The 122962-nt window shown below is 43.6% G+C and overlaps 1 protein-coding gene across 1 annotated transcript; it reads right to left on the bottom strand.

Annotated features, from left to right (window-relative positions):
* Positions 1-1294: 1294 nt before the first annotated feature.
* On the bottom strand, positions 1295-55363 carry LOC126291970 (ras-interacting protein RIP3-like). The gene is made up of 8 exons (XM_049985723.1): positions 55289-55363; positions 39694-39900; positions 27311-27491; positions 18181-18279; positions 13788-14056; positions 10440-10643; positions 6152-6531; positions 1295-2626 (listed from the first exon to the last, which is right to left on the bottom strand). The coding sequence occupies exons 1-8, from the start codon at positions 55298-55300 to the stop codon at positions 2482-2484; spliced, it is 1497 nt and encodes a 498-aa protein (XP_049841680.1). The 5' UTR covers positions 55301-55363; the 3' UTR covers positions 1295-2481.
* Positions 55364-122962: the final 67599 nt, after the last annotated feature.

Genomic DNA, 122962 nt, shown 5'->3' with positions numbered 1-122962 from the left:
TTGTTTTTAATTGTTCTGTATATCATTTGATGTTTGTCCATACCAAATGGTAATTTCTTAAACCAATGTTGTTCTAACGACAGTATGGTTGCAAGTACCATCATTGAGAACTGTGTTTTGACCACTGATATTGGTACTGTCGAGTCAAGAAAATTTATTTTTCGCTTCCTCTTGAACTGTTAATTTCATGTTCCTATACGAAGGTCATGCAGCCATTGGTACAGTTCCTTTTCCGTTATCAAAGGAAGTAATACTGAGTTGCCACTAACACCTCTCAACTTTTGAGATGTTTGCTGCTTAAGATGTTGTCGTTCATCAAATCTTTTAAATGTTGATATACTACACTAAATTACACAGACATTTTTCATGTATTATGACAAGCTATGTCACTGCCTCCATTAATTGCTTCAGTGGATTTTGTGCTTTATGTCAGTGTAACAACAGTTTAAATCAGTTAGTTGAAATATTTTGCTTATTTTCGTTCATTGATGTTTCGAACCTTAAATCTTCCAGCATCACATAATTTGGTAATGGTTCAAATGGCTCTGAGCAATATGGGACTTAACATCTGAGGACATCAGTCCCCTAGAACTTCGAACTACTTAAACCTAACTAAGCTAAGGAGATCACACACATCAATGCCTAGCGTAGGATTCGAACCTGCAACCGTAGTAGTCACGCAGTTCCAGACTGAAGTGCCTAGAACTGCTCAGCCACCCTGGCCAGCTAATTTGGTAACAGAGTTTCCATTGTGGATTGGTACAATGCAAAAACTACATGTCGCGCTCAATTAAGTCTTGATAATCTTTTAGTCACAAAGTTATGAATTTGTGTACAATACATATTTATCCTGTAGGATTTGTTGAAGACTACCAATTACAGTTCTAAATGAGTAATTAGCCCCACAAACAAATAATTAAATTTTCCTATAGTCCACAATAAACTGAATTTTATGAGTGAAAATATTGGACTACCTTCTTAATCACAGTCATAAGAAGATTTCTTTTAACAACTTATCACATTTAACAAATGAATTCACGTTATAAACTTGTGCCATCCACGTTTCAAAAATATACATATAATTACAGATATTTTTATGCCAAGGTAATTTAGATTGTTATACACATTCATGGGTAAATTAGCAGGATAAGTCTATGTATCAAAGTGGTTTCAGCAATCTGTAGATTTTTCTGACCTATATCATTATTATCATTATATTGAAACAATCAACACTGCACATAATTAGAAAATCGCTATTTGTAAGTTCACTGAGGAAGGATCAAAACAAATTCCATTTATCATTTTATACAAAAGACATTTATTACAAAAGTATAAAAATACATAACAAAAATACAGAAAATTAACAAAAAAATACAAAGATGCAGACCATTTAAGGCAGCCACATTTGTAAAAATTAATTTACATGTTTAGACTTCAGCTTTTTACATTAGCAAGCTATTGAAGTATTCTTCAAAGAAGTATCCACTTCTAGATCTACGTAACAGAAGCTTCTCAGTCTTCTAATTGGTGGAACACTGCTTTACATGGTGTAGATAACTTGGCACAGACTATAGATACAAAAATCAGACAAACTTTATTTTTTAAGCAAGTGTCTGCTTATGACTAAGTCAGAGATTCTGAATGAAGTATGGTTGTCATGATTTTGGGAGATGTGGTGAACATATTGTTCCAGCACTGATTCATCTATTATAGAACAACTAAGATAGTTTGTTGACGAAAAATATTATATTTTTGGCCTCTAAAAACATTCCTTCATTTCTTTCAAAAGTTTTCCAATCATTAAAAGTTGCAGAAATTATTTTCTGTGTCTAAATACTATATTTTGTGGAAACAGATATCAGTATGTGATATGAATATCAGTGCATATGATTCATTGCTCAAAAGTTTCAAATCATCAAGATATGATAGAAAATACAATAACAGAAATAAATCTTAGCAGAAAACCAATACTTATATGGACAGTGATTTTTATAGATTATATGAACCCACACTGATCTATCTGATTCTAAAGGAAACCAAGTACACTACTTTTGCCTGCCATATTTATTTTCTAGTATCTCATGTAACAGATTGTTTAGCAGGATGAGATCATGAAGATAATGTGTTTTGGATTTCTGTCAGTTGTTTGTTTCAGATATTGTTTTCTTGGACTTCTGCTCACATCCAACAAAACTGTGTAAGATGAATGGGTAACCTTCATAACAGAAACCTGATGATGTTGTTAGTCGGGAGCTGAACAGCTGCAATATATTAATACATGACAGAACACATGTCTTTTTGTTAGAGTCACGTCCAAAATGTTGTTGCAGGCATCGATCAGCCTTAAGATGTAAGGTCAATATAGTATGACAATTTTATAAATAACATGTTGTTCGTGATATGCAAAGTAAAGGTCAAGTAAAGAGTCTTGACAACAGTGGAATGTACAGAATCCTTTCTGCTGGAAAATAAGGACCCTTTTCAAGCAGACACAAATTTGTACTGATGGGGATACTCTGACTCAGCAGCTTTGCGTCCCTTGGCTGCAGCAGCCTTCTTGGCGCTGTATACAGCTGATGCACCGCCATATTTGTCGTCTGTTGGCTGGCGAGTGTAGATACGGTACCTGTGAACATTACACAAACATGTGAAATTACTTGCTAGCAACTTATGAAATGAAGTCAAAACTTTTATTTAAAATGAAACGTAAACTGTTATCTAATGTAACAAAAAAGTTGCAGTACTGATATTGAGTTTCAGACTTCCATGAAGAATGTACTGGTATTATTTTACCCATGGTGACTTGGAACATTGCAGTACTGCGAGAAAAATATCCATTCAGCCACACTTTCCTTGAATAAGTTATTTGTTTTCTAAAACTATTTTCTGTGCTACATCTATCTTTAGACACCAGCATGCTTTTCTTACAGGCTAGCTTCCTCTGCAGGTATTGACACTATAATAGGTGGAGAACATACATATTTAAAGTGTGCACACGAACTAAAGAGAAAGAAAAGAGTTTGTGTAGCTAAGAGCCTTGAAAAGTGTACATATGGGTTTTTACAGAAGCATGCTGCTTTTATAATTATATCAGAACGCACAGTTCTACAAGGAAACTACCACTTATCTGAAAGATATCCAGAACAGCCGTTCAGCCACTTGTCACATGAGAAGAAAATCTGATCCATAACATTTTCACAGATAACTCATTCTGAAAAATTTCATACACACCCTATTATTGACGCACTGTTGCTCTAAGGTGAATAATTACTGAAAATAAATAATGTTGAACCCCAACATTACGAGACATTTCCATACAATCGTTAATGATACCAGGGCACAATGTTTTATGCTGAATAAATATCAGGGAAGGATGTGATATATAATAAGAGTTTTCTAATGTAGTAGTCATAGTGCTTCATAATGAATTTGTAACATTATTTGAAAGTAGAGAACAGTCCAGAAAATCTAATAGAAAAGACAGGTAAATGCATTAATTGTTAAGTGGATTAGCATATGTTGTCAATGGAAAAGAGAAATGTATGTGATTACCAGAACTACTGCACTTTAGAACATATGCAACTCTGTTTTAAGAATACTTTTGATGAGGTTCATAAATATGCATCTCTTGATAAATTCATAGTTCTGGTAGAAGAGGGAAATCTATAACAATAAAGAGACATTAAGTGGCTATATAAATATACTGTGACTAATAAGTCACAAATTATATTCAAATTTCGTAATAGGTTTGCAAATGTAATAAGAAACAAGGGTGATAAAGGTTGTTTTAAGAAGAAATGAGATTATTGAGACTAGTTTTTGCAACCGGAAGCAGCACTGAATTATTCTTAAACTACTGCAACTATAAAAAATCTCAAAAATATGCATCATCAAATAAAATTGTGCACTCTTATTCTTCAAAGTTTTTATAACATTTGGTTATGTCTTTAATGTCATATTTGACACTTCATATTAAAACATGCCAGCAGTAAACATCTTTCTAAAAATGTGGTGCAAAAGATGCCTATAACTGTCATCTAGTTCCCTTGAAGACATTTTACATTTGGGATGCAAAATTTCTGACTGGTGTAGTAATACATTAAGGTAGAAACAATTTACTTCATGGTTTGGCATATAGAACCACTGTTTGGCTGAGAATACCATTTATACAGTTACGAAATGTAACAGACATTAAAAACGAAAGATCAGAAATTGGTATTCTTTATGAAGTTTTTATTTAATTTTTCATTGTATGGATCATGAAATTCTCTTAGAAAAACCCATATTTGATGAGATTAATATGGTTATCACCAAATGATTTGGATAACATTTAACTGATTGAGCCAAAAAGCTGGTTCTTTGCAATTAAAACAAGAAAATAATGTGTTGGTTCTGGAGAACGACGAATGTAGTGCCACATGGTTAAATTTCTGGATGACACCAATACGATATACAGATGAACGACTTTTTGATTAATAATATCTATGTAGACTTAGTACTTGTGCAAATGAGAAAGCTCTGTAACTACTCTTTCTTGCAGACAGCAGCAGATAAAATTTCCGAGAATGGTATAACAAGAATTAGGATGTAATTTCCATCAGATGTACCCTCCTTTTTTTTGTAGGAGAAAGCAGAATATGGCCTTCAATATGAAAACGGATTACTACCAACAAAAATGTAGTACATAAGTAAAGGTAAGTAAATGTTACAAACTTTGGGTGTACAAGTTTATAACAGCTTGAGCTGCACAAAAAGTACAGTCCATTAAAAATAATGTGGGTATAAATGGGAAAGGTAATTAACAAACTAAATGATATACTTAAGTTTTGTTTTCTTTTGTACCAGACAGTAGTATAAGTTCTTAGCAACAGAAGAGGTAGTGCAAACATGTGGATTCGAAATCAGCTAATACTTTCACAGACACAGACAAATTAGGTGTGTAATAAGACTTTGAGTTATGTTAAAGCCACAGAGACGTTGATTTACTTCCATTGATACATCCCCATGGAGGAACCAGGTGTACAAATCACTAAGAGATTTGAAGCTACAAATTGTGGAAGAAGTAAAGTGAACACTTGTTATGTAAAACATCTCCACATTTGTTTTGATGATCATTCTAGACAGTACTGAACCAAAACAAATTATTTCGTATATATATATATAATTACTGAAAATTTCAGTCACTGTTTGTGTTCCCTGAAATTTCATTATGATACAACTGTAGCATTGAAGGTAAGTATTGCAGAGGTCTATTTTGTGAAAAAAGCTGTACATAAACACCAGATAGCTGTGTGTGATCATGGCATAGCTCTCAATGTTCCAAAAACTAGGGATACTAACTACTTCTTCTTCTGAGTGCAATTACCTACCAGCAGCCTTAAGAAGTTTCACTGCTAATGAAGTTCATTTTATCATTAGCCTATCTGATGTACTGGTCAACAGCTCCTTCTCCTCCACTAATAAATAATTTACTCGAACCAGTTGATATAACATCGATAGTAATATAAATGAGTGTAGCATAAAATCTGACTTCTGTGCAGTTATTTAATTAGTGTAAACATGTACTCTAAACCGATCTCTTTGACGATTTGTGGCTTCAATTGCATAATAATTACCATTGGCTCCTCAGTGTAAGTAGATTTATATTTTTTGTGTAAAAATTCTTATCATCTCGTAAATGAAAATATCTTTCAGATTTGTAACATATTCCGTATCTATGACGGCCATTTCACATTAGTTCTCTGGAAGGAATATTAGCAGCTCCTGATGTTATACATTTTATATTTACCTGTTTTTTGAGGTGTTCTACATCCATGAGTCTCTCTGCACTATAGATCTATGAAACAAAAAATGTGTGTAATCTAATCACATAATAATATGCTGAACCAGTACAAAGACATTTGGTGAAAATGACCACACGGGTGTATATGTCATAAATGTGATGTTTCACTGTGTTACAATCGAATGACCTATGACCACTGCACAGAAGCCAATGTAGCGCAATCATTTCTGCTCACTAAGACATTGATTGACTGAGAATTGTACGAACACTTTCCCATTGACAATAATGATGGAATTTTATATGACAGTCTGGCTCATAGTTGTATGTTTTATAGAATCTGGTTATCCTGAAGTCCTACTGTAAACTCACCTGTCAGCTAGCTGCTGCTGTTGCTGCTGCTGATGTTGTTGCTGCTGCTGTTGCTGCTGTGCCTGGTAGTAGACCGTCTGCTGCTGCTGCTGCTGCTGCTGCAGCTGCTGCTGTGGCTGGTACTTGTCAGCTGTCATGGACTGCAGCTGCTGTGAGTATTTGTCAGCTGTGAGGCCTTGCAGCTGCTGTGAGTATTTGTCAGCTGTGAGGCCTTGCACCTGCTGCTGTGCCTGTTGTTGCTGCACGTGCAGCTGAGCCTGAGGCTGTACATAGACAGTCTTCAGCTGTTGAGTTTGCAGCTGTGGCTGCGTCTGAGCCTGTGCATCAGTGTACACTGGAGACGCAGCTGCCGAGACCAGAGGCTGCTGGAGGTACGATTGCTGCAAGAATGATAGAAGCCTTAGTCAGACTTTTCATTTGTCGGCTTATCTCTTTATCTATCTCAATCACATAGTCGCAAATGTAAATGTGTACTACCAATGGACATTGCAGTAACTGAAATCCAACAACAAAACGAAACGTGACTACTACTTTAGTAAAAGGTGGAATATGAAAGAAAACATGATCATGACATGAGATAAGATTTTATGGAAGATTGTAGTCATGGGCTCAGTGTATTTCAATTTTTCAACGACTGTAAGGTGTCATCCACCAGGTGTTAGGATAAAGATGCTGTATTTCTAGAGTTTACTTGTTACTGTTTTTCGTCTGCAAGTATTTAGCCTCCTACATAAATTGGGTGAGGTTTTTCTTATCTTCGCTGCTGAAAGCAGCAAAGTGTATGGATAAATGTGCATTATTTATCTTAGACGGTTTGAGTTTCAGAGTGGAAGCCAACTAAGTAAGTAATTTTAATAGAGACGTGGTTACTCATTTCTCCATTTTATTTTCAGCTCATGTGTATCTTACAGTCGTTGAAAGTTTCACAAATTATATTGCCTAAATTGCTTAGTTATTTTTTATTTCTTATGTTATTCCATAACATGTTTTAGCTACATCCTCACATTGGCATAGATTTTACTGCACGACAGAACCTTATTTTCTTTCATGTTGGCTCTATAATGCTAAATGGGGACATCAGGTGTGATATATTTTCTTACAGAGGAGAATGATTATTGTCATACAATGTTGTCCCACTCATGTATTTATTGTTCTAATTTATTTGCATTCATTTAGAAGTAAGTATGTCTTCAGCTTAAGGCTGCCTAGCATTGATATTGGTAAGATGTACCACTGCAAGTATGCACTGGCTGCTGGCATCAACTAGTGCATTAACAACTCTAGATGAACTGTGACATTGCATAGTAACAGTACTGTGTGTAGTAAACCTAGACACACTGGCAGAACTGTGTTACTACTTTAACTGTTGCCTGTATGTTTTTTATGCATCCAGTTAAGGAAACAATGAACATTTGAAAAAGGGAAATGAAAACATTGGTCCTAAACCTAAGTCACAAAACTACATCACGGTCATGTGAGCCATATTGTATAGGGTGCTTCTTTTGACAGCAATAGCTTTTCAGTTCTATGTGTGATTTCAAATTCGCTGAAAGTTTCTGTCCTTATTCATGTAGCAGATATAATTTTGAGAAATGCCGTTTATCTTTTCGAAACACCCTGATTTCTAATACCAGGTGAGATAACTTTAAAATTCCCATACTTCGTGGTGTGGTCAGTCGCGAGAGATTACTCCCCACCACAGTCTGGTCATTCCCATAAAGCAATGCAAACATTCCTCTGTCTTTCCTGCTTGGTTGTGGAATCTTAGTTTCTGCCAGAAGGTTCCACACCAATTTGATCGACACAATCCTCTCTAGGCCACAGAGGTGTAAGTGACAACGTTCCAATTTATAATGAGTATGTGACAGTGTTCACACTCTGAAGTACCAAACTAAACTTACTTTCTTCATTTATGTAGAAAAAATACTATTTGAAAATTTCTTGACTTGGTCCTATATCATCAATACTAATTGAGTCAAGCTGTTCACTTCTAATAATAAAACAGGTTTAAAAAAAGAACAAAAATTTTGACCCATTACCAACTCTATCCCCTATTCTTATTTTCAAGGAAAACTTGTCTAAATTTAGTCTGTGTTTATCATTGTATCTTGGTGTGAAAAATTTCAGCAACAAGACATTAGTTCAGGCATTTAAATGTAAACAGCAAGAAATGCAAGGCCTTAGAATCGATTTCAGAATTACTAAAAACTAATTATTTTGGTAATATGTGAGTTAATATCCCTTGAAAGTAATGCAAAAATAAACGATTGTCTTATCACCATAATATTGTCAGAGGTACAACCATGGCAAAGAGGAGTAAATCGTAAGATAGCATCAGTAATGAAATCGTACTGATGGATTTCGGCCACTCTAATATCTCATACTCCTCCCAACTCAGTGGCAGGAATAGATCCATTATTATTTTTAATATAATTTGCACGTTAGTGGAATTTATTTAATTATCGTTATAAGCTACGTTCTATTAGTTAGTCAACTGCATAATTTTTATCATGAGAAAATGTTTCGCTGGTTTTCACTGCCAAAACAAATGATAAAAACCTGAATGCATGATGTCTTTCTCTAACATTGAGTAAAGCAGACATATCCATAATAATTAAAAATATTTTTCATTGATATTGATGAAACCAATAAAAACTGGTAACCTGCTCAGTGCTTATGTAGCAGGTGTGCTAAACACTGATTTTATTTTTTGTGTGGCTCAGTTAATAAAACAAACACGCTGTTCCTGATTTTAGTATATACTTTACACCTTGTGATTTGTTTTCATTTCTGCATTTTCGCAGTAGGTGGCAGCATCTGCATGAAGAAAATTGTTTATCATAGTGTCAGCACATCTTCAAGATACAAAAGTAAATTCTAGAATGAGATTTTCACTCTGCAGCAGAGTGTGCTTCCTGGCAGATTAAAACTGTGTGCCGGACCGAGACTCGAACTCGGGACCTTTGCCTTTCGCAGACAAGTGCTCTACCAACTGAGCTACCCAAACACGACTCACGACCCGTCCTCACAGCTTTACTTCTGCCGGTACCTCGTCTCCTATGTTCCAAACTTTACAGAAATAAATTCTGTTTGCTTTTAGTAATTTTGGGCAACAGACCTTAGACCCTGCACTATATAATAGGTGAGTATTTATTTTATCACAGCACTACAGTGATACATCTTTTTTTAGATTTAGCACTTAGTCCAAATTCTGCAATAGTCTAGACTTTCATATTCCAGTGGCATTGTTTTCATAATTTTTAGGTGGTTCGTGTCCAGTGAGTACTGCACATGTTCCAGTTATTTTCTAATATAAATAATTTAGTTTCAAGATGACCAAAATTTTGGTGAATCTCACCAATTTTTCGAATGTAGTATTTAAGTCTTATTTCGCTCAATAACAAAGCATTAAGTGCCCATATAAACTATTCATATATGAAATGCAAGTTCAGGATTTTCTCATGTTTATAAGTGAATGGCTGGACTCCACTAGTACCAATGACATTATATATTTAGATGGTATCAATTAGTCTTGAAATAAAATTGTGTAATTTTATGAAATGGACTAAATCTCTTCAAAACACACATTTTTATTCCATATGACAGCACAGGATGGAAGTATGTGATGAAAACATGTTCTGTTGTATGATTGTTGACTTAACAGCTGTAAGTCATGTTTTGATTTTAAAGGCAGTCACGCTCAGCCAATTCACACAGTGCTGTGACACAGTTACTCTACTTAGAGTTGCGAGTTGCTGCTGCATGTACTGGTCGCAACTTACAGCTGCCAGCTGCTGCTGCATTTTTGCATCTCTACTTACAGCAGCCAACTGCTCGGGCATGTGTTGGTAACTACTTACAGTGGCCAGCTGCTGCTGTATGTACTGGCACATTCTTACAGCAGCTAGCTGCTGCTGTATGTACAGGTACAGACTTACAGCAGCTAGTTGCTGCTGCATATACCAGTAGCAATTTATAGCTGCCAACTGTTGTTGCTGCTGCTGCATGTACTGGTAGCTACTTAAAGCTTCCAGATGCTGCTGCATATAGTGGTATCTGCTTACAGCAGATAGCTGGTTGTGCATATGCTGATAGCTACTTACAGCTGGCAGCTGCTGCTGCATCTCCACATATCTACTTAGAGCAGCGACCTGCTTTTTCATGTGCTGGTAGATATGTACAGCTGCCAGCTGTTATTGCATCTATCAGTATCTACTTACAGCTTGCACATGTACCACTGTCTACTTAGAGCTGTCAGCATCTTGGACTTGTACTGGTAGCTACTTACAGCGGCCAGCTGCTGCTGCATGTACTGGTAGAGCAGCGCCTGCAGGGGGTCAGCAGCGCCAGTGCCTCCCAGCAGAGAGGCTGTGGCTGGGCCATGTCCAGCTGAGGGGACCCTCAGGATGATCACTGGCAGGTTGAGCCCAAGTCCCAGACCCTGGGGCTGCAGCAGCGCCGATAGTGGGTTCACACCTGCTGATACTCCTCCCTGTAAGACAGCAGTTGTTACCAGTGAGACAGTCTGACTGCAGTCACAATGAACACAGCACATAAAAGTTGACAAAATCTGCAAACACAGTAAACATTACTGAGATCAAATTGGAATTTACATCCATTAAACATGTATTGTTCTGTGAATAGCTGTTGATATTTAACATCAAGACAAGAAACATCATATGAATTTCCAGCAATATGTTTGTTTATACAAGGGTAATCACATAGATTTTGTTATCACCTGAAAAGAATAAATTTGTGACCGTCGAACTTTCTGTTTAGTCTTTCTTTATATTGTCACCTTTCTTGCGGCACTTTTTCAGAATGGTGGATGACTTGGCCGAGACACTGGTTGCAGACCTCCACGTTTTGGCGGATCAGGGAAGTTTAACCTTGAAAATCTCCTATTCCTCTTTCTGGATATGCCTACGACTCAACAGTTTCTTCGTGCAAGACAAGAGGAAATAATCATTGGGTGCCATGTCAGGAGAAAATGGGGACTGATACAAAATTATGTAGTCCAAAAAAGCAGCATGTTTGAGTGCATCTTGTGCTGAATGAACTGGGTTGTTACCATGGAGCAAAAACGCTCCCTTAAAATTTCCATCGGGGCGGTTCGTCCGACAGCTTCCCTTAAACTCGTCAGATTTTGCCAGCACCACACGACATGGAATATAACCTGTTACCATCACGCCATGACGGTTCCAAAAACACCTTGCCTAAATTCACCTGTTACCACCACTTCTTCGCTTCTTCATTTCAGGGTCACAGCCAACACTCGTCCATGGTGATTAGGTGGCAAAGGAAGTTGTCTGTATTGGCCCGACATGGCTGCAATATTTCCACTGCAGCCTCGGTTCGGCACGCTGTTTGAGTGCTTGTGGGCAGTAACGAAAACCAGCGTGCAGTAAACGTTCTCGTGTTCATGATGTCGTGAAACACCTTGAAAACTGGTTGATAACTGATTCTCACTTTTACATGACCGCTTCGATTGATACGCCAGTCTGCATCATGTGGCCATACACGTATCAGTTGCCCATAGTGGCTCGCCTTCACTTAATCCATCTTAAATATTTTGTGACTAAAGCCCTTTTGGCGTGATAATTATTTTATATGTGACATGTAAGTACTGCTTTGTCTTTTACTGTTTTTCAGTACTTACACTCTTTATATAAAAATGTCTTACGCTATAACTCTGTGACTATGTTATAGGACACTTTCAATGTTTTCAATTCTGATGAAGGTACTCCTAGTAGTGACGAAACCAGGCTAATTAAGTCTAAAAATAGTGACTCAGGACTTATTTCTTGCAAATGTAACCTAGAAACGATCTCTGAACGCGCAGCCATGTTTAAAACTTTTATAGTCACTTATCTGATAAGACACCGCATAATTTGGCAATTACAAAGCATAACAAAATAGTGAAGTAACCAGAAAACATGATCAGATGTCAATGTTACTTCATACGCGTCCACACCTTTGATGTGGATGCAATTCCCTGACAGGTGAAATGTCCAGAAGAGTTGCATTACTGATATCTGTGTTATGTTCTGTTACCAGGAGTGCTTCTGTGTATAAGGGCGTGAACACCATCAGCTCATCAGTGATCAGTGTTAAGGACTCGAGATTCACATACTTGTGTGAGATAGCGTTGTCAGCACGTGGATGAGTTAGATAGGGGCCTCAGTGCACACCTGCGTTGGTCTAAGTGGTCGAGGCGTGCATTATTCTGATCTCTGGAGCTTCCAGATGTGATAGTTGCCCGATTTTGGAGTGTAAGGAAATGTGAGAGCAGGTATACGAACCGTCAAGGTCCCAGTGATCATGTCTGACCTCCACAAAGGAGTATTTCCGTGTTATGCAGAAGCATATCATAACGCATTTGCATCTGCATCTGCCATCTAGAAGAAGTAACTGATTCCCTGCAGCATTCTCTATGATGATCTTACTCAATTGGTTGAAGATTAGCCGCAGCTAGGGTAGGGTATTACTGTCAAATGCACTAGGCATCACTAACACAGCAACAGAAACGGCTGCGTTTCGACTGTTCCCATGTCTGGGATGTTATGATGATGATGTTCGGTTTGTGGGGCGCTCAACTGCGTGGTCATCGGCGTCCGTACATTGTCCCAGTCTTAATACAATGCAGTCTAGCCACTTTCACGATTGGTGGCGATGAAATGATGAGGACAACACAAACACCCAGTCCCTGGGCAGAGAAAACCCCAACCCAGCGGGAAATTGAACCCGGGACCCCGTAATCCAGAGGTGGCAAAACTAGCCGCTACACCACAAGCTGCAGACCCATGTATGGGAAGCTTGCACTGCTGATGCATGGTGTGTTATTGTGTCAACAATGAATAGCAGTGCAGGACTGCACTACCACTCATGACCATTATCGCCGAGTGCGATGGCGACCTGAAGAAAAGACCCATTCTTCCAGTGTTTTGCAAAGGTTTGATGTTACTCATGGAGTCACAGTGTGGGAAACCATCGGTTGTGGCGTCAGATCTGACTTTTATTGACAGAGGGAACTCTGGCGGTACAAAGATACGTCAAGGACTTCGTGTGTGCCCATGTTTTACCTTGCATGAGACAATATCAGAGCGCTATTTTTGAACAGATCAGTGTTCGCGTTACACAGCACATGTCTATGAATGGTCTACATGGTGTTGACTTACTCCTGTGGCCAGCAAGATCTGCAGTCTGTCCTCATTAGAACACATGTGGGACAAGTTCAGACATTAATTCTGTCCTATCGCCAGTATCCAGGATATCAAGGACTAGTTACAACAGTTTTAGGGCAGTTTGCCTGAGGAGAGGAAACAATACCTTTATAACACCCTTTTCTACTAAATCAGTGTGTGCATCAATGCCAGATAGAGTTCATACTGGCATGTTCTTCATAAATCTAACTCGATTTTGTAATCACTAAAGTAACATCATAAAAGCCTTCCAGCTGTGGTGTTACTTTTGGTTCCCGCCTCCCGTTCTGCGTGCTTTATGTTTCTGTCAGACACTGTAATGAAAACACTAAATTCCACGATACACTGTACTTTCACTCAACTTTGTCGAATCTTGAAGCAACATAGATGTGACTAGTTTGCAGTGACGGCCCTTTTGAGCTGAGACTGTATACCTGATAGAAAAGCGGTGCTGCGGCGCTAACAGCCGGTGTGGCAGCAGCAGCGAGATACGGTGAGGCGACAGCTGCTGTGGGCTGGTGGTACAGCTGCTGGGCCGCTGCCAGGTAGGGGGAGCTGGCCGACAGCGTGGTGGTGGCGGTGGCAGGCTGACTGTAGCTGGTGTGGGTGGTGGGGAGAGCGGTCTGGGGCCGGCTGTAGTACACCTGCGCCGCGCTGTCCCCGGCTGTCTGCTGGCCGCTGCTATACTGCTGCGCTGCCACGGCTGTCAGCAACCACACAGCTGGCTTCAGCACAGGCACAGGTGTGCAGGAATATAATGGTAGTGACGCTGCGCAGGAATATCTATTATCATGATGGAAGTAGGAGCTTAAGATTCCATAAAAATTTTCCCATAATTTGCATTCCTTCTATATTGTGTGAGGTGACAGTAGCTTGTTTTCCCCTCTTCAGCCATAAGTTTATGTCATTATCAAGTGTCTCGTCAGAACTCTTTTTATGGTGTCCTTGTGTTTCTCAACAATAATTTCGGGCTTAGGAAACTTATCCTTAATTTTCTTCTCCATTCTTTTGTACATTATTCTGGTACATGATGTCCAGATCTATAATTATTCTGCACATGACACCTATGCACTTGTGAGGTTGACATTCATATGAAACTCCAAAGGTATGTCAACTCTCTCACACATCCTACTTATTAATAGCTTTTCACTTCCTATAATCATTTCAGATATTTGGTCGGAATTTTATCATTAGCTGTACCTGGCCATACTTGTTGTGGCACAGTCTGCTTAAATGAAAATGAAAGGAAAGAGAAAGCACACGTTTCTAATATGTATGCAAATTTGATATACATCCTAATCTTCTTCTCTCCATTGTCTCTGTCCTTATTCCCCCGCCCCCTCTCTTTTTCCATCTCGACTTACTCCCCCCTCTCTCTGTCCACCAGCTCCTCGCCCTCTCTCTGTCCATCTTCTCCTCTCCCCTCTCTGTCTTGTGTTGCCCCTCTCTTTCTCTCTCTCTCAGCCCATCAAATCCTCTCTCTCTCCATCTACTCCTGCCCCCCCTCTCTCTGCCCAACTACTCCTCCCCCCTTCTACATCTATTTCCTGCCACCCCTCGCTCATCTCCTCATCCCCCCCCCCCTCTGTCTGACCTTGAGCCTTGTTTATTCTTATTACAAATTCAGATTGTGTAGTGGTATTCTAACCACAAACCAATAATCAAAATATATTCGTATTTGCTGTCAGGAAGGTACATTTTGAGATTTTTGGTAACGATGTCTGCCCTATTTATATATTATATGTATTAAAAATATGCATATATTAAAATTTAGGTTGTTTCAAAGCAATCGGTCAAGAACTTTCAGATATATCTTATTTTGAACAAAACAACATTTACAGTTTTGTTTATGTATATTTGTGTTGATTATAAGCCATCTAAACCTCTATCACACTCTGACTTTAATACTGGATTCCTGTGGTATGCAAATAGATATTCTTCTAATTTCTATCATATCTGTCTCAGATGATCAACGTATAGTTTCTACGTATACCTTCTGTCCATAGTATTTGACGTTTTGAATTTCTTTCTGTCTAATGTTTATTGTTGCCCGTTTTAGACATGGTCATTCACTTCTGTGGTATTTATTATCACAGCATGTACAGCATCAGAGAACATTGAATGTATCTCTTCATTAATCAAAACGTCAGTTATTTACATTGACCTTCCCTGAAGATACGCTTACACTTTTAATGAATGAGCCAGACGACGTGCTCAGCCGGCCCCAGACAATGTGTGGGATAGAGGGGGCACCTGCCACCCAGACACTTGCAAGAGCCAGGGAACAGCCGCGTTGCGCCCCAACCACCTAGAGACCTGTCTGAAGGTTGGTGCCACAGACACAACGCCCGTCCCTCCCTCCCCCTCCTCCTCCCTCATGGGATGGATCAAAAGTGGGCATTGAGACTGGCGACCACACATCTGGGCTACAGCATGGACAAATGTGGATATAAGTGAAGGACATTAAAAGTGAAGACCTGCATATACATCTCTGTAGCCATGACCATATGGGAAGCGTGGATTAAAATTTTTGCTTTTCTAGTTATACACGGCGTTTACAATCCATTGTGTGGAATGGGCTGGCTGTAGACACGTTGCTAGTATTTGGCAGTTTGGTTTAGAAAATTTAATGTGGTACGAAAACAAACATTAAAAAAGTCTAGCAATGATGGCTCAATGGCGATGTACATTTATCTGCTCAATGACATGATGGGAACGTTTCTGGTAAGCGTCTCGCAACAGCTGAGGCACAATGACACTGCGACCCACACCTTCAGCTGCTAATTAAAGCCACTTAATTCACAGCCAGTTTCATTCTGCATGACCCCGTCAGGTACGGAAGACGAAGTTCATATCTCTGGTCCGTAGTGCATCCCTTTCAGACGCTAGTTACAATCCATGAGTAAGTTCATGTGTATTCAACATTTCTAATACGCTTACAGTACTACACTCATTCACATAGTATTGAAACAACTGTCATCTGCCTACAGCGTTCTCATAATCAGCTATAAATGTACAGCAATACAAGTAGATGACGGCTGAAGTAATACTGTGTGGCTGTGTACTCTACGAGTAAGTTAGTGTTAAGTATACCGAAGCTTACTACTGGACTGTAACCGGCCTTACAGACACGCAGACATGAATTTCAGTTGCGTATCCGAAGGAGGTCAGGCTGAAATTGAATCGTCCAGGAGAATCAATTTGTAAAGGAATGAAATCCTGAAGTTCTGAGTAACGATGAAAGGCATTTGAAATTCTCTAAGGCCGTAGAGACTGCAGTAATGAATGTCACACTGAACTGTTCAACAGAAGAAGAATGGACATCTCCAAAATAGGTTGGGTTATTTGGGGGAGGAGACCAGACAGCGTGGTCATCGGTCTCATTGGATTAGGGAAGGACGGGGAAGGAATTCGGACGTGTCCTTTCAAAGGAACCGTCCCGGCATTTGCCTGGAGCGATTTAAGGCAATCACGGAAAACCCAAATCAGGATGGCCGGACGGGGGATTGAGCCGTCGTCCTCCTGAATGCGAATCCAGTGTGCTAACCACTGCGCCACCTCGCTCGATGTAAAATAGGCGATCATACAACTTGAACATAGATACAAGGAAGATATCTGAGAAGATATCATGGGTAGCAGACAAAGCACTTCAGCAGATCGACGAAAGAAGGAAGCAAAAAAATTTAGGGGAAGACAGAGATACGAGAGTAAGGGTCACTTATATAGCCTATATCAAACAAATAATTGAAAACTTAGAGATTGGCACAAGAGAGTGAGCTGCATGAAATTTTTCAAAAAAGCTGAATATGATATTGTTGATTGAAACCGGTAGTGAATAAAGTTATTAAATGCAGCACTCTAAATATCCGTCCTGAAAGGCTATTACATCTGGATGCTGCCGATAGTTACTTCAGATGGTGTATAAAAATGATGTGTTTCAAGGTTTGAACTGGTAGTTGGATTATACGAGTTGGTGCATGAATAAGATATGTCATATGCAGATTGTCTTGGAGCCTCCATTTGGGATAAGGCAGGTGGGGTAGGCCGTAGTTACTGGGATCGGTACGTCTCAAGAATTTCCTCATGGCCTCGGAGATAAAAGTTGTTAAAAGATCCCTAGAGAATGAAATGACTGTTTGGAGGTAAAAGAGAGATGTGATGTGCTGGGACAGGTGCGACGGCAGTTATAGATTGTAAATAATGGAGGCTATTGGGAATGTGGGATAGGCGACATTGTTCTATGTGTTTTGATTTGGTGCGAAAAACATTTGGGCTGGTGTAGTATATTGGCGGGAGAAGGTGGAAAGAATGGCTAAGTCAATGCCGTACAAGGAATTGGAGAGAAGCTGAGATCCTTGCTATATTTCCATCAGTGAGAGTGCGGTGGATGAATGATAATGATCGTTGGTTAGTCCCAAAGCTTGTGTTCACCAAACTTTGTATCAATGTCCCAGACATCGTTTTGTTGGGTAACGACAAGTGACACAACATGATTTGACCCCCAATGTATGGAGACACTAAGCTGCAAGGCTCCTTTAATGTTGTTTAAGAGAAAGATTTAAGAGCAAGGGTATACTTATTGTCTTTCGGCATCACTGTCTTCCTTCATAAACACCACATTATACGCTACACGCATGCGTCTAGTCACCAACACAGTATAGTTGTGTACCTGACATAAATGTTCCCCAGCATATCTTGGGAAGACTTTATCCTCTGGTGAAAGGATCAACGTAGTGATGATTTCTTGTCCTCGCCCCGAATGCCCGTGCCGCTTAAACTTATTAATCGGGAGATGTGTCGACGTATTGTTCTTAATCAGTGCCTCACCTGCGGTGGACGTAGACGATGCCTTGGCGGTGCCTTGCGCCTGCAGCTGTTGGTAGTACTGCCTCAGCAGCTGCTCCTGGTCGGGCTGGCTGCTCTCCCCTGCAAAAGAAGGACACCTCTGGTAACATGTCTCTGGAACATCGCTAGTACTGGATAATTAGTTACGTAATAAGAACGGAAGAAATGGTTCAAATGACGGAGCACTATGGGACTTCTGAGGTCATCAGTCCACCAGAGCTTAGAACTACTTAAACCTAATTAACCTAAGGATATCACACACATCCATGCCCGAGGCACGATTCGAACCTGCGACCGTAGCGGTCGCGCGATTCCAGACTGTAGCGTCTAGAACCCCTCGGCTACCCCGGCCGGCAAGAACGGAAGACCAAGAAGGTAAAGCCCAGATAAAAATGGCATAAGACAGGGATGCAATATTTCTTAAACCGTGTACTACCTGCACATTGAAGTAGGAGGAAATTCACGAGTGGGATTGAAATTCAGCGTGGAAGCATACTAGTGATAAGATCCGCTGATGACATTGCTACTCACAGTAAACGCGAGGAAGAATTATAGCACCTGTTGAAAGGAGTCAACCGAATGGAAAACTTGACACATGACAAGGAAAGAAATGTAGAAAGATGGAGAGAATTGTTTTCAAGACGATCGAGTTTGAGTGGCCCATATTATTCCTATCTCATGTTTTTGAAAATGAAGACTTTGTTTCGTAAAGATGAGTTAAATTGCCCTAGAATACATGCATATGTTATTACTAAATGAAAACCTGGAAGCAAGAAAGAACGTGGGGAAAACTGGAAAGAAACAAAGTCCACGGTACAAAGTGTAACGGATGATACGTTGGGAAGAAGGAAGAGAATGAAGAAGAGAAAATGGTTCAACGAGACATGCCAGGAGGCTATACAAAAAAAGAGGAAAAAATCAGGGAGAAGTGGCTGTCTAACAGGATGAGTGAGGAGAAAAGAGAACATTTTATCAGCAAGAACAGAGAAGACACTATATCTAACCACTTTATTAAAACAAGTCGAAACAGAGAGCCACAATAGGCATTCAAGGCAATTTTTTTAATGCATCACAACTCAGAAAAGTGGATTCCAGAGCCCATCTTTTTTCATTAAAGATCGGCAACTTGACAAGTGACAAGGAAAGAACTGTTGAAAGATGGAGAGAATATGTCTCGGAACTCTTGATTCACCCAAACCCAGATGAGATACTAGCTGCAGACAGCACGGATGAAAGGAAACATGAAGAAGAGTAGGAAGAAGATTGCTAAAAAGGTGAAGATTGCAACCGAAAGATTCAGAAACAACGAAGCCCCCGGGAAAGAACAGAATAACAGGAGAATTAATCAGAGAGGGAGAAGAGAGCCTGCAATTACAAGGGGAGGTCAAGAAGTTGGGATTACATATTTACTTCAAACATTACACACCTCTAGTAGGCCGTTAAAACAACATGATACGCAAGTAATAAGGTGCACTACTCCGGTAATTTCTAGAAAATAACAAGAGAAGTTTAATGCGTCTGTTATGTAGCTGAAGTATCTGTGCGTCGACCAAGGACGGTAGACTTTATGATGGTCAAGTGGAGCCGGCACAGTAGCTCAGCGTGTTCGGTTCAAATGGTTCAAATGCCTCTAAGCAATATGAGACAACATCTGAGGTCATCAGTCTCCTAGACTTAGAACAACGTGAACCTAGCTAACCTAAGTACATCACACACATCCCTGCCCCATGCAAGATTCGAACCTGCGACCGTAGCAGCAGCGCGGTTCCGGAGTGAAGCGCCTAGAACCGCTCGGCCACAGCGGTCGGGAGAGTGTTCGGCCAGAATGCTGCTTTCCTTTCGTAATAAAATAAACTGAGTAAAGGAACCAACGATCAACTATATAGAAAAAAAAGTGGAGCCGCGAGGAGTGGCCGCGCGGTTAGAGGCGCCATGTCACGGATTGCGCGGCCCCTCTCGCCGCAGGTTCGAGTCCTGCCTCGGGCGTGTGTCTGGTTCTTAGCATAAATTAGTTTAAGTAGTGTGTAAGTCTAGGGACCGATGACCTCCGCAGTTTAGTCCCTTAGGAATTCACACACATTTAAACATTGTAAAGCCGGCACGGTAGCTCAGCGTGTTCGGTCAGAGGGTTAGCTGCCCTCTGTAATAAAAAAAAACCCTGAGGTAATGGATCAACAATGAACTTTAACAAGACCGTCCACCCCGAACAAACAGAACGAAAAAAAATCAGATTAAAAAAAAGTCGTTAGCGTTCGAGCTTCGTAAGACGAACGAGTGTGAGGCGACGGTTCGACTCCCTCTCAAATCTTCATTTTTGTAGTACTGGTGTAAATTTTGTGATATTAAAAAATTTGCACTTTGTTCTTTCTATACTATCGACGTATTCACCGCTAGGTAAGGTAACTGCCAAATTGGGCCTCCCTCTGTCTCTGCATCTCGGAGCGTTGAGATGCAAAATAGTTCCGGGTACTTTACCAGATTACTTGTATAGGGGATTTCACAAATTACGACAGGCATACATTTTCACCCCCCCCCATGAACCATGGACCTTGCCGTTGGTGGGGAGGCTTGCGTGCCTCAGCGATACAGATGGCCGTACCGTAGGTGCAACCTCAACGGAGGGGTATCTGTTGAGAGGCCAGACAAACATGTGGTTCCTGAAGAGGGGCAGCAGCCTTTTCAGTAGTTGCAGGGGCAACAGTCTGGATGATTGACTGATCTGGCCTTGCAACATTAACCAAAACGGCCTTGCTGTGCTGGTACTGCGAACGGCTGAAAGCAAGGGGAAACTACAGCCGTACTTTTTCCCGAGGACATGCAGCTTTACTGTATGGCGTCCTCTTGGGTAAAATATTCCGGAGGTAAAATAGTCTCCCATTCGGATCTCCGGGCGGGGACTACACAGGAGGACGTCGTTATCAGGGGAAAGAAAACTGGCGTTCTACGGATCGGAGCGTGGAATGTCAGATCCCTTAATCGGGCAGGTAGGTTAGAAAATTTTAAAAGGGAAATGGGTAGGTTAGATATAGTGGGAATTAGTGAAGTTCGGTGGCAGGAGGAACAAGACTTTTGGTCAGGTGAATACAGGGTTATAAATACAAAATCAAATAGGGGTAATGCAGGAGTAGGTTTAATAATGAATAAAAAAGTAGGAGTGCGTGTAAGCTACTACAAACAGCATAGTGAACGCATTATTGTGGCCAAGATATACACAAAACCATGTCTACTACAGTAGTACAAGTTTATATGCCAACTAGCTCTGCAGATGATGAAGAAATTGATGAAATGTATGATGAGATAAAAGAAATTATTCAGGTAGTGAAGGGAGACGAAAATTTAATAGTCATGGGTGACTGGAATTCGAGTGTAGGAAAAGGGAGTGAAGGAAACATAGTAGGTGATTATGGATTGGGGCTAAGAAATGAAAGAGGAAGCCGTCTGGTAGAATTTTGCTCAGAGCATAACTTAATCATAGCTAACACTTAGTTCAAGAATCATAAAAGAAGGTTGTATACATGGAAGAATCCTGGAGATATTAAAAGGTATCAGATAGATTATATAATGGTAAGACAGAGATTTAGGAATCAGGTTTTAAATTGTAAGACATTTCCAAGGGGCAGATGTGGACTCTGACCACAATCTATTGGTTATGACCTGTAGGTTAAAACTGAAGAAACTGCAAAAAGGTGGGAATTTAAGGAGATGGGACCTGGATAAACTGAAAAAACCAGAGGTTGTACAGAGTTTCAGGGAGAGCATAAGGGAACAATTGACAGCAATGGGGGAAAGAAATACAGTAGAAGAAGAATGGGTAGTTTTGAGGGATGAAGTAGTGAAGGCAGCAGAGGATAAAGTAGGTAAAAAGACGAGGGTTGCTAGAAATCCTTGGGTAACAGAAGAAATATTGAATTTAATTGATGAAAGGAGAAAATATAAAAATGCAGTAAATGAAGCAGGCAAAAGGGAATACAAACGTCTAAAAAATGAGATCGACAGGAAGTGCAAAATGGCTAAGCAGGGATGGCTAGAGGACAAATGTAAGGATGTAGAAGCTTATCTCACTAGGGGTAAGATAGATACTGCCTACAGGAAAATTAAAGAGACCTTTGGAGAGAAGAGAACCACGTGTATGAATATCAAGAGCTCAGATGGCAACCCAGTTCTAAGCAAAGAAGAGAAGGCAGAAAAGTGGAAGGAGTATATAGAGGGTCTATACCTGGGCGATGTACTTGAGGACAATATTATGGAAATGGAAGAGGATGTAGATGAAGACGGGAGATACGATACTGCGTGAAGAGTTTGACAGAGCACTGAAAGACCTGAGTCGAAACAAGGCCCCCGGAGTAGACAAGATTCCATTGGAACTATTGACGGCCTTGGGAGAGCCAGTCATGACAAAACTCTACCAGCTGGTGAGCAAGATGTATGAGACAGGTGAAATACCCTCAGACTTCAAGACGAATATAATAATTCAAATCCCGAAGAAAGCAGGTGCTGACAGATGTGAAAATTACCGAACTATAGGTTTAATAAGTCACAGCTGTAAAATACTAACGCGAATTCTTTACAGACGAATGAAAAAACTGGTAGATGCGGACCTCGGGGAGGATCAGTTTGGATTCCGTAGAAATGTTGGAACACGTGAGGCAATACTGACCTTACGACTTATCTTAGAAGAAAGATTAAGAAAAGGCAAACCTACGTTTCTAGCATTTGTAGACTTGGAGAAAGGTTTTGACAATGTTTACTGGAATACTCTCAAATTCTGAAGGTGGCAGGGGTAAAATACAGGGAGCGAAAGGCTATTTACAATTTGTACAGAAACCAGATGGCAGTTATTAGAGTCGAGGGGCATGAAAGGGAAGCAGTGGTTGGAAAAGGAGTGAGACAGGGTTGTAGCCTCTCCCCGATGTTATTCAACCTGTATGTTGAGCAAGCAGTAAAGGAAACAAAAGAAAAATTTGGAGTAGGTATTAAAATTCATGGAGACGAAGTAAAAACTTTAAGGTTCGCTGATGACATTGTAATTCTGTCAGAGACGGCAAAGGACTTGGAAGAGCAGTTGAACGGAATGGACAGTGTCTTGAAAAGAGAATATAAGATGAACATCAACAAAAGCAAAACGAGGATAATGGAATGTAGTCAAATTAAATCAGGTGATGCTGAGGGAATTAGATTAGGAAATGAGACACTTAAAGTAGTAAAGGAGTTTTGCTATTTAGGAAGTAAAATAACTGATGATGGTCGAAGTAGAGAGGATATAAAATGTAGACTGGCAATGGCAAGGAAAGCGTTTCTGAAGAAGAGAAATTTGTTAACATCGAATATAGATTTATGTATCAGGAAGTCGTTTCTGAAAGTATATGTATGGAGTGTAGCCACGTATGGAAATGAAACATGGACGATAGCTAGTTTGGACAACAAGAGAATAGAAGCTTTCGAAATGTGGTGCTACAGAAGAATGTTGAAGATTAGATGGGTAGATCACATAACTAATGAGCAGGTACTGAATAGGACTGGGGAGAAGAGGAGTTTGTGGCACAACTTGACAAGAAGAAGGGATCGGTTGGTAGGACATGTATTGAGGCATCAAGGGATCACAAATTTAGCATTGGAGGGCAGCGTGGAGGGTAAAAATCGTAGAGGGAGACTAAGAGATGAATACACTAAGCAGGTCTAGAAGGATGTAGGTTGCAGTAGGTACTGGGAGATGAAGCGGTTTGCACAGGATAGAGTAGCATGGAGAGCTGCATCAAACCAGTCTGAGGACTGAAGACAACAACAACAACAACAACAACAACATACATTTTCATAAAAACTCAATGCAGTTCTTCATTTACTTGCCGATATTTATAAATATGTTTGTTCTAATAAATGTAATTAAAATAGTAAGTAGTCAAATAACATGAAATTTACTAAAACTTTATGGAAATACACGTGGTTTCTTTAATAATATTATCTCTCAAATGTCATATAAATAATGTGACCAGTGGTGAAAAAAACAGATTAAAAATAGAGTGTGAACAGGGGTCGAATTGTCGCGTCATATACGTTCGTTTTACGTAGCACGAAAGCTAGCAAGTTGGACACCATAAACTCAAATACGCAGTGCCTACGCACAGATACATGCGTTATATAACAGACGCATAAAACTTCTCTTGCGATTTTCTTGGAATTGCCAAAGTAGTGCACCCTACTACTTGCACATTATGTTATTTTAACGGACTACTGAAGGTGTACAAAGTATGAAGTTCATCGGTGGTTCCAAAGTCGTGGGCTCCTCTTGTTAGATACATATGAACTGATCCAGTTGATATGGAAGAGTGAGACATTACCAGAAGAATGGAAATTGCTCACAATATGTCCGATACACAAGAAGAGAATCAAAATGGAATATGGTAACTTCAGTACTGCTAAGTGAATCAATCCATGAGCTGAAAGAAAGGCCAGAGAAAATGGGTAACTACGCACAGAAGACTGGGGTAGAAGTGAATCAAGACAAAACAAAGCTAATTTAATCAGGAAAAAGACAAGAGCAGCAAGAACTTGTTGAGATAGATGGCGTCATGTTTAAGAGAGTTGACCAGTTCAGACAAACGGCCGGGGTGGCCGAGCGGTTCTAGGCGCTACAGTCTGGATCCGCGCGATCCTGCCTCAGGCATAGATGTGTATGACGTCCTTAGGTTTAAGTAGTTCTAAGTTCACGGGGAGTGATGACCTCACAAGTTAAGTCCCATGGCGCTCAGAGACATTTGAACCAGTTCAGACACTTGGAACCTTGGCATACCAGCAACAACATCATAGAAATGGACATCGAGGAAAGAATAGCAGTGTGTATGAGATGCATGTATTCACTCAGAGAAACGGTCAGCTCAAAATGAATATTAGCAAATACTAACATGAGAATATATAGAACAGTGTTATGACCAGCAGCTACGTACGGTTCAGAAACCTGGGGCGTGAGTAAGCGACAACGTGAAAACTATTAATGTTTGAAACAAGAGTAATGAGGAAGACATGGGGACTTATCTTAGGTAAAGGAGAATAGAGACGGAGGAAGAGTGAGGAAATGTAACTCTTGAGGCAACAACGAATACTACAGGAGCTGAAGAGCAAAAGACTCCAGTGCACGAGCCATGTATCCCATTAAAAAAGGTGAAGAAGGCAAATGCCCCACAGGGCGCAGGATGGGCGACCTGGCAGCCCTGGAGACTGAAGACACGTGGAGGAACCGAGCACAAAACAAATCGGGATGGAGGCAGTCTGTGTAAGTAGCTCATGGTCCGCAGGACCTGTGACCACTGGATATGTATATACACTCCTGGAAATTGAAATAAGAACACCGTGAATTCATTGTCCCAGGAAGGGGAAACTTTATTGACACATTCCTGGGGTCAGATACATCACATGATCACACTCACAGAACCACAGGCACATAGACACAGGCAACAGAGCATGCACAATGTCGGCACTAGTACAGTGTATATCCACCTTTCGCAGCAATGCAGGCTGCTATTCTCCCATGGAGACGATCGTAGAGATGCTGGATGTAGTCCTGTGGAACGGCTTGCCATGCCATTTCCACCTGGCGCCTCAGTTGGACCAGCGTTCGTGCTGGACGTGCAGACCGCGTGAGACGACGCCTCATCCAGTCCCAAACATGCTCAATGGGGGACAGATCCGGAGATCTTGCTGGCCAGGGTAGTTGACTTACACCTTCTAGAGCACGTTGGGTGGCACGGGATACATGCGGACGTGCATTGTCCTGTTGGAACAGCAAGTTCCCTTGCCGGTCTAGGAATGGTAGAACGATGGGTTCGATGACGGTTTGGATGTACCGTGCACTATTCAGTGTCCCCTCGACGATCACCAGAGGTGTACGGCCAGTGTAGGAGATCGCTCCCCACACCATGATGCCGGGTGTTGGCCCTGTGTGCCTCGGTCGTATGCAGTCCTGATTGTGGCGCTCACCTGCACGGCGCCAAACACGCATACGACCATCATTGGCACCAAGGCAGAAGCGACTCTCATCGCTGAAGACGACACGTCTCCATTCGTCCCTCCATTCACGCCTGTCGCGACACCACTGGAGGCGGGCTGCACGATGTTGGGGCGTGAGCGGAAGACGGCCTAACGGTGTGCGGGACCGTAGCCCAGCTTCATGGAGACGGTTGCGAATGGTCCTCGCCGATACCCCAGGAGCAACAGTGTCCCTAATTTGCTGGGAAGTGGCGGTGCGGTCCCCTATTGCACTGCGTAGTATTCTACGGTCTTGGCGTTAATCCGTGCGTGGCTGCGGTCCGGTCCCAGGTCGACGGGCACGTGCACCTTCCGCCGACCACTGGCGACAACATCGATGTACTGTGGAGACCTCACGCCCCACGTGTTGAGCAATTCGGTGGTACGTCCACCCGGCCTCCCGCATGCCCACTATACGCCCTCGCTCAAAGTCCGTCAACTGCACATATGGTTCATGTCCACGCTGTCGCAGCATGCTACCAGTGTTAAAGACTGCGATGGAGCTCTGTATGCCACGGCAAACTGGCTGTCACTGACGGCGGCGGTGCACAAATGCTGCGCATGGCAAGCCGTTCCACAGGACTACATCCAGCATCTCTACGATCGTCTCCATGGGAGAATAGCAGCCTGCATTGCAGCGAAAGGTGGATATACACTGCACTAGTGCCGACATTGTGCATGCTCTGTTGCCTGTGTCTATGTGCCTGTGGTTCTGTCAATGTGATCATGTGATGTATCTGACCCCAGGAATGTGTCAATAAAGTTTCCCCTTCCTGGGACAATGAATTCACGGTGTTCTTATTTCAATTTCCAGGAGTGTATTTGACGACAAAATGTATCTTGCGATTTTCTCAATAACGATTGAGAAGTACTCGCTACTGCTTACACATTTTGTTGTCCTAATTGAGTACTACGAGTGCACGAAGTTTAAAGTAAATCCGCGTTCCAAACGCCGTGACCTCCCCTTGTAAATCTGGGGTTGATGCAATGGTGTGTTTCCCTTGCCAGTATCGCTCGACCAATGTACGACAGAGATCTGTACAAGTAGCACGTGCCTACACAGAGACACAACGGCGGGTGCGGACAGACTCACCCTTGTAGTAGTAGTGCTGGAACTTCTTGGGATCCTGCTGGAAGAGACCGCGGGCGTACTGCTGGTAGTAGCTCTGCAGCTGCGGGTTGAGGCCGAAGCCGCCCAGGGCGTTGCCGCCGCCGCCGTACGACAGCTGGCCCTCGATGGTGCGCTTGTCTTTGCTGGAGTCGTCGCTCTTCACCTGTCAACAGAGACCCGAGTCACCACACAGCGTTTGTGCTTCCCTGTTGGTACTGAGCCGTGGCGTCATACCTTACTTCGGTTTGGTCTTTTCCGGCGCCACTGGCTCCAGTTTACTATCTATGTTAAACAGTGACGAAATTCCTCCACCTGTATTAAGGTGTTGGTTTTACTGGCGACTAATTTCGATGTTGTTACATCACCATCTTCAGGCCCATACTTGTTGACAGCAACTGTATGTGTCTGACACTAGTACATCTACATCTACATTCATACTCTGCAAGCCACCCAACGGTGTGTGGCGGAGGGCACTTTACGTGCCAATGTCATTATCTCCCTTTCCTGTTCCAGTCGCGTATGGTTCGCGGGAAGGACGACTGTCTTAAATCCTCCGTGCGCGCTCGAATCTATCTAATTTTACATTCGTGATCTCCACGGGAGGTATAAGTAGGGGGAAGCAGTATATTCGATACCTCATCCAGAAACGCACTCTTTCGAAACCTGGCGAGCAAGCTACACCGCGATGCAGGGCGCCTCTCTTGCAGAGTCTGCCACTTGAGTTTGCTAAACATCTCCGTAATGCTATCACGGTTACCAAATAACCCTGTGACGAAACGCGCCGCTCTTCTTTGGATCTTCTGTATCTCCTCCGTCAACCCGATCTGGTACGGATCTCACACTCATGAGCAATACTCAAGTATAGGTCGAACGAGTGTTTTGTAAGACGCCACCTTTGTTGATGGACTACATCAGTAGTCAGTGGTGAGATAGGCGTATTCCATCACACACCTATCTCACCACTGACTACTAGTGTTAGACACATACAGCGATAGCGCAGTTCCAGACTGGAGCGCCTAGAACTGCTCGGCCACTCCGGCCGGCGAAAATTTCATTTTCTATGATTAATGACGTTATAGTTTCTTTATATTTGCTGTTAACAACCCCCCACCTCTTCATCTTTACAAACTGTTTTTTCAAATGTGTATGGATTCCTAAGGGACCAAACCACTTAGGTCATCGATCTCTAGACTTACACACTACTTAAACTAACTTATACACACACACCCATGCCCGAGGGAGGACTCTAACCTCCGGCTGGAGGGTGTTCGATTACTAATAGTCTCTTTTTAACGGATTTTGTAACCAGATACAGCCTTAGATACTCGGGCAGGCAAAAATCTTAAGGTTTTTAACATAACTGTCCATCAGCGACTCTTGTATAATACGAAATTTTGAAAAACACATTCAGTCGCGAGCGCAATTTGTAACCTAGGTGTCGGTGTCCAAAGGGACACCTTCTTCGGACAAAATTAAAACTAAATGTTACAGCATAACGTACCAAAAAATATGAAAGCTGTGGTCATACCTGACAGCGACACATAGCCAGAATTAAACTAAAATGGAACAGACGTGCAAGCCACTCGGGACTGCCACGTGTCCTTTGCTACAGTCGACACATATTTAGTTTAATTCTGACTATCTGATGCTGTCAGGTATGATCGCAGCCTTCGTATTTTTTGGTACGTTACGCTGTAACATTTAGTTTTAATTTTGTCCGAAGAAGGTGTCCCTTGTGACACCGAAACATAGGTTACAAATTGTGTTCGCGACTGGAGGCTGTGTTTTCCAAAATTTCGGATTTTGTAACCTTTACTGTTGCATGGCTTATTCCCGCATCACCATTACTTTGCACAATATTAACTATTATATGAATTTATAACCATTTCGTGTCTAACACTAGATCTAATTGAGCTCTGTATATCTTAAACCTTATGCTGCCCTTACTGTCAATATTTCCTTCCTACATAACACGCAAGATTGCTTGTTAACTAACGACCCATGTTTCGCTATCCTGCCATTCGAATTGCTATGAATAATCTCTGACTACTATTATATTCACTACCTTATTTTCTACTTATTTTGATGTGTCACATCGATAGAGGACGCCGTTTCTACGGCAGCCCTTAACGTTTACACAGATCGTTTTTGCTGTCGTTACAGCACTCTGTGGCAGCTTTTCAAAATGTCGCATCGGTATTGGACGCCGTTTCTGCAACGACCCTCAACGTGCATATAGATCACCTTTGCTACTAACTTCTCTATATTGCTATAGAAACCTTTGACAGCTATTCCATACATCTTTGCCAACAGCACGTGTGTTACGGAACGGATAATAGAGGGCAGTCTAGACTACTTTATTTTAAGCTAATTATTTAGTACAGTTTATATTTTTTGACGAATAGTTATTTCGTGACAATTTTACCATGTATTTTACGTATAACTCTTCTTCAAATCTTAGTAATATAGTCCATTGTAATAAATTTTATGCTAACAGTACACGCTGTACTTTTGACTGGTTAACACTGATGTCATACACAGGACGGCGATTGGGACTAATGCTATTTAGGACCCCTCCCTGCCTACCCATTTAGCAGTCAGTTCAGAGTCGTGGGTCGGCGCAGCCTGCTCCATGGAAGTCCACGTGCCGTTCTGTGTGTGTGTAGTTTGTAATATTATTTCAGTGTATATACGTTACTGTAAGGATCCCTTTATCTGTACGTGTGTTATTTCAGAGTCTGAAGATGAACCGTTAGGATTGAAACCGGTGACTCCGATTAAAAGAAATTTGCGATCAAGACTTTTTTAATTATCAGTTTTTCTTTTTCTTTTTATTATTATTATTATTATTATTATTATTATTATTATTATTATTATTATTATTATTATTATTATTATTAAAAGGATGTTATATTTCTGCAAACTGTGGCCTTAAGATTTAAATTGCAAATCTCACCTGAACTTTTACATAGCTGGCTCTTTCTTATTATAATTACTAAAAGCGTGTTATATTTCTTTTAAAATGCGGCCGTAAGATTTAAATTGATTTGTTTCTTTGGTTTCAAGTTAAATTAGAACTTAACAATAAATTGTTACTTGCATGAAGTAATACCGAGTTGATTTGTGGGCCCAGTCCTTCCCGTTTACCTTAACTCCCGCTTTTCCGGTGCAGGTACAGCTTGAATAGCTGCGAGGGTGTGTCAAACGAAATATCGACAACATTGTAATAAATAGCGAGGAAAACGGCGCTGATTTTTACGTCTGTAGTGTCACCTCTGCATTTGTCGGTTGGGTGCAACAAAGATCCTAGTTACCTTAATGTATACATTTGTGGTCATATCAATACCAAAAGTTTGTATCTAGACGCAACAGTCTTTTCTCAGGAGCAGTTTTAGATTAAGTATTCTTTTATCACCCCGACCCCCACGTAGCTACAGGTACTTCTCGAGGCTCCACTACTTTAGGAAATCTTTTCTGCAGTGTACACACTTTCTACAAGAGAAATGTCATCTCCAAGGGAGCTACACTCAGACACTACAATACTGTAAGTAAAACAGTATGTCTCTGTGTCAACGAATGGCCTCCAAATGACAGGAGTGTCGGGAATATGAGAAGCCTACACCTTCCAGAGAAACATCCTCCGCAATAGAATGTGTCTAAAAAGTGGAAGGACAGTATAGATTATGAAGAATGGAAAAACTGTACCAAGAAAAACGAGAGATTAATCGAGTACATTTGGGATGGATGAGGAGAGGTTGCCAAAACAAGTTTTTAGCACGTTTCACAGAAGACAGGGGCGGAAAGACCTAGAACCGGCTGGTTCTAGCAATCTCAGATTGGACGTAGCATATGTCAGTGAATGATAGCAGAAAGAGAACAGGGGATGGACAGAACAAAGAACACGCACGGTCAGGTTTCTGGCTGCAAAGAGTGCTTCTGGTAACATGTATGCGTCATATAACTTTATTTTTAACGCCGGTTACTGGCTAAATAATAAACTTTAGCTGTAAAAATGTGGTCCTGAAGAAGAATGCTGAACATTAGATGGATTGGTAGAACACCACATGAAGAGGTACTAGATCGAATTGTGGAATAAAGATATTTGTGGAGAAACTCATCTAAAAGAAGGGAACAGTTGGCAGGACACATCCTGAGGGGACAAGATATTGTCTGTTTAGTAATGGATGGATGTGTGGGGCTTAAAATTGCAGACGGAGGCCGAGGTAGTTAAGGAGAGAAGAATTCATAGAATGGAGTAGCATGGAGACCTGGATCAAAGTTAGGATTGTGACAACAACAAAAATGTGGAACTGTTTCCAGAAAAATACTTTCAGCGGCGGACCAACAAATAAAATTCCCCATCGGAAATAACGGTGAAGATTATGCAAAAGGAAAGGAATAAGGATGCCGCTTTTTAGGTTGTCTTCCACGGTCGTTTAGTTAAATGATGAGCTGGTGTCCTATCTCCTCCTCAGATTTTACGATAACACGGAGGAAAATGTTTAGACGATTGTCAGACGGATGGCTTACACTGCTTACATTCCTTGGGTTACTGATGAGCACGCTGCCTTACAGTAAAAATAAATTTTCTAAATCATAAAGAATTGGGGACTCCATATAACGCAGCGCGGTATTAGCCGAGCGGTCTCAGGCGCTGCAGTCACGGACTGTGCGGCTGGTCCCGGCGAAGGTTCGAGTCCTCCCTCGGGCATGGCGGTGTGTGTTTTTGTCTTTAGGATTATTTAGGTTAAGTAGTGTGTAAGCTTAGGGACTGATGACCTTAGCAGTTAAGTCCCGTAAGATTTCACACACACTCCATATAAATGGTAGGCTTAGGAAAAAGAGAGAGACTAATTTACAGAAGCACGGCAGAGCTCAGCGTGCAGAATGATTCGGAGAAATTACTCCTGTCGTCTTACTAAAGGCACAATTACGCCTTAAGGTAGAAACATATTTTGAGGATACATTTGAACAAGTCATCATTATACTTGTGATGCTGAGTGAAATTGTAAGACGAGCGGCATATCTCCATGTGGTCGCAAGGTTTCCCACACCTTTAGTGGCAGAGGCGAAAGTGCAAACAGGTTGGGGACATCTTTCAAATCCTTCGTAACATACCGCTTCCGCACCTGTCGCGCGTAAGGAGCAGGCGTGACGTAACCCCATGAGAGCCGAGTTACTTGCTGATGTAGGAGCTCCACCTGTGTCTCTGAGATGAGATCTGTGCTCCGCAAATACCTTTTCATGAATATTGTTGAGGTTTCATGCTTTAGATTTTGCCACGTTTTCAGCCCTTTTCTGTTGTGCAATACTTGCCACATTGTTACTTCCGAGATAACAATTTTCTGCGGGTCAACGGCATGGTGCAACCCTTCAATTGCGCGCCTGCTCTTCGATTTGTTCGTCCATGAACTAACACAACTAGAATTCGAACCGCGTGTCATTCGCTTGGAATGTTCACATCGTTGATAAAGGGAAGACGAGCTTAAACAAGGCAGAATGAAATGTCACTGTCGTCGCTCGGCCAGCTCACAGTCACACTTTTTTTTTTCCTTTCTCGAGTCTTGAGTCTTGTGACTGGCTTGATGCGGGCCCTCCACTAAATGCTCTTCCGCGCCACTCTCTTCACTTTAGAGTAGCACTTCCACCATACGTCCTGAATTACTTGTTGGACAAGCCTCGTCCGGCCAACAAGTTTTCATGTTGAATTTATGCCTGGTGTATAAGCGATGTAAGGGCGGTACTACGGTGGCAGTTTGAACTAACCATTCCAAACAAATGCACCACTCAGTAGTGGGCAGGCCGTGTTAACACTCTGAGGTCCGCACGTCTCGTAAATATTTATTCGCTTGGCGCGGCAGCGAATTACTTGGCTCGTCGCCGGCCGCTAGTCACCTTAAGTTGAGGACAAGCTTCAAACACATTGACTTTTGCGTGCTTTAATTTTCAGGATATCTTCTATTTTGCCGTATCGTTCTACAAATTCGAGTTTTCTCTTCAAGTAACTTCTCTGCAAGTTCTACGCTGTTATAAAAATTATCTATGCAGAGGTGATGCCACTTTTCATCAGAGGGTGTCGATAGTTCCATCACTGATTTTGCTACAGACTGTCCAGCGCCGGAATATATCTTGAATGAGGAAATGTATCCCGTACTCGAATCACACAGCATCCAAATGAGTATCCTGTATTTCGTAATTTTCGACGGACTGTAAACTTTGAAATTTAACCGTCCACGCCACGGTATCATCAATCATCAAAAAATGGTTCAAATGGCTCTGAGCACTATGGGACCGAACATCTGAGGTCATCAGTACCCTAGAACTTAGAACTACTTAAACCTAATCAACCTAAGGACATCACACACATCCATGCCCGAGGCAGGATTCGAACCTGCGACCGTAGCGGTCACACGGTTCCAGACTGAAGCGCCCAGAACCGCAGGGCCACACCGGCCGGCATTCCATCATCAACTGAGATGTTTTGACTTAGATTAAACGTTTCTTTTTGGAAAAATAATCAATTACGAGTTGCATTTTGAAAAGCCGGTCGACATTATCCAGTTTATTGTTGCTGTCGAAAAAGTATAAAAATGGTAATATTTGTCTGAATCGGTTGCGGAACATCGTTTTGCGAAATATCGGTGTGTCTATCAACGGATTCGTTGGCTAACAATCATCGATCCTTGCTTTTCTTACAATTTCCACAAGGATAGCAAGTCCAAACCATTTTCTAAGTTCGGGTCCCGTAAGGTCGACAAATTTGGTTTTTTTTTAATCCAGTTTCCTTCTATTGCAATTTTGACTTTAGTACTTTTTGGTTTCGTTGCTAATATATTCAAATAGATCGTTCTCAATATATAATTGTACGATATACAGGACGCTCTGTGTATCCTCGGGAAACATGTTTGGATCCGGGGATCCTTCAATTCATTACTATTGGTCCTCTGTAAATCAAAGTCTGACCACTGTGCACTGTCTTCTTCGTCTGATTCAGCCGAATCAGTTGGCAACCGTTCGCCGAATTCTTCTTGGACGTATTCACTATCTTCCTACGATTTTGCTTCACTTTTATTTTTTGATATCCATTTTCTTCTTCCCTATCGGCCAAGTCGACCGGACCGTCAGACGAGACGTCCGCGCATTCATCGTAAATAATGCTATTGTCTCTTTCGTCCGCCATGATGAAAGGGCACTTGTACTAATAAAAACAAATCACTTGTTGACGAGTGTAACTTATTGTTACCTAAACAAAACACCAGCAGAGTGAAAAAGATACTTAAGTGCTGTCATCGGCCACTGCGCTATACTATGCACACGACATCACTGTGGTGTCGCCGGCCGTTGACCGCTATTTCGCGCACGACACCACTGTGGTGTCGCCGGACGGCATAGTGTTAAGTACTGGACATGTGGCCACAGTGTATCAACGTTATTATATCTCAAGTTACAGTGGAGTAATACCCGTAAACGAAGCGTTAAAGACAGTCTCCAGAATGTGTTAAAGAGAATTGAGAAGTGTGTGCAAAGTCTCCCGGGCAAAAACAACAACGCGTGAACCCATGACTCAACTCGATTGGAATGAAAAACGTCGAGTAGTCTTTCGTTGAAAAAATTATCGCACATGACAAGACATGGTTCGACCAATACGAACCTATTATAAGCCGACAAAGTACGTAAATTCACGTGTAGAGTCAGGGTTTTGATGACATGACCGGCATTCAAGCCAATGTGGAGAGCGAGTTGAACGACTTCAGAGAGAAGGACGTATGAGGATGTATGAGCGTTCTGCGCTTGTACTCAAGTGAAGGGAGCACAGGGTCTCGGGTTCGATTCCCGGCGGGGTCAGGGATTTTCACCTGCCTCGAGATGACTGTGTGTTTGTGTTCTCCTCATTATTTCATCATCATTCATGAAAGTGGCGAAATTGGGCTGAGCAAAGATTGGGAATTTGTACAGGCGCTGATAACCGCGCAGTTGAGCGCCCCACAAACCAATCATCATAAAGTGAGGGGGGGGGCTACATGCGTCGAAGCTTTTTTCATACTGACGGGCACCCCAGTCTCTGCCTCCTCTTACAATTTTTACCTCCTACAGTTCCCTCTAGTACGATGAAAATTTTTCTCTGATCACATTCACTTCTAGTACAATATATTTGTCCAATGAATACCCGTTTATCATCTGCATTTGTTCTTGGTGTAGCAATTTTAATGGCCAGTAGTGTAAACGGTATAAGGCGCCAAAATTATACACATGGCACATCTCGCAATGCTTGACAAAAAAGTCTAGTAACATGTTTGCGTATTTCCTACGGTTGTCCCAGAAAAAAAAGTTAGTCTCAGGATAATGGTTTTGGAGAAGTAGATACTTGGCCGTGCACGTACGTAAGCAATCATTTCCTGTTATTGCCCACTGCGCCTATTGACATCACGAGCGTAAATCGTAAAACACATAGGCAACTGCGGCCTGAGTGGCTGCGTCATTGTAATACACCGAGCGACGACATTAGGCGAGTAACCTGTGCAGATGTTATTGCAACTCTGTTAACTGTTAGGATGAAAAGGAGATTTACTGTAGCTGAACTATGCGATATGCATTTAATTTATGGCGAGGCAAAAGGTGTTCCTAGGACAATTTATCGAGAACGCTTCCCAGAACGACGACTTCCTGCACGAAAGACATTTGCTGCTGTGCACCAAAGGTTTGTGTCGTTGTAATTCTCTACTTGTATGCGATTATAATGCAATTACATCTTAATAAAGTGCAGTAGTTATCTGCACCTTTGTAAATTTTCGTCCGTATGCGAAACGTATCTTCTGTTCTGATATGCGTTCCGTTTTTGTTACATCATGACAGAATACAACTGACGAGTTCGTATTTAATTTCCTTAGATTGAAAGATACTGGCTCTTTACTGCCCCGCGCAGAAGGCAGAGGCTCACAACGCACCGATCGTACATTGGAAGCTGAGGAAAGAATTCTGGACCGCACCCAGGAGGATCCTTCTCAGAGTACTAGAAGCATCGCCCGCCACTGGGTATATCTATCGTACACTGTCGTCCATCGCACTTTGCAAGTGGAGCGTCTGCGGCTTTACCACATTCAACGCATACAGGCATTGGAAGAACAAGATTTCCCTCCACGACGTGAATTCTCAGAGTGGTTTGTGTTACACAGTTCGCAGCATGATTTTGTCAACAAAATACTCGCCACAGATGAAGCGTGTTTCACTCGCGACGGAATAATGGCTGGCTCTGAGCATTATGGGACTTAACATCTGTGGTCATCAGTCCCCTAGAACTTAGAACTACTTAAACCTAACTAACCAAAGGACATCACACACATCCATGCCCGAGGCAGGATTCGAACCTGCGACCGGAGCGGTCACGCGGTTCCAGACTGAAGCGCCTTTAACCGCACGGCCACACTGGCCGGCGCGACGGAATAACTAATTTCCATAACATGCACACGTGGAGTGTACACAATTCTCGCCACGTAGTGCCAACACATTTTCAGCGACGTTTTTCCGTAAATGTGTGGGCGGCTATGCTCGATAATTACATTATTGGGCCCTATGTTTTACCTGCACGTTTGACTGGTAACTATTACCAAACGTTTCTAGAGGAAACATTGTTACCAACTTTGTCAGAAGACATTCCGTAAGGCATACGTCATAACATGTGGTTCCTCCACGATGGTGTTCCACCCCACATTGGTCACAGAACACGCAGATTTCTGGATAGTAAATTTCCAGGACGATGGATCGGGCGTTCGGATCCACGTCGATGGCCAGCACGCAGCCCTGACTTACATCCACGGGATTTTTACTTTTGAGGCTATATGAAGGAACTTGTTTATGCTGATCCAGTAAATAATGTGGACGAATTGGCGCATAAGACTTTAGATGCTGCCAATGCCATAAAGGTCAATGTGCATGTGTGTGAACGAGTGCGACGAAACTGGGTTCGCCGTAAATGAAGCATGTGTAGAAGCGAATGGTGGTCATTTCGAACATTTATTGTAGTATTGGTGTAAGAGGAAACGAAGTAATAAGTTTTTCTTTTTGGTACGATGTTGTTGTAGAGAAGGAAAATAATGCGAATTTAGTATTCGTTATGGCATTGCCGTAAAAAGGTGAAACAGTTGATTGTAATTAATGCACAACTATCTACTTGGTGATTGATTAAATTTGTACTAGTGGAAATACATTGAGTTTGATATTAGCTTGTCATTACTACTACAACCTTCGTTATCGACTTGTTGAGAAACAGACTGGTTGTATTCTATTCATGTAAAGTGAATTACACATTCTTGACCACCAAAAAACCGTTGACATTCCTTTTTTCGGTACCACCTGATTATCACACCACGTCATTGTACACGTCTAATGATTTCAATCCTCTGGTCTGCTCGTTGCCTTTCTCTGGCTGCCCCGTCATTGTAGGCAATAAGCTCGGTACGCCGTGTACTGTCAATTGACTACGTAAACAGAAATGCGTATACTATCTATCCTACGAAAATTAGGTTTTAATAATACAAAAATAAAGTACATGATACAAGAAAATGTCATTAGACTTTTTTGTCAAGCACACCGAGATGTACCATCTGTATAATTTTGGCGCCTTATATCGTTTACACCTTGTACAGTAGATTTCTTTTGGCCAGGAGTGGCTCCTTTACCTGTGTTAGTCTACTTCTAGTGTGCCCCTTGGTCTGTTCGTCGCGGTATTTTTCTTCCTTTTTTCTTTTTCTTGCTCCGAGTCCCCAGTATTTATTTTATCACTAACAACATTTCTGTAACTCCTCATTACTCTCTTCAATTTACCACCAATCTACACTCCTGGAAATGGAAAAAAGAACACATTGACACCGGTGTGTCAGACCCACCACACTTGCTCCGGACACTGCGAGAGGGCGGTGCAAGAAATGATCACACGCACGGCACAGCGGACACACCAGGAACCGCGGTGTTGGCCGTCGAATGGCGCTAACTGCGCAGCATTTGTGCACCGCCGCCGTCAGTGTCAGCCAGTTTGCCGTGGCATACGGAGCTCCATCGCAGTCTTTAACACTGGTAGAATGCCGCGACAGCGTGGACGCGAACCGTATGTGCAGTTGACGGACTTTGAGCGAGGGCGTATAGTGGGCATGCGGGAGGCCGGGTGGACGTACCGCCGAATTGCTCAACACGTGTGGCGTGAGGTCTCCACAGTACATCGATGTTGTCGCCAGTGGTCGGCGGAAGGTGCACGTGCCCGTCGACCTGGGACCGGACCGCAGCGACGCACGGATGCACACCAAGACCGTAGGATACTACGCAGTGCCGTAGGCGACCGCACCGCCACTTCCCAGCAAATTAGGGACACTGTTGCTCCTGGGGTATCGGCGAGGTCCATTCGCAACCGTCTCCATGAAGCTGGGCTACGGTCCCGCACACCGTTAGGCCGTCTTCCGCTCACGCCCCAACATCGTGCAGCCCGCCTCCAGTGGTGTCGCGACAGGCGTGAATGGAGGGACGAATGGAGACGTGTCGTCTTCAGCGATGAGAGTCGCTTCTGCCTTGGTGCCAATGATGGTCGTATGGGTGTTTGGCGCCGTGCAGGTGAGCGCCACAATCAGGACTGCATACGCCCGAGGCACACAGGGCCAACACCCGGCATCATGGTGTGGGGAGCGATCTCCTACACTGGCCGTACACCTCTGGTGATCGTCGAGAGGACACTGAATAGTGCACGGTACATCCAAACCGTCATCGAACCCATCGTTCCACCATTCCTAGACCGGCAAGGGAACTTGCTGTTCCAACAGGACAATGCACGTTCACATGTATCCCGTGCCACCCAACGTGCTCTAGAAGGTGTAAGTCAACTACCCTGGCCAGCAAGATCTCCGGACCTGTCCCCCATTGAGCATGTTTGGGACTGGATGAAGCGTCGTCTCACGCGGTCTGCACGTCCAGCACGAACTTGGTCAAACTGAGGCGCCAGGTGGAAATGGCATGGCAAGCCGTTCCACAGGACTACATCCAGCACCTCTACGAACGTCTCCATGGGAGAATAGCAGCCTGCATTGCTGCGAAAGGTGGATATACACTGTACTAGTGCCGACATTGTGCATGCTCTGTTGCCTGTGTCTATGTGCCTGTGGTTCTGTCAGTGTGATCATGTGATGTATCTGACCCCAGGAATGTGTCAATAAAGTTTCCCCTTCCTGGGACAATGAATTCACGGTGTTCTTATTTCAGTTTCCAGGAGTGTATAATGTGTGCTCGTTAGACTGTTTGCCATTCGACAGGTCCAGCAAACATTCCTGATAGGCACGAACATGAAACGAAAATGGAGGATAGAAATAAAGAAGTGAGTGAGTTACCTCGACCTCGACGTCCTTCTCCGACTCGAGGGCGGTGTTGTCGGACACCGGCTCCTCTGGGACGATGGCCTCTGGCGCCTCGTCCGCAGCGCTCTCTGCAGGAGGGGGCGTCGTGGCGACGGCGTCCGCAGCGGCCGCCTCCGTGGTGGTGGGGGCGGCTCTCACCGTGGTGTGGGCGCACAGGCAGGCGGCGAGCAACACGAGCACCTGCAGCAGGGCACAGTCCAAATGGTCAAATGTGTGTGAAATCTTATGGGACTGAACTGCTAAGGTCATCAGCCCCTAAGCTTACACACTACTTCACCTAAATTATCCTAAGGACAGAGACACACACCCATGCCCGAGGGAGGACTCGAACCCCCGCTGGGACGAGCCGCACAGTCCATGACTGCAGCGCCTAAGACCGCTCGGCTAACTCCGCTCGCCCAGGGCACAGTCCCACCAAGCCAACACCAGCAGAGTAAGTGATAGCGTCTGACGTCCAGGGAGTGAGAGGAAGCTTGGGATGTAATGCTCAGCCTGCTAACATGCTGTATAGCGCCAACATGCCTGCTCCGATAGTTCTCACTAGTAACCCCACCCAAGCCCGCCAGGTTGGCCGTACGGTCCAACGTACGGCTTTCCAGGCGGCAAGGAGCGCCTGGTCCCGGGCACGAATCCGCCCGGAGGGTTTGTATCGAGATCTGGTGAACCGGCCATTCCGTGGATGGTTTTTAGGAGGTTTTCCATCTGCCTCGGCAAATGCGGGCTGGTTCCCCTCACTCTGCCTCAGTTACACAATGTCGGCGATTGCTGCGCCTACACCACCGTCACTGTACCACGCTAACATACGGGCTACACTTGTGTGGTGTGAGACGTTCCCTGGGGGGTCCACCGGGGGCCGAACCGCACAGTAACCCTGGGTTCGGTGTGGGGCGGCGGAGGGGTGAAGTGGACTGCGGTAGTCGTCGTGGGGTTGTGGACCACTGCCTCCTTTCTAGGTCCCCGGTTAACATACAATACAACCCCACCCAGATTCCTAAAAACTCGAACACTGAATCAGTAAAAGCTGAGTACTTTGCCCTCCAGTTTAAGAAAAATCAGTTTTTCGCTTTTCTCGACGTTAATCACGTCATATCTCCTAAACCACAAGGGCTACTCAGAAAGTAAGAAACGACTAGTAGCGACATGGAAACCACAGTGAAAATCAAAACTGTTAGCTACACCTTCCAGCTTCCCTGCGTGTAAGCAGGGCACTCTTCAAGGTGGTGGAGGCTCTGTAATGGTGTGGTGCGCGTACAGTTGGAGTGGTATGATAAGTCTAGATACGACTCTGACAGGTAACACGTACATATGCATCCTGTCTGATCACCTGCATCCATTCATGTGCATTGTGCATTCCGACGGACTTGGGCAATTCCAGCAGGACAATGCGACACCTCACACTTCCGGAATAGCTACAGAGTGGCTACGTAGTCGTCGCTCAGACTTAAGACACCTGTCGTAGCGTTGTATCAACTTTTCAATTCCCTCCTTCTAGAAAATAGAAGCCACTGCTTTTCGACAATTTTCTACTCTGGACTGCAGCTCGTTGTCTGTGTCAAAATATTGTCTACACAGCCAGCGGTTCATTTGAGCAGAGATGAACCTCAGGGGTAGCCAGTTACGGGTTGTAATCTGGGTGATCAAACACGTCCCATCGAAAACGGTGTAGGAGCATCTTCATTACCCCTGCAGGAGCGGCCGAGAATTGTCGTGTAGAATGAGCCGCATGGCAATTATGCTATGTGGATTGCATAGCTTCAGGCGTTATCTGGCGCCTGGACCTCATACTTGGCGGGATACACTAAATTCTAGCCATCTTTAAGTTCTCACTGTGAGCTCAGAATTGAAAAGATCGACATGATGCGATCGATGGGCGTACTAGACACAGTACCCAATGCATCTGTGCAAAGGTTCATCAAATTTTCACTGTATTTTCCATTTCGCAAGCGATCGTTCCTTACTTTACGAATAACCGTCGTACGTGTCGTGTAATGATATAATTTCCCAGGTTGATTCAGTGTTACATGCAGATACTGTGTGCAAAATCTGTTATGAATAGAGTGAGTAGTGAAGAAGTAATAAGCTATATGTCATGCCTGATGCCAAAGATTTAGTTCCGCAAAGGTTGGGAACAGTGTACAACAAGAATCATTCGACCCAATGACTTTCTCCCATTGATCCAAAGTCCAGATTTTTGGGTTTCTGCAACAGGTTTGTGTATCACTAATGAGTGGTTTTGGAATTCCAGCTCACTTGCTGTTCCCTGTCTATAGAGCTCCCTTCGCGTTTCTTTAGCGCGTATTCGAACATTATGAAGTACCTCGAAGAAAACGATTTGTTGACACATAGTCAGCACGGTTTCAGAAAAGTGCGTTCCTGCGGAACACAACTAGCTCTTTATACGCATGAACTAATGAGTGCTATCGACAGGTGATGTCAGATTGATTCCATGCATTTAGATTTCTAGAAGGCTTTCGACACCGTTCCTCACAAGCGTCTTGTAACCAAACTCGTGCCTACGGAGTATCGCCTCAGTTGTGCGACTGGATTCGTCATTTCCTGTCAGAAAGGTCACTGTTCGTAGTAATAGACGAAAAGCCACGGAGTAAAACAGAAGTAATATCCCCAAGAAAGTGTTATAGGCCCTCTATTGTTCCTGATCTACATTAACTACATAGGAGACAATCTGAGTAGCTGTCTTAGATTGTTTTGCAGATTATGCTGTCATTTACCGTCTTGTAAAGTCATCAGATGATCAAAACGACTTGCAAAATGATTTAGATAAGATATCTGTATACTGCGAAAAGTGGCAATTGTCCCTGAATAAAGAAAAGTGTGAAGTTATTCACAGGAGTACTGAAAGCAATCAGCTAAATTTCGATTACGCGGTAAGTCACACAAATCTGAAGGCTGTAAATTCAACTAAATACTTAGGCATTACAATTACAAATACCCTAAATTGTAACGGTCACATAGATAATATTGCGGGTAGAGCAAATCAAAGACTGCGATTCATTGGCAGAACACTTAGAAGGTGCAACAGGTCTACTAAAGAGACTCCTTACACCTTGCTTGTCCGCCCTATTCTGGAGTATTGCTGTGTGGTGTGGGATCCGCATCAGGTGGGACTGACGGATGACATCGAAAAGTACAAAGAAGGGCAGCTCGTTTTGTATTATCGCGAAATAGGGGAGATAGTGTCACAGACATGATAGGTGAATTGGAGTGGCAATCACTAAAACAAAGCCGTTTTTCGTTGCGACGGGATCTACTCATGAAATTTCAATCACCAGTTTTCTCCTCCGATTGCGAAAACATTCTGTAGGCACACACCTACATAGGGAGAAATCATCATGACGATAAAATAAGAGGAATCAGGGCACGCACAGAAAAATTTGTGCTCGTTTTTCTCGCGTGCCGTTCGAGAGTGGAACGGAGTAGAGACAGCTTGAAGGTGGTTCATTGAACCCTCTGCCAGGCACTTTATTGTGAATAGAGTAATCACGTAGACGCAGGCGTAGACGACAGGGTTTCCGAGTGCGACATTCAGTTCTGCAGTGGTTTTTGCCGTTCGTTTCTAATTGTATCGATCTGATGGAAGTACACGGGTATGGAGAGAATCTCATGTATGCATGCACCCTGCAAGTGAGCAGGGTACTCTTCAAGCTGGCGGTGGCTCTCTAATGGTATGGGTCGTGTGCAGTCTGAGTGATATGGAACCCCTAATACGCTAGATACGACTCTGACAGGTAACACGTACATCCTGTCTGGTCACCTGCATCCATTCATGTACGTTGTGCATTCCGGCGGACTTGGGCAATTCCAGCAGGACAATGCGACACCACATACGTCCAGAATTGCTACACAGTGGCTCCAGAAACACTCTTCTCAGTTTAAACACGGCCGGTGGTCACCAAATTATTGAGCATATCTAGGATTCCTTGCTACGTAGTGAAGAGTTCCCCACACCCCCGTACTCTTACTGACTTACGGCAACCCCGCAGGATTCCCCGTTGCCAATTCCCTCTAGCATTACTTCAGACATTAGTCGAGTCCACGCCACATCGTGTTGCGGCACTTCAGTGTGCTCGCGGGGGCCCTACACAATATTAGGTAGGTGTATCGGTTCAGTAAATTCAAACAAAAACACACAGTAAATCAAAAATGTGTTCAAATGGCTCTGAGCGCTAGGGGACTTAAAATCTGAGGTCATCAGTGCCGTAGACTTAGGACTAGTTAAACCTAACCAACCTTAGGACATCACACACATCCATCCCCCCAGGCAGGATTCGAACCTGCGACTGTAGCAGCAGCGCGGTTCCGCACTGAAGCGCCTAAAACAGCTCGGCCACCGCGGCCGGCAAACATACAGTAAGAGAGGGACGGTCACTACAGAGTGTGCGTGTGTTTGTGTGTGTGTCTGTAACGTTACCTCTTGTGACCCGAGACATGTGGCAGTGGCCGCTACGCGTATCCTCTGGAAATAACGGCAGGTGCTTCGCACCGGAGAGGCCACAACTTTCTCTCGCAGGCTCAGGTTACGGTCGCTCATCCAGGCAACAGCGGCACAGGTGTAGCGGGTTACTGACCCACTGGAAGCGCCGAGTCTTACGTCCTGAGAAATACTACTTCGACTTGCGTATCGCCCTCAGTACGCAGTTACCCGTGGCCCCTGCAGAGGACTTGTTGCTACCTGCGGCTGAGTATTCTACTCGGAAGTTTCCGGTTCGCATTGTAACTCGTCGTTACACACCTGGTATTACTTGAAACTGCCCACGAGCTAAAATGGAAATGAAAGTACGGCATTGTGGGTCGGGTGTCCCCCATTCTGGGGAGTTCGGCCGTCGAGAGCAAGCACTTATTGCATTCGATGTCACATTTGGCCACTTGCGCGTCTTATACGAGGATGAAATGTTGATGAGGACAACACAACACCCAGTCCCTGAGCGGAGAAAATCTCCTGCCCCAGCCAGGAATCGAACCCGGGGTCCTTAGCTTTGGCACGGGAAATTGCTGTACTTTACATAAAATCATGAATTCCGGTTTTAAAGTAGCGAAAATTAAATAAAATAAGAGCAAATGAAATAGGACATCATATTCAAAGTAGCAAGGGGCTTTATTCATAGAGTTTCTAACGAACGTGCTTTTGATTTCACGACTACTATATAAACCCAACGGACGTTTCATTACGTCTTTAGCGTTTGAGAGTATTTAGTGTCTAGTGGCGTCTGTGATCGACATTTTAGTGTCCGAGTTTTGAGTATTGCCATCTCCTAAGTTTATGCACCGCTGTGTGAAACAATTAACTTCACTGGAAGCCGGGCTAGTTGAAAGTAAATTTCTGTTCGTTAAATTTATTGCCGAAAGCACGGAAACTGACGGAACTGAGATAACGTTAACATCTAGCGAACATCTCAATCGATAAAAGATCGATATCATTAATTCCAATTTATGAACTTCAGTTGTTGCCGAAGCTACTATTCAAACAACGCTTGGCAACTTGACTTGCGCTTACAGACCCTGTTTGGACATTTATTATCAGGCTTAAGTGTGACCCTTCGTAGTTGTGAATCATATCAAAGAAACTGCTTTAATAAAAAACCGACTTAAGGAAAAACTGTAGTGTCCCATGATTTCGAACAGATATCACGAGAAGCGAACCGTGTACTGGATTTCACTCTGGACAATACTAATAGTTTATTCGGCATTAATATTAAAGGGTACAATTTTCAAATGAGCCCGCATCTCGTGGTCTTGCGGTAGCGTTCTCGCTTCGCACGCCCGGGTTCGATCCCCGCCGGGGTTAGGGATTTTCTCTGCCTCGTGATGGCTGGGTGTTGTGTGATGTTCTTAGGTTAGTTAGGTTTAAGTGGTTCCAAGTTCTAGGGGACTGATAACCATAGATGTTAAGTACCATAGTGCTCAGAACCATTTGAACAATTTTTTTTTTTTGAAAGGACAAAAAATCGTGCTGTGTTAAATGAACTCTGAGACTTTGCTACGAAATCAAAGGTATCAATTATTTATTTATTATATTTTTCTTTTTTTTCTTTTGGAACGCTTATAGGCGCCTAGTAACTGTTAATGGGTATCTTTGGCGGCAACCGCTAAACAATGCAGCTAGCCAATACTAATAATTCGGATTTAAACTTATTAAAGAAAAATTGTTTAAAAGATTTGTGTAACCCGAATATACACTCAAATTAGTGCAACGAGCGGACATTATCAACAAATATTTACTCTAACAACAGTGTTGTACAGCACACTGGGCTCGCATTCGGGAGGACGACGGTTAAATCGTGCGTCCGGCCATCCTGATTTTCTGTATCCAGAAAGGCCCGTTCAGGACCTGCAACATGCGGTCGTGCAATATGCTGCTGAAATGCAGGATTTCGCACGGATCGAATGAAGGGTACAGCCACGGGTCGTAACACATCTGAAATGTAACGTCGACTGTTCAAAGCGCCGTCAATGCGAACAAGAGGTGACCGAGACGTGTAACCAATGGCAGCCCTTACCATCACACCGGGTGATACGCCAGTAAGGCTATGACGAATACACGCTTCCAATGTGCGTTCACCGCGATGTCGCCAAACACGGATGTGACCATCATGATGCTGTAATCAGAACCTGCATTCATCCGCAAAAAATTACATTTTGCCACTGGTGCGCCCAGGTTCGTCGTTGAGTACGCTATCGCAGGCGCAGGTGCCTGTGATGCAGCGTGAAGGATAACGGCAGCCGTGGTCTCCGAGCTGATTGTCCATGCTGCTTTAAACGTCGTCGAACTGTTCGCGCAGATGGTTGTTGTCTTGCAAACGTCCGTATATCTTGACTCAGGGATCGAGACGTGGCTGTACGAGCCGTAACAGCCATGCAGATAAGACGCCTGTCATCTCGTCCTAGTGATACGAGGCCGTTGGGATCCAGCGCGGCGTTCCGTATTACCCTCCTGAACCCACGGATTCCATATTCTGCTTACAGTCATTGGATGTCGATCTACGCGAGCAGCAATGTCGCGATACGATAAACCGCAATCGCGATAGGCTACAATGCGAACTTTATCATAGTCGGAAACGTGATGGTACGCATTTCTCCTCCTTACACGAGGCATCACAACAACGTTTCACCAAGCAACGCCGGTCAACTGCTGTTTGTGTATGAGAAATCGGTTGGAAACTTTCCGCATATCAGCACGTTGTAGGTGTCGCTACAGGCGCCAACCTTGTGTGAATGCTCTGAAAACCTAATCATTTGCACAACACAACATCTTCTTCCTGTCGGTTAAATTTAGCGTCTGTAGCACGTCATCTTCGTGGTGTAGCAATTTTAATGGCCGGTAGTGCATTTTCACTTATTGTCCGTCTAGTAAATATGAAGATGACAGGTGACCACGGAAACCGGTCATTTCTCTTTGAAATTCTTTGCGATCGTGCTGGAAAACAGAGTTCTTTTTCGTCATTTCGAGGTGCAATGTTGTTTCCGTTACAACGGAATTGCCATTTTTTTTTCAGAATGACAGCGATAATGTTGCCCACTTGCCTCCGCAAGGTCCTGAGGCCACTCAGAAAGCGGCAACGTCGATAGGTGCGCGGAGAAAGCTGGACAGCCGATTCGTCGCAGCGCAGGGAGAGATCGCGCAGGCACGGGATGTGTTGAGTTCATCCGCACAGCAGCGGTGGCGCGTCCCCGTAAAGGACAGACCGCGCGGGAATGTCACCGGCCGAGGAGAACACCACCGATCACCGTAGATGTCTCTCGCGGCTCCACACATCTCCCACCGCTCAAGCAGCTTTCGAAGTAAGGCGTCGATATGTCTTCGTGAGCAACGGATGAATGGATAGAAAGCCAACAAATGCACAGAAGAGAGACGTGTTTGTCTCATAACTTGAGAATCTGACAAAAAAAACGTCACTTCCCAGGGGACACGTCCCTAGAAATGTACAACACCGCTTTTCTTTTTTTGATTTATGAGTTTTCAGAATGGTTTGATGCGGTGCGGCACGAAACCCTCTCCTGTGCCAATATCTTCATCTCAGAGTAGCACATGCGACCTACGTCCTCAATTATTTGCTGGATATATTCCAATCTCTGTCTTCCTCTACAGCTCCCTCAAGTACCACGAAGGCATTCCCTGGTGTCTAACAGAAGTCCTATCATCCTGTCCGTTCTCCTTGCCACTGTTTTCGATATATTCCTTAACTCTCTGATTCTGAGCAGAACCTCCTCATCTACCTTACCAGTCCATCCAATTTTCAACATTCGTCTGTAGCATCTCAAATGTATCCATCTCTTCTCTTCCGGTTTTCCCACAGTCAGAGTTTCATTACCATACAATGCTGTGCTCCAAATGTACATTTTCAGAAATTTCTTCCTCAAATTAAGGCCTGTGTTTGACACTGGTAGACTTCTCTTTCCAGTTTAAGTTGCTCGTAATTGTAATTTCTAGGTATTTAGTCGAACTGACAGCCCATAGACTTGTGCGATTTATCGTATATGCAAAAGTTATCGGATTTCTTTTAGTACCCATATGGATAACCTCGCACTTTTCTTTGTTTAGTGCCAATTGCCACTTTTCGCACCATTCGGAAATTCTCTCTAGATCATTTTCTAAATAGAATTGATCGTCTGAGGATTTTACTAGACGGTAAATTACAGCGTTATCTGCAAACAATCTAAGGGGGCTCCTCACATTATCACCTAGATCATTTATGTAAATCAGGAACAGCAGAGGGCCTCTGACACTACCTTGCGGAACGCCAGATGTCACTTCTGTTCTACTCGATGATCTGCCGTCCATCACTACTAATTGCGACGTCCCTGAGAAGAAATCACGACCACAGTCACACAACTGAGACGATAGTCCATATGCACGCAATTTGATTAGTAGTCGCTTGTGAGCAACGGTATCAAAAGCCTTCTGGAAATCTAGGTATATGGAATCGATCTGAGATCCCTTGTCAACAGCACTCAGTACTTCATGGGAATAAAGAGCTAGCTGCGTTGCACAAGAACGATATTTTCCGAATCGGTGTTGGTTATATATCAATGTCATTTTCTTCAAGGCGATTCATAATGCTCGAGTACAGTATATGCTGCAAAATCCTACTGCAAACTGAGGTCAGTGATATGGGTCTGTAATTCAGTGCGTTACTCCTATTTCCTTTCTTGAATATTGGTGTGACAAGTGCTACTTTCCAGTCTTTAGGAACAGACCTTTCGTCAAGTGAGTGTTATATTAGCGTAAGTTTGTATAAGTAATGTGTAAGAGCAGATCATCTGAACCATATTCCACCTTTTGTTCCAGTCTGGCAGTAGTTCTGGAGAACGAATAAGTTCCCATTTCATCATGTCCCGTAAGTATTTAATTTGGGAGATCTGTGGTGATGTTGCGACGAGGGGCACGGCGTCTTGCAGCAGGAGGCGTTTCGTCGTACAGAAAAAAAATCACATCAACTTCCCCAAGAACAAATGGCAGCAGCACGGCGTTAACGGTCCTTGCAAATGTAACTGTGAATTGTAACTGTAGTCCACCCCCCACCCTCCACCCACACTCTGAAGACTGGGATGGCAACTGTGCGTCGTGGGCGAATGCACTCCGAAACGGGGCGTTTACCTGTCATATGCCATACACGTCTTCGTCCATTTTGGCGATACGGGCAGAACCTACTCTGATCACCAAAGACCATTCCTCTTTCCAGTCAACTCTTTCACGACACCATTGTAGCCGCGCTTGATGGTGTCATGGTGTAGCCTGACCAGAGAAACGTCTGATCTTAATCCTGCTGCATGCAGACCGTTCCCGTGGTCCCTGATCACACAGGAAGTGCTAAATTTGCCCGGATTTCGTCCCTGCATGATGTCGAGTCGGCCACCGCTGCTTGTATAATGCGTCCATGTTGACATGCGTCCGTAATTTTCGGACGTCCAGGACCTGGTCTATAGGCGTGGGAATGATCCAAAGCAAAGGCCACCGTTAAAAATCAGTGACACACGATCGATACATTGTGCCCAACATGTGTAGCAGTGTCTCGCTACATCCATCAAATTTCCCGCAGGCTCACAATGCAACCTCACTCAGATGGCCGAAGCTGTTCAGCGGGATACATTCTCGTCAGCGTGGCAAGGCTGTACCCTACAATGAATGTTGCAAACACTGTTCATCTTTAAATTCAGTACAGATCCTGCAGACTTAAAACAGAGGGTGCACAAACAAGTCTCCTAAACGTCATCTCATTGCCGATGACGATGACAAAAGGATCACTAACACTACAACCCCGCACTATCCACATATTATACACTGGCACCACTGAACACAGTCCTTCAAGATGATGCATTTCTTTTTGCGGTAGTGCACATTCCGCATGACACAGTAGAGAGTGTGGCGGAGGGCGCATTGTAGCAATATTGTCCATATTCTGTCCTTCGTTACACTGTACATCGAAAGATGTCGATCCCTACACGAAATATCTACGTTGTTCTTCTTGCAAGGAGGTACATTTAAGTTCCCATAACATTTCTGTTAGAGTGTCATATGGTCTAGATCGACCTTTTGCGACCTTAACTGTGCGTTTCTAAATTTGTTCAGTGTCTGTAGTAATATGCATGGTAAGGACTCCAGGATCTTCAACGACCATCTACAATCGGTTGCACTAGCTTCTTGTATGCATAATCCTTTCCCAGAATCCTTATGACAAGTGATGTTTTCCATTTAGCTTCGTGCGGTAGCGTTCTCGCTTCCCACGCCCGGGTTCCCGGGTTCGATTCCCGGCGGGGTCAGGGATTTTCTCTGCCTCGTGATGGCTGGGTGTTGTGTGATGTCATTAGATTAGGTAGGTTTAAGTAGTTCTAAGTTCTAGGGGACTGATGACCTCAGATATTAAGTCCCATAGTGCTCAGAGCCATTTCAACCATTTGAATCCATTTAGCTAGCCTAGTACTACTGACTTCTCCTGATGGTCTCATTCCATATGGCTTAAACATTTACATGATCAAAAATGGTAAGTCATTTTCACTTATTTATCTTTAATAATCTGACTGGAGGGTAGTTAGTTCAACAAAAAAAAAGGTTCAAATGGCTCTGAGCACTATGGGACTTATCATCTGAGGTCATCAGTCCCCTAGAACTTAGAACTACTGAAACCTAACTGACCTGAGGACATACCACACATCCATACCCGAGGCAGGATTCGAACCTGCGACCGTAGCGGTCGCGCGGTTCCAGACTGAAGCGCCTAGGACCGCTCGGCCACTCCGGCCGGCTAGTTTAACAGAATAGATGATATTACAATGATTATATGAACTGATTTAGTTTTCTATATTCAACGATCTGTAATCTAATACAGCATTGATTATATCAATTTGGTTTTAAGGGCTATCTTTAGAGGTGAGGAGAACGCGAGACAGGTGTCTTGTAACAAGGCTCAGCGAAACCATACCAGGTGAGCCGAACGTACGCAGGCTTTCGCAGAACTATAGGAGAGGGAGAACTCACTTCGCCAAGCAGTGTGCTGGAGCAGGAGCTGATGTTGTTGTGGTCTTCAGCCCAGAGACTGGTTTGATGCAGCTCTTGTGTAATCTACTTCATCTCCAAGTACCTACTGCAACCTACATCCTTCTGAATCTCCGTAATGTATTCATCTCTTGGTCTCCCTCTACGATTTTTACCCTCCACGCTGCCCTCCAATGCTAAATTGGTGATCCCTTGATGCCTCAGAACGTGTCCTACCAACCGATCCATTCTTCTAGTCAAATTGTGCCACAAATTCCTCTTCTCCCCCAATTATAATCAGTACCTCCTCATTAGTTGTGTGACTATCCATGTAATCGTCATTAATCTTCTGTAGCACCACATTTCGAAAGTTTCAATTCAATTCTTGCACAAACTATTTATCTTCCATGTTTCACTTCCATAAATGGCTACACTCCAAACAAATACTATAAGAAAAGAATTCCTGACACTTAAATGTATGCTCGATGTTAACAAACTTTTCTTCTTGAGAAACGCTTTCGTTGCCATGGCCAGGCTACAATTTATATCCTATCTACTTCGACCATCATCAGTTATTTTGCTCCACAAATAGCAGAACTCATCTACTACTTTAAGAGTCTTGTTTCCTAACCTAATACCCTTGGCATCACCCTATTTAATTCAACTACTTTCCATTAAACTCGTTTTGCTTTTGTTGATGTTCGTCTTATATTCTCATTTCAAGACACTGTCCATTCAGTTCAACTGCTCTTCCAGGTGCTTTGGTGTCTCTGATAGAATTACAATGCCATCGGCAAACTTCAAAGTTTTTTTTTCTTCTTCGTGGATTTTAGTTTCTACTCAAAATTTTCTTTTGTTTCCTTTACTGCTTGCTCAACATATAAATTGAATAATATCGGGGGTAGGCTGCAACCCTGTCTCACTCCCTTCCCAACTACTCCTTCCCTTCCATGCCCCTCGATTCATATAACTGTCATCTGGTTTCTCTACAAATTGTAATAGCTCCCTGTCTTTTACCCCTGCCCTCTTCAGAATTTGAAAGAGAGTAGTCCAGTGAACATTGTCAAAAGCTTTCTCTAAGTCTACAAATACTAGAATCATAAGTTTGCCTATCCTTCATCGATCTTCTAAGATCGGTTTTAGGGTCAGTATTGCCTCACGTGTTCCAACATTTCTACGGAATCCAAATTGATCTTCCCCGAGGTCGGCCTCTCCCAGTTTTTCCATTCGTCTGTAAAGAATTCGCGTTACTATTTTGCAGCCGTGACTTATTAAACTGATAGATAATTTTCACATCTGCTTTCTTTCGGATTGGAACTGGCATAGGTCATTTAAAAGTAACCTGTTAAATTACATATAGTTGTAAGGATACAAATTAGGTAATGCGTGGTTCGGTTCCTCTTCTGGTATGTACTTTTAACTTGTAAGTAATCTGCATTCAAGAAAGTGTTACAGATTACCTGAACTCCAATATATTTGCTCCTGGAACATTTAAAGAAGACGACAAAGAAATGAAAGACAAGAGGAACGATTACAGCCACGTGCTGAAGCGTCTTAAGAGTGATGGACCAACTGCACGCTTCTTCCTTGCCAATAGTTCGAAATAAGTGCTGAAACATGCAGAGGTAGAAGAGACATGCAATGCACTACGGTGGCAGCTCGAACTAACAAGTGTAAACAATAGGTGTGCATTTGATCAGTGAGCAAGCAATGTTAGGTAGTGGACGTGCGGCCGTAATGTATCATTGTTGTCGCGTCAGAAATAGCAGTGGAGCAATAGCTCAAAATCAGCTGTTCAAGACATTCTGCAGAATGTTTTGAAGAAGAGAAGAGTGCAAGGTGAGTCTGAAAAGTTCGGTGAACGGCTTCAGAAAATAATAGAAATAAGAGAAACAAAATACCTTTACTGACCTTCAAAGTAATCCCCATTAGCTGTAACACACTTCTGACACAAGCTGTAAAGCTGTTGGAAACTGTCAGCAAAGACGTTTTGTGGAATCACCCGAAGCGTCGTGGTAACGCGTTGTCGGATATCCACGTCATTGAAGGTAATGAAAATTGGTGCTGCCACTACGATCCGAAGACCAAGCGACAACAGTCAATTGGACGGTTTTCATCGGCTTCGCTGCCTTCCTCGCGTTGAAATTCGTGATGCTTCGAGCCGTTTCTATCGAGAAAGGGGATCGGCGTCATCTTGAACTTGGATTTTGTCAGGCGACGCTTTCTGGGAGACAAGGAAGACGATGAGCACAGTCCCACTGACTGTCGGTTTGTCTCAGAGCCGTAATGGCAGCACCAGGTCTCATTTTCTGTAAAGATGCGGATAATAAGTAACGCGTGATCTCGGTGCTTCGAACGATTCCAGAAGACGCGTTTACCTACAGTTTGCAATAAGAATGAGATTTTCATTCTGCAGTGGAGTGTGAGCTGATATGAAACTTCGTGGCAGATTAAAACTGCACCGAGACTCAAACTCGAGACGTTTGCCTTTCGCGGGCAAGTGCTGCACCATCTGAGCTACCCAAGCACGACTCACGACCCGTCCCCACAGCTTCAGTTCTGCTAGTACCTCGTCTCCTACCTTCCAGAAGCTCTTCTGCGAACTTTTCAGATGGTAGAGGACTTGCCGGCCAGGGTGGCCGAGCGGTTCTAGGCGCCACAGTCGTGAACCGCGCAACCACTACGGTCGCAGGTTCGAATACTGCCTCGGGCATGGATGTGTGCGATATCCTTAGATTAGTTAGGTATAATTAGTTCTAAGTTCTAGGGGACTGATGACCTTAGAAGTTAAGTCCCATAGTGCTCAGAGCTATTTGAACCATTTTTTTGGTAGAGCACTTGCCCGCGAAAAGCAAAGGTCCCGAGTTCGAGTCTCGGTCCTGCACACAGTTTTAATCTGCCAGGAAGTTTCAGTTTGAATAACCTTACCAGCGACGTCAGAAGTTTGTTGTAGCTGATATTGATCACTCTGAAGGCGGGTAAAGCTACTTCGTTCTTCTGAGACCATTCACCGTACTTTTCAGACGCACCTTGTATGTGCAAAGTTAATTCCACATTGATTGACTCCCGAACAAACTAAACGACGCGTGGACGCCTGCTGCGAGTTGATTAAAATGCACCGCTTGGGCAGTTCTTTTCTGGAGAAATTGAGCACCGATGGTTAAACTTTGTGTTACCATTACGAACCTGCCACAAAACGAGGAAATGCAAAATTCACACGAAAAGCTGACGCTTAGACGACAGAACCGACATTCAAGTCGACGTAACACGCGAGGTGAGCAGAATCCTGAAGGACTTCCCTGACAGTTCACGTAGTTGTGTGCACGTTCTGTACGTTGTCCTCAAGTTCGGGGAAGACTATGTAGTCCCGATAAGCGATGAACAGCAAGGATCGCATCAGACTTCTCCGAATATTTTGTGAACAAACGCTGCCGGCTGTAGCGGCCGAGCGGTTCTAGGTGCTTCAGTCTGGAAACGCGCGAACGCTACTGTCGCAGGTTCGAATGCTGCCTCGGGCAGTGTTATGTCCTTAGGTTAGCTAGGTTTAAGTAGGGGACTGATGATCTCATATGTTAAGTCCCATAGTGCTCAGAGCCATTTGAACCATTTTTGAATGAACGCTAAAGCAGCCAGGTTGCTTAATATATTAATATAATATATTAACCGATCTGTACTGTCTGAATCACAAATATCCACAATGATCGCACACGCTGAAGGTATCTATTTCTTTTATGAGCACTTAGCCGAAGCGTGCTCGTAGTTACTTCTACCTCTGTTAGTGACACTCCATCCAAGACAACATTACTCCTCAGTCCAGCCACAAATTTTGTTTGATGGTTCCTATATTCCTACTTTCCTTAATAAGCTTAGGTTCGGAATAGAGTCAAATGCTTTTCGGAAGTAACGAAACTCTCCGTGAACGTTATTGCCTTTATCCGTGGCTTTAACGGTATCTGTCAAACGCGGGGTAGGAATCCGAACCTGCTTTACAGAGGGAGGTGTTATGGTGCCCTGAGCGGTAAGCCTATGTTACGGGAGACGGAGAAAGTTAATGGGGCAGCGCAGCTGTTAGAGACTCACCGGTATCTTCATGGCGTCTGGAGATGGGGCTGCGTCCACTGAGCACTGGCTGCGGTCCAGTGAGGCGCGCCTGGAGTCCAGGGACCGGTTATATAGCGGCCGGAAGGCCTCCCGCCGTGGTGGGGGCCGAGGGTGCTTCTCACGTCTGCGGCGTCCCCGCGAGATGCGGTGGGGGGGATCAGAGCCGCAGCTTCGGACGCTGCCCGTAGGGCTGTGCGGCGATCCAGCCTGCAGCCGCTAGGTCGCCGTCACAGCGAAGAGCAGCGAGCGACGCGAGGAAAACTCGCACAGACAAGCCGTTCGAATTGTCTAGAAGGGTCGTCGAACTAATGCACATACACTATGGGATCAAAAGTATCCGGACACCCCCAAAAACATACTTTTTCATATTAGGTGCACTGTGCTGCCACCTACTGCCAGGTATTCCACATGAGCGATCTCAGTAATCAGTTTATGGCGGGTCATAGCCCATCGAACATAGGCCTGCGTGAGGTGGAGTGTACACCATTAAGTTAGGTAGTGGTTTTGACTTTGTACATATGTACTGTTGGTGTTTTCCTTTTCTTTGTCCTTTATAAATGTATAGCTACGGCGTACTTTTGATCACTGACAAAGGTCTTCTTAGGCACTTGTGGGTTTTAATGTTGTTCTGAAGAAGGTGTAGTTATCTACGCCGAAACCTGGGTTAACAATTAACACTAGGTGTTTTTTTTTTCGCAATCCAGGCGGGTTTTCAGTTTTTTAATACCTCAGTAATCAATAGACATCGTGAGAGAGCAGAATGGGGCGCTCCGCGGAACTCAAGGACTTTGAACGTGTTCCGGTGACTGGGTGTCACTTCTGTCACACGTCTGTACACGAGATTTCCACACTCCTAAACATCCATAGGTCCTCAGTTTCCGATCTCATAGTGAAGTGGAAACGCGAAGGAACACGTTCAGCACAAAAGCGTTCTGGCCGACTTCTCCTGTTGACTGATATGTGATTGCCGACAATTGGAGAGGGACGTAATGTGTAATAGGCAAAATGGTTGAAATGGCTCTGAGAGTATGGGACTTAACACCTGAGGTCATCTGTCTCCTAGAGCTTAGAACTATTTAAACCTAACTAACCTAAGGACATCACACACATCCATGCCCAAGGGCAGAATTCGAAACATCGACCGTAGCAGGCGCGCGGTTCCGGACTGTAGCGCCTAGAACCGCTCGGCCACCGTGTCCGGAGGATTTCATGGTCGAGCGGCTCCTCAAAAGCTGCACATCACGCCGGTAAATGCCCAACGACGTCTTGCTTGATGTAAGGAGCGTAAACATTGGACAACTTAACAGTGGAAAAACGTGTGGAGTGACGAATCACGGCCGGCCGGTGTGGTCGAACGGTTCTAAGCGCTGCAGTCTGGAATTACGTGACCGCTACGGTCGCAGGTTCAAATCCTGCCTCGGGCATGGGTGTGTGTCATGTCTTAGGTTAGTTAGGTTTTAGTAGTTTTAAGTTCTAGGGGACTGATGACCTCAGATGTTCCATAGTGCTCAGACCCATTTGAACCGTTTGACGAATCACAGTAAACAATGTGGCGATCCTATGCCTGGTGAACGTCATCTGCCAGCGTGTGTTGTGCCAACAGTAAATTTCGAAGGCGGTGGTGTTGTGGTGTTCCCGTGTTTTCCATGATGGGGGCTTGCACCCCTTGTTGTTTTACGTGGCACTATGACAGCACAGGCCTACATGGAAGTTTTAAGCACTTTCTTGCTTCGCACTGTCGAAGAGCAATTCGGGAAAAGTGATTGCATCTTTCAACACGATCGAACACCTGTTCACAATGCACGGCTTGTGGCGGAGTGGTTAAAAGCAGGCAGGTTTTATGTTGGTAGCGCCACGTAGTGCTCTGTATGAAAATCGCTGACTGCGCTGTATGCAATCTGTGGCTGGTTGGACTCATTGTTGAAATATTCGCTTGTGTAGTGTTGGATGTGAACAGCGCGTAGCGTTGGACAATTGGAGGTCAGCCGCCAGCAGTGGTGGATGTGGGGAGAGAAATTCCAGAGTTTTGAGAGGACGATCTGGACGTGTGTCCATCAGAAAAAGGAAATTTGTTTAATTGGATGTCACAAAATTATATATACGCTATTAAGGTAAATACATTGTTTGTTCTCTAGCAAAATCTTTCATTTGCTAACTACGCCTACCGTTAAGTAGTGCCTTCAATAGAATCTTTTATTCAGTTGGCAGTATTGGCGGTCGCTGTATTGCAGTAGTTCGGGTAACGAAGATTTTTGTGAGATAAGTGACTCATGGAAGGTATAGGTTACTGTTAGTCAGGGCCATTCTTTTGTAGGGATTATTGAAAGTCAGATTGCGTTGCGCTAAAAATATTGTGTGTCAGTTTGGTGATGACCAGAATAAGTAAAGACAGCACTGTCTTGAGTACGTTGTGTATTACTCAGCTGTTTCTGTATCAAATAACGTAAGAGTTTTTCTAGCACAGTCATTCTTAATTTTCGAAGGAGACGTTTCATGGTTACACCACAATGACATCCCTGCAATGCACTGGGATGCACAGAGTCGTGACCTGAATCCTACAGAACACCTTTGGGATATTTTGGAACGCCGATTTCATGCCAGGCAGCACCGACCGACATCGATACCTCTCCTCAGTGCAGCACTCCGTGAAGAATGGGCTGCCATTCCATTCCCCAAGAAACCTTCCAGCACCTGTCATCAAGGCTAAGGATGGGCCAATACCATATTGAATTCCAGTAATACCGATGGAGGGAGCCGCGAACATGTAAGTCACTTTCAGCCAGGTGTCCGGATACTGTTGATCACATAGTGTACTAACAAATTGGTCGTTATAGGATGATCCATAAAGACTGTCGTGAATGATGGACTTGTCTAAAAGTAGCCAGCAACGCCAGAAGACTGCAGTGAAGTGGAGGAAACGTGCGGATCGATGTTTGGTACAGACACTGGCTGTTGATCATCGACGTACATAAATGTAACGCCCTGCACAGGGACGGACCGAACGACTCATTACTGTTAGATTACACTGTGGGGATTAATCACATGGAGCGACTCCGATACGACACGGGTAGTGAACACCCTAGTCGGTTAGAGCTAACCCTGTGCGTTACATATGCATCATCCACCTACTTAACGATGTCATAGCTTCTTACGCCCATTTATGTTGATTGCTCCCGGACAATTTCTTGGCGGCTACACCCTGTGTCTACTTCATCAGCTCCTCACTGCGCAAGAACCCCAGCATACTGGATCAAAGATTACGTACCTCTCATCCTACCGTAAACGAAAGAGAAAGTCTGACTTATATAGTATCCTAGCTGTGCCCGACCACAAATCCACAAACGTCTTCTCTGTTGCCGCCACCTACCTCAAAGGAGCAAGCTGCTCTGCATTCTGCCCACAATTTGCTGCTGCTTTTAAGAGGAGGCTGAAACATCCTCCAGTCGCTCTCAGAATGTTTCCCCTGAAATTAACAAATGTGGCCGGTTTTTCTGCTCTGTCAACAAGGTAAAGCCAAAGCGCTTACCTGCCCTCAGTTCCGCTTCTTTATCTCTTTGTTCCCCAGTCAGCCATTTTGCTGCAACTTCGTTTGTCGTTGTAAACAAGTTCCTCCTCCTCTCCTCCTTTTACCCCGCCTCTCGTGTCCATTGCTTTTACCTCTGAAATATGGACCTGCCTGTCATTTGTCTTTATTCCTACATTTTCTCAGAGGAATATAAAACCAGATTTTTTTCTGCTCTATTGATGTAATATCCAAATACTGATTTCTATTGTACATGTACGTTACAGCAATGAATGAAATTCATACTAATATCAAATCTGCAAAACCGTCGAATCTGTCTCTTAGTTTGTTTGAACACGGCAATCTTTCACGCGGTTTTCACAGGTAGGTTGACAATAGCTCCACGCACGATACAAGCTTTACCTCATGAAAATCGGATCATTGAAAAAAATATGTCGTAATTGAAAGTCTTAGGTATGCCAATATTATAAATGTGATTGTAACTTTGTTTGTTACGATTTCATGACCAAGCTGCCGAACCGATTTAGAGGAAACCTGGTATGAAGATACCTTGAACGCTAAGGACGAACATAGTGTATGGTCGAAGATATTTACTGATTTGAGAAACAAGACGAGAATTGGGGTAAATAATTACGTTTTGAAAAAGCAATTTACTCTTTGACTTTTGATATCTATCATATTTGTGAAAGTTGTTTTACAGTCTGATATGTGCTGTGTGATATGATTCAAAGGTATGAATACAATGCTTATACAATTTTCTGTTTGTTTAATCCGTAGTTGCACACTATTTGTTGCATAATGTACAAGTTATATAGCTACTTCAATAGCAAGATGCTTAGAAGTACGCCCCTGCCCGTCCCCATGTGTGAGAACTGCTCGGCAGCAAAGCTGCACCTACCCATACATCGTGTTTTGGGACAGCTTGTGAGGAGTAAAGTGGGGCGAACATCACGAGCTATGCTTGCCCTGCAGGAAGACGCGCGAGCCAGCCGCTGTGGCCGAGCGGTTCTGCGCACTTCAGTCCGTAACTGCGCTGGTGCTACGGTCGCAGGTTCGACTCCTGCCTCGAGCATGGATCTACATCTACATTTATACTCCGCAAGCCACCCAACGGTGTGTGGCGGAGGGCACTTTACGTGCCAATGTCATTACCTCCCTTTCCTGTTCCAGTCGCGTATGGTTCGCGGGAAGGACGACTGCCAGAAAGCCTCTGTGCGCGCTCGAATCTCTCTAATTTCACATTCGTGATCTCCTCGGGAGGTATAAGTAGGGGGAAGCAATATATTAGATACCTCATCCAGAAACGCACCCTCTTGAAACCTGGACAGCAAGCTACACCGCGATGCAGAGAGCCTCTCTTGCAGATTCTGCCACTTGAGTTTGCTATCACGGTTACCAAATAACCCTGTGACAAAACGCGTCCCTTTTCTTTGGATCTTCTCTATCTCCTCTTAACCCGACCCGGTATGGATCCCACACTGATGAGCAATACTCAAGTATAGGTCGAACGAGTGTTTTGTAAGCCACCTCCTTTGCTGATGGACTACATTTTCTAAGGACTCTCCCAATGAATCTCAAGCTGTTATCCACCTTACCAACAATTAATTTTATATGATCATTCCACTTCAAATCGTTCCGTACGCATACTCCAGGATATTTTACAGAAGTAGCTGCTACCAGTGTTTGATCCGCTATCATATAATAATACAACAAAGGATCCTTCTTTCTATGTATTCGCAATACATTACATTTGTCTATGTTCAGGGTCAGTTGCCAGTCCCTGCACCAAGTGCCTATCCGCTGCAGATCTTCCTGCATTTCGCTGCAATTTTCTAATGTTGCAACTTCTATGTATACTACAGTATCATCCGCGAAAAGCCGCATGGAACTTCTGACACCATCTGCTAGATCATTTATATATATTGTGAAAAGCAATGGTCCCATAACACTCCACTGTGGTACGCCAGAGGTTACTTTAACGTCTGTAGACGTCTCTCCATTGATAACAACATGCTGTGTTCTGTTTGTTAACAACTCTTCAATCCAGCCACACAGCTGGTCTGATATTCCGTAGGCTCTTACTTTGTTTATCAGGCGACAGTGCGGAACTGTATCGAACGACTTCCGGAAATCAAGGAAATTTCATCTACCTGGGAGCCTGTATCTAATATTTTATGGATCTCATGAACAAATAAAGTGAGCTGGGTCTGACTCGATTGCTGTTTCCTGAATCCATGTTGATTCCTACAGAGTAGATTCTGGGATTCCAGAAAAGACATGATACGCGAGCAAAAAACATGTGTGTGATGTCCTTGGGTTAGTTAGGTTTAAGTGGGCATGGACATGTGTGATGTCCTTAGGTTAGTTAGGTTTAAATACACTCCTGGAAATTGAAATAAGAACACCGTGAATTCATTGTCACAGCAAGGGGAAACTTTATTGACACATTCCTGGGGTCAGATACATCACATGATCACACTGATAGAACCACAGGCACATAGACACAGGCAACAGAGCATGCACAATGTCGGCACTAGTACAGTGTATATCCACCTTTCGCAGCAATGCAGGCTGCTATTCTCCCATGGAGACGATCGTAGAGATGCTGGATGTAGTCCTGTGGAACGGCTTGCCATGCCATTTCCACCTGGCGCCTCAGTTGGACCAGCGTTTGTGCTGGACGTGCAGACCGCGTGAAACGACGCTTCATCCAGTCCCAAAGATGCTCAATGGGGGACAGATCCGGAGATCTTGCTGGCCAGGGTAGTTGACTTACACCTTCTAGAGCACGTTGGGTGGCACGGGATACATGCGGACGTGCATTGTCCTGTTGGAACAGCAAGTTCCCCTGCCGGTCTAGGAATGGTAGAACGATGGGTTCGATGACGGTTTGGATGTACCGTGCACTATTCAGTGTCCCCTCGACGATCACCAGAGGTGTACGGCCAGTTTAGGAGATCGCTCCCCACACCATGATGCCGGGTGTTGGCCCTGTGTGCCTCGGTCGTATGCAGTTCTGATTGTGGTGCTCACCTGCACGGCGCCAAACACGCATACGACCATCATTGGCACCAAGGCAGAAGCGACTCTCATCGCTGAAGACGACACGTCTCCATTCGTCCCTCCATTCACGCCTGTCGCGACACCACTGGAGGCGGGCTGCACGATGTTGGGGCGTGAACGGAAGACGGCCTAACGGTGTGCGGGACCGTAGCCCAGCTTCATGGAGACGGTTGCGAATGGTCCACGCCGAAACCCCAAGAGCAACAGTGTCCCTAATTTGCTGGGAAGTGGCGGTGCGGTGGATCCTACGGTCTTGGCGTGCATCCGTGCGTCGCTGCGGTCCGGTCCCAGGTCGACGGGCACGTGCACCTTCCGCCGACCACTGGCGACAACATCGATGTACTGTGGAGACCTCACGCCCCACTTGTTGAGCAATTCGGCGTTACGTCCACCCGGCCTCCCGCATGCCCACTATACGCCCTCGCTCAAAGTCCGTCAACTGCACGTACGGTTCACGTCCACGCTGTCGCGGCATGCTACCAGTGTTAAGACTGCGATGGAGCTCCGTATGCCACGGCAAACTGGCTGACACTGACGGACGGTGCACAAATGCTGCGCAGCTAGCGCCATTCGACGGCCAACACCGCGGTTCCTGGTGTGTCCGCTGTGCCGTGCGTGTGATCATTGCTTGTAGAGCCCTCTCGCATTGTCCGGAGCAAGTATGGTGGGTCTGACACACCGGTGTCAATGTGTTCTTTTTTCCATTTCCATTAGTGTATTTCTAAGTTTAGGGGACTGATGACCTCATACGTTCAGTCCTATAGTGCTTAAAGCCATTTGAACCATTTGCAGACACGGGAGGGCCTGATGTTGTAGCACATACAATAGTTTCCCTACTCAGCATCACTAATCATAAGAAAACTACTGATGTGCTAATGAAGATGCAGGCAATAGCTAGTAAAAAATATGTGGAATACCTGAACAGATGTAAGAGAGGGCCTGTTCGCCATTATCTTGCCATAGTAAATAAATAAAGTGCAGCTATACATAAAAGTATTGCTCATCAGACTGGAACCTCTGCCAGGTAGGAATAATAGAAAAGATACACGAGATGCAAAGAATATCGGCACATTTGGTCACGATTACTCACCGATAGATCGTAGCGGGGGTGCTCAACAAAATGCAGTGGCAAACGCTATAAGAGAGGTGTTGTACACTTACTGCTGAAATTCCGAGAGAATACGTTGCAGGAACAGTCGTGAAACATATTACTCCATCCGACACACCTCTTCTGGACGCAGAGCGAGAGCAGACATTTAGGGGGCAAGACGTGTGAAGTTCATAGCGTCGCACAAAATCAGTGTCTTTATAAATGACGTTTTCTTTTCTTGTTTTGGTACTCTTTGTGCAATAATGAAAGTCGGATGACAACTTGACCTGTAGATTAGTATCGTTCACGTGCCATCTTAAAGCAGCCACGTTTTCCGTGTTTCGTTCAAATGGATAACCTGTAATACCGTGAACGACGTCTAATTCAGTCTAATTCATCTCGTCACATGTACATCACGAGCGTTAGTCGCACACTATTAATTATGACCTCGTGAAACGTAACCTGCGACCAAGAAACTTGGTTATGGTACCATCCCAGGTTGACTGTCGATGAAAATAATTTCCCTGGTATTCTGGAGCTGCCTGCCACGCAACAGCTTCTTAGTCCAAGGAAAGAGGAAGAAGTCATTGGCTACCGTATCAGGAGAAACCGATAGCTGAGGGAAAATTTGGCAGCCTAAAGAAGCGGAATGTTTGACATAGGCCCTGCAGAATGAACTGATGTAGTGGAGCAAAAACACCCCCTTAGACACATTTCCGCGATTTTCGGCTTCACCGGCCCTCGTAAGGATGTTTCGGTAGTATGTTCCTGGAAGGCTGACCCCTTGCGAGCATAATCTGTTAGCATCATACCATTGTTATCTGAGTCATCAGTCTTCTAAATGCTTTCATGCAGCCTCCCGCTAACACTTCTCCTGTACCAATCCCTCCATCCCAGAGTAGCTGCTTGCACACAACGTGCTCAATTACTTGTTGGATATGTTCCAGTCTGTGTCTTTACCTACAGTCATTGGCTACCATGTCAGGAGTATACGAAAGCTGAGGGAAGTTATTACCCGATGTCAACCTCACTTCGGTCGCGAAATTGAAACCACAGTGACCATCAAAAATATTTTATTGGCTAGAGTTAGTTAAGCCTTCTAGTTGCTTCTCTACATATTCGTCACTCCGGCTTAGAAATTTTTTAGCGTGCTAGCAGATTTCCAAAACCCTCGCCGTAGAAGAAAGCAGCCTATCATTTCCACCAATTCCCTTCGCTGGTCTGCAGCTCTCTGTTTGCGCTAAACTACTGTTCTCACAGTCTTCGGTTCACGTGAGCGAGGAGATGAAAACCAGATGGAGCCAAGTCCGGGCTGTGTGGTGGGTGGTCAAACACTTCCCATCATAAACACAGCAGCAGCGTCGTTGGTGCACGTGCAGTTGTGTGGCCGCTCATCATGAAGAAGGAACTGCATGAAGGTTATGTGGGCTGCATGAATTGAGGCGAAACCGGTCAGCAGGATTCTGCACTTTGCGGGAGACACTACTCTCTAGACATCTATTAAGAACTCACTGTGCAGTCAGAACACAAAATGCAATGTGACGCAGTAGAAGGGCATACTAGAGACACTGCCCAACACACCTGCACAAAGCTTCACTAGATTTTCATTGTGGTTTTAATTTCGCGACCGATCGATGGTTGAAATATAAATAGCTCTTTTATCATCCTGCCTCTTCTTCATGTCATTATTTTTCCTTCTCGCCGATTCTGCGAAGGCTCTCATTTCTTTTCAGTCCACAAAATTTTCAACAACCTTCTATGGCACCAACCTCTCCGCTTCCGGTTTTCCCACATCCCATGATTCACTTCTATACACTGCGGTGGTCCAAAGATACATTCTGAGAAATTTATTTCTCTTATTAACGCTCTTGTTTGATTCCAGTAGCCTTCTGGCCCACTAGCACTTTAATTGATTAATAGTTCCCCCACTCCCATTCTCCTGTTGTAGGTCTACACCTTGGTTGATTGATTGATTGATTGATTGATTGATTTTAACAGGAGAGCTAAAACAGCTTAGGTCTAACCCGCCACTGCCCGCACCCAAACTAAGTTTATCGTGCTGTAACACTCCCTGTATATCTAGTAAAGCCAACCAGTGCCCTTAAATAGTGAAAGGAGTGCCTCTACCAGTTTTTTGTTAGAAACAATTTCTTCAGGTCTAGTTGTCCCAAACATTCTGTATCCTTTACTCTCCAATGTCATGCATTCAAAGATTAGGTGTGATGCAGTTTCTTCCCCTCATCACAAATCCTACGATTAGGGTCTTCTTCCATTATACCCATTGTGTGTAGGTGTTTTTCGACGTTCCCATGGCCAGCCATCAGTCCAGTCATGAGTTTGATTTCTTTCCTGTTCAATCTCAGGATTACTGAGCTTCTTTTACAACATTGGGTATCATTACCTTACCATGTTTTTTTATGGACTTTGGTCCAATATCCTACGTGCTGTTTCCTAAGCCAGTTCCATAATTTGATCATAGCCTTGATGACTGTCAAGACAGGTTTCGGTCCAATAAATGGAGTTGTTGCCCCCATCCTAGCCAATCTATCGGCTTTTTCATTGCCACACATCCCTGAGTGGCCAGGGTCCAACCCTAGGTACACCCTATTGCTGCCCCCTATCTCCACCAGAGCCCTGTGGCAATCTGCAACAAGCTTAGATCTTGCTGCAGGAGCTGCCAATGGTTTCAGGGCCGCCTGGCTGTCTGAATAGGTCATTGTAGCACCTACTTATATTCTCCCTCACGCATGCCCTGATTGCAGTAATTTCGGTGGAATACAGAGGCTAGTTTTCCTAGAGAGGTGCTGCTCTCCAGTCTTGGCTGAACCCTGTACAACCCTGTCCCAACGCCTCGATCTATTTTCGCCCCATCGGTGAACCAAACGATGTCTACACCTTAGTACTACCCCCTGGAATTCTTCACTTGCAATCAATTTCCCTAGCAAACGCATGAATTGTGAAGTGGTAGTTGGAATAACCAACACACTGGAGAGTTGCCTACGGGATCTCTGGGACGAGAAGGGGTAGGAGTACATTAGTAATTAACGTGCTGTCGACAACGAGGTCATTAGAGACGGAGCACAATTTCCGATTATGGAAGGCCGGGGAAGGAAATCAGCCGTACCCTTTCTGAGGGACCATCCTGCGATTTGCTGGACGTGATTTGGGGAAATCTTGGAAAACCTAAATCTGGATGGCTGGACGCGGGTTTGAACCGTCGTCCTTCCAAATGCGAGTCCAGTGTGCTAACCACTGGGATGTCTGTAAGTGGACGCCACAGACTGTATCACTGTCCAGTTTTGTGCAATCAGTAGTTTCTCCCTAAGTGATGAACTACCTGTTGTGTATAATTTCGTACACAATGGTAAGGAGAGGTGGGTGGTGCAAGCAACTGTTCTGTTAGGAAAACTAGACAGGAGCAGACAGTAAACAGAAGATTCACTTAAATTTTATTTCTTCAAGCGTACGAGAACTGGTTACAAATGACGCATCAAGAAATGGAGTTTAGCTCTCAATGTCAACATGGAAGAGGCTCTGTGAACTAACGCATTAACGGTGGCGCCAGAGCCACGAATAGGCAGCATCTGCACAGCGTCAAGCAGTAAAACGGTCCAAGTGCAAGTGGACCCGTCTAACTGCCGCCGGCAGTCCTGTATCGTAGCGGCAGAGGCTGCTCCTGGTCCAGAGCTGCTGGAGCCGTGGCTCAGCGGGCATGCTCCATTGGGTCCGCCGGATCCCATACGACCACTGTCGGTGTATGACGGGAACTTGTGTTGGCTTTCTGAACTTTGTGACGTCCTTGGCGTGGTTTCGGTACATGGTACTACATTAACTCAAAAAATTATACTTTAAGGGATGGTCAAGCCCTGACTGCAGCAATAGAAACAGTATATCAATAAATGAAAGAGGTCTTCTAAATTCTCAATTGTTTATACTGATAAGGATCTGAACTAGAAATAAGAAGTTACAGATCTCACTGAACGCCTTAGGTCTGAAACTTTAGCAATAACAATAATATTAGAGATTGGAGGTAAAAATGTAAGAAAGCTGACTTCGTTTTCCTATGTTCATTCACTGATGTTTTATGATTCAAATGGCTCTGAGCACTATGGGACTCAACTGCTGTGGTCATTAGTCCCCTATAACTTAGAACTACTTAAACCTAACTAACCTAAGGACATCACACACATCCATGCCCGGGACAGGATTCGAGCCTGATGTTTTATGACATCATATTCTGGTGTAACTCACCACTGAGGGAAAGAAAGGTTTTATTACACAGAAGCGTCTAATAAGGATGAAATGTTTTTTACGTTCTACAAGATCTTGCAGACAGCCTTTTTAAATAGATATACATACTGGCAACAGTCGCACAGTACATTTACACAGTACATTTACTTCCTTGTGAAGTTTGTTCTCAAGAATCACGATTTGAAATCAACAGTAACATTCGTAAATATTGTCGTGGAAGGAGAAATGATTTACAGTAGCCTTCACTCAGCCTTAGCGTGGCTCAGAAAGGAGTGAGGTATTCAGCCAGAAAAATCTCTGACCTTCTACCCTGTGATACAAGCAGTTTAGTGGACAATACAGTTAACTTCAAACGTGAACTGAAATCATATCTTCCTGCCAAACTCTTCTACTTCATACAATAATTTCTGAATGTGTGTGTGTGTGTGTGTGTGTGTGTGTGTGTGTGTGTGTGTGTGTGTGTGTGTGTGAGTATATTTAAGGTAGATACACCAACGTACTTAAATACAATCTGGAACCGAGCGACCGCTACGGTCACAGGTTCGAATCCTGCCTCGGGCATGGATGTGTCTGATGTCCTTAGGTTAGTTAAGTTTAATTAGTTCTAAGTTCTAGGCGACTGATGACCTCAGAAGTTAAGTCGTAGAGTGCTCAGAGCCATTTGACCAATTTGAACCACTTAAATACAAATCACTGTACGCGTGGAGAAAAACAGTTCAAAAGCATACAAACGATCAGCATACAGCCATAATTTTCATTGAGAAAGTGTAGTGGAATTGTTCCGCATCATGACGAGAGATCGCAATTATGACTCACGGCACTCACAAGCAATCTACTAAGTAACTGGCCTGAAACGTGGCGCCAGGTTCAGTCTGCGACAAAGTACGAATTGAATCCGTTGCGCCCCACAAGAGCTATAGGGTGTTTCAAAAATGACAGGTATATTTGAAACGGCAATAAAAACTAAACGAGCAGCGATAGAAATACACCGTTTGTTGCAATATGCTTGGGACAACAGTACATTTTCAGGCAGACAAACTTTCGAAATTACAGTAGTTACAATTTTCAACAACAGATGGCGCTGCGGTCTGGGAAACTCTATAGTACGATATTTTCCACATATCCACCATGCGTTGCAAAAATATGGCGTAGTCTCTGAATGAAATTACCCGAAACGTTTGACAACGCGTCTGGCGGAATGGCTTCACATGCAGAGGAGATGTACTGCTTCAGCTGTTCAGTTGTTTCTGGATTCTGGCGGTACACCTGGTCTTTCAAGTGTCCCCGCAGAAAGAAGTCACAGGGGTTCATGTCTGGCGAATAGGGAGGCCAATCCACGCCGCCTCCTGTATGTTTCGGATAGCCCAAAGCAATCACACGATCATCGAAATATTCATTCAGGAAATTAAAGACGTCGGCCGTGCGATGTGGCCGGGCACCATCTTGCATAAACCACGAGGTGTTCACAGTGTCGTCTAAGGCAGTTTGTACCGCCACAAATTCACGAAGAATGTCCAGATAGCGTGATGTAGTAATCGTTTCGGGTCTGAAAAGTGGGCCAATGATTCCTTTGGAAGAAATGGCGGCCCAGACCAGTTCTTTTTGAGAATGCAGGGACGATGGGACTGCAACATGGGGCTTTTCGGTTCCCCATATGCGCCAGTTCTGTTTATTGACGAAGCCGTCCAGGTAAAAATAATCTTCGTCAGTAAACCAAATGCTGCCCACATGCATATCGCCGTCATCAATCCTGTGCACTATATCGTTAGCGAATGTCTCTCGTGCAGCAATGGTAGCGGTGCTGAGGGGTTGCCGCATTTGAATTTTGTATGGATAGAGGTGTAAACTCTTGCACATGAGACGATACGTGGACGTTGGCGTCATTTGGACCGCAGCTGCAACACGGCGAACGGAAACCCGAGGCCGCTGTTGGATCACCTGCTGCACTAGCTGCGCGTTGCCCTCTGTGGTTGCCGTACGCGGTCGCCCTACCTTTCCAGCACGTTCATCCGTCACGTTCCCAGTCCGCTGAAATTTTTCAAACAGATCCTTTCTTGTATCGCTTTTCGGTCCTTTGGTTACATTAAACCTCCGTTGAAAACTTCGTCTTGTTGCAACAACACTGTGTTGTAGGGGGTGGAATTCCAACACCAGAAAAATCCTCTGTTCTAAGGAATAAACCATGTTGTCCACAGCACACTTGCACGTTGTGAACAGCACACGCTTACAGCAGAAAGACGACGTACAGAATGGCGCACCCACAGAGTGCGTTGTCTTCTATATCTTTCACATCACTTGCAACGCCATCTGTTGTTGGCAATTGTAACTACTGTAATTTCGAAAGTTTGCCCACTTGAAAATGTACTGTTGTACCAAGCATATTGCAACAAACGGTGTATTTATATCGCTGCTCGTTTAGTTTTTATTGCCGTTTCAAATATACCGGTCATTTTTGAAACACCCTGTACGTACATGTTTCACAGTGCATGACGTTCGTTCGTCCCAGCAGAGCGGATGATTACGAGTCGTTCCTTAACCTGCCTGTACAGGCGAAATGGGACTAATATCATCCTGCACGTGAGTTTAGAAACCTCTTAAGATTTGACAATCAGCAGCGACAAACAGCATAGGATGAAGAAATCAGGCGAAAGCATTTAATTAAAAAGGCCACGAAGAGCGTCATTACTCTAATATCTCCAGGGCAACTATGTTCAGTAAAAGGTTTTAGGTCTAATCTCCTGAAGAAAACTGTTGTGGATGCGATTGGAAAATTAAACGTTTACTTATCGAAGATGGAATACTTTGTAAATGAATATAATGCAGTGCCTTGAAAATATTAAGAGGAAATTGGGCCTACACATTGCTCAGAAATTGAATTATGTGCAGGTAGATGCTATGTTGTAGCGCATTCGTCCACAGAAGTTCATCGAAAACTGGGTTATACTCTTAAGTTTACAATGTCTTACGTCACTGATCCTGTGACAATGAAAGCGTGTCGTGCTTCAAGAACTAAATTTGACAGAAAATGAACCGAACGACTGATAGGTATCCACTTAGTTCTTTGAAGTTATATTGCTTCGATACTTAAACGGCAAGCGAATTTCAGTTTACATCCATAGTACATCTTCTTATATTATTGGTATGGATGGATCAGACCTTTTCAATACGATCTGATATTAAATCTTCACATAATTAACTCCAGAGTATTCAACGAGTTATCATAACAAATAACTACAGAATATTCACACAAAAGTTAATTCCTGTTGAAATAATGTTATGTTAACCCTGGAAACTGGATATCAGCGGAAATAAGCAAGAAAAATGCCACATTAATGATTCTCGAAATATATAGACGGAATGAACTCTGGAAAAACTTTTACGAATTTTGATGACATCTATAACACTTTGTTCCCTTTGAGAACTCTAGCTCTGATCACTTCAATGAATCAATTGCATTACTTTCATTTCTCCTGTTTTAATAAGTAATTTAAGTCTCCCTCTTGTCAGGTTTTCAGTTTATAAACGTTACAGTCTTACGCGGTTTCGGCTTTGCCATCATCAGAATCATATCAAGAGGTTATCGTTACACAGTATCTCGTCAGAATTTCCGTTTTGTACGTGTATCACGTGCTATTGTAGCACTAGTCCATTGTATTCATATATAACGAAATTATTGGTGAGATACTTTGTATCGATGACCACTTAATATGGTTCTGGAAAGGGCTTGAAGCTGAAACGCTTAAAATTGTGTAGCTTGCAAATAAAAAATAATCAAGTGATTGGCCAGTCGAATCACCGACTTCTTCATGATTTTGTTACGCACTGACTATTTTTAATGTTTAATTAGGTGTGTTTATCCACGTATATTTTTTGGGTTTGTTTGGCTAAGTGTACGGCTAGATGAATGTGGGAAATCTTCCAAAACTACATTCACATTGGTCGATAGCAGCTTTGGACTGAACCATGACAGTTCGCGTCTCCACAGTTTGTCGCTTGCTGGTCAGCCACGCCATCTGGACTGCATGGTTTATAGCTCACTGCCTTTATCTGGCGCCATGTTGCACCCCGTAGACTGTGAGAAGGTTTCAACTGCTGGAGACTATATCTTTTCAACCTTATAATTTCGGTGTGCACTCGGCCCTTGTGAGGGCAGTTGAGGAGCTGCTTGATTGAGAAACAGCGGCTGCGGTCACACAAAATCACAACGGCCAGAACAGAGGTGTGACGACCATAGGCCCCTGCACATCCGCATTCAGTGACGCCAATCGTCTAAGGATGACATGGCGGTCGGTCGATGCCATTTGGCCTTCCATGGCCTGTTTGAGGGTTTTTTTTTATTGTATCGCGTAAAATGGTGTTTTCGTTTTGTGTCTTATGGATTTGGCTACGTAAATACAGTACAGATGTACGCATCTGTTGGGCGTGTTTTTTGGAGCATATAGCGTAGACTGGCTCTGCCGTGTAGGGAATGTAACCACCAAGCCTTCACGAATCAGTTGCGTCCACTCACGAATCATACACTGCTGACGGGTTTAACTTGTTACGTTGGGGGAGGTGTAGTGGGTGTGGGAGGGGGCGCTCTCTTTGAGAGAATTGGGGATGGACGACGGGCACAGCTGTAGCTCTGAGGTGTGCCGCCCTCTACGTGTGCCGCGATGATGTACTCCATCTGCTGTGTATCCTCTTGCTTGGCGTAATATAAAATGGCTCTGAGCACTATGGGACTTAACTTCTGAGGTCATCAGTCCCCTAGAACTACTTAAACCTACCTAACCTAAGCACATCACGCACATCCATGCCCGAGGCAGGATTGGAACCTGCGACGTAGAGGCCGCGCGGTTCCAGACTGTAGCGCCTAGAACCGCTCGGCCACCCCGGCCGGCGGCGTAATATAAATAATTATATGCTTTTCTATCTTCAGTGCCACGGGTTTGAGCGCCCCTCAATGCGTAAATGCCGATGAGGTGAGCCGGTTCCCTCTGCATATAACTGGGCGCTGTATTCTTCCTTCGGACGGTTCAGAAAATAATTTATAGCTTCTTTCTTAGATATAACTGACTGTGACAATCCTCGAATACTTCTTCATATTACTCTGTGTTCTTATTCAAGGAGAATAGATTCGTATTTCTTCCTATATATAGTAGGATTGTTTAGTCTGCCTAGCTGAGAAGGGACCGTACTGCAAGAACTGCCTTAGGTATTTACGAAACAATGATATGTCGCGCCGTAGATTTCGGTCAGCCACGGATACTGAGTGCGCCGCAGCGTAATAATTAAGGATATCGCTTCAAACTGGTTTTGTACCAAAATTTTAATTAATGCTTTCGGTGAGAATATTGGATCTGTTATTCTTTTGACTGTTATTTTGGTCACTTAAACGCCGAAACCATTACGAATATTGAACTGTTATTGAGAAACTGCCATACATACACTCCTGGAACTTGAAATAAGAACACCGTGAATTCATTGTCACAGGAAGGGGAAACTTTATTGACACATTCCTGGGGTCAGATACATCACATGATCACACTGACAGAACCACAGGCACATAGACACAGGCAATAGAGCATGCACAATGTCGGCACTAGTACAGTGTATATCCACCTTTCGCAGCAATGCAGGCTGCTATTCTCCCATGGAGACGATCGTAGAGATGCTGGATGTAGTCCTGTGGAACGGCTTGCCATGCCATTTCCACCTGGCGCCTCAGTTGGACCAGCGTTCGTACTGGACGTGCAGACCGCGTGAGACGACGCTTCATCCAGTCCCAAACATGCTCAATGGGGGACAGATCCGGAGATCTTGCTGGCCAGGGTAGTTGACTTACACCTTCTAGAGCACGTTGGGTGGCACGGGATACATGCGGACGTGCGTTGTCCTGTTGGAACAGCAAGTTCCCTTGCCGGTCTAGGAATGGTAGAACGATGGGTTGGATGACGGTTTGGATGTACCGTGCACTATTCAGTGTCCCCTCGACGATCACCAGAGGTGTACGGCCAGTGTAGGAGATCGCTCCCCACACCATGATGCCGGGTGTTGGCCCTGTGTGCCTCGGTCGTATGCAGTCCTGATTGTGGCGCTCACCTGCACGGCGCCAAACACGCATACGACCATCATTGGCACCAAGGCAGAAGCGACTCCATTCGTCCCTCCATTCACGCCTGTCGCGACACCACTGGAGGCGGGCTGCACGATGTTGGGGCGTGAGCGGAAGACGGCCTAACGGTGTGCGGGACCGTAGCCCAGCTTCATGGAGACGGTTGCGAATGGTCCTCGCCAATACCCCAGGAGCAACAGTGTCCCTAATTTGCTGGGAAGTGGCGGTGCGGTCCCCTACGGCACTGCGTAGGATCCTACGGTCTTGGCGTGCATCCGTGCGTCGCTGCGGTCCGGTCCCAGGTCGACGGGCACGTGCACCTTCCGCCGACCACTGGCGACAACATCGATGTACTGTGGAGACCTCACGCCCCACGTGTTGAGCAATCCGGCGGTACGTCCACCCGGCCTCCCGCATGCCCACTATACGCCCTCGCTCAAAGTCCGTCAACTGCACATACGGTTCACGTCCACACTGTCGCGGCATGCTACCAGTGTTAAAGACTGCGATGGAGCTCCGTATGCCACGGGAAACTGGCTGAAACTGACGGCGGCGGTGCACAAATGCTGCGCAGCTAGCGCCATTCGACGGCCAACACCGCGGTTCCTGGTGTGTCCGCTGTGCCGTGCGTGTGATCATTGCTTGTACAGCCCTCTCGCAGTGTCCGGAGCAAGTATGGTGGGTCTGACACACCGGTGTCAATGTGTTCTTTTTTCCATTTCCAGGAGTGTACTATGACCTGGGACGAGGTTCGCGTAACCGTGCTATTCTTACAACCAAAGCCAAATTTCAACATACATAATTAATCGAAACTATTTCAATGGTTTGTTCAAAATCAGTCACTTTAAAATAAATTAAGGTTTCCATCTTTCTATTTTTCCAGAATTATAATGCAAACCGTGTTTCTCTCAAATTAGTTAGTTTTTACTTGCTCTCCATACGTCAAATCCTTCAGTATACGTTCCGACTTTCCAAAAGTTTTCCAAAATAGACAGCCCAAGAGGAGCGTTAACTGATCAACAAAAGTAATATTTAAAGCCCTTTCCTATAAAAATATCACTGTTACATAAAATGTCCATTATAATTATCTGGGCTGTTATGCCGTGGCCGGTTGACGAATCCTGTGTCAATTCCGAACGTTTCGTCCCCGTCTGCTGGAGACACCTTCAAGGGGGTCTGTAGCTCGATGGAAGGTCCAACACACCCACTGGCTCGCTACTGACCGAGTCCTGATTTCTCAGGATCTGTGCAACCAAATTGCGTGAAAATGCAACGACATGTCAGTTCTAGTAGAATATATTTGTCGAATGAAAAACGGTTGATCATCTGCAATTTTAATGGCCAGTAGTGTATGAATACCGCAAAGGCACGCTCTGTACACACACGTAGAGCCGCTTTGTAAAATGCGATAGATATGGTAACAAACAATACTAGTCACTTGAGCAATTACCTCAAAATCGCACGTCACTAAAATCAACTGATAGATGAAAATTAATGTGAATACAGTCTAAGTGGAAATTATGCCTCTAAAGAATTTGTGACTGCGGCACGTGATGTGGCAGGACGAAGCCCTTGCTTTCGTACCTCCTTCTAGTCCGCGGTAACACAGCAAAACTACCTCCGCATTTCACTCTCTCTCTCTCTCTCTCTCTCTCTCTGTCTCACACACACACACACACACACACACACACGCATAAAGAGAGAGAGACGAACCCAGCTGCAACTTTTCGCAGATTGCTTGCCTCGCAGCCTGTTACTGCCCGTGCGTCAGCATCGACGGCGGTGTGGCTGACTGGAACCTCATAAGTGACACATCAAACGCGCCGCCACTGATCAGCTTACTGCCTCGTTTTCCACTGCCAATATGTGTTCCCTAATTGGTCACACATTTTAACCCAATGGCGTGACCGCTTTGCAGCGACACCAACATCTAAAGAGAAATTGCGACGTCCAGGAGATAGTTGTTGGTTTTTGCAACTGTATAAATCAAAGAACCCCACAAATTTCTCATAACAAAAGCGCATGCAGTGTTTACATATGCTCATCGTATTACTAGGAATATTAAATATAACGTCACCATGTAATGTCAAATAGAAAATGCTGTTTTTCAAGCAGATTCTGCGAAAAAACCATCTTATACTTGTGGTATAGCAACATCCCGTGTTAGACAGTGCCAGAAAGTGAAATTCAAGTGATGTGATGCGTCAGAATGACTGTTACAGCCACCCAATTTTTGAACTCGTGGATTTTGCATCAGTCTTTCGTCCTTGAGCTTAAAGGCTGCAGCAAATTCTGCAAAGAAAAATTGTAGCGTAAAACCATAAATCGAACAGAACACATAGTCTGAAAGTGCTATATAAACATGCCGTCAAGAGCGGAAAAAAGAGAAAGAAAGATTTGTGTGAGGAAACAAAATTCATTGAAGGAAAATGTGACGTCATCTAATGTCTGAGAAAGTTGATGTGAGTTTCGTAAACTGGGAAAGAGTTAGTCATGGAATAAAATGAAAGACAGTGATTAAAATGTGTAAACAAAAACGAATAGTCTAGTAAAGACAGGAGGCTAAAAACGTATCTTTACTTAAGAGAGAGGACTTCGATGAACGTGGAAGAGAAAGAAGTCTATCCGGTGGAAATGTGGGTGGAAATGTTGTGGCATTCCGCCAGCGGTGTTTAAATCTGCGCTGTCAGACTTATAGATGTAAACTTAAACACAATCAGCGGGATAAAAGTTGAAGTGGAGGCAGCGAAAGCTTTCTTTTTTACTTTCCAGCCGTTTGAAAGGTCCTACTAGCAACTAAGGACTTTCACGAAATGAGGGAAACATTAAGAAAAATTAAAGTAACGGAGATACAGGTCGGTAAATGCACACTACTGACCATTAAAAAAAAATGGTTCAAATGGCTCTGAGCACTATGGGACTTAACATCTATGGTCATCAGCCCCCTAGAACTTAGAACTACTTAAACCTAACTAACCTAAGGACATCACACTACACCCAGTCATCGCGAGGCAGAGAAAATCCCTGACCCCGCCGGGAACTGAACCCGGGAGTGGGATACTGGCCATTAAAATAGCTACACCAAGACGAAATGCAGATAATTAACGTGTATTCATTGGACAAATATATTATACTAGAACTGTCATGAGATTACATTATCACGCAATTTGGGTGCATAGATTCTAAGAAATCAGTACCCAGAACAACCACCTCTGGGCATTGAGTAAAATAGAGCTTGGATGGCGTGTACAGGTACAGCTGCCCATGCAGCTTCAACACAATACCACAGTTCATCAAGAGTAGTGACTGGCATATTCTGACGAGCCAGTTGCTCGACCACCATAGACCAGACGTTTTCAATTCGTGAGAGATCTGGAGGGCTGGGGCCAGCAGTAGAACATTTTCTGTATCCAGAAAGGCCCCTACAGGACTTGCAACATGCGGTCGTGCATTATCCTGCTGAAATGTAGGCTTTCGCAGGTATCTAATGAAGGGTAGAGCCATGGGTCGTAACACATCTGAAATGTAACGTCGACTGTTCAAAGTGCCGCCAATGCGAAAAAGAGGTGACCGAGACGTTTAACCAATGGCACCCCATACCATCACACAGGGTGATACGCCAGTATGGCGATGACGAATACACGCTTCCAATGTGCGTTCACCGCGATGTCGCCAAACACGGATGCGACCATCATGATGCTGTAAACGGAACCTGGATTCATCCGAAAAAATGACGTTTTGCCATTCGTGCACACTTCGTCATTGAGTACACCATTGCAGGCGCTCCTGTCTGTGGTGCAGAATCGAGGGTAACCGCAGCCATGGTCTCGAGCTGATAGTCCATGCTGCTGCAAACGTCGTCGAACTGTTCGTGCAGATGGTTGTTGTCTTGCAAACCTCCCCATCTGTTGACTCAGGGATCGAGAAGTGGCTGCACGATGCGTTACCACCATGCGGATAAGATGCCTGTCATCTCGACTGCTAGTGATACGAAGCCGTTGGGATCCAGCACGACGTTCCGTATTACCCTCCTGAACCCATAGATTCCATATTCTGCTAACAGTCATTGGATCTCAACCAAAGCGAGGAGCAATGTCGCGATACGATAAACCGCAATCGCGATAGGCTACAGTCCGACCTTTATCAAAGTCAGAAACGTGATGGTACGCATTTCTCTTTCTTACGCAAGGCATCACAGCAACGTTACCAGGCAACGCCGGTCAACTGCTGTTTGTGTATGAGAAATCGGTTGGAAACTTTCCTCATGTTAGCACGTTGTAGATGTCGCCACCGGCGCCAACCTTGTGTGAATGCTCTCAAAAGCTAATCATTTGCATATCACAGCATCTTCTTCCTGTCGGTTAAGTTTCGCGTCTGTAACACGTCATCTTCGTGGTGTAGCAATTTTAATGGCCAGTAGTGTAAAAAAGAGACAAACGCGGTTAAGCAAGTGGACTCCTTTGTGTACTTACGAAGCATGCTTAATGTTGATAGAGACTGTATTGGAGAAATAACAGAATGGATTGCATATTGTAAGGAAGATGCGGCTGATTCTCTGCGTTTCCTCATTAACAGAGTAGTGACAAATATGCATGAACGTGGCGTAGATGCTGTGTGAAGCTTGCGTGTTTGAAGCTCAGTTGCGTTACAGTGAATAAAAACTTTCTGCCACAACGGCTCGTGGTGTAAGCAAACCTCGGTACACGAAGAGCTGTTATAGCAGAAATTTTTTTCCACTGTAACACAATAGAGCATCATCCATGCACTTCAGACAGCATCTACTCCGCATTCAAGGTGTAATGTCTCAGCTTTGTGAATGTGAAATCACGGAACATGTGAACCATTTACTCTTTGGATGCGACAACCGAATACAACAATCCGCAACAATGAATCGGTGTCTGGTGGCGGTAAAATGTGCTCCTCCAACACCTGTGCTGACGATGCTGTTGACAAGAGACTGCACCTTATACAGGAATTTCCTTGTCTTCCAGTGGTCAGAAAATATTAAATACATAATATAGATTATGGAGTCAGAAGAACCGCTGTTGAATTGAGATAGAAGAAAGTTGTAAGTTTGAATTAGCCTATTAATCTACATGAGTTAATTAGTTGATTGTAAATGACCACCGTGGGACGTATGTAGCATGTATATTCGTAGAACTTCTATCAGTAGTGTGAATCTACTAATTATCTAGGTATGTAGTGTGTACCTTCCAGTCCACCCTATTTAATTCTATAGATTGTTTCAATAGACTTACGCAGTGTCAAATTCGAAAGCGACTTCTAAGTAATGCACTGAAGTATAAACGGTGTAAACCGCTTAAAACATCCTAACGAATTATAAGAATGAAGTTCTAAAGATTAAAAATTGTATGTAGATGGCTGTATGGGCAGGCCCTAAAAGTCAATAACAAAACCGTTTAGAAAAAAAAAAATAGTAGTACTGGTAAGGACAGCACAAGGAATTGTCCCAAGAAGGAGTTTTGCAAATGCTGCTTTTGAGTGTAATTGCACTTGGCTCAGAAAACTGGACGCTAATAAATACTGTGGATGCGCAACGTAATATTTTATTAAAAGCCAGTTCCATTAACCACCTTGGCTGTGTAAGTGGGGCCCACAACCTGAAACTATCTTTTAGCACACTCATAGCAATATCAATGCACTTTCAGGCCTACTACCAAGGGGGTGAGGTACTTTATGTCCACCAGAAAAAAATTAAAAATTGCAAATTTCGTAAACTGTTGTTGCGTTTTATTCACAACACACTTTTCTGAGAGATATTTATGTGTAAGTAACGCACTGAACCTGAAAATATTTAATATGACATTCAACGGGGAAAGTAACATCTGCCACAAAGATTTAAATTTTTGGGTGAAGTTGTGATGAAAATTTAAAAAACATTTGTGGAATCTGGTAGAAGAATTCATTACAAACAATGAATATTTTTTTACAGAATTTTAAAATTTGAAGTAACTAACTAAATTACGATATTTCCAAAAGGGACCAGCCGGCCGGGGTGGCCGAACGGTTCTAGGCGCTTCAGTCTGGAACCGCGCAACTGCTACGGTCGTAGGTTCGAATCCTGCCTCGGGCATGGATGTGTGTGATGTCCTTAGGTTAGTTGGGTTTAAGAAGTTCTAGGGGACTGATGACCTCAGATGTTAAGGCCCATAGTGCTTAGAGCCATTTGAACCAAAAGCGGCCATAAAATACCCTCCTCTCCCTCCGTCCTTGGTATTGCAAGGGTTATGTATACACTGCGCACGGGCACACAGGGTGACTGCATAAAATTTCGAGGATATGAGGAAGCGCTTGAAAATAGCATGTCACCTAAATGAGGTGATCGCGTGAATAAATCACTGTGATCGTTACACAGACAAAGTGGAAGTGGAATTGCGTTTTTAGAATGGAGAATGTTTAATTTCGGGACAAGGCAAGGAGATCCCAGTGAGGGACTTCATTACCTACCGAATATTTTACCGATAAGGGTGCCACGATCTTTAAGCCATGGCGTGGTCCATCGAGGTGAGATTAGGCGAATTTCATAGTCAAAACATCAACGTTAGTTGACTGTCAGGCTCCTCAGATCACTGCAGCAAGATTCTCGCCTTGTGAGACGGACAGTTATCCTGCTGGAAGGGGGAGACGTTAGGCATGAAGGAATCCAGTGTCCGCAGTGATGATTGCATAGTGCACAGTTGTCATGGTTCCTCCCATGGTAAATGCCCCCATAGCAATAATACAGCCTCCGTCAGAATGCATGTGTCGTGCAACCCATGTTTCGAGCACCTGTTCACTTGCTTGACGGTGTAATTGTAATTGGACACGACCTTCGAACTGATGAAATAAGAAACGTGATTCACCCGACTGGGCCATGCGTTTTAATTGAACCAATCTCGGTCATCACGCACCTGTTGCAATCGTAACGTGCAATTTCTCTGGATCAATATGGGAACACGTAGGGGTCGTCTGCTGTAGAGACCCCAGTTCAACAACGTGCGCTGAATGGTGTGCTGCGAAACACCTGGGCTTGCACCAGCAATGGCATCTGTCGTCACAGCTGCCCCAAATCATGCCTATTATGTTTCACAGAGAGAACATGTCTCGTACCTCCAAGTACCGTGAAGAGGCGTGGATGTACAACATATAGACCTCTCACTGCCCTCAGCACACAAATACCCGACCACTTTCGCCGTTTCCGAATCGCTCGATTCCAGGCGCCGGGTCACTTGACTCTGCCCTTTATGTGGTGTTTGTTCTTGATAGACGCGGATGGGTATCCAACCCGGTGCCACGCGACCAAATAACCAAGGGAAGGACTGGGCCAGTTTTTGTTCATTTGCACATTGTTGGTGGGTAGATAACGCAGACATTATTTAACATTAATTTAGCGTTGCCGGTACATGCTAGTGATCTATAACAATTTATCAGTTGTCTTAAAAACACTGGTAACAACCTAGCCACATAAAATTTTTCACACATATCCTGAAGGGCTAATGTAAAAAACAAACTAAGACGGAAATAAAACCAATGGTCAAAGCAAAACGCCAAAAGGGCTGATTTTAACAAATTGTCACTACCACAACCAATAACGCCTCAAGAGTTGACCTAAAATTTTGGAACTAACAAACAATGAACCCTGAAGGGCTGATTAAAGAAATACAATTTAAAACTCAATGATTAACTAGTACTTGAAAAGTTAATTCTGAAACAGGCCTGAAGGCTATCTTAAACAAACGCTATTTGACTAAATAATTGACAAGACATTTTAAACGGAAGTAAAAGGCTTAAAGAGATCGGAGTAATAGGTAGACTTTAAAATTTCCAAAGATGATAATTATAATAATCTCAACTCTAAATCAGTGCGAGCTGCGTCACATTTCGCTCATACATGACCTGGCTGGTACTCTACAGCCGGCTCGCAAACCACCAGATTAGCGTTGGAGTGTCCACGAGTCTACGACAGACTAAAACATACAATTACCAGCCGGTACTGACAATTAAACAAAATAATACCAGAAATGATAACCTAAACTGATATATGCTGGCTTGGGACATGGAATGAGAGAGGAGAGAGACTAATTGAGTTCTGTAACAAGTTTCAGCTAGTAATAGCGATTACTATGTTCAGGAATCACAAGAAGAGGAGATATACTTGGAAGATTCCTGATGATACGTGAAGATTTCAGTGACATTACATCGTGGTCAGAAAGAGATTCCGAACTCAGATACTGGATTGTAAGGCGTACCCAGGAGCAGATATAGACTCTGTAGTAGTGATGAAGAGTAGGCTGAAGTTCAAGACATCAGGAAAAATAAAAACGGAAAGAAGTGGAATACGGAAGTACTAACGAATGACGAAATACGGTTGAAGTTTTCTACTGCTATTCATACAGCAATAAGGAATAGCTCAACAGGCAGTACATTTGAAGAGGAATGGACATCTCTAGCAAGGGCCATCACAGAAGTTAGGGACGAAAACATAGGTACAAAGAGAGTAACTGCTAAGAATCCATACGTAATAGGAAAATTACTTCAATTGATCGATAAAAGGAAGAAGTACAAAAATGTTCCAGGAAACTCAGAAATACAGAAATACAAGTCGCTGCCGCATGAAATAAATAGGAAGTACATGGAAGCTAAGACAAAACGGCTGCAGGAAAAATGCGAAGACATCGAAAAAGAAATGATTATCGGAAGGACAATCTCAGCATACAGGAAAGTCAAAACAACCTTTGGTGACATTAAAAGCAAGGGTGATAACATTAAGAGTGCCACGTGAATTGCACTTTAAAATGCAAAGCAGAGAGCGGATAGATGGAAGGAATACACTGAAAATCTCTATTAGGGAGAAGATTTGTCTGGTGTGAAAGAAGAAGAAACAGGACTCGATTTAGACGAGATAAGAGATCCAGTATTAGAATCAGAATATAAAAGAGCTTTGGAAGACTTACGATGAAATAAGGCAGAAGGAATAAGTAACATGCCATCAGAATTTCTAAAATCATTGGGGAAATAGGCAACAAAACGACTATTCACATTGGTGTGTAGAATATATGAGTCTGGCGACATACCATCTGACTTTCGGAAAAGCATCATCCATACAATTCCCAAGACGTTAAGAGCTGACAGGTGAATCCAAGTTGCTTACAAGAATAATATACAGGAGAATGGAAAAGAAAATTGAGGATGCATCAGTTTGGCTTTAGGAAAGGTGAAGGCACGAGAGAGGCATTTCTGACATTGCGGTTAATAATGGAAGCAAGACTGAAGGAATATCAAGACACGTTCATAGGATTTGTCGATCTGGAAAAAGCGTTCGACAATATAAAATGGTGCAAGATGTTCGAAATTCTGAAAAAAGTATGGGTAAGCTATAGGGAGAGATGGGTCATGTACAATATGTAAAACAACCAAGAGAGACAATAAGAGTGGACGGCCCAGAACGAAGCGCTCGTATTAAAAAGGGTGTAGGACAAGGATGCAGCCTTTCATCCCTGCTGTCCAATCTGTGCATCGAGGAAAAATGATGCAAATAAAAGATTCAGGAGTGAAATTGAAATTCACGGTAAAAGGATATCAATGATACGATTCGTTGACATTGGTATACTGAGTGAAAGTGAAGAAGAATTATATGATCAACTGAGTGGAATGAACATCCTAATAAATACAGAGTATGGATTGAGAGTAAATCGAAGGAAGACGAAGGTAATGAGAAGTAGCAGAAATGAGAACGGCGAGAAACTTAATATCAGGATCGATGGTCAAGAAGTAGATGAAATTATGGAATTCTGTTACCTAGGCAGAAAAATAATGAGTGACGGACATCGAAAGCAGATTGGCAAAAAGGCCATTTCTGGCCAAGAGAAGTCTACTAATATCAAATATCGGCCTTAATTTATGGAAGAAATTTATGAGAATGTGCGTCTGGAGTACAGCATTGTGTTGTTGTTGTTGTGGTCTTCAGTCCTGAGACTGGTTTGATACAGCTCTCCATGCTACTCTATCCTGTGCAAGCTTCTTCATCTCCCAGTACCTACTGCAACCTACATCCTTCTGAATCTGCTTAGTATAGTCATCTCTTGGTCTCCCTCTACGATTTTTACCCTCCGCGCTGCCCTCCAATACTAAATTGGTGATCCCTCGATGTCCCAGAACATGTCCTACCAACCGATCCCTTCTTCTGGTCAAGTTGTGCCACAAACTTCTCTTCTCCCCAATCCGATTCAATACTTCCTCATTAGTTATGTGATCTACTCATCTAATCTTCAGCATTCTTCTGTAGCAACACATTTCGGAAGCTTCTATTCTCTTCTTGTCCAAACTATTTATCGTACATGTTTCGCTCCATACATGGCTACACTCCGTACAAATACGTTCAGAAATGACTTCCTGACACATAAATCTATACTCGATGTTAACAAATTTCTCTTCTTCAGAAACGCTTTCCTTGCCATTGCCAGTCTACATTTTATATCCTCTCTACTTCGACCATTATCAGTTATTTTGCTCTCCAAATAGCAAAACTCGTTTACTACTTTAAGTGTCTCATTTCCTAATCTAATTTCCTCAGCATCACCGGACTTAATTCCACTACATTCCATTATCCTCGTTTTGCTTTTGTTGATGTTCATCTTATATCCTCTTTTCAAGACACTATCCATTCCGATCGACTGCTCTTCCAAGTCCTTTGCTGTCTCTGACAGAATTACGATGTCATCGGCGAACTTGAAAGTTTTAATTTCTTCTCCATGGATTTTAATACCTACTCCGAATTTTTCTTTTGTTTCCTTCACTGCATGCTCAATATAAAGGTTGAATAACATCGGGGAGAGACTACAACCCGGTCTCACTCCCTTCCCAACCACTGCCTCCCCTTCATGTCCCTCGACTCTTATAACTGCCATCTGGTTGCTATACAAATTGTAAATAGCCTTTCGCTCCCTGTATTTTACCCCTGCCACCCTCAGAATTTGAAAGAGAGTATTCCAGTCAACATTGTCAAAAGCTTTCTCTAAGTCTACAAATGCTAGGAACGTACGTTTGCCTTTCCTTAATCTTTCTTCTAAGATAAGTCGTAAAGTCAGTATTGCCTCACGTGTTCCAGTATTTCTACGGAATCCAAACAGATCTTCCCCGATGTCGGCTTTTACTAGTTTTTCCATTCGCCTGTAAAGAATTCGTGTTAGCATTTTGCAACTGTGGCTTATTAAACTGATTGTTCGGTAATTTTCACATCTGTCAGCATCTGCTTTCTTTGGGATTGGAATTATTATATTCTTCTTGAAGTCTGAGGGTATTTGGCCTGTCTCATAGATCTTGCTCACCAGATGGTAGAGTTTTGTCAGGACTGGCTCTCCCAAGGCCGTCAATAGTTCCAATGGAATGTTGTCTACTCCGGGGGCCTTGTTTCGACTCAGGTCTTTCAGTGCTCTGTCAAACTCTTCACGCAGTATCGTATCTCCCATCTTCATCTACATCTTTTTCCATTTCCATAATATTGTCCTCAAGTACATCGCCCTTGTATAGACTCTCTATATACTCCTTCCACCTTTCTGCTTTCCCTTCTTTGCTTAGAACTGGGTTTCCATCTGAGCTCTTAATATTCATACAAGTGGTTCTCTTATCTCCAAAGGTCTCTTTAATTTTCCTGTAGGCAGTATCAACCTTACCCCAAGTGAGATAGATTAGATTAGATATTAGATTAAATTAATACTTGTTCCATAGATCATGAATACGACACTTCGTAATGATGTGGAACGTGTCAGGTTAATGAAAGATGTCTGTACAAGATATTACATTACACAAAATATTGCATGACACTAATGCTTAAGTTAGTTTTTTTTCCTCCCTTAATTTATATATAAAAATTCAGCCAATGAGTAGAAGGAGTTCTCATATAGAAATTCTTTTAATTTATTTTTAAGCCACTACATCCTTACATTTGTCCTCTAGCCATCCCTACTTAGCCATTTTGCACTTCCTGTCGATCTCATTTTTGAGACGTCTCTATTCCTTTTTGCCTGCTTCATTTACTACATTTTTATATTTTCTCCTTCCATCAATTAAATTCAATATTTCTTCTGTTACCCAGGGATTTCTACTAGCCCTCGTATTTTTACCTACTTGATCCTCTGCTGCCTTCACTACTTCATCCTTCAAAGCTACCCATTCTTCTTCTACTGTATTCCTTTCCCCCATTCCTGTCAATTGCTCCCTTATGCTCTCCCTGAAACTCTGTACAACCTCTGGTTCTTTTAGTTTATCCAGGTCCCATCTCCTTAAATTCCCACGTTTTTGCAGTTTCTTCAGTTTTAATCTACAGGTCAGAGTCCACATCTGGAAATGTCCTACAGTTTAAAACCTGATTCCTAAATCTCTGTCTTACAATTATATAATCTATCTGATACCTTTTAGTATCTCCTGGCTTCTTCCATGTATACAGCCTTCTTTTATGATTCAGCATTCTATGGTAGTGAAACATGGACTATGAGAAAACCGGAACAGAAGAGAAGCGAAGCATTTGAGATGTGGTGCTATAGCCGAATGTTGAAAATTAGGTGGACTGATAAGGTAAGGAATGAGGAGGTTCTGCGCAGAATCTGAGAGGAATATGTGGTAAACACTGATAAAGAGAAGGGATGGGACATCTGTTTTAAGACATGAGGGAATAATTTCCATGGTACGAGAGGGAGCTTTAGAGGGTAAAAACTGTAGAGTAAGACAGAGATTGGAATACATCCAACAAATAATTGAGGAAGTAGGTTGAAAGTGCGACTCTGAGGTGAAGAGGTTAGCACAGGAGAAGAATTCGTGGCGGGCCGCATCAAACCAGTGAAAAGACTGAAGCCCATGCGCGAGGGAGGACTCGAACCTCCGCCGGCACCAGCCGCATAGTCCGTGACTGCAGCGCCTTTGACCGCTCGGCTAATGCCGCGCGGCAATTTTCAACCTTCCTCATTGATTTACGTCAGTGCCCACTCTAAGCCAATGTCTGCAATTCCTTTGTGTGTTAACCCGCCGTTTGTCAATGTGACTTATGGCAGTGGAATTCCACATCTACGGGCCGTATCGTCGCTAGGATGGTTCCCAAGTCGTCTCTGCTCCTTTTACCAACAGTGCGTTCGTAAAATATGTCCATAGCAGCAAGGGCCACGTCTCTCGACTTTCTGGATGCGTAAAGTTGTCGGTACATTCTTGTCGCTGTTTAGAGTAGATGCTGGTATTCAGTGCTAGTGGCTGCAGGTATGTCGGGAGATGGGATTCAACGTTATTACATTTAAAACAATGAACTTTAGTTACATCAATTACAATTAAATACACTGTAGTCAACAATGTCACAGTGGGTGCTGCAATTGTTTTCCTCTTTCTTGAAGGCGTAGTTCACCGCGTTTACATTTATTTGCGAAAACCCATTATACTAATGATTCACGAGTAGTTGAATTCAGATAACGAATTACAGCTGTCTTCGGTTAATCTATCGTCTCTGGGTTATTTTCATACACAAATGTTTTAGCCGCACCCCGGGCGCAGACTGATTCGGTGAGCGTGGGGGCCAGAGAAGTTTTGTAATTACTCTTTCTCCAAGGGTTTCACCTGAAAGTCGCAGGAATTGGTGTGCTGTATTATCAGTAGCGTTGTTTTGTTGCAAAAATGAGTGACTGATATCATTTTTATTCACGAAGACAGGAAATGGATAAATTATCTGGAAAAATAGTCGAAAGTGGTGGTAATACCGAAAAAGATCGGTCCTATAATTCGCGCTCTCGTTATGGCAACCTACACTCAAATTTTCTCTGAGTGCCAAGGCGTTTCTTTCAACGCATGTGGATTTTCTGATGACGAGATGCATGAATTTTGGGAATTAATGTAGCCATATAGTGAAGCCAAGCCTCAGCAGTGAAAAAGATTCGATTTAAAAGCACCATCTCCACGTTGGTTAACAAATTGCTGAAACCATTCACAATACGCTATTCGTTTCCCACGTTCCATACAATGTAATTGTTGCACAGCAGTAGCCTTATACGGATACATAACTAGTTCTTTTCTTACTACCTTATGTACCATTGTAGCAGAGACTTCAGCCTGTTGTGATAATCTCCTCACTGATTTTGTTGGACTTCGCAACACGATGTCCGAAACGTCTTCAAGCTTCCGTTCTGTTAAAATTGTGAGCCTACCAGTTCGTGGTGCTTCATGAACTGAACCTGTTGTCTGTAATTTGCCGATTAAATCGTGTCACGATGTGGACACATCGAAGCAGGAACACGCAATATTAATTGTCAGCTTACATACTCCGTCAAGTTTGCTCCTGCAGGTGAAACCTCTTCCACTAAAAATGCTCTCTCTGTGATTATAAGCATTTTCACTACACTCAGCTTACACAAGAACTAGGCGGTAACAATTAACAGCTGCAATGCACACGCAACACTCCTACCCCCACCATACCACTGCAGGTTCTCGGGACAAGAGCAGGTGGGACTTTAACGGCGGCGCGTAGCATGGCTGGACAACTGTCGACAAATTATAAAACCCGGTATAAGTGCCAAAAAAAATTCGTTTTATTGTCAAAATATGGGCTAAGTGCCTAACCTCCGTCACTAAAATCCAGGCTACCTTGTAATCAGTTTGGAAGTGGTTTAAAACAATGCTACCAGAATGCGCCAGGTGCTAAGTGCCACCTGTTCTGAAACAAAGCCAGCTGTGTGTCCGTGCTGTTGTTTTTAGTTTGCAGTTAGTGTTCAAGTTGCAATGATTAGTCCTGTCTGCTGCGCACTGTTGTGGTTTATGTGATGGATGAAACAAGAAAACGTCAGAAAAGTGGTGAAGGCAGTGTTTCCCAAATAAATAAGAAGCTAAGAGCCGAGGGAACACTAAATGTGAACAATACGAAAGTTACTGTACCTCAAAAACAACCTCCACCTGATGAGGTAAGTGTATATGGTAACTTTAATGCTTTAGGATAAAGGCTGTTTTGAAGAACTTCGCTTGATTATGATTTTGCTGTGGCGTTTTAAGCTAACCTATTTTTAGATTATGCAGATCACGTTAGGTTATGTTTCACTTGGTTCCTGGACTATAGTAGACCTACTAACTGTGCAGAGTATCAAACAAACAGGTTATTCGTGGCAGTCACAAATTACTTAATGCAGTTATTCCCATGTTTGTTGTAGGTTTCATGCCGGTGCCGCTATCAGTGCAGTGCGTTAGGGACACAAACATATTCAGTCAGTTCTACGAACTAGGTGAAAATGTTAAGCAAAACTCTTATTTGATGGGAAACGTAAACCTATGCAGTGTTAGAAGAAGTTGTCACGGTTCTTACGAAGAACTCGAGGAGAGTCGCAGACAGGATAATGTTTTTATACAGTTTTCAAGTTTGCAAAACAACCTTTCTAAAAATACAGAAAAGTACCAGGCGAAGAGTGGAAACCTTGGTGAAAGCAGAAAAGAGAGATCATGTTATCTACGTTGAATATAGGGGAAATAAAATCAAAGAAAGTAAATATACAGCTGCTGATGTAAAACGCATTGTTGAACACATTAAAAATTTCCCGAAGGACGAAATCCGTTACGCAAGGGCTAAAAGCTCCCTTCTATTTCGAAGCCAAGATTTAAATTACAGCAGAAGGTATGAGGCTTTTGTTACGCTTTACCCAAACACTAGATATTTGTACTACCCAAACTGAGATTTCACCGCCCAAAGGAAGATACCTCTAACGCATGTGATCTGCTTAAAAGTAAAATATAGAATGACTCAACTAATAGAGCTGTACCTCGTACTTCATTACAATTTCGTCACAGATATGCCGAAAAAGCTGGATAAGAGACGAAGCGTGATCGTGTATATTCTACTACTCCAACAAGCCATACATGCAAGTAGTTTCCAGAGTTTTGTAATAGTAAAATTATTATTATTATCCTTTCCACATCCCTTTATTTACAGATATAAGTGGTAGACATAGCCCAGTTTTTATGTTACAGAGGTTGTTGTTGTAAAATGTTTTACAGTAACTTTATTCTAAAAATATTTCTTTATTAACTGTATTCATTTGTTTAGGCTACAAAAAATAAAGATACCGAAAAAAAAAATGCTTTCTGGAAGCTTTTTGCGATTTCCTCAAAACAGCAGTTGTGGCACTTACCACGGATTTTATGATAAGTCGACAATGTCCACGTAATTTGACAGTCTGGTAGACTGTGTCTAATGGCCTTCTGTCTAAAATAAACATGGATCAAGACGGTTCCAATTACATGTGTTCTTTTTTGCGTATTTCATTTTGTGTGTTGTGTGTTACTGTGTGTATTCCTACAACGTAGTAGTGCATGTTGTGCTCGGAACTGGCGAGCAATAATGTTTCTAGGGTGTCTGTAATTAATGTGATTTTGGTCTGTACCCAGTGATGAGATGAGATGAAATGGAGATGCGACTGTTTTGTTGTGTAGTGATTGTGTGTGGTTTTGTTGGTTGCTGTGACAGATGACATGTTGGTGTCTTAGTGTACGTGTGTGTTGGGAACGAACCAGGGCGCATCTGTTATGATCTTTATTTTGGATCACTTACAGTTTGTGGAGGTGTGTGTCAGCAGCCGTGCCACAGACCTCACAGCCATATAATATAGCAGGAAGGACTATAGCCTTCCAGATTAGTAGTTTGGATTTTGTTGTCAGCCCATTCCCCTTGAGTAGTTGGTATAACTGATGAAATCTACCCAAACCAAGATTACATGCATCGGTAATGTGTTGAATCCAGAGTAGTTTTTGATCATTTTTGAGGCCTAAATATTTTACCCGTCTGTTTATACAGGTTACGTTTATATGGTTTGGTGGATAAAGTTGGAGGCCCTTAGTGGTGATTCTTGCCTGTAAGAAGGCTGCGACGCTAGAAGACACTGGCAAAATGCAGGTAGATATACAGAGGATCGACGGTAGTGCAGGAACTGTAGATTGGTTCTGAACGTAAATAAATGTATCTCGCGTCGGTAGGCGAGGAGGTCCCCTGCTGTTGGATTAGGCTATTGGCGAGGAATCACAGGAAACAACAACAACCTTTCTCCCAGCAGTGCCAGTCCCGCAAGGTATGCAGGAGACTGGTGTGCACGCTTGGGGCGAAGATAAACAACCATTAGCTGTGAAAAAAATGGCTCTGAGCGCTATGGGACTTAACATCTGTTGTCATCAGTCCCCTAGAACTTAGAACTACTTAAACCTAACTAACCTAAGGACACCACACACATCCATGCCCGAGGCAGGATTCGAACCTGCGACCGTAACGGTCACGCGGTTCCGGACTGAGCGCCTAGAACCGCTAGACCACCGCGGCCGGCCATTAGCTGTGAAGCATAAACCCGTGTCAATCAAAAGCGGCGTCTCTGGTGTCTGTAGACAAGTAATTGTGGCCCTGCCTACGGTTTGTGTAAGAGTGGTTATTTTATTTTGGGTAAAAATGGTAAGCGTGGTAATAACGCAACGAATTCACATAAAACTTGGAAAATCTGATACCGAAACCTAAATTTTGCTAAAACAAGTGCAGGGCGAAGGCTATCAAGCGCTTCTAAGATGGCCGAGAAGACGTCGAAGAGGATTCACGCTCGGGACGCCCTTTAACATCACAAGTGGGTGAAAATTTCGAAAAAGTAGGTAATCTGATTCGCTCTGACACTCAGTGGTGTATACGATCGATTGCTGAAATTGTAGGAATTGACAAAGAATACGTAATGAAAATTTTACGTAACCAAGTTAACATGAAAAAAGTGTGTGCGACACAGGTGCCGACAATTCCCACGATCGAACAAAAACAAGACCCCGAAGAAGGGTATACTGACTCCGAATGTCATTGAAAATGTTGCTAATTTCTTGGAAACGGATATGAAGAACCTTGGTTTTTCACTTGCGACCCAGAAACTGAAAGCCAGTCTATGCGTTGGAAGGGCCCAACTTCACCGAGAGCGAAAAAAGGTCGAGCGAGCAAATGAAGATTAAAAGGAATGGTGACTGTTTTCATTGTTATTTTATAATCATGGAATCGGCTATCTTCACCGGGTCTCTGAAGGCCTAACTATTAACCAACATACAGGGTGTTTCAAAAATGACCTGTATATTTGAAACGGCAATACAAACTAAACGAGCAGCGATAGAAATACACCGTTTGTTGCAATATGCTTGGGACAACAGTACATTTTCAGGCAGACAAACTTTCGAAATTACAGTAGTTACAATTTTCAACAACAGATGGCGCTGCGGTCTGGGAAACTCTATAGTACGATATTTTCCACATATCCACCATGCGTAGCAATAATATGGCGTAGTCTCTGAATGAAATTACCCGAAACCTTTGACAACGTGTCTGGCGGAATGGCTTCACATGCACATGAGATGTACTGCTTCAGCTGTTCAATTGTTTCTGGATTCTGGCGGTACACCTGGTCTTTCAAGTGTCCCCACAGAAAGAAGTCACAGGGGTTCATGTCTGGCGAATAGGGAGGCAAATCCACGCCGCCTCCTGTATGTTTCGGATAGCCCAAAGCAATCACACGATCATCGAAATATTCATTCAGGAAATTAAAGACGTCGGCCGTGCGATGTGGCCGGGGACCATCTTGCATAAACCACGAGGTGTTCGCAGTGTCGTCTAAGGCAGTTTGTACCGCCACAAATTCACGAAGAATGTCCAGATAGCGTGAAGCAGTAATCGTTTCGGATCTGAAAAATGGGCAACACGGCGAACGGAAACCCGAGGCCGCTGTTGGATCACCTGCTGCACTAGCTGCGCGATGCCCTCTGTGGTTGCCGTATGCGGTCGCCCTACCTTTCCAGCACGTTCATCCGTCACGTTCCCAGTCCGTTGAAATTTTTCAAACAGATCCTTTCTTGTATCGCTTTTCGGTCCTTTGGTTACATTCAACCTCCGTTGAAAACTTCTTCTTGTTGCAACAACACTGCGTTCTAGGTGGTGGAATTCCAACACCAGAAAAATCCTCTGTTCTGAGGAATAAACCATGTTGTCCACAGCACACTTGCACGTTGTGAACAGCACACGCTTACAGCAGAAAGACGACGTACAGAATGGCGCACCCACAGACTGCGTTGTCTTCTATATCTTTCACATCACTTGCAGCGCCATCTGTTGTTGAAAATTGTAACTACTGTAATTTCGAAAGTTTGTCCGCCTGAAAATGTACTGTTGTCCCAAGCATATTGCAACAAACTGTGTATTTCTATCGCTGCTCGTTTAGTTTTTATTGCCGTTTCAAATGTACCGGTCATTTTTGAAACACCCTGTAACTATCTTTAGGTTCTTGCTCAACTCCGTAAGAAAAGAAGAACAAAACGACCAGAATTATGGAAGAACAAGTCATGAGCTCTGCACCAAGGCAACGCACCGGCTCATAACGCAGGTTTCCAGCAACGTACAGCATCTCGTTGTAGGACCACCCACCTTATTCGAGTGACAGTGCACCACGTGACTCTTCTCTATTCCCCAAGGCGTATCTGAATTAAAGGTAACAATTTTCAGTCCGTTCAAGCAGTGAAAGAAGAAGCGTCATCAAACAGAGGGAGACTTCCAGCACTCTTTCCATCGGGAGAAAATTCTCAGGCAGCGTTGTAGCGATAGAGAAGGGGAATATATTGAGGGTGAAAAATAACGAAATATTTATGTTTTTTGAATAAAATGTTTTACTCTGATAATCCCGTTTTAGCCACACCTCGTAGAACGGAGAGTATGGGTGCGTGATAACCTGTCCGTCTCGCATGTCCAGGAGCGAGCCACAGCGGTTTGAAGAGCAACATAGGGAACTCACGCTGACGTCTTCGCCACTAAATTCACTTGGCGTGAACACGGTTGAACACGCCTGGAACGCTATCGGGCACTTACCAGTGGACGGTAGTTTACAGGAATTGCTTGAACTGTGCTTAGAAATCTGGTGAAATGTACGCTACTGGCCATTAAAATTGCTACACGACGAAGATGACGTGCTACAGATGCGAAATTTAACCGACAGGATGCTGTGGTATGCAAGTGATTAGTTTTTCAGAGCATTCATACAAGGTTGGCGCTGGTACTGACATCTACAACGTGCTGACATGAGGAAACTTTCCAACCGATTTCTTGTACACAAACACCAGTTGACCGGCGTTGCCTGGTGAAACGTTGTTGCGATGCCTCGTGTAAGGAGGCGACTTTGATAAAGGTCGGATTGTAGCCTATCGCGATTGCGGTTTATCTTATCGCGACATTGCTGCTCGAGTTGGTCGAGATCCAATGACTGTTCGCAGAATATGGAATCTGTGCGTTCAGGAGAGCAATACGGAACGCCGTGCTGGATCCCAACGGCCTCGTATCACTAGCAGTCGAGATGACAGGCATCTTATCCGCATGGCTGTAACGGATCGTGCAGCCACGTCTCGATCCCTGAGTCGACAAATGGGGACGTTTGCAAGACAACAACCATCTACACGAACAGTTCGACGACGTTTGGAGCAGCATGGACTTTCAGGTCGGAGACCGTGGCTGCGGTTACCTTGATGCTGCAGCACAGGCAGGAGCGCCGGCGATGGTGTACTCAACGACGGACCTGGGTGCACCAGTGGCAAAACGTCATTTTCTCGGATGAATCCAGGTTCTGATTACAGCATCATGATGGTCGCATCCGTGTTTGGCGACATCTTGGTGATCGCACATTGGAATCGTGTATTTGTCATCGCCATACTGGCGTATCACCCGGCGTCATGGTATGGGGTGCCATTGGTTACACGTCTCGGTCACCTCTTGTTCGCATTGACGGCACTTTGAACAGTCGACGTTACAATTCAGATATGTTACTACCCGTGGCTGTACCCTTCATTCGATCCCTGCGAAATCCTACATTTCAGCAGGATAATGCACGACCGCATTTTGCAGGTCCTGTGCGGGCCTTTCTGGATAAAGAAAATGTTCGACTGCTGCCCTGGCCAGAACATTCTACAGATCTCTCGCCAATTGAAATGTCTGGTCAATGGTGGCGGAGCAACTGGCTCGTCACAATACGCCAGTCACTACTCTTGAAGAACTATGGTATCGTGTTGAAGCTGCATGGGCAGCTGTACCTGTACATGCCATAAAAGCTCTGTTTGACTCAACGCTTAGGCGTATCACGGCCGTTATTACGACCAGAGGTGGTTTTTCTGGGTACTGATTTCTCAGGATCTATGCACCCAAATTGCGTGAAAATGTAATCACATGTCAGTTCTAGTATAATATATATTTGTCCTGTTCTGAGGCATCAAGGGAACACCAATTTAGTATTGGAGTGCAGTGTGGAGGGTAAAAATCGTAGAGGGAGACCAAGAGATGAATACACAAACAGATTCAGAAGGAATTAGGTTGCAGTAGGTACTGGGAGATGAAGGAGCTTGCACAGGATAGAGTAGCGTGGAGAGCTGCGTCAAACCAGTCTTAGGACTGAAGACCACAACAACAACAACATATATTTGTCCAATGAATATCCGTTTATCATCTGTATTTCTTCTTGGTGTACTTTCGCAAAACTACGACGAAACCGACGAACCCAGACTACGCAGAATCATTCCAATACTTCCTTCCAAATTTTGACCATCACACTATTAAGCAGGTGCACATAATGTCTTAGTTCTTTACAGTATGTCTATTACTACACTGTTCCTTAATCGTTGCAGTGATATAAATAATGACTAGCCTGTCGAAACTGGTATAGCACTCTATAGTGTACGGGAGCATTGACTGACTTCTTCGGTATAGATGGAACACATCTCGGGAGGTGCTCGGCTGCTCGGTGGTGGAGACTCGTGAGCTGAAAGTGAGAGGGTTTAGGAGAAGGCAGCACCAGCTACCGCAGAAAGGCGCCCGCATCCCACAGTGTCTCCTGTCGCCGGGCTTTCAACAGGCACGTCGTGCTCCGTGAGAGGTCGCGGCCAGGACCCGAGAAATCGCTTCGAAAGTCGCCGTCCATTCCGTACGGCGCCGGAAGATCCCAGCGACCGAAAAGCTCGCTTTCCACCGTGACGCGCTGTGTTTGGGTCTGAGATGGGACGGAAGTTGTTTTCCTTGTACTTCATAGATATGTTTCCGTGTAGAAACAAAACATTTTTCAGTTCCTTACAACAGACCACTGGTCGCATTGGAGGACTGTGGTCTGTGTGCGACTGGCACGAGGCGCTCATGTCGTCCTCCAGCGCTGATGTGAGTCACGGCTCTGAAGTTGAGTGTATGTCATCATCTTGTGGTGCAGTTCTTGTTGTTGTGCCCATGCCTGCTACGAAAATGGGATCAGAAGTTACGCCATATGCAAGACATCTTTTTTCTGTTCTGTTTCACACATACATGTTTTGCCGGCCGAAGTGGCCGTGCGGTTCTAGGTGCTGCAGTCTGGAACCGCGCTACGGTCGCAGGTTCGAATCCTGCCTCGGGCATGCCCGCATCTCGTGGTCGTGCGGTAGCGTTCTCGCTTCCCGCGCCCGGGTTCCCGGGTTCGATTCCCTGCAGGGTCAGGGATTTTCTCTGCCTCGTGATGGCTGGGTGTTGTGTGTTGTTCTTAGGTTAGTTAGGTTTAAGTAGTTCTAAGTTCTAGGGGACTGATGCCCATAGATGTTAAGTCCCATAGTGCTCAAAGCCATTTTTCTGCCTCGGGCATGGATGTGTGTGATGTTCTTAGGTTAGTTAGGTTTACGTAGTTCTAAGTTCTAGGGGACTAATGACCTCATAAATTGAGTCCCATAGTGCTCAGAGCCATTTGAACCATTTGAACATACATGTTTCAGTAAATGGTTCAAATGGCTCTGAGCACTATGCGACTTAACTTCTGAGGTCATCAGTCGCCTAGAACTGAGAATTAATTAAACATAACTGACCAAAAGATATCACACACATACATGCCGGAGGCAGGATTCGAACCTGCGACCGTAGCGGTATCTAGGCTCCAGACTGTAGCGCCTAGAACCGCTCGGCCACTCTGGCCGGCCATGTTTCAGCACTTTTGTGCTATAGTCAGTGGGTTTAATTTTTATTTTTAACTGTAAAATTGTTGTTACATATTAATATTTGAGTCGTTTATAACATTATTTCAACGTTTCATTTATAGCTTAATTAGCGAAAAGTGGATGTATGCATTAGTTAACGTACCCTACTCACTGGCCGAAGTGGCCGAGCGGTTATAGGCGATACAGCCTGAAACCGCGCGACCGCTACGGTCGCAGGTTCGAATCCTGCCTCGGGCATGGATGTTTGTGATGTCCTTACGTTCGTTAGGTTTGAGTAGTTGTAAGTTCTAGGAGATTTATGACCTCAGAAGTTGAGTCGCATAGTGCTCAGAGCCATACTTTATATCATGCTATTGCCCATTTATTTTGCCTACTCTGCTACATATGTACAACTTGTCACCTGCAAACAGCAAAACGTAATTTATTTTTCTGTTTGTTATGAATTTACCAATGGAAATCGGTATTTCGTAGGTAACTTACAGTTTTGAAGGTGTGGTGCGTTCTTCTGTGTTCTTGGCGAAGTAAATTGCTTACTTCGTGACCAATGGTCGCTTGGCATTGCACTTTTTCGATTTCTCAAAACACAGGCGGAGGTTTCGCTACAATTACGTGTTGTTGTGGATATGTGGTATCCATTTGTTTCGTAGCGTGTCTGGGTGGGTGAGGCGCGCGAGTATGAATTGTATTTGGCGGCAGTGGTCTATGGTATGTGTGGGTTTGCTTGTGTCTGTTGAGCGAGAGAGACACAGACAAAGACAGATAAACGACACACATAATGATATGTAGCAACGATTTTTCAGTCAAAAATAAAAGCTACTGATGATAGCACAAAAGTGATGAAACATGTATGGGTGAAACAAAACAGAAAAAAGGTGTCTTTCGTAAGGCGTAACTTCTGATCCCATTTTTTGTGTGTGTGTGTGTGTGTGTGTGTGTGTGTGTGTGTGTGTGTGTGTGTTCGCGAGATTGGTTGGTTGGTTCATCGGTCCAATCGGGTTAGGGAAGGACCATGCACTGTCAGAGGTACCACCCCGATTTACGGAAATCACGGAAAACCTAAATCAGGAAGGCCGGACGCAAGTTTCAACCTTGTTCTAAGTGCGAGTCCAGTGTGTGTCTGTGAGAGAGAGAGAGAGAGAGAGAGAGAGAGAGAGAGAGCGCAGCGTGTACAGATTGACCGCAGCAACATGGTTCTCCATCGAGACGTGATACAGTGCCAGAAATGAGCTGCAGTGTTTGGGCGTACCTACGACCACACTGTAAATATACATTGCTCGTTCAAAAAAATAACGCCCCACTTTTTTTTTTTAAAAAAAGCCATTAATTTACATCGAGAAACGTCCTTGTTGGTGCTTCACATTTGATGTTTGTTCTGTGCGCCGGTGAAGTTTCCAACCGTTCTGACAGATGGCAGAGCCGTAGGACAGCGTCAAAATGCCAGCTACATACGACCCAAGTTACAAGCAGCGTGCTTTTACTGAATTGTTGGGGGTCACTGCAGGAGCCTCCACGAAGATTGCGTTCACCACTCGAACAACAACAATCGGACGTCCCCTGGAAACGACCTAGTCGGCCAATCCTGCAAATACCGGAGCATCAAAACCAAAGATGACAAAACAACTCTCCGAAGAGACTCAAAAAAAGGCCTTTATCAAGACCATCACTAGTGACAATTTCCTGCAATATTGAACGCTTATCTGTAAATAAAGAAATTTTATTATCTGACATGTGCAAACGAAACAACTGTGATGTCTTAGTGTTACAAGAAACACACAGGGCACCAACTAGCCATAGACCAAAAATACAGGGCATGAAATTAGTTCTTGAGAGACCACACGAAAGGTACGGAAGTGCTATATTTGTGAAACCGAACTTAGACATATGCTCCTGCGCTCTGACCTGCGAAGAAAATATAGAAATTTTAACAACTGAGCTACATTCATGTACTGTAACATCCGTGTACAAACCACCCAGTGCGAGGTTCAAATTTACGGAGCCTGGAAATTTCCATTCAAAAAACATTAAAGTTATCGTAGGAGATTTTAACTGTCACGGTCTCGCATGGGGTTATAAAGAGACAAATGACGATGGCGAAATGCTGGAGATCTGGGCAGACCAGGCTAAACTGAAATTGATACATGACCCAAAGTTGCCTGCATCATTTAACAGCGGAAGATGGAAACGAGGATATAATCCAGATAACATCTTTGTCTCCCAAAAGGTATCCCTGCAAACTGTAAAGCAAATCGAGGACCCAATTCCAAGATCGCAACACAGACCAATAACTTGCTGCATTACTGCAGTAATCAAATCAGATGTAATGCCCTTCAAGAGACTCTTCAATTTCAAAAAAGCTCATTGGGAACTTTTCACAGAGGACCTTGATAAGGAGATCTTGGAAATTAAACCAGAGATACAATCATATGAAACTTTTATAGACCCTGTCAAGAAAATCTCTCGACGGCGCATACCTAGAGGGTGCCGCACCCAGTATATCGCTGGACTCAATGGCAGCAGCAAGGAAGCTCTGAAAAAGTATGAAGAACTGTACAATAAGGACCCCTTCTCAGAGGAAACGATCCAGACAGGTGAGGAACTGATGCCTGGTATATCCGAAGCGAGAAAGGAAAAGTGGTGTAACCTCCTACAAGAGACGGACATGAAGCACAGCAGTAGGAAGGCATGGAAACTGGTCAAAAGTCTCAGCAACGACCCAAGAGAACCACAACCAAATTACAGTGAAGTTACACCTGACCAGATAGCTCACCAACTACTCATGAACGGAAAAACTAAAAGGAAGATCAGGAATGGCAAAATTAAAAGAAAACTGAACGAGGAGATTAGCTTCCTAGCTCGCCCGTTCTTAATTCAGGAGCTACAAGATGCCATCAACGATCTGAAAAACAATAAGGCCACTGGCCTCGATGATCTGAGACCTGAGCAACTTAAACATTTTGGACCGGGAGTACAAACATGGATCCTAGAGCTAATGAATCACTGTATTACAACAATGCAAATTCCTAAACTGTGGAGGAAAGCTCGGGTTATTGCGTTACTAAAACCAGGGAAAGACCCAGCTGACGTTAAAAATTTTCGGCCGTCTCACTGCTTTGTCATTTATTTAAAGTGCTGGAGCAAATGATCCTCAAACGCACAGCCGATTATGTGGACAAAGCCCTCATTAACGAACAAGCTGGATTTCGACCAGGAAAATCATGCTGTGGCCAAATCCTTAATCTCACACAGTACATCGAAGACGGCTATCAGAGAGGAGAAGTAACTGGGGTCGCATTCTTGGATCTCAGTGCTGCATATGACACAGTTAACCATAAGTTGCTTACCCAGAAAGTGTATAATGTCACTAAGGACTACACCCTTTCTATGTTCGTGAAATGCATGCTACAGAACAGACGCTACTATGTAACCTTACAATCTAAAAACAGCCGATGGAGGACACAGAAAAATGGACTTGCACAGGGTAGTGTCTTGGCTCCAATATTATTTAACATCTATACCAATGATCTTCCCATCAGCCACCAGACACGAATGTTCATATATGCTGATGATGCAGCAGTGGCCACACAGGATAAAACCTTTGAACAAGTGGAGGAGAATCTCACAGGAGCCTTAACAGAACTTGCTACCTATTACGACGGCAATAATCTCAAACCAAACCCTAGTAAATCTCAAGTATCCGCCTTCCATCTTAGGAACAAACAAGCCAAACGGAAACTCCGAGTCATGTGGCAAGGGGAAGAGCTGAAACATACAAACAGCTCAAAATACCTGGGAGTAACATTGGACAGAGCACTTACTTTTAAGCAGCACTGTCACAACACTAAAAAAAAGTCTGTGCCTGGAACAACATACTGCTGAAGCTAACAGGTTCATCGTGGGGAGCTCAACCACATGTTTTGCGCACCACGGGTTTGGTGCTGAGTATCTCAGCAGCGGAATTTGCGGCGCCAGTTTGGAGGAACTCTGCTCACATTAAGCAAGTTGACGTCGCCGTAAACGAAACTGTACGTATCGCCACAGGATGTCTCAAACCAACTCCCACAGACATCATTTATCCCATCATAGGCATAGCACCACCCACTATCCGCAGACAAGTAGCCGCCGAGATAGAAAGATCAAAACAAATGAATGATCCCCGACACCCGTTGCATATGCACCGAAAACAACGTGTCCGGCTGAAATCCCGCAGGAGTTTCATTGAAACTACTGAAGAGCTCGCCACCAAGCCCGCCGCAAGGCGGCTATCTCTTTGGGAAGAAATGGTGCCACACTCCACAATGGAACTACTTGAGGAGGGATCTGCAGGATTTCAACTACCTTTTACAACTTGGAGGTCATTAAACCGGCTGCGTACTGGAGTAACTGGGTGCAAATCAAACCTATTTAAATGGGGCTACAGTGATAGCGATAGGTGTGAATGCGGAGCAATACAGGACTTGGACCACCTACTGATTTGCCCAGATATGTCTATAACATGCACTAAAGATGATATTTTGAAAGTCAATGACAAAGCTAACTACGTTGCTAATTACTGGGAAGGGAAGATATAATTGGTGCATCCGGATACGGAAGAAGAAACTGAATTATTGTGTGCCGAAAAAGAAACCATGGTGAACATGTATAAACGTTTGTGTATAGTGCATAGCGATGCTGCAGTTAATAGGAGTACACTTGGGCGATGGTTCAAAATGGTTCAAATGGCTCTGAGATTATCGGTCACCTAGAGATTAGAACTACTTAAACCTAACTAACCTAAGGACATCACAAACATCCATGCCCGAGGCAGGATTCGAAACTGCGACCGTAGCAGCATCGCGGTTCCGGACTGAAGCACCTAGAACCACTCGTCCGCAAGGGCCGGCCTTGGGCGACCGGTAAAGAAAGTTACATACAGGCTCAGGAAAGGCAAAAACAGATCTCCATGATCAGCTACGCTTGGGACGTCCTGTCACAGCCACTGCCCCGGACATGCTGAATCGTGCGGATGCCATTATTCGAGCCGGAGCACTAGAACTCGACAATTAGCTGTACAGTTGTCGGTCAGCATTGCCAGTGCGTCTGCAATGATCGAGACTTTCGGATATTCAAAGAGGTGCTCGCGATGGGTTCTACGAATGCTCACAGCATAATACATGATTTTTTTTAAAAAATGCCATTTCATCTGAATTGTTGGACCGTTTTGTGACTGACGGAGAGGCCAGGATCGTTATGGGGGATGAAAGCTGGGTGCAGCACTTCGCGCCGCAAACAAAAAGGCAGTCCATGGAATGGCATCGTCTTCATTCACCACAAAAGAAGAAGTTCAAGACAACCTCCTGTGCCGAAAAAGTCATGGTGGCAGTCTTGTGATGGCGTCATTCTCGTGGATGTGATTCCAAGAGGGTCAGCCATCAATTCAGAGGCAAACGTGAAGACCCTTAATAAACTCAAGAACAGTAATCTTGCTCCAACACGACAATGCACGACCACACACAAGTCCGAGAACCCGGGAACACATCGACAAATTAGGTTGGACATCAGTGCCTCATCCACCCTACAGTCCAGACCTGGCAGCCTCGGACTTCCATCTCTCTGGGCCTCTTAAAGATTCTCTGCGGCGAACACACCTTGGAGATGGTTCAAAATGGTTCAAATAGTTCTGAGAACTATGGGACTTAATATCTGACGTCATCAGTCCCCTAGAACTTAGAACTACTTAAACCTAACTAAGGACAACACACACATCCATGGCCGAGGCAGGATTCGAACCTGCGACAGGACCAGCAGCGCGGTTCCGGACTGAAGTTTCTATAACCGCTCGGCCACAGCGGCCGGCCACGCAAAAATAATTAACCATTCTATCTGGTAAGTATCTTTTTAAGCCATTTAAATGTGATTGCAATATAGCTCCATAGCATCTGAAAACATTTTTATTTCTTAACATATTAGAGGTTTACATAAATTGTAGCCACGACTAATTCTCCTCAAATATTGCTCACGTGTCACGTTTATGTACATGCAAAGTGTTGAACGAAAGTCCCCGTCAAATACCCTGAAACTTCAAATATCTAGTTCTGTCAAATAAAAATTCTTCAGTAAACGTATTCTTGCCTTGGAAGCAGGTAACATGAATTGTTGCGTGAATAATAACAGACCCTTATATGTCGAATAGTTCGGTTTTAGGAAAGATAAAGACATGAAAGAGGCAGTTCTGTCGTTAGAACTGACAACACAAACAAGACTTTTCGACCAGGAAAATGCGTTCGACAATGTACAGATTTTTGAGATCCTCAGAAAAATCGGTATTCACTATAGGAGGAGTACGTACAATACAATGAAAGACCGGGAGAGAAGTGTTCGGATTAATAAGCGCTTAAGGTAGGGATGAATTGTTTCTCTTACTCTAGAGCTGTGTATCGAAAAACGAGTGTGGTAAATAAAAGATACGTTGGACAGAAAGAAGATCATCTGGGGTGAAAGGATTACAATGATAAGGTTTACTGCTTACATTGCTGGTCTCAGTGAAAGTGAGGAAGAATAACAGCAGTTGTCGAATGTAATGAGGAGCCTGCTGAGCTAAAAATACGGATAGAATGAAAACCAAGAGAGACGAAATTAACAAGAAGCAGCAACAACGTACTTAGCTATAAACATAGCATTAAAATGGATAACCATTTAGTAGACGAAACGAGGGAATTCTGTTGGCTTGGAAGCAAAATAGCGTGTGATGGGCGAAGCTGTCTAGCACCGGCAAAGACAGCATATTCGCGGAAAAAGTTTACTAGCGTTAAATATAGGCAATGAGAAAGAAAGTTTTGAGAACGTACGTTTGCAAAACAGTATTTTATGGATGTAAATCACTGACTGTGCGAAAACCTGAAAAGAAAAGAATAGATACGTTCGACTTGTGGTGTCGCAAAAGATTGTTATTAAGCACTCTGATACCGTAAGAAATGACGAGGTCGTTTAGAGGATCGGACAGGGAAGCAATATGTAGGAAACGCAGACGAGTAGATGGGATAGGATGACAGAAATAACGTGGATGGTACTAGAGAGAGTTGTATAGGATTAGAAGTGCACGGTTAGACAGGGATTGGAATACACCGTATCGAACTAATAACTGAGTGCGTTGCATACAAGTGTCACTGTGAGATCAAGAAGTTCGCACAGGGGAGAAATTCGTAGTGGACTGCAGCAAACGAAACAATCTTCCCCGCCCCCTACATTTCTCCTCCCCACCAAAGCAATCAACAGAAAAGCGACAAATTAATAATAACATCGACAACAGAGTGTGAACTATTTTGATTACCTTTTTTGTAAGTATCATCTGAAACTAATATTACGATAATGAATAAAATGGGTTTACATTACATATATTCGCAGTTGCTGTGTAATGGATAATTTGTCCGGTCCGGGACTCGAACCCGGATTCCCCTCTTATCGCGAGCATCGTCTTACCATCTGGCTATCCGAGCACGACTCACGACTAGACCCAAACTTCAAAATGTCGTTAACCATTTGTCTGCGACCTGTACTCGTACATCCACTATGTATAATCCCGTAAAGGTGAGACATTTTACTTGAAAGTCGATTGCGTGCATGTCCGAAGAAACTTTGCATTGTAATTCGCAGGAACACAGACACTGCAATATCGAAAACAGGTTTTATTAATGCTAGGATTAATACCATAGCAAGAGAATATCCTACAGTTTACTAGATATCAGGCCCGCTTTCCACTTCAAATCAAGAAACTGACCACTTTCTTCAGCACACACTGCACGCCATGAAAATTAAACAAACGTCTAATTAGCGTAAAGATGCTTTGACACACGAATACATTCAGGAACATCACAGGAAACACACAGCGTTTAACGGATATTAACGCAGGTACTTTTACATGTGGTGTCTTAAAAGGTACACATCTCTACGTCAAAAGGTCTTCCCACAAATTCATCACAAAGTTTACTTTGTGATACTTTCTGCCGACCGCAGTGGCCGAGTGGTTCTAGGTGCTTCATTCTGGAACCGCGCAACCGCTACGGTCGTAGGTTCGAATCCTGTCTAGGGCATGGATGTGTGTTGTCAGGCTAGTTAGGTTTAAGTAGTTCTATGATCTAAGGACTGATGACCTTAGATGTTAAGTACCATAGTGCTCAAAGCCATTTGAACCACTTTTTGTGATATTTTCTGCACGGTCGAACTGCACCGTTAACTGGACTATACCTATCAGTATAGACTAACGGTTTTGCTTCCACACACGCATACTTCCCAACACCTGGCCTGCTGTCTGGAGGAAAGTAAGCATTAATGGCTTGCTTTTACCACACGTACTTGGATGTACTAGCCAACCTAAAAACATATGGCATACTTTGCACATGACGTAGGTATTGATATAATGTTGTTGAGTACGACGTCCTCACGCACCGGAAAACCGTGCTATGCCTCATGTTAGAAGGTGAAATATCTGCCAGTACCTGGTAGGAATCTAGAGTGACAGCATGCTGACCTTATCGAAATTGCGGTGTATTGTCCCGCGATAATTTTTCTCTCCTTACTCGGGATCTCACGAGTGCCACGGATTAAGGAGGACTATATCATCATGCAAGCTTTCAATGGCGCCACTTGAGTAGCTGCAGAGAGGACTAATTTGTCACTCATCCGTACAGTGATTGTATAGCTACGTCGCTTACCTTATTGTCGCAACATGATGTGGTTTAGAGCAAAGAAGTATCGACGGGGACAGCGCTCCGATTTTCAGAGCAGCATGGTCTGCCAGACGTCTCCAGTGATATGACAGCAAAGGGAGGCGTGCAGACAGATGTACAGACAACACGTTGGATCAATCCGTGTGTGGAGGTTCCGAGGACGACGAACGTTGTCATATTTCATTCATGATTGAAGGCGGCTCCAGTACGTATTGTGATGATACGAGATCCCATTCCGTACGCGACAAAAATGTCTCTGTTTCACACAGTAGCAAGTTGGTACAGCAAACTTTACATTTCTGATGTTTGAAGGCCTGTTGCTGTACTCTCCCTTTGAGGTCTCCATGAAGGTATCTTTCAACAAGATAACGCAATACCGTCTGTCACCCGTGCTGCCCTAATCTTCCTCGATACAGAGCGTATTTTACCATCGCCCTCGCCAGCACCTCCCACACACCTCTCAATCTAGTCACGAGCTACCGACAGAATACCACTCCACCTATCCCCAGAATGAACTGAAGCATATGAAACGTCCCCTTAGAAAAATTATACATAACTGTGCTTAAACTGACACACAATATTTTTAGAGCAACGCAATCTGACTTTCAAAAATCTCTACAAAAAAATGGCCCTGACTAACATTAACCTATACGTTTCACAAATCGCTTACCTCACAAAAATCTTGGTTACTCGAACTACTGCAATAGAGCGAGCGCCACTACTGCCAGCTAAATGAAAGATACAAATTACTGAAGGCACTAACTACTGACAGGCATAGTAAGCAAATGAAAGATTTTGATACAGAACAAACAATGTATTTACCTTAATAGTCATAACATATATAGCAGTTCATGACATCCAGTCTTACAAATTACAAAACTCCGCCATCTCTCTCCCCACGTCCACCACTGCTGGCGGCTCACCTCCAACTGTCCAATGCTACGCGCTGTTCACATCCAGCCCAACACTACAATAGCAAACAACAATGCAAACCAGCCACAGACTGCACACAGCACAGCCAGCGATTTTCATACAGAGCGCTACGTGGCGTTACCAATAAGAAAACCTAAACAGCCTACTTACACATAGAATTCAAGCAACATGAAATGACGCACCCGTATCTGTCGCCTGAATTCAGGGCCAAATAAGTTGTCTGTCAGGTTCACTCAAAATTGTAATTTATTATAATTTAATAACACCTTTAAACGAAAACGGCACATAGCCGAACCTTTAAAACTACGAGTTTCAAAAAGGCAATTATTTCACGGCTGAGGAGCTCCAAACAAGAAAGCTTAAACGCGATAAAAATAAAAATGCAGTTAAAATAGCAAATAAAATAATGAAAGTATATATGGTATCACAGCTAGCCTGGAAAACCTCAAGGCAAAAGTAGATAGAACAAATATATGCAAGGTGCTGTACAAGCGGCTGAGGGCGACAATTAATTTGAAAAATTTACAATATATTACTATAATCTTTTAAGGCAGAAGGCCACAAATTTTTGGCTGAAGGGTAATTCCAAGGATAAGGTTGTAAGCGGCGTAAGGCACACAATTGATTTTCCAAAATTCAAAAATACATAAGGTCCAGTAAAAACAAGAATCTTTAAATCATTGGCTATGATTACAAACAGACAATTAAACACCGGTGAAAAGGACAATAAAGAAAACGGCACTCAGAAGCCTCCAGGGATGTCGGTCTGCCGTCGTTCACTTAGGCGAGACAGGTGGCGAGCCGAGCTACCCACGGACCGACAGACAACGACTTGCTTGCCACCAGTCAGTACATGAGAACTCAAACAGAAAAGGTTACGAACGTAATAATACACTATGAAGTTTGTATTAACTGTCAAAACTACACACTATGTTGAACAGCGTCAACAGGTGAGGAAAGGACGCTGCCTGAAATTACGTTAGTGGCCAGGGCAGGTGACCGGAACACTAACGACCACGAGGCAGAAAATTCCGCTGGTACACTAGAATCGTAGTCAACCAATAAAGTTAATTGCACCGTCTTGTGGTTGGCAAGAGAGTCAACCGTGTTAGTAAAGGAGGCCGAAATGCACGCGTTTTAGCTCACGCAGGCTGGCGTGAGGTCTGGAACATGACAAGGGAATTAGAATTGAGAAAAACGGACGTAGCTGGTGGAATACTTAACTTTAATCCATTAATGACGAACGTCGCTCTTTATGGTACATGATTCACAATATCAATAGTACGGATACTGGCGCCTTGCTAGGTCGCAGCAAATAACGTAGCTGAAGGCTATGCTAACTATCGTCTCGGCAAATGAGAGCGTAGAAGTCAGTGAACCATCGCTAGCGAAGTCGGCTGTACAACTGGGGCGAGTGCTAGGAAGTCTCTCTAGACTTTCCGTGTGGTGGCGCTCGGTCTGCAATCACTGATAGTGGCGACACGCGGGTCCGACGTATACTACCGGACCGCGGCCGATTTAAAGGCTACCACCTAGCAAGTGTGGTGTCTGGCGGTGACACCACACACCGCATGGCGGCTAAATTTCAGCAATAGAAACACTCGATGTTGCTCACAGGAAAACATCGCCAACAGCGGACCACCGAAACGAACCACATAACATGAATGGACCTACTGGATTGGTGAACCACGAAGCTCGTAGCGATCGGACAGCACCGTGCGGAGATAACTTCCCTGGTTCGCACCAACCGACAGACTCACTGCCAGTACGCCGTCAACATTTTAAACAAGTTGTGAGCGGAAATGACAGCAACCGCACACACAGTCTGACAAACACTTGCACGAAGATCTGAACGATACCCAAAAGCAACTAAGCACGCACGAAGACAAATCGGGAGTCGGTGCACAAAGCCACAACCAACTCATGAACGATCCGGTAGGACGAGCGACCGACGATCCACCAAGACCGTGGCCCGGCTCAAGTGATGCCTGGCGGCAATTGTCGGGCGAGCCATGTCGACGCAGACCTCACATCTGCAGCCCGACTGCACCAACGCCGCATTGCAACTTCCCGACTCGCATGTCGGGACTGCGGTCCAAACGCGGTCCAACTGACTGGCAGACCCGAACTGGCTATCCGAACTGCCTTGCGACAGGCAACGACCGGGAAGTAATAGCAGTCCACCAAAGATACTACGAGAGGGAATATATCGATACGCGCTGATGGCGCCGATCACGGTCAGGCGAAGTAGCAAGTCAGTAGTAATTTAAATTAACATAGTGAGGTGAAGTACGTTAAAAACAGGGTGTAAAATACATGATGGTGGTTACACGAGCCACCCGCGACTCAGAGGTGACAGGCCTGTCCACTAAATATCGTAGCCCGTATTAATCCGAACATCTACGAATTTACTCATCTACTCGTTCCTTATTTTTTTTGTGTTCTAGTGTTGCAATTTTAACAGCCTCCAGTGGCCACTTCGCCTAATTACTTGAGCGGTAAAATTAGAGAATTTCCACGAGTCAAATGGAAAAGAGGTATACGCTTTTGATACGTACTGTATTTATCCCGCACCACACACGCATTTCTTGAGCAGTAATGTGTCAAGTACAGGGGGGGTGGACAAAAAAATTAAAATACCACAAAACATTACCAAGCTTAGTATGGTGTGGAAAAACTGTTGGTATTCAAAACATCTTCCACTCGCCGCAGGTCCTGCATGGTTTTCAGGATTGTCTTAAACCATTCTTCCTACAAAGACCTTCAGGTAACGATGATGCAGGTGAATACCAGTCGTCTACCTAGAGCACGAAGGCTCAGTAATTTTGCGATCTGGCGACTGAGCGACAATTCATCCTCGTGCTCACAAAACCAGTTCTGGACTACGTGAGCTGTGTAAATATGGAACCTGTCGTCTTGGAATGCAGCAGCCACATTAGGGAATAAACATTGCACCACAGGATGGACCTAATCAGCGAGATTGGTCACACATCATCCTTGGCAGTAATGTGACATTGCAAGGTAACCGTGTGACTCATGGAATACCACAATATGGCTACTCAAATAATCATCAATTCCCAGCGAACTCCCTTGTTGTTTATGGTGTCGACAGGGTTCATAGGTGCGACACGTAGTTTTGCAGTGACCTGTGTAGGTATTGTTCTGTAATTTTGGTCACAGACCTCTTCAATCACCCTCTGTCACGAGCACTGAAGACACACTTTCGTCCGCGTTGTGACTTAGCGGATGATGTTTTTCCGCTTTCCCTGCATGCCGTACAAAGCTTCGATTCGGTGCTTACACCAACATTTCGGGCAGCTTCCTTACGATAGCGCCGACTGTACGAGCACCAACAACTAGCGCACGATCGATTTCACCTAGTTCCCACATAATGCATTCACAACTACGCAGACAATTGTTCTTGCCGCGACTGTCACCTGCAACTTTTTTAGGGGTTCACCACCCTGCTGGAGAAAATGAAATGTGGATGTATTGCTCACGCGCTGCCTGCGACAGGAAGTATTTTTGCAGCAATAGAGTCGTAGGTCAGAGCAGTCTCGGCAGTTGTTGCAGTCGCCCGCTGTCGAGCTTGTTGTAGTCTGTCGTTGGTACAGGGCAGTTCATAGCCATCTATTTTACGGTACGTTTTATTATTTTTATTGGCATGCGCGTAGTTAAGTCTGAGATGTTAATATGAATTTGTTTCAGTCTTTTTGTGATTCGTCAGCGCCAGTTGACCCAGATTTGTAATATTCAATTGCTCATCTAATGGATTGCAGTCATTTATCAACAATGTGAAAGTTTTTCAGAATATACTTTTTACAAGTCTACGAAAAAGGAAGGAACAATTTCGCCTTAAATCATTGCCAGTCCCGATCCAGTCATTTATTTAAAATTCAAATATTTCAGAAATTTTCGCAGATCATAGTCGTGAGTTCTTTAGTAATAAGACGACCTGCTGTGCAGCTGTGTCAGTAAGTAAAGTCATTTTTTCAAATAATTTAGTAGGTTGGCCAGCATTGCACTAAGCTGTGCCATTTAGGAGCAGATATACAGGGTGTCGCATTGATCGTGACCGGGCCAAATATCTCACGAAATACGCGTCAAACGAAAAAACTACGAAGAACGGAACTTGTCTAGCTTGAATGGGGAAAACAGATGGCGCTATGGTTGGCCCGCTAGATGGCGCTGCCATAGGTCAGACGGATATGAACTCATTTTTTATTATATATTCGTGTAGTACGTAAAGAAATATAAATGTTTTAGTTGGACCACTTTTCTCGCTTTGTGATAGATGGCACTGTAATAGTCACAGACATATGGCTCACAATTTCAGACGAACAGTTGGTAACAGGTGGTTTTTTTTAAATTAAAATACAAAACGTAGATACATTTGATGATTTTATTTCGGTTGTTCCAATGTGATACATGTACCTTTGTGAACTTATCATGTCGGAGAACGCATGTTGTTACAGCGTGATTACCTGTAAATACCACATTAATGCAATAAATGCTCAAAATTATGTCCGTCAACCTCAATGCATTTGGCAATACGTGTAACGACATTCCTCTCAACAGCGAGTAGTTCGCCTTCCGTAACCGTGGTCTAGGGGGCCAGCACGTTAGCTCAGCGTGTTCGGTCAGAGGAATAGTTGCTCATTGTAATAAAAAAACAGAGTTAATGGGTCAACAACGAACTGAAACAGGATGCCCTCTGTAATAAAAAAACTTAGTTAATCGAGCAACAACGAACATAAACGGATGTCTCGCGACGACCGCACCGAGCAAATACAACGAACGAAAACGATCAAACTGAGATTTAAAAAAATAAAAAAAATAAAAAAGGGGTAGCGTCTTTTATTCATAATCAAAAACATCTTCGGTCCCGGGTTCGATCTCCGCCATTGCCAAAATTTTGATAAATAATCAGCATTGGCGGCCGAAGACTTCCGGCATAAGAAGTCAGCCTCATTCTGCCAACGGCCTTGTCAAAGAGGGCGGAGGAGCGGATAGAGGTTCAGGGCACTCTCTTGTCCTAGGGGTGGGAAATTACCCCTAAAGGCGGAAGAATCAGCAATGATCAACGACATGAGGATGCAGAAGGCAATGGAAACCACTGCATTAAAGACACGTAACGAGTATCCACAGGACATGTGGCCTGTAGTTGAAGAAGTGTCATGATGATCTCTCCATTGGCAAAAGATTCCGGAATAGTCTGCCATTCGGATCTCCGGGAGGGGACTGCCAAGGGGGAGGTTACCATGAGAAAAAGATTGAATAATCAACAAAAGGATAATGTTTTACGAGTTGGGGCGTGGAATGTCAGAAGCTTAAACGTGGTAGGGAAACTAGAAAATCTTAAAAGGGAAATGCAAAGACTCAATCTAGATATAGTAGAGGTCAGTGAAATGAAGTGGAAGGAAGACAAGGATTTAATATCAACAGCAGCAGAAAATGGTATAACAGGTGTAGGATTCGTTATGAATAGTAAAATAGGGCAGAGGGTGTGTTACTGTGAACAATTCAGTCACCGGGTTGTTGTACTCAGAATCGACAGTAGACCAACACCGACAACGATAGTTCAGGTATACATGCCGACGTCGCAAGCTGAAGATGAACAGATAGAGAAAGTGTATGAGGATATTGAAAGGGTAATGCAATATTTAGAGGGGGACGAAAATCTAATAATCATGGGCGACCTGGAATGCAGTTGTAGGGGAAGGAGTAAAAGAAAAGGTTACAGGAGAATATGGGCTTGGGACAAGGAATGAAAGAGGAGAAAGACTAATTGATTTCTGTAACAAGTTTCACCTCCCCCCATGAACCATGGACCTTGCCGTTGGTGGGGAGGCTTGCGTGCCTCAGCGATACAGATGACCGTACCGTAGGTGCAACCACAACGGAGGGGTATCTGTTGAGAGGTCAGACAAACGTGTGGTTCCTGAAGAGGGGCAGCAGCCTTTTCAGTAGTTGCAGGGGCAACAGTCTGGATGATTGACTGATCTGGCCTTGCAACATTAACCAAAACGGCCTTGCTGTGCTGGTACTGCGAACGGCTGAAAGCAAGGGGAAACTACAGCCGTAATTTTTCCCGAGGACATGCAGCTTTACTGTATGATTAAATGATGATGGCATCCTCTTGGGTAAAATATTCCGGAGGTAAAATAGTCCCCCATTCGGATCTCCGGGCGGGGACTACTCAGGAGGATGTCGTTATCAGGAGAAAGAAAACTGGCATTCTACGGATCGGAGCGTGGAATGTCAGATCCCTTAATCGGGCAGGTAGGTTAGAAAATTTAAAAAGGGAAATGGATAGGTTAAAGTTAGATATAGTGGGAATTAGTGAGGTTCGGTGGCAGGAGGAACAAGACTTCTGGTCAGGTGACTACAGGGTTATAAACACAAAATCAAATAGGGGTAATGCAGGAGTAGGTTTAATAATGAATAGGAAAATAGGAATGCGGGTAAGCTACTACAAACAGCATAGTGAACGCATTATTGTGGCCAAGATAGATACGAAGCCCACACCTACTACAGTAGTACAAGTTTATATGCCAACTAGCTCTGCAGATGATGAAGAAATTGAAGAAATGTATGATGAAATAAAAGAAATTATTCAGATAGTGAAGGGAGACGAAAATTTAATAGTAATGGGTGACTGGAATTCGAGTGTAGGAAAAGGGAGAGAAGGAAACATAGTAGGTGAATATGGATTGGGGCTAAGAAATGAAAGAGGAAGCCGCCTAGTAGAATTTTGCACAGAGCACAACTTAATCATAGCTAACACTTGGTTTAAGAATCATGAAAGAAGGTTGTATACGTGGAAGAACCCTGGAGATACTAAAAGGTATCAGATAGATTATATAATGGTAAGACAGAGATTTAGGAACCAGGTTTTAAGTTGTAAGACATTTCCAGGGGCAGATGTGGACTCTGACCACAATCTATTGGTTATGACCTGTAGATTAAAACTGAAGAAACTGCAAAAATGTGAGAAATTAAGGAGATGGGACCTGGATAAACTGAAAGAACCAGAGGTTGTACAGAGTTTCAGAGAGAGCATAAGGGAACAATTGACAGGAATAGGGGAAAGAAATACAGTAGAAGAAGAAGGGGTAGCTCTGAGGGATGTAGTAGTGAAGGCAGCAGAGGATAAAGTAGGTACAAAGACGAGGGCTGCTAGAAATCCTTGGGTAAGAGAAGAAATATTGAATTTAATTGATGAAAGGAGAAAATATAAAAATGCAGTAAATGAAGCAGGCAAAAAGGAATACAAACGTCTCAAAAATGAGATCGACAGGAAGTGCAAAATGGCTAAACAGGGATGGCTAGAGGACAAATGTAAGGATGTAGAAGCTTATCTCACTAGGGGTAAGATAGATACTGCCTACAGGAAAATTAAAGAGACCTTTGGAGAGAAGAGAACCACGTGTATGAATATCAAGAGCTCAGATGGCAGCCCAGTTCTAAGCAAAGAAGGGAAGGCAGAAAGGTGGAAGGAGTATATAGAAGGCTTATACAAGGGCGATGTACTTGAGGACAATATTATGGAAATAGAAGAGGATGTAGATGAAGACGAAATGGGAGATACGATACTGCGTGAAGAGTTTGACAGAGCACTGAAAGACCTGAGTCGAAACAAGGCCCCCGGAGTAGACAACATTCCATTAGAACTACTGACGGCCTTGGGAGAGCCAGTCATGACAAAACTCTACCAGCTGGTGAGCAAGATGTATGAGACAGGCGAAATACCCTCAGACTTCAAGAAGAATATAATAATTCCAATCCCAAAGAAAGCAGGTGCTGACAGATGTGAAAATTACCGAACTATCAGTTTAATAAGCCACGGCTGCAAAATACTAACGCGAATTCTTTACAGACGAATGGAAAAACTGGTAGAATCCGACCTCGGGGAGGATCAGTTTGGATTCCGTCGAAATGTTGGAACACGTGAGGCAATACTGACCTTACGACTTATCTTAGAAGAAAGATTAAGAAAAGGCAAACCTACGTTTCTAGCATTTGTAGACTTAGAGAAAGCTTTTGACAATGTTGACTGGAATACTCTTTTTCAAATTCTAAAGGTGGCAGGGGTAAAATACAGGGAGCGAAAGGCTATTTATAATTTGTACAGAAACCAGATGGCAGTAATAAGAGTCGAGGGGCATGAAAGGGAAGCAGTGGTTGGGAAAGGAGTGAGACAGGGTTGTAGCCTCTCCCCGATGTTATTCAATCTGTATATTGAGCAAGCAGTAAAGGAAACAAAAGAAAAATTTGGAGTAGGTATTAAAATTCATGGAGACGAAGTAAAAACTTTGAGGTTCGCCGATGACATTGTAATTCTGTCAGAGACGGCAAAGGACTTGGAAGAGCAGTTGAACGGAATGGACAGTGTCTTGAAAGGAGGATATAAGATGAACATTAACAAAAGCAAAACGAGGATAATGGAATGTAGTCAAATTAAATCGGGTGATGCTGAGGGAATTAGATTAGGAAATGAGACACTTAAAGTAGTAAAGGAGTTTTGCTATTTAGGAAGTAAAATAACTGATGATGGTCGAAGTAGAGAGGATATAAAATGTAGACTGGCAATGGGAAGGAAAGCGTTTCTGACGAAGAGAAATTTGTTAACATCGAATATGGATTTATGTATCAGGAAGTCGTTTCTGAAAGTATTTGTTTGGAGTGTAGCCATGTATGGAAGTGAAACATGGACGATAACTAGTTTGGACAAGAAGAGAATAGAAGCTTTCGAAATGTGGTGCTACAGAAGAATACTGAAGATAAGGTGGATAGATCACGTAACTAATGAGGAGGTATTGAATAGGATTGGGGAGAAGAGAAGTTTGTGGCACAACTTGACTAGAAGAAGGGATCGGTTGGTAGGACATGTTTTGAGGCATCAAGGGATCACAAATTTAGCATTGGAGGGCAGCGTGGAGGGTAAAAATTGTAGAGGGAGACCGAGAGATGAGTACACTAAGCAGATTCAGAAGGATGTAGGTTGCAGTAGGTACTGGGAGATGAAGCAGCTTGCACAGGATAGAGTAGCATGGAGAGCTGCATCAAACCAGTCTCAGGACTGAAGACAACAACAACAACAAGTTTCAGTTAGTAATAGCAAATACCCTGTTCAAGAATCACAAGAGGAGGTATACTTGGAAAAGGCCGGGAGATACGGGGAGATTTCAATTAGATTACATCATGGTCAGACAGAGATTCCGAAATCAGATACTGGATTGTAAGACGTATCAGGAGCAGATATAGACTCAGATCACAATATAGTAGTGATGAAGAGTGGGCTGAAGTTCAAGACATTAGTCACGAAGAATCAATACGCTAAGAAGTGGGATACGGAAGTTCTAAGGAATGACGAGATACGTTTGAAGTTCTCTAACGCTATAGATATAGCAATAAGGAATAGCGCAGTAGGCAACACAGTTGAAGAGGAATGGACGTCTCTAAAAAGGGTCATCTCAGAAGTTGGGAAGGAAAACATAGGTACAAAGTAGGTAGCTGCGAAGAAACCATGGGTAACAGAAGAAATACTTCAGTTGATTGATGAAAGGAGGAAGTACAAACATGTTCCGGGAAAATCAGGAATACAGAAATACAAGTCGCTGAGGAATGAAATAAATAGGAAGTGCAGGGAAGCTAAGACGAAATGGCTGCAGGAAAAATGTGAAGACATCGAAAAAGATATGATTGTCGAAAGGACAGACTCAGCAGACATGAAAGTCCAAACAAACTTTGGTGACATTAAAAGCAACGGTGGTAACATTATGAGTGCAACGGGAATTCCACTGTTAAATGCAGAGGAGAGAGCAGATAGGTGGAAAGAATACATTGAAAGCCTCTATGAGGGTGAAGATTTGTCTCATGTGATAGAAGAAGAAACATGAGTCGATTTAGAAGAGATAGGGGATCCAGTATTAGAATCGGAATTTAAAAGAGCTTTGGAGGACTTACAGTCAAATAAGGCAGAAGGGATAGATAACATTCCATCAGAATTTCTTAAATCATTAGGTGAAGTGGCAACAAAACGACTATTCACATTGGTGTGTAGAATATATGAACCTGGCGACATACCATCTGACTTTCGGAAAAGCATCATCCACACAATTCCGAAGACGGCAAGAGCTGACAAGTGCGAGAATTATCGCACAATCAGCTTAACAGCTCATGCATCGAAGCTGCTTACGAGAATAATATACAGAAGAATGGAAAAGAAAATTGAGAATGCGCTAGGTGACGATCAGTTTGGCTTTAGGAAAAGTAAAGGCACGAGAGAGGCAATTCTGACGTTACGGCTAATAATGGAGCAAGGCTAAAGAGAAATCAAGACACGTTCATAGGATTTGTCGACCTGGAAAAAGCGTTCGACAATATAAAATGGTGCAAGCTGTTCGAAATTCTGAAAAAAAGTAGGGGTAAGCTATATTATGTCGGTTTACGTTACAGCTGTTGGTGAACAACGCTTCACGCTAAATAGAACGCGTGCAAAAAAATCTGTCATCGTTACGTAATTTCTCTTGTGCCCAGTGGCAGAACTGTACACGACGTTCAAAGTCGTCGCCATGCAATTCCTGGTGCATAAAAATATGGTACGAGTGCAATCGATGTTGATGTAGCATTTTCAACACCGACGTTTTTGAGATTCCCGATTCTCGCTCGTCTGCTACTGATGTGCGGATTATCTTCGACAGTAGCTAAAACGCCTACTTTAGCATCATCATTTGTTGCAGGACGTGGTTGACGTTTCACATGTGGCTGAACACTTACTGTTTCCTTAAGTAACGTAACTATCCGGCGAACGGTCTTGACACTTGGATGACGTCGTCCGGGATACCGAGCAGCATACATAGCACACACCCGTTAGACATTTTTATCACAGCAACACCATATCGACCTTTTCCGCAATTGGTAAACGGTACATTTTAACACGAGAAATGTATCACGAAGCAAATACCGTCCGCAATGGCGGAATGTTACCTGATACCACGTACTTACACGTTTGTGACTATTAGAGCGCCATCTATCACAATCAAGCTGCGGAGCTTTGGGTATCGTCTCAGTTGTGCGACTGGATTCGTGATTTCCTGTCAGGAAGGTCGCAGTTCGTATAATAGACGGCAAATCATCGAGTAAAACTGAAGTGATATCAGGTGTTCCCCAGAGAAGCGTCCTGGGACCTCTACTGTTCCTGATCTATATAAATGACCTGGGTGACAATCTGAGCAGTTCTCTTAGACTGTTCGCAGATGATGCTGTAATTTACCGTCTGGTAAAGTCATCCGAAGACCAGTATCAGTTGCAAAGCGATTTAGAAAAGATTGCTGTATGGTGTGGCAGGTGGCAGTTGACGCTAAATAACGAAAAGTGTGAGATGATCCACATGAGTTCCAAAAGAAATCCGTTGGAATTCGATTACTCGATAAATAGTACAATTCTCAAGATTGTCAATTCAACAAAATACCTGGGTGTTAAAATTACGAACAACTTCAGTAGGAAGGACCACATAGATAATATTGTCGGGAAGGCGAGCCAAAGGTTGCGTTTCATTGGCAGGACACTTAGAAGATGCAACAAGTCCACTAAAGAAGCTTACACTACACTCGTTCGTCCTCTGTTAGAATATTGCTGCGCGGTGTGGGATCCTTACCAGGTGGGATTGACGGAGGACATCGAAAGGGTGCAAAAAAGGGCAACTCGTTTTGTATTGTCACGTTATAGGGGAGAGAGTGTGACAGATATGATACACGAGTTGGGATGGAAGTCATTACAGCATAGACGTTTTTCGTCGCGGCGAGACCTTTTTACGAAATTTCAGTCACCAACTTTCTCTTCCGAATGCGAAAATATTTTGTTGAGCCCAGCCTACATAGGTAGGAATGATCATCAAAATAAAATAAGAGAAATCAGACCTCGAACAGAAAGGTTTAGGTGTTCGTTTTTCCCGCTCGCTGTTCGGGAGTGGAATAGTAGAGAGATAGTATGATTGTGGTTCGATGAACCCTCTGCCAAGCACTTAAATGTGAATTGCAGAGTAGTCATGTAGATGTAGAAAGCGAAAAAAGTGGGCCAACTAAAACATTCATATTTGTTTACGTACTACAGGAATATGTAATAAAACATGGGGATACCTATTTAAAAAAATGCAACTGATATTCGTTTGAGCTATGGCAGCGCCAACTAGCGGGCCAACCATAGCGCCATCTGGTTTCGCCCTTCAAGCTAGACGAGTTTCGTTCGTTGTAGTTTTTTCGTTTGATTCTTTATTTCGTGAGATATTTGTCCCGGTCACGATCAATGGACCACCCTGTATAGACAGCGCTATCCGGCGACACCATCACGAGGTAAGAATTTTTCAGACTGATTTCACGGGGCCATGGCGTAGCGCTGTTTTCATGAGTTAATATACTAACAGAAAAATTATAATTTTTATTTTTATACGGGAAGGTTACAACTTATTTAGGACATTGCACAGGTGTCGTTTGTGGTCAAAAACAACAACGCAACCTGCAGGCTAGGCTGGCATTTTTATTTATGTCCAAGCACGCATTTCTCTCTCTCTACTTTTGTTGAACCCCTGTATGTGTGCAATATTCACAGCCTAGGAGAGACGTCAGTATACGGAGAAAGCATATTTTAGAAACGTTTGTTGGAGGCCCGCCGCTGCGTCGGCAGGTGTCCGCGTGGTGACCCTGACCTCCAGGGCTTTCTCCGGGGGCCTTCCGTGGACGGACTGTCCAAGGTCAGGCGCACGCCGCCCGGCCAGAGAAACCTCACTCCAGCCTCTCTCTGTCTCGACGGCCTCTGACCGTGGGTCACAGACACTGTGCCGGCTTCTGTTCTGAGCGTAAGTAATAGGCGGACGGTCCAACTTGGCGAAAATAATGTTCTTTAATACACCGGTAGATAGTAGCTAACGTTAATCTGTCAGGTGAGAACAAGTCAGCTTCATGATTTCTGTTATAAAAGTGACTGAGGGACTGAAACAAAGACAAAGAGGAGGATTTCAGTGCAGCGTTCGAAGCCATCGGCTCTCATACTGCAGTTGTCAAATTCACAAATCAAAATTTTCTGTGCATTGTTTCCACCCACATCTTACGCCCCGTGAACAGTGTGTAATCCTCCGAACAAAAAGGTCAGAATGGAGGGCTGTATTACCAGAGGTTCCACAAAATCACTACCTCTCTAATTATTCTGAATCATGTGATGATTATTCTGTCCCATTGCAGATATTACTTTCACGTTGTCGACTTTCAGTTATCCTTGAGCGCGAGTACACCAAACCTTTACACAGCCATTTAGTTCAAATGGTTCAAATGGCTCTAATCACTATGGGACTTTACATCTGAGGTCATCAGTCCCCTAGACTTACAACTTCTGAAACCTAACTAACCTAAGGACATCATACACATTCATGCCCGAGGCAGGATTCTAACATGCGACCGTAGCAGCCGTGTGGTTCCGGACTGAAGAGCCTAGAATCGCTCGGCCACAGCGGGCGGCTACAGCCATTTAGTACATAAATGTTGATTTACTTGCCTTATCGCAGTGGGTGCGAAACATAAGTTTGAAACCTAATCCATCTGAAACAAACGCAGAGAAGACTTATTACCCCTCAGTTCACAGAATCTATCCCAACTTTGCACACTTACCTTGCCAACTTAAATGTTCTCCGAGACAATCGCTAAAAAAAGTGTTTTGTTATGGCGACATTGTGTACCGTGAATATCGGCAGTAGAACACGTAAAGACGAGGGAAACAACGCAGGGCAGTAAAGTATCGTTCAGGGAGTTGGTAATAGCCCATATTGGCAAATGCAGTGATTGCAGTGTTGACGTCATAGGACTGGAAAGTAACAGCCAAGCAGCTGCAGAATTAAAGGTTTATTAACCATTTACCGTGGTTTCCACAAATATAAACTTGTTTTCTTGAGAAGGGAATGTAGATTTTGAACAAATTATTACAACATAGTTACAAACGACAACCAGAAAATAAACCATAATCGACAAACAATAAATTACTTTTCTTCTTAAGAAGAGCACAGTCACTCGCAGAATCGCATACTGAGACACACTGATGTTGGAGCCAAGAGGTTCTTGTCGAGTACAACATGCAAGTCAACCGCAAATATTAACAGTTGAAAGGCATAACTGAATACAGTAGCCCAGTGCTGTAGGGCTTAGTATTAAAACTTTTAAAATGAAATGCGAGTGCCACTGGAGCAGCAGATATTTGTTATGGCTACGTCATAAAACTTTTAAAACATAACACGACTCAATATGTGATACTACGAGTGAGTACGCTCTTCTTAAAAAAATATTGTAATTTATTGTTTATCGATTTCGGTTCCTTTTCTGGCTCACATTAGTAACTATTTTGTAAAAATTTCTTGACTACGTCCATTCCCTTCCGAAGAACACAAATTTATATTTGGCACAACGCTGTTGTTTTGCTATCCTATCCAGTTTCTACGTGAATCGTTGCTGAAGAGTAGTGATGTTTAACATTCTAAAATGCGTGGCCTTAGGTAAGTAGTTCTGGCTCACATTAGTAACAATTTTGTAAAAATTTCTTGACTACGTCCATTCCCTTCCGAAGAACACAAATTTATATTTGGCTGAACGCTGTTGTTTTGCTATCCTATCCAGTTTCTACGTGAATCCTGCTGAAAGGTAGTGATGTTTAACATTCTAAAATGTGTGGCCTTAGGTAAGTAGTTCTGGCTCACATTAGTAACAATTTTGTAAAAATTTCTTGACTACGTCCATTCCCTTCCGAAGAACACAAATTTATATTTGGCTGAACGTTGTTGTTTTGCTATCCTATCCAGTTTCTACGTGAATCGTTGCTGAAGAGTAGTGATGTTTAACATTCTAAAATGTGTGGCTTTGGGTAAGTAGTTATAGAACCTATAATGAATCTGAAGAAATACCATAAGGTTTTCGGGAAAATATCATCCGTATAACCCCTGCGGTAGTGAGGGCAGATAACTATTTGAGAATCAGCTTAACATCTCAAGCATCCAAGTTTCTGATAGGGATAATATATAGGAGGATGGAAAACAAAACTGAAAACCTGTTAAATGGCAATTAGATTCGCTTCGTGAAAGATAAAGGTACCAGACAGTTGTGACGTTCCACTTGGTAATGGAAGCAAGACTGAGATTGCATTTGATGATCTTGAAAAAAGTATTACACAGTATAAAATGGTGCAAGATGTTCGATATTCTCAGGAAAACAGCTTAGGCCATAGGCTAAGACGAGTAATATGTAATATGTACAAGAACCAAGAGTGAACAATAAGAATGGGAGACCAAGAACAAAGTGTTCAAGTTAAAAAGGTGTAAGACAGGGGTGCACTGCTTCCATCCTATTGTTCAATCTACACATCGAACAAGCAATGACGGAAATAAAAGGAAGGTTCCACAGTGAGATGAAAACTTGGGGTAGAAGGATGTCAATGGTAAGGTTCACTGACGACATGACTATCCTCAGTGAAAGTACGGTAAAACTGCAGGGTCTGTTCAATGGAACGAACAGTAATGAACACACTATGGACTGAAAATGAACCAAAGAAAGATAATAGTGATGGTAGTAGCAGAAATGACTTTATCGATAAATTTAAAATCGACACTGGTGTCCATGAAGTAGATGAACTGAAGCAGTAAATTTAACATCAAAATCTGTGACCACGAAGCAGCCGAAGTGAAGGAACTGAGCTACCCTGGAAGCAAAATAACACATTACGGACGAAGGGAGGTGACTGCCACAGTCCAAGATGACATTTCTGGGCAAAAGAAGTGTCTTAGCTCCCAATATTGTCCTTAACCTGGCAAAACAATGTCTGAGAATGTGGGTTTGGTGCACAACATTGTTTGGTAGTGAATCTTGGACTGTGGGAAAACCGGAGCAGTAGGGAATCGAAGCGTTTGAGATGTTCTGCTAGAGAAAAATGTTGAAAATTAGGTGGACCGACACGGTAAGGAATGAGGAGGTTCTTCATAGAATTGGTGAGGAGGTGACCGTGTGGAAAATTTTTAGAAGAAGAAGGGACAGGATAGTAGGTCGTGTTTCAAGACATCAGGGAGTACCTTCCACGCTACTAGAGGGTGCCGTAAAAATGGTAGAGGAAGACAGGAATTGGGAAACTCCGTGACCGTTGGGTGTAAGTGAGGCTGGCACTGGAGTGGAACTGAAGTCTAGAAGAAGAGAAAAACAGTTTTAGTTTTTCCTTGAAAAATACTAGAAAAGGAGAGTTTGCCTGAAATCGAAGGAGAGAGAAGGGGAATTGTCGGCAACAAATGGGACGTATATGGGAAAGACAGGTTAGACTTTCCAGGAGGAGAAGTTTTTATAGCGACAAGCTGAAGCATTAGGAACAGTGTTGTCCAAAACAGGTCCGAATGCCAGCTAATATGGGCAAAAATGTACAGTGTCGTTGGACTTAAATTAAAGCTTACGTCTTCCTGCCGACCACAAGGCGCTGACGATAGGTCGTAGAGTCATTCACAAATAGTCTAAAGTCGTTGGCACGGAAACACCCGAGGATGCGGTAGTGGTACATTGGAACTTTAACCTCTGCAGTATCGACTGGGAGAACTACGCACACGTTATCGGCTTTAGGAACAACGAGTCTTGCGAAGTAAGATTGAAAAGAATACTGAATAAAGAAAAAGAAAATAAAAAAAATATTAAAAATGTGTAGACACACACGTGCATACGTAGCTACAAGAGTGCAGACACACTGGTATATACACACACGCACGTAACACTCATACATATAAACTTACATCAAGTCATACGAGCATACAGTCAGAGACAAAGGAAGTGAAAGCATAAATTCAGGAACATTGGTAACAGTTACAAAAACTAATAACACTCTAGACGCGAGAAAATGTCACTTGAAATGTTATATTACGAAACGACAGTGACTACAAGAAAAAGCAGAGGCTTTTCTAAAGTTTCCCAATCAAAGGAAACTGTACGGT

Source organism: Schistocerca gregaria, chromosome 9 (genome assembly GCF_023897955.1).
Source record: "Schistocerca gregaria isolate iqSchGreg1 chromosome 9, iqSchGreg1.2, whole genome shotgun sequence".
NCBI lineage: Eukaryota > Metazoa > Arthropoda > Insecta > Orthoptera > Acrididae > Schistocerca > Schistocerca gregaria.
Note: the sequence above shows the minus strand (reverse complement) of the source record. Positions and strands in the feature narration are given on the sequence as shown.

Excerpts from the sequence above, each read along its gene's own strand:
- LOC126291970 (XM_049985723.1), bottom strand. Across the intron at positions 18,280-27,310 it reads CCAGCACTACTACTACAAGG|GGGAGAGCAGCCAGCCCGAC; the intron begins GTGAGTCTGTCC and ends CTTCTTTTGCAG. Across the intron at positions 10,644-13,787 it reads CAGCACCGCTTTTCTATCAG|GGAGGAGTATCAGCAGGTGT; the intron begins GTATACAGTCTC and ends GCTGTCTTACAG.